The 110,644-nt window shown below is 65.2% G+C and overlaps 2 protein-coding genes and 1 long non-coding RNA gene across 5 annotated transcripts in view; 2 read left to right on the forward strand and 1 right to left on the reverse strand.

Annotated features, from left to right (window-relative positions):
• The first annotated feature begins 5,327 nt into the window (after positions 1 to 5,327).
• Positions 5,328 to 66,080, forward strand: ZFPM1 (zinc finger protein, FOG family member 1). 2 transcript variants are annotated; one of them, XM_039226692.1, is made up of 10 exons: positions 5,328 to 5,479; positions 30,464 to 30,574; positions 32,808 to 32,933; positions 51,359 to 51,492; positions 58,635 to 58,737; positions 60,473 to 60,685; positions 63,173 to 63,403; positions 63,669 to 63,764; positions 63,838 to 63,984; positions 64,122 to 66,080. In XM_039226692.1, exons 1-10 carry the CDS (start codon positions 5,440 to 5,442, stop codon positions 65,978 to 65,980), a joined length of 3,060 nt encoding a protein of 1,019 aa, XP_039082623.1. In that variant the 5' UTR covers positions 5,328 to 5,439; the 3' UTR covers positions 65,981 to 66,080. The 2 variants fall into 2 exon arrangements, with proteins under 2 accessions (XP_039082623.1, XP_039082625.1); XM_039226694.1 differs by having other exon boundaries at positions 64,182 to 66,080.
• LOC120228390 lies at positions 54,370 to 84,408 on the reverse strand. Its single transcript, XR_005527490.1, has 3 exons — positions 84,232 to 84,408; positions 55,769 to 55,877; positions 54,370 to 55,572 (listed from the first exon to the last, which is right to left on the reverse strand). It is a non-coding gene; the product is annotated as an uncharacterized LOC120228390 (long non-coding RNA).
• Positions 84,409 to 102,325: 17,917 nt separating this feature from the next.
• The window catches only part of ZC3H18 (zinc finger CCCH-type containing 18), a 57,105-nt gene continuing 48,786 nt past the window's right edge, over positions 102,326 to 110,644 (forward strand). For both annotated transcript variants that reach the window (XM_039226270.1, XM_039226277.1), the window contains exons 1-2: positions 102,326 to 102,476; positions 110,027 to 110,607. In XM_039226270.1, the coding sequence (XP_039082201.1) occupies positions 110,041 to 110,607 (567 nt within the window). In that variant the 5' untranslated portion in view covers positions 102,326 to 102,476; positions 110,027 to 110,040. The remainder of the gene's footprint in view (positions 102,477 to 110,026; positions 110,608 to 110,644) is intronic.

Consider the following 110,644-nt stretch of genomic DNA (forward strand, 5'->3'; position numbering starts at 1 on the left):
GGGAGGAGGGCGCTGGGTGGGGAGGGGGAGGAAGGTGCAGGGGTGAGGAGGAGGGAGGAGGGCGCTGGGTGGGGAGGAGGGAGGAGGGCGCTGGGTGGGGAGGGGGGAGGAAGGTGCAGGGGTGAGGAGGAGGGAGGAGGGCGCTGGGTGGGGAGGAGGGAGGAGGGAGGAGGGCGCTGGGTGGGGAGGAGGGAGGAGGGCGGGAGGGAATGGGGCCGTGTGCATTTCCTCTCTGCCGATACAGCCGCATGGCCCAGCTCAGATTGGGAAACGCGCAGACGAGGCTTCCTGCGGCGCCCAGCACTGCCCGGCCAGCGGGCCACGCTCGGTTGGCCGCCACCCGAGGGGCACCGTCCGCGGACCAGGGCCTCCGTGTCCCGGGGCGTGGGAGACACCGGCCTCACAGGGGGCACCGAGGCCCGGAGGAGAACCTCGTGGGCCCGGCCGTCCCTCCCCGCCCCCCAGACATCCGGGGGTGAGCGGTGCAGATGGGACGGGGTCCCCAGCTGCGGGCCGACTGCCCGCGCCCGGTCTGCAAGCCCCAAGCCCCCTGCCACCGGCGGTCGCGGCCTGGGCCCCTCCCCGGCCTCCCGCGGGCGGCCTCCTGATCCCTAACTTAATTTACTTTGACATCCTCGCTGCCGTTTGACCTCCTTACAGAGTCACGTGGTGCTTAAAACTCATTATCCCCCCATTGCAACAGGAAGTTAATTAAACCCTTCACAGAGCTGGTGTTGATGAATGTCAGCGTGGGCCCCGCTGGCTGCCGGCAGCGACAGGGCCTCAGGGCCGGGGGGCGGGGAGGCCCGGCCCAGGCGGGGGTCCACGGGTGGAACCTGGGTCCCCTTTCCTCCAGCGCAGCCAGCAGCTTCCACTCTGGAACAGCATGTGGGAGGAAGGGAGGAAACTGCGCGGCCGCTTACCTGCTGTGCGGCCTTGGGCAAGTGACTTCACTTCTCGGAGCCTCAGTTTACTCTTCTGGCAAATGGGAATTCTAACAGTCCCTCCTTCAGAAAGCTGCTCTGAGCAGGCTGTGCACTGACTCCACCCCCCCCCCACCTCCACTCCGTATTCGTGCTCATCACGGGTCTGGCATCAAGACGCCGCACACCGCGCCGCTCCTGTCCCTGCTGGTGTAAGGTGATGGAGCTCCTGGTGCTACAGAAGAGACTCTGGGCCCTGGCAGCTGGAACAGAGAGGGGAGCCTCACCTTGTCTGGGAGAAGTTAGGGCCTTCCCTGAGGAAAAGTGTGCCCGGCAGCAGGAACAGCTTGTGCAAAGGCCCTGTGGCCACAGGACACACACACGAGGAGGTTCAGATGAGAAGGGAGCCTGGGGCAGGGCAGATGCTGAGGCCATCACACAGGGCTTCTGGGAAGGCCCCGCTGCCTTCAGTCTGCAGCGGGGGGCAGGCAGCAGTGGCCGTGGGGGACCAGTGGGTGGCGATGGCAGTGGTGATGGAGATAGGGCCTGGAAGCAGGGCGGGCTGGTGGCACTGTATCGGGGCGCATCTCAGAGCTATACGGAGGTGAAATCCTGGACACTGGGAGGCAGTAACACAGAAAGAAGCCCCTGCTGTGGACTGGCCTCCTGACGCACCCCAAGTCTGCTCCAGCCCCGGACTTACCCCAACCTCTGCACCCGCTTTTCTGTTAGCTGAGAAAGCCTCTTCCCACCACTCTGTCCTGAGCATCCTCTTCCTCCATCAGGAGCCCCCTTAAGTTTCTGGGACATTCTGTGGCTCCCTGGGTCATAGCCCAAAAGTGCAGGGCCTGGCACGTGGAAGCCCCTTCCCCACCCCCAGCAGCTGCCCAGCCTGGGGGGGCCCTCCTGGTGGGGAGGCAGCACGGAGCATGCCCACAGGGCAGAGGGCAGAGGACCGGAGCCCAGAGCCACACTGCGGTCAGGCCAGAGGAGCCCCGAGGGGTCGCACCCCCACCCCCACTTACGTATGCGGAATCCAGGGACCCGACTGATCAAGGACCGGGGCAGGGTCACGCCCTCCACAATGGCAGAGGTGGGGTTTGGACTCAGTCCTCCCTGCTCCCAGGCCAGGCTCTGGAGCGCAGCCGCCTGGGGTTACACCCCAGGTCTCCCTCATCCGAGCTGCAGGGCCACTCTGAGCCTCGGCGTCTTCATCACCACCACGACCCCCCCTGCGTGCTTGAGAGCACATCTTGTCCGGTGTCCCGGGCCCGGCTTGCCAGCCTCTGCCTGGTGCGTCTGGCGGCCCTGACCTCCAGAGCACAGCACACGTGTGGCGTGAGAGAACACGACCAGCCAAGGCCAGGGCTCCCTAAGGCGGGGCGGACGGTGACGATGACATCGGCCTTAGAGCGGGCGCCCGGGCCAAAGCCCTGCCCAGGAGGCCTCCAGGGAGCCTTGGAGCCCCAGTGGGCAGCTGCCCAAAAGCTCGGATCCAGGGAGCGGGGAACAACCAGGCGGCCCAGCTCCACCCTGGGCATCGACAGCCCTGCACTCCGGCTGAACACAGTCCCCTTTTCTCCACCAGTGGCTTCTGGACGTGCACACTTGCAGGGGCAGGTGGAGACGGGTGCACAAGGGCAGTCCACGGTGGGGGGAGGGGGGGAGGTGGCCAGGTGGGCTTAGCCTGGACACCCTCAGCAACCCCACACTCTGCTTCTCCTCTCCCACCTGATCAGGGACCCCTGCAAAGCCACATGCGGATGTCACCTTCTCCGGGCAGCCACCCTGGACTCCCCAGGCTCTTCCTCTGGGCTCACACAGGCCTTCCTCTGACAGCACTTCTTGCTCCTCTGTCCTCAGCGTGTGGTCATTATCAACAGACGTGTCCTGAGGGTGTAGGGCCTGCGCAGCCGGGGCCCTGTGACCCTGCCACTGGCCCCCGCGGGCTCCTCATCTGGACGATGGGCTAATGACCCCACCCCCAGGACAGACAGAAGGGGCAAAGTTTAGAAGGAAGGTGCTCCGGAAACAGCCCTGGCCGGGGGTCAGGACTGTCCTGGCTTCGTGGGCGTGTGACCCGTTCATGCGACCCCACACTTGGTTTAATGCCCTAATTTGGCTGCCCTGAAATTTTTAATTTTTAAACAAGAGGCCCTACATGTTTTGCAACCAGGCCCTCAAAATGGTAGTCGGTGCCAGTCAGCAGGCTCTGTTTCCGACCCACCTGTGACTCAAAGTCACTGGGAAATCCGGACGTGTCCTTCCCCTCAGGGGCCTCGTTTTTTAAACAATACGAGAAACAAGTAGTCAGAGCGACGCCTGTCTTCCCTGCACCCCAAATGCCGCTGATCAGTCTGGGCTCTCTCTTCCCTGACCCTCGGAATCCTCCTCAACATGCATCTCCAGCCGCTGCAGCAGCGCCAGCCCGGGCACCACTCACTGCCAGCGGGGCCTCCAAGGAGCCCTGGTGCCAGCTCGCAGCCCTCCTCTAGAATCTTCCTCCCACCCCTATAGAGGCCCCCGCCCTAAGCCCTCCTATGGGACTGATGGTAAGGCCCACAGAAAGCCCAGACTGGTGGGAGCCCTGAGCCAACCAGCCAACCGTGGGCCCCACTCTCGCCAGAGAGGGTCCAGCTCGAGGCCGCTGTAGGAAGGCTGCACCCACCGGCCCAGGGCAGGGAGCAGGAAGGGCCGGTGAGCCGAGTGGGCCGGTCTCCTGGCCTCCCGGCCTCGGTGCGCCCATCTGTCCGGTGGTGGACGTGTGGGGAGACCTCAGCCTCTGGCCCACCTGCCCCTCTCCTGCCCAGAGGCCCCCGGAGAGCAGTGGTGGTGCCGTGAGAGTGCCCAGGCCCAATCCTTCTCCTCTTCCGTGGGATGGGGGCGTAGATAACGGGGGTGCCTCACAGGCAGGGCGCAAGGTCGGCCTCTGCGGCTGACAGTTGTGATAATTATCGGGACAGGCACCCAGGTGTCTTCTCTGCAAAGGTCTGGTCAGCGCCTGGGCCCTGCTCTCTCCCGACTTCTTCTGAATGAGGGGCAGACGGAGCAGGTACCAAATGCAGGCCGAGAATATTAAAAGAATACAGTTCAGTTTGGGGACAAACCTGGTAATGCTATGTGACTTGAGCTGCACCGGAAAATGGAATGGGGGGAGCCTTTGGGGTCCCGTGAACATATCCCCAAAGATAGGAGAAGCTGTCTCCATTTCCAGGGCTAGAAGACACGGCACTGACTGTGCCCCAGGCGGGAGGGGACGCAGGTGCCCGCTCAGCCCACGGAGGGACCTCCTGCCCGGCCCCTCATCAGGGGCGCCCTGGGGGGGAACGGGCCGCTGCAGGGGGAGCCGGCCCTCCAGGGTTTACAGCCAGCCGGGAGTCCAGGGGACCGGGGTCCAGAGGTCCCCACACTTCACGCGGACGGCAGACCCCGGATGCTGCTTCCAGCACAGTCTCGGACGGAAGCCCCCACCCGGCCGCAGCCGACTCCACACCCCAAATCTGGCTCAAGACACCGTGGGGCGTCGAGGCCTAGGGTTTCCTGACGAAGCCCTTGCTGCCCGCACCCCGCAGGCGGAGGGCGGGGGGAGCCGTAGAGCCCAGGGGTCCTGGGAGGGGCCATGGGCCTGGGGGCGGAGCCACGGGAAGCCTGGGGCGGGGCGAGGGGGCGAGCACGGCGAGGCCGAGCCAGGCTCGGGGGCGGAGCTAGGCCCTAGGGGCGGGCCCAGAGAGGCCTGAAGTTCGGCCGCGGGGCGGCGAGACCGGACAGGTCGCTGAATCAGAGTGTGGCCTGAGGACGAAGCTGCGGGACCGAAGGAGGAGCCAAGAAAGACGGAGGTCTACCCAGGGCCGGGGGCGGGGCCGGCGCGGCGGGCGGAGGCGGGGCCGGGCTGCGCGGAACCTGGTTCCGCCTGGGGGAGGGGCCGGCGGGGCGGAGGCGGGGCCGCCGAGGGGGGCGGGGCCATCGTGGCGGGGGCGGGGCCGCCGCGGCGGGGCGGGGCCATCGTGGCGGGGGCGGGGCCGGGCTGCAGGGAATTCGGATCCGCCCGGGTAAGGGGCCGGCACGGCGGGGGGGCGGGGCCGGAGGCGAGGCGCCGGGGACGCGCAGGCCCCGCCCCCCCGCCGCGCCGGCCCGCCCGCCCGCCCGCCGGGAGCGCCCCGGCCGAGGCCGCCCGGTTCGCCGCGCGGTGCCGGCGGGTTCCATTGAGAAAAGCCGAGCGGCAGCAGCTGCGGCGGCGGCGGCGGCGGCGGCGGCGTCTGCGCGGGAGCCGAGGAGCTGGCAGCAGCCCGCCGCCCGCCGCCCCCGGCGGTCGGCGCTCCCGCAGCGCAGGGCCTTGCCTCCGGCCTCCGCAGCGGCTCCGGGCCGGGCGCGGCGGGCTGGGGCGCGGGCCGGGGCGGCCGCGGAGCCCGGGGGCCGGGGGCATGAGCCGCCCCGCGGCCCCGCCGCGCCCCCGCCGCCCGCCGCCGCCCGCCAGGGGCTAGAGGCGGCCGCCGGGAGGGCGCGCGGCGCCGGAGACATGTCCAGGAGGAAACAGAGCAACCCCCGGCAGATCAAGCGTGAGTCAAACTTTGCCCGCCGGCCCCGACCCCCGCCCGCCCCCGCACGCCCGCCCCCGCACGCCCGGCCGCGCCCCCCCCCGCGGCGCCCGCGACCTTCACCCCGCGCCGCGCCCCCGCGCTGTGCGCCCCGCGCGCGGTAATCTCGCTGGCGGGCCGGGCCCCCGCGGCGCGGCTCAGACCCCGGGGTCCGGCCGGGAGGAGTGTCGCGGCCAGCTTGCGCCCTGCCCCTCCCCCGCATCGCTGAGATGGTGCGGCGATACGGCGGCCCCGATCTGGGCTCAGATAAAGTTTAAAATATTCCATTCTGCAAGTCCCGTCCTGATAAGATCGCTCTGTCGGGACGGGCTGAAATTGTGATCTTATCTCGCCGCGCGGTTGACTCTCCCAGGCTTTGTATCTAGAGGGAGAAACAGAGAGACCTGGGAGGGAGAGGGGGCACTCGGGCCTCCTGGAAACGCATGGCTCAGTGCGGGGACGGCCCGCGCCCCCGCCTCTTCTGCCGGCCCTAGAGCCGCGTGGCTGGGGACGGAGATGGGTGCCGCCACCGCAGCCCGTGCGCTCGCTTCCAGCCGATCAGACCCCCCCGCCCCAGCCCTGTCTCTGGGGTCTCCAACTCGACCCTGCCCTGCCCGGGGACTGCCTCCTGGAGGTCCGACCTTACTCTCTGTCCCTGCCAATGCCGCACGTGCAGCCGGCAGGCACCCCCTCCACCCCCCCCCCCACGCCACTCATCCGAGGGGGCTACGCTACTGCTCCCAAGTCAGGAAAGGGGGCTTCCAGGGGCTAGGCCCCAGGTCACCGTGGCCTCTGCTTGTGTCCCGTGTTTCTCGCCGGTCCGACCTGTGGGCCGCTCCCCAGGGGCCTGCGCGGTTGTAAGCCGGTACTGCCAAAGCCCGGTGGTAAAAGCGCCGCGCGCTCTGGGCCACTGGCGAGGAGCGAGAGAGCGAGCACCCAGGAAGCACCGCTCCCGCCTCCTGCCAGTAACTTCGCGCCTTTGCTGCCAGGGCCTGGGCACGCGGTCTCCTCTGGGGGGTCGCATCTCCCCGGCCAGATGGGAAGCGAAGAGCGGGGCCCCAGTCCTCTGCCCAGCGGTAGGCACCCGGGCACTGCCACTTCTGTCCACATGACCACTGCCACCGGGATCCCATGTGCGCGGGCCTGGGGGGGTGTCTACCCCTCAGGGCCTAGAAAGGGGCAACGCAAGCGTAAATCTGGGTTCCCGTAACCCACTCCTCCGATGTGCAAGCGGGACATGTTTTCTGAAAGTCGCCTTCTATCAAGTCAACTTAAGTATTAAAACCACCCACGGTCCCCGATCTGCGCTGGTTCTCTGGTTTCTTTTTCCCCTCCTCCCCTTGTGCGCCTCTGTTCGCCTGTTCTCGTGTGTGCGTGTGTGTGTTTCAGCGTGATGAGAAACACAGATAGCGCGGGCAGGGAGATCTCGGGCTGGGAACCGATCAACTGCGCTGATAAGGCCTCCCGCGGGGCGAGCGCGGGCCCAGCTGGGTCGGCCAGGGTGTGCCTGGGGCCTGGGACGCACGGGGCGCACAGGCGAGCCCCCCGCTGCTCACGCTCAGCGCAGCCAGGATCCGGGCAGGAGTGGGGGCGCAGCAGGGGGGCTGGGCACCCTCCCTCTGCAGTCCCCCCCGCCCCCGGCCCGGGCGCCTCCTCCCTCTGGCAGATCTTGGCGAGTTAAGATGTGAGCGCTGATTGTCACCAAGCGGCGGCGCACGCCCGCCCTCTGCCCGCGGCTGTGCGTGCGGCCCTCGCAGCTGTGCGCCCGCCGCGCCGGCCTCACCTGCGACCAGGCCGCGGGTGTGGAGGGGTGGAGGGGAGGGGGCGAGGCGCTTGGGGCCACCGCCCCCCCGCGCCCTCACCAAAGCCGGGGCGCAGCTGCCCGCGCCTCTGTGCGCCTTTTGTTCCGCGAGGAGATAGATGTGCCGCGCTGATAAGGCGCGCAACCGATGGCGGCGGTGATAGGCGCTTCCATTTATTAACTTCAAACGTGGGAGCGGGAGGGCGGGGGGAGGGCGAGGCAGGAGCGCGGCCTTGGCCGGCCAGATGGCCGACACGATAGGCCCGGCCGAGCTGGCTGGAAGCGCGGGGCAGAGCCCAGCTCGGGACCCCCGGCCCGGCGAGCTTTCCTCCCGCCCGGGTCGATGTGAGCTCCGATAAGCGCAGGGCTGGTCGGCCGGATGGCGATCTCCAAGAGCGATAAGAGGCCTTATCTGTGGCCACCAGGCCCGGCCGGGTTCGAGGCAACAGCAACAACAGCATGCGGGGGAGTCGTGGCTGGGAGAGGCGGGGGGCCTCGGACCCGGGCCAGAGCGGGAGCAGGGGGGCAGCGGGAGCGGGCGTCTGCGCCGGGTCGTCTGGGCGAGTTTTCTTCCCAAACATACTTAATTGCCAAGAAGTTGATCCTCCCCTGCGGCTGGTACAGTCCGTCAAAATGAAAGGAAAGTGACTCGCACTGGCCCGGGGCTCTGGGGCGAGGGGAGGGGACACCCCGCCCGATTCCTATCAGATGGTGTGAGATAGGCAGAGGTGGGGTTTGTCACCTCCAGGAGAGCGTGTTTTCCCCTCGAACCGTGTTAGGGTTGCTGTGCGTTCCTGGCAAGTTTTAGGTGTAGCCTGCTTGGAGTTTTGTTGAAAAGCACCGGGGTGGTTTCCATCGCCCAGGCTGTTTGGGGTGAGGGGGAGCCGGTGTGCTGATGGTCTTTCTGAGCAGCAGCCCCCCTTGATTCATTCAGCAAATCTTTATTGAGCACTTGCTGTGTGTGTGCACTGGGTCCCAGCCCCGCCCTAGGTGGCTGTTGCGGGGGGGTAAACAGGTAGAGGTACAGTCAGGGATGCTTCCCGGAAGGGGGGGTGCCTTCAGTGAGGTCAGGAATAAGCCAGCCATAGAGATGCCTCCAAGGGACAGTGGGCTGGCCTCAGTTTCCAGCTCTGAAAAATGGGATGATGATACCTGGCTGTTGTTGGCGGGGGGGGGGGGGGGATGAGGGGCTCAGAGGGACACGAAGCCAGGGAAGGGTGAGGAGGTGAGAACGAGGTGAGGAGGGTGGGGTCAGGCCTCAGTTTCTCAGTTTTGGAAAAATGTGGACAGGAACAAGCCCCCAGTTCCGGCTGGTGAGGTCACGGCAGTACGAGGACCCTCGGGGACTGTGGTGCCTCGTGGAAACCCAGGCCAGGGGGGTAAGGGGCCTCCCGCGGAGCCTGTGGACTTGCCCCGTCGCCCCGGCGGCCACACTGTCTCCAGTGGGGGTGTTTTTCACACGTGCTCGGAGTCCGATTGAACAAGTTATCGGTGGTCACAGGATGACTAATTCACTCCGTGCCTCAGAGCCGAGCTCCGCTCTCCCCAGCAGCTCGACACCCACCTGTGGGGCCGCCAGTGCCTTCTGGGGAGGGGCGGGTGCTGGGGGGGCGGCCCGGGGTGTCGGTGGTCTCTCCCCTGGACTTCATCTCACTGGGAGAGGACGGTGCACACACAGCAGTGGGGGGGGGTGTGTACACAGGGGGCAGCTCCCTCGCCTTCCACGGCCTCCGTCTCCCTCTCTGAAGGACAGGTGTGACAGTGCCTGGCATCTAGGGGTCAGCAGGGACGTAAGTCCTGTCCCCCATGGCCACGGCCCCTCCTCAGGGCCCTGGGCGCGTGGGGACCGATCCGTGGTGAGCCAAGGGGATGACGGGCCGCGACGTTCAGGAGGGCTTCGCTCTGGGCCCCCAGCCCCGAACCCGGACTTGAAAGGGCCTGGGGGTCCCCGGGGCCCAGCCGTCACCCCTGAGCTTGGGCTCTACGCTGGCTCTGGATGGTTCTTAGCCTCCTGCTGGGCTGGGCCTCAGGGAAAGCGAGCGTTCATTCCTGCGTGGACGGGAATAGCAGTACCAGCAGTGGCTGGTACTGAGCTTGCTCTGGGCCTGGCCACGCTTTACCTTCAAATAAGTCCTGTTCTTACCACGCGTACAGCTGAGGACACTGAGCACCGATTGCTCGAGTTCCTCACCCCAAAACATGGCAGAGCCGGAGCGGGACGCAGGCCGCCTGGCCGCCAGCGCACTGCAGCCTCTGCCCGCGAGCAGCACGCGGGCTCGTCCGCCCCGGGCTCGTCCGGCTCAGTCTCCACACCTGTGAAATGGGCCGTCGGGAGGGCAGGCAAGCCGGGGTCCTTCTCCAGCCCAGCCCTTGCCGAGTCCCCCGGGGCCTCCTTCCCGAGACCCCACGGCGCAGGGGTGGCCTCGGCCCCTGGGGAGACCTCAGCCAGCCCTGCCCGGGGGCCCGAGCCCCGACCGCGCCCCGCCTGCCCAGCCAGCCCCTCCCTGGAGGTCACCGCGAGCCCAGCGTGGCACCAGCCCCGCCAGGGACTTAAATGGGTCAGTTGGGGAAGAAAGGAGGAGGGAATGTGATGCCATTAATTGTACCCCTTATCTCCTGTTTCTATGCCAACCAGACGTTCCTGGGGCTTGACGGACGCGTGAATAATACTCCCAGCCGGCCTCGCTGCCGTCGACGGGCCTCCTCCTGGAGGCAGCTGGTACCCACTGATGGGTATCGCCGAGCCCAGAGACCAGGCCTGGGCTCCTGCCCACCCGGCCACCACGCCCCTGGGGCTGCCCCAGGGCCCCTGTTCCCATTTCACAGAGGGGGAAACTGAGGCCACAGCCAGGTTTGCTCGCTGAGCCTCGTCTTCCACTCCCCCACTTCCAGAAGTGGGGGCAGCAGCACCCGCGGAGGGAGTTGGCCTCCACAGCTACCTCCCGGCCCCACTGTGGGCCTCAGTGTCCCCAGCTGTCACAGAGGGAGGCCGCACTTCTTGTGTTACTATGAGAAGAGGCGTCTCTGCATGGGGGCTGGGCTGACAGCGCCCATCAGGCAGCCCCTCGCCAGGGCCCGTGTTTCAGCTGAGGGGCTGGCTTCTTCCAGTTGCTTCTGGCCCCGGGGCCTTTGCACGGGCAGCTCACATCTCTGCTGCCCAGGAGCAGGGACTGGATCCATCCTGTCCCCACATCGTGGGCTTTCCAGAACTGTCAGATACATGACCTAATGGAGATAACAGCGTGAAATGGACGTGGGACTATGAGCAAGGCCTGCCCGAGGGAGCCTCAGTTTACCTGTCTGCGCAACAGGGATGATGACATGGCTGGCCCCTGAGCACAGGCATGAGAATCCAGGGGCAATTTGTGTGATCTGAGATGTGCCACCTCACCTCCTGTCCCCACAGCTTCCCTGCTGAGTGGCCGAGGCGAGTGTCTCTCTCGTTCCCAGTCCTGCTTCTCATCTGTACAATGGGTACAACACCGGGACCTCCCTCCGAACCTCAGGGGTTCCACCCCCCACCCTGTCCCCACACCGGGAGCAGAGGCTTTACGCTCCGGGCGCCGGGCTGCAGGCCAGCCCTCATCTCCAGAGCGGGAGGCCACCTCAGTGGGGGCCGCTGCTTGGCCTTGAGTCCTGGCCTCACTGTGACCCTGGGGGCAAACGATTTTGCTCAGCCTCAGTTTCCACTTTCAAAGCAAGAGCTTAAGAACGGCGCCTCCTTCCTCAGGTCTTGATGTGAGGTCTGTGCGGTCTCAAAAGCAAACTATAAAGTGCTGTCCCAAGGTCATGTCCTCACTGGACGCGGCTGGCCTGGGAGCTGCTGTTAGGTTCATCGTCACTATTGAGTCACCCATCTCACAGGTGAGGAAGCTGAGGCCCTGGGAGACTGCAAGGCCATCGAGGCCGCACAACAGGAGCAGGGGTCGTGGCCCCCAGGGGTGGGCAGAGGCTCCTCTGGACAGTGTCTGCTCAGCACCACCCCCCAGGCCGCCTGACCCAGGACCTTTCCAGCCAGGCACCCCCCCCCCCCAATCTTCCAAGGCCCCCTGTTTGGGAGAAGGCAGTGTCCCCGCTGGGTCAGGAATGCGACCTTGGGCCGAGCTGGGTTAGGCAGATAAGCAAGCCCCTCCCCTCCCCCTCCCGTCCCTCCTTTCTGCCTCCCCTGGACCGGGGGCTGTGGCCTCTGAGCCTGGGTCTCCCCGCAGGTGGGAGTGCCTGCCGATGCCCCTCAGGCTGGGCCTCCTCACCCACTTCACACACCGAGGAGCGGAGGACCAGGAAGGGCGGGCGGCTACGGCAGGCCACACAGCGCACGCGCGGGGTAGAAGCCGGTTGGAGAGGGTGCTGTGCTGTGGCGCCCAGGCTGGTGGCCTGTGTCCCAGCCCCCCCGCCCCCCCCTGGAACTGGCAGGCATGCCGCTGCCTGGAAGGCGGGGGGCGGCCACAGTGGGCGCCTCGGCCAAGGACGGGCTGGAGTCGGGGCTGGAGGCTTAGACTCTGCAGACCCTGCCTTCCCCAGGCTCCGTCCTCACCTTCCCACGATGGAGACGCCGGGGATGCCCGGCTGGGCCCGAGGGCGCCCGGGCCTCCTGCGAGCTGAGAGCCTCGGCTTCCCCCCAAGATGGATCCGCGATGCCAGCGGGGTGGGGGAGGTGGTGTCGCCGGCGCAGCCTGGGCCAGAGCTGGGGAGTCACTGGGGCTGCGTGACTGCAGAGGACAGAGGTCGTGTCTCCCCTCCTGGGTCCCCCGGGCCTGCTTCCTGCCAGTCCCCCTTGGTGTCCGACGCAAGCGCTCCGGCCCTCCCAGTCTGCCCTGCGTGCTTGCACCTGTCACAGCCTCCTGCCTCAGTTTCCCTTTTCTCCATCAAGCCTCCATGCTGCAAGTAAGACCCAGGGAAGAGGGGAGGCCAGGGCCAGGTGGTCATGCCGGGGCGGGGGGGGGGCCTCACTGGGGACAGGGCCTGGCAGGCAGGGGTGGACTCTCTGCCCCCAGGGAGGGCTCGGTGGGGGCACCTGGCATTGGGTGCTCGTACACCTGAGACCAAAGAGGAGGCCTCGGCTCAGGGCCTTGGGCAGCCCCAGGACCTCGCACGCCTCCCGCCACCCGAGCCCAGCTTGTCTGCCCCCCGCCCCCCGCCAGCTCATCCGCCGTCACCCTGAGTGCTTCCGAAGCCCCTGCGTGGGCCCAGGACTTAGGGCACTGGCTCACGCCTTTCCTCCAGTAACTTGTGAGGGACGCTCGGTGACCAGCCCAGTGCACACGGGGACACCGAGGCTCAGGGGGCTTACAGGGGACCCAGGACTGCAGCTCGAGCTCCCCGCCCTGGGGGAGGAGGAAGGGGTTGGTCGCAGTGGTGGTTTCCACACGTTGAGCTCTCTTGGCTCCCTGCCGGCCCGGCGACAGCCGTGCTCAAGTCCAGGAAACCGAGGCCTTCCTGTGGCTCCGGGCAGTGGCCAGCTGTGGGCCCCACGCTGCTTCTCACTGGCTGTGTGGCCTTGGGCGAGTCCCTTCCCCTCTCTGCCCTCCAGCTGCGGGAGAGGGACCGGGGCGGTTCTTGGGGCCCCACGCGGTGGGCGGTCCTCGGGGAGACCGTCGCTCCGCACCACAGCTGCCTCTCTTGAAGCGGGAGCCCTAAACCTCGCAGGCTCAGAATGAGTGGATTGGGGGTCCCTTCCTTTGGGTGAACAGAGGTGTTCCCCTTATGGGCCGTGGGTGCCGCATCCTCTGGGGTTTCCCCTGCAAGAGGCCCGAGGGCAGGGGGGAGACCCTTTACCATTTGAGGGGTATACTGAGCATACCCCAGGCTGCCCAGGGCCTGTGGAGCCAAGCCTCAGGTCAGGACCTGCGGGGACAGAGCCCTCCAGGGTGTCCCCGCTGCTGTTTTTGTCACTGATCTTTTTCAGCTCCTGGAACTTCGGGCCTGGAAAAGGCCCCAGGTAGGGGCCAGGCGAGCCTGCAGGCCACAAGGTGGGAGGGCGTGGGGCTTACCCCCTGTCCCCACCCGCCACGCCTCCACACCCCCAGTCCTCTTTCACTTCACGGGCCTGGCAGAGCCCAGGAGCCCTGGGACCACTGTGACCCTGAGGTGGCTTCCTGCCTCGGTTTCCCTTCCTGTGCAGCATGCCCACACCTGGCTCTTTCAAAACCAGACATTTTCCCAGAGAACAGAGGGAGCCCCTACGCTCACTGTGGTGGCCCTGACGGCCAGGGGGACACCCAGGCCCTCGGGGGCCCCAGCCAGGCCAGCTGTCCCCCTCCGCCTCCTGGCTTTGCCGGCCGAAGCCCGGTCCGCCCGGAACTGTCTCCCGTCCGGGCCTCTGGCGGGCGCAGGTTTCAGCTCCTGTGATAACTCGGAAAGTTGAACTGGCCCCATTACTGCGCTAAGATGGCTGGCGAGATACGGCCTTGATAATGGGGGAGATACGGCGTCTCCGTGGCCAATAGCCCAGCCTCTCCACCCATTAACATTCCCCACCAGCGATCCGTTCCTGCCGCCTATCTCCTCCGTTTCCACTCCTCCCGCAGATAAGAATGGAAATTCTGACTTCATAGCTCACTGATTAAAGTGTCTGGATTTCTTGATAATACACAGATAAATTATGTTTTTGAAAAAGAAGGTAGGGAGGGGGGTGGGGATGGTGGGGGCCCTGGAGGGGAGCCCTTGGCCGCCTCGCCCAGCCTCTCCCGGCCCCCGGGGCCAGCCTGCACCTCCCAGGCCTCCCCAGGCCTCTGGACCGGCAGTGTCCAGGGGCCCGGCTGGGGAGGGGAAGGCGCTGGCCTCTACTCGCAAAAGCCGCAGGAGTCGTCCTCGGGGGGCGGAAGGGCACCCCTGGCCGGGGGCCTGAGCCTTTTGGGGGGGATTTAAGGCACCTCACCAGTGCAGGGTCTGAACCTGCTGCCTGGGCTCAACTCTGGACACACTGGCCTTAGTTTCAGCATCTGAGCAATGGGCCCGCATTGAGGACGCGGCACCCGAGGGCAAGAATTGTGCCCCTTTGGGTGTCTGCTCACTCCCAGCACCCAAAACAGTACCTGGTTATAAAGTCGGTGCCCAATAAATGTTGAGGGCCCAAACAGAGCTCCACCTACAGCTGGGGAGGTGGGGGGCTCCCGGATCTCCCCTCCCCACCCCCGCCACCCTGCTCAGCCCTCCAGCCCGGCTGCCACTTGTGACGGTCGGCGCCCAGATGGGACTATGGTGACATCTCCGCGTCTGTCTGGATAAAGCCGCCTCCTTCAGCTGATCCGAGATCCAGCGGTGATGCTGGCGCGATTAGCACCGATTAGGGCCCCGCGTGTGGCTAATCCTCCCGCTGAGGGACAGGTGCGGCGGCCGCGTGGGGGCCGCGCACCCGCAGAGCTGTGCCCACCCCCGGCTGCGTGAGACGGGGCACGCCAAGGCCCTGGGGCACGCCTGGGGCTCCCAGCAGGCGCGGGATGTTGGCCATCCCTCTCCCCCCCCCCATATTTATTTTTTAAGCAATTCTCAAGAAGTGAGATCCTCCGTGATGGCAGAGTCAGCAACACTTCCGGGTGCTTCTAGGGCTCCACAGTCACGACAGCCCTCAAGGTGGTCGCAGTCGGGTAGTAGCTCTCTTTACTGAGTGCTTTCTGCATGCCAGGCCTGGGCTTGACCTCTGTTACCCTGCAGCGTCCCAGCCGCCCTGGAAAGGTTTCCTCTGGCCTTATTTCCTCTCTGAAGAGGACTCAAGGCTCAGAGAGGTTGAGCAACTCGTCCAAGGTCACACAGCACAGTAGGAGCAGTAGAGATTGACTTAGTGTCCTGGCCGAGGTCTGAGTCTCCATCACAGCTGAAGGTTCTGGGGTGTTCGCAGCCACAGCCCTCTTCCTCCCCTCCATTTAGGGAGAAAGGGCCAGGCACAGAGAGGGTGAGTACGTGTTTGGAACCACACAGCCCTGTCTGAGATGAGCAGATGACGAGGTACCTCTATGCCTGCTTATCTCTGGGGGTCATTTCATCTGCCCCCAGAAAATAGGCTCCTTTGGTGATAAAATTGGTTTCTTTCTGTCTTTTGGGTTTTGTTTTGTTTCAATATTCTAAAGGAAGTCAGCTATTTCCAGTAAAGTGGGTGCATATGTGGGGGAGGAGGACAGTGTAGTGTGCAGTGACCAGGGTTCAAGTTCTGCCTCCTGGGTGGGTAGCCTGGGCAAGTGACTTAAGTCCCTGGACCTCAGTTTCCTCACCTGTGCAATGGGCATACTCATAACTCTGGCCTCCTTAGCCTTTAGGACAAAGGCGGGAGAGAAGTGGGGAAAGTGCCCGGGCTGGGGGGGGGGGGGGGGGGGCGTGCTCTCCAGGGACCCGCGCAGGGGTTGGGGTCGCTGGGGCTGGCGAGCCTGCGCACCCTGTACCGACCCCACGGGCGTTCTTCCTGGGCTGATTTTGGTGAATAGCTCTGGGTGCCGAGGTGCAGGGCCCGTCGCACGGTGCTGTTTGTGGTTCTGGAACATGTGTCCTATGGCTTTGGGGGTCTGGCTCCCAGAGCCAGAGGGAGCGCAGAGGGAATGTGGGGGCCCGGGCTGTCCCCCTTTTCTTGGCTCACAGGCACGGCTCTGTTTTGAGACTCAGTTTCTGCATCTGTAAAATGGGGCTGAAGACGCTCAGGTCTGCGCTGTGGGCCTGGTTGGGGGAGGTCTCTGGGTCCCGCCCAGCCTCGCCCACAGGGGCTCACAGGCCATCTGGAGAGAGGGCTCGGCACCCAGTCTCCAGACCACGGGCCTTCAGGCCGCCCCTTCCTTGTCTGTCACCTCTCTGGGCCTCCCTGCCCTCTTCACCCCTCCCCCGGGGGCCCCTCTGTGGAGCTGCAAGGGCCCAGGCACAGCTGCTGCGGGTCCCTGCCGTGACCCACGTGCCCTGGACCCCTCCCTTCCCGTCCAGGCACGGGCCAGGGCTCTGCGAGCCGGACACAGCGGGAGGGACTGAGCGAGCGAGGCCCCCACCCCTGGGTTCCCGGCGTGGGCGCGGGGGCTGGGGTGTGTTCCACCCTGCCCCCCCCCCCAGTAAGAAAGAAAAGGGAACTCTGATAAAAGGCGATAGGCCTGTGTGGTGGAGGGGCCTATCACCTTATCTATCTGCCTGCGCTCTCTGAGCCCCGCTCTCTTCCCTTATCTCACCCACCAAAATGCCAGGAACGAAAGCTCGTGCACACTCACACTCGCACCCGCGAGCGAGCCCACCGCCCCGCAGTTCACGGAGCCCCAGAAAAGACTGCCGCCAGATCTGCTGGGGGGGTCCGGGTCCTCTTAAAATTATCCAGGTCCTCGTCATTATTTTGCAGAGGAAGCCAAAGATTAGCCATCCCTGAGAAGAGACAGCTAAAAATAAGAAGTTGCCCCCATAGGCCGGCCCAGCAGGAAGGGAACCCAGCCTTGGGATGTGGGGCCAGGTCCCAGCTGTGTGGCTGCGTCCCGGCCACGTGACCTTGGGTCAGTCTCTTTCTCCCTCTGAGTCATTTGTAATGGGCGAGGTGGGGGGAGTTTGAGGAAAAGGAAGAGCATGTACTACAAAGTACTCCCCATGTGGCAAGTGGCCATTTTGTGTCCCAGACTTGGGTCAGAGCTTGGCACCCCCAGAACCTGCTCCCTCAGAGGCCAGAGCCCGGCCCCCCAGTGCCCAGTCCCCCCAGCCCAGCGCCCTACCCAACCCCCTCCAGCGCCCCTAGCCCGGGCCCCCAGAGCCGGGCGTCTCCCCAGCCCCCAGCCCAGCCCCCTCCTGCGAGCTCCCCTGGCCCCCGGGCCCCCAGAGCCCAGCGTCCCCCCACGCCACGCCCCCAGTGCCCCCAGCTCCCCTAGTCCCGCCCCCCAGACTATAACCCCACTCAACTCCGCCCCAGGCCCCGCCCCCGCGGCCTGGGAACCAAGGATCTGTGTCCCTGCAGCCAATGGAAACGGGCATGCAAATGAGCGGGAGTGAGGCCTGGGGACTGGCTGACCTCGGCGCATGAGAGGGGGCGCGGCTCCCCGAGGAGGAGCCCTTAATTTATGGAGTGGGGGATACTGCCTTGCCCGGACCTTGACCCCGTGATGGAAATCCCCCCAGCTCTGGAAGGGCCAGCCTTTCCGGGACCTTGCTACTGGGGCCATCCGTTTGCCCACGCGCTTGGGGATGGACAGTTTGGTCTTTGGATGACTTCCTGCTGACCCTCAGAGCCCAGACCCCCACAGCCCGAATTAAGGGACCAGGACTCGGGCGTTCCCGAGATCACGCCGCCAACTCTGACTCCCAGATGGGAACACTGAGTTCAGAAACGAGGCAGGACAGCTCCAGGCTGGCCAGCTCCCCCTCCCTGTGGCTGGGGCACCTCCAGGCTCTGTGCATGCTGTCTCCCCATCTCTGGCCTCCCCCTGCTATGATTTTCACCCAGGGCCGCACACTGCCAGGCTCGCTGCAGCACCAGGGTTGCTGGGTGGTGGCCGGGACGGGGCCAGGGTCCCATTTAATGAGTGACAGCCCCAACCCGTGTGCCAAACCTGCTTTCCTCTCAGTAGAATGGGAGGGTCTGATCTGCCTGCCTGTCAGGGCAGCCTCTGTGCCCTCTGACAAGGACCATCTGCTCCCTGGGCCTCAGTTTCCCCATCCACACAATGAGGGCGGAGACAGGGCTTTCTCAGGGGGTTCTTCAGTCTATCTGTGGCTGTAGTGTTTTCTAGAAACATGGGGTCTTTCAGATTTTCCTTTTTCAGAAATTTATGTGACGATGTCTGCAGAAAGTGCTCAAGAGACTTTGGGGGTTCTCACTGTTCAAAGTCACTTTGCACCCTTCAGGTTGTCTTGTCGGTAAGATGGGGCCTGCGTCGGCCTGGCTGGCCTAGAGCCTAGCTGGAGGGCACCCCCACCCCCCAGTTCCACGCACCTGCAGGGCTCCGTGACCTGAAAACCCAGCCACAGGCGTGGGCGTTTTTCAAAAATGCATAAGTGGAAAATAGCAGAGGGGCAAGGAGGGAACAGGTTTGGGCTGAGATCTAAGGAGAGGAAACAGGGAGGGGGCTGACGGACCAGAACCAGACTGTTGCCCTGTGACCTCAGCCAAGCCCCTTCACCCCACATAGGACAGGGTGACAGTGCCTCCCAGGGCAGCAGTCAGAGGGACTCGGCGCTCACAGGGGAAAGGGCCGTGCATTGGAACCCTCAGCCAGGAGGGCACCCCGGCACCCAGTCTCTCCACATGGGGCCCCATTCTGTAGCAGGTCTGTCCCCCCCCCAGGACAGTGCAGGGTGTAGAGTAGGTGCTCAGTCAACTCCCTCAATTGATTTCAGCGCCCCCCCGCCCCCACTCCCCGTCCCCAGGGACTTCCCCAGGGAAGTGAAGCAAAACCGAGGGAAAAAGGAAACTAGAAGAAACGTCACTGCCTCCAAGTGACCACTGTCGTGTACGGAGCCCGAAAGCCCAGGGAGCAGGGGTCACGACCAGCAGACACTGAGGACCCATCCCTGCGGTGGGGCCGAGGCTCGCTTCTTTGGGGGCCTGGCTGTGGCGGCACAGGGAGAGGAGGCTGACCTCTGGACATCCTCGTGCGTTCAAACGGCCTCCAAACTTGCCTGAGTCCCTGGTACTTTGGGGACCTTGTCCGGGATCCCCGTGACCCTCACAGGGGCTTGGTCCCCGCCCCAGACTGGTGAGCCCCAGACTGGTGGGGAAATAGAGAAGGAACAGCAGAAATGAACCCTAAGGACAGAGGGGCCCCCTGTAGCTGGGGGACTGGGGTCACGGAAGGCAAGGTGGCCATTCTGAAGCCGACTCTAAGCGGGGCAGATGGTGGTGTGTGTGGAAAAGCGCATTCCAGGGGGCGGAACAGCAGAGGCAAACGTCGTGAACAGGGAATGAGCTACGGGGAGGGGGGCGGGGCGACAGCCCCACCGTGCATTGCACAGGGCCCGGTTCAGATGCCAGCGCTGCCCCGGGACACGCACTGCCTTCCTACGTGGCCTCAGCAGCCACAGTGCGGGCGGCCCAGGATGTGGGGTAGGACTCGGGACTGCGAGGCCCCTCCCCTCCCCTCCCCTCCCCTCCTCGGGACCAGACTTTTCCTCTCCACTTACTCTGCCCTGACCCTCAGGCCGGCAGCCTGGCAGCCGTCATCACATGGCTCTCGTTCACCCTAGAGGGGCCGAGGCCACGGGCTCTAGAGGCAGACAGCCTGGGTGCAGATCCCGGCCCCACCACTCGCTGGGTCCCTTTGGGCCAGTCACTTAAGACCCTCGAGCCTCAGCCCTTCAGTGGGAGACCAACAGGGCCAGCCCTGGCCAGCAGCGGGGGCGCATCTGGCCTCCCGCCTCGCCCCAGCACGGCCCCCAGCACCCCCACCCATCCATCCATGGAGGCCCAGGCCCCGGGAGCCCTGGCCTCCGTCTCCACGGCCAGCAGGTGGCCAGGCGGTGAGGCGGTACAGAAAGCCGTGCCTCTGTGGAGGGCTGTGCGCACGTGTGCGGTCCCTGTCCTCCAGGATGGTGGGGACAGGCACTTACGCGGCGCCTGCTGGGTGCCCCACAGCACTGGACGGGAGACATTTTTTTTCCCCCATATTGAAATATCCCAATAGAAACTGTCCCCGTTGAGTACTAACCCCCATGCTGTCCCCCATCCCTCCTTCCTGGCCCCGGCAGCCTCCGTTCTACTCTGTCTAGAAATTTGAGGCTGATTTCCAGCCCCCCAGGTGTCAGTCAAGACAGCAAGCGGAGGGCGGGCAGGGAAGCCCCGGTGTGCTCCACGCCAGCTTCCTGGACCCTTCGGCTCCCTCTGGTCCCCGTGGGGACGAGGGCCCCAGCAGTTGGGGAGGTTGAGGCTCAACCCTGCAGAGCCGCTGACTTCTTGTGGGACTGGGAAGCCCCCTCCAGTCTCTTGGTGCCTCGGTTTCCTCATCTGTGCAGTGGGAGCAGCGTAGATTTGCTGCTTGGGACCTGGACACACCCAACAGGGAACAAGTCCAGCCCAGAGGACCTGGCTCCCTCCTCCCTGCGTAGCATCCCACTGGGGCAGGAGACAACAGCCTGGGGTACTGGGCTCAAAAGTCTGGACACTAGTCTCTCAGGCCTGGGCGTGCGTTCTGCTCTTCCCCCCAAACAGCATCAGGACAGCCTGGCCCGGAAGAGGGGCTGGGGCGCCACTGCCTGAATGAAGTCCTGAACCCAGGGCCTGGGAGGGCCTGGAGCCAGAGGGGTACCCCCCCCCGGGATGCAGTTCTGTGCAGGGGCTCATCCCGCAGCCGGTGCAGGAGGGAGAGCCAGCCCCCCAGGTGAGGGGGGTGGTCTGGAGGCCAGCAGGCTGTCGCCCCCCCAACCTGCCCCACCGGATGGCTGGGCCCTGTCACACTGGAGCCCCGGCCCCTTCCGGGAAGCAGCCTGCCTCCATCCATCTGACGCGTGGGCCGCGGCGACCGTCCATTAGCCGGGCCCCTGCTGCCATCCATCAGCCCTTATCGGCCCATCTGCAGAATCACTGCGGAGCCGGCCTCGGCGCCCGTTTTCTCGGGCACTACTTCCCTGTCTCCGCCCCCAGGGCGGCCTTCCTGCCCGCCGCGCCCGCGCCTCCTCCCCCCAGGCCGCCGCGGTCTCTGCCCCGGCCACGTGGTCCGCGCCCCGCCCAGCAGTGTCTCTGATCGGCCAGGCTGGGCAATCTCGGGTAATCTATCAGCGGCTATCGCGCCCATCGGAGGGCCGGGAGCGGCCAGGCCCAGAGATGGCGCCAACCCCCAGCGTCGATAAAGTCTCTGGGTTCAGCAGTGATGAATGCTGAGTGAGTGCAGGCCGCGGATAGGATGTGGACTTGGCAGCCCGCAGCTCCGGCTGAAACCAATCTCTCCCTATCAGCCCGGCCGGGCTTTCCCAGGCCCGCTCCCCTTCTCTCAGCCTCGCCCGGCCCCTGCCCCTGGGGACTCGGGCGGGGGCGGGGGGCCGGCCCACCGGCCCTGGCCCTGAAGAGGGAGAGAGACGGGGGGGCAGGCTCCAGACGGGGGAGGGTCCCACGCGAGGCCAAGGAGGCCAAGGGGAAGGCCTGAGCTGGAGGCTGCCCGGAGGCGGTGGCTGGCCCGGGCTCCCACAGCCCCACGCCCCCTTGCTCCCCACGGTGTGAATCAGAACCCCTTCCCCACCCATCCTTACCCCAGCAATCACAGCTTAAATAGTGCCTCTTCTGGGAGGTTCTCGCTGAGCACCCCCAGGCCCGCCTTCCTCGCCCTCTCCATCCCGCAGCCGTCCTGCCCATCGCGGTACCTGAGCGCGTGCCCCACCCTGGTGCGCCCCGGCTTGCTGACAGCTGCCCCGCCACCCGGCTGGCACGCAGCACCCCTGGACTGGGGGGAATCACGGTGTCCTGCGGATGAACAACTTCGGGAGGTGTCTTCACCTTCCTGCCCGCCCGCAGGGCAGCTCTGCCAGCTTGGTGGATCAGTACCCATTTGCCAGATGCATACACCAAGGGCTCCGATCTGCCTACGACCATGTAAACAATGGCCCAAAAACCTGTGATGGGGCCGGGTGGGGGCCTCAGTTTCCTCATCTGTACAGTGGAGCCGGTTTCTCTACAGGCTGGTGCTGATGAGGGTCCTGGTAGAGCTTCATAAACTGTCGAGGGCTGTGCACACGGGTCTTGCGGATCAGAGCCAGAGAGAGCCACTGCTCGTGAGGGACCGGGCCCCAGTGCCGGCCACTTCACACCCCTCCTGATGTCCCTCCCCCACAGCGGGGAGGCAGATGGACTCCCCACACCCCACCCGCAGGCAGAGAGGGCCTTCTGGCCTGGGCCCCAGCGTGACTAGCAGGAGGGCCTGGGTCCTGGCCTTGGGGAACAGACAGTCGGGGCCCGACAGCGGTCACACAGCAACGGAGGAGCAGACGGGGAAGGAATGAGAAAGGCCTCTGAGTGGTGCAGAGCCAGGAAGAGAAAGGGCGGCCCGGGGAGGGGAGAGACAAGGTCTCAGGCCCCAGGCCACACAGGCGTGGGTTAGGACCCCAGGGGGGTGGCAGGTGAGGCGTCCAGGGGAAGCAGAAACACGTGTGCAGAGCAGGGCTGAGGAGGGCGAGCACCGTGGCCGCTCTCCCAGCTGTGGGGCCTCAGGCAGGTGTCATCACCTCTCTGTGCCTGTGCCGCGTCTATAACGGGGCGAGAAGGCCTGTGTGGCTGAGTTCCCACAGCCACGCCTGTTTCTGGTGCCCTGGGCGTGCCCAAGGATGCCAGCTTGCCCTGGGCCCCCACTGGGTGTGGCCGTGGAGCCTGGGCAGTTAAGCCCCCCGAGTTCCGCCTGTCGGTTATGGGCTGGCCACAGGAGGAAGTGGCGGTAGCTGAGGCCGGGATATGGGGGCAGGACCCCCCGGGCACCCGCACCCTATCTGCCTGCGTCTCCTCTCTCCCAGCCTGCAGTCCTCACACCCACCCAGCCCTAGAGTCCCCCGCAGGGCCGGCGTGTGGGGAGGTGGCACGCCCCGGCCCCCCAACCCCAATAAAAGGGCTCAAACCCTGAGGCTCCCCTCTGCCCTCCCCCTCCGTCACCAGTGCTCACTGAGCACTCACTGTGTGCCAGGCACTGGCCCAGGGCAGGGGTGCCTCTGGGCACAGCCAGGGAGCACGCTGATCGAGTGAGCGACCTGTGAGCCCGTGGGCAGGGGTGGGGTCAGCCGTCACCAGTAACCCCAGTAGACAGACAGGTGCTGGCATGGGTCGTAGCCCCAGGAAGGGTTTGGTTTTCACACCGAGAGAGCGAGAGAGAGAGAGAGAGAGAGAGAGCGCGCGCGAGAGCGCCCGCCAGCCCAGGGAGGCATGTGAGCAGCAGAGGGCAGGTGTGGGGCATAAGCGTGAGTCAGGAGACAGGTGTGACCTTAGAAGCCACACTGAAGGCCCCAAGGGAAGGCCCCGGGATGCTGACTGGCCGAGTGAGGCCTGGAGGAGAGGGCAGCCCGTGGTGAGGGCGCCCGAGCCCCTAGAGGCGGTCCCCCGTCCCTAGGCCACTCTTGGTTATGGGGACACAGGGACAGAATGGCCACACGAGCGTCCTTGCTGGCCCTGACCCCACGGGGCAGCTGGCAGTGAGTTCCAGGCGTGGCCAGGCCTCCTGTGAGGGAGGGTCCGGGACCAGGCGTGGGGACAGGGGCCCTGGGAGCGCTGGGAAGGGGAGCCAGGGCACCCGAGCCCAGGCCCTGACTGCCCCTCGGGAGCGCGCGGGGAGAAGCAGGTGAGCATCCCCTCTCTGCGCGAGGTCTGGCGCCGGGTCTCGGGTTCGATTTGGGGGGCACGGGACCATCCCTGACATCTTTCAACAAACGTTCTTTCGAAAGCTGAATTGCCCTTGAAAGGCTGCGTCTTGTCGTGACTTATTTCCCAGGAGAACATTTGTGCTGTGTTCAAAGCTCAGGTGGGTCCCGGCAGCTCCCGTCCATCGGCCTGGCCCCTGTTCCCCGAGCGTGCGGGGCCCTGCCCGGCGCCCCTCTGACCCCGCGAGGCCTCTCCCGGCGCGGGGGCGTCTCCTGGCCCCCCACACGGCGCACACCGCGTCCCGGCTCCCCCAGCCTGGCCCCCATCCCCCCCAGGCGTGGCCCGAGCGCTTGCTGGCCAGGAGGCTGTGTGGGTGAGGGTCTGGCTCACAGCCCGGCAGCAGAGCAGAGGACACGACAGTCACTTATCCACAGTGTGACGGGGAGGGCCTGAACCCCCCCACGGCGGGGGGCGGCAAGGCCTAAGAAGCACACAGTCTAAGACCCAGATGTCTGGAAGAGGAGTCGTGAGCCTCCCGTTGCTGGGTGCGTGCGAGCACCATCAGGTGGGCACTTGACGGGGACGTGGAGAGTCAAGCTGCCCAGTCCCCATCGCCCCTGCTGCAGGGGCCCCCCGGGGAGTCGGGGAGCAGAACCGGTGTGGGGGCGCCCGGCGCACGTGCAGAGGGCCAGCGTGTCCGCTCCAACAAGCCACGATTATCTCGCCAGCATCCTCCTGTGGTCGCCCCAGCCATCCGCAGGGACTGACCTGGGTCACAGCGGGGCCTACGGGTCCCTTCCGCCTGAACCCCTCGAGGCCCCAGAGTCCACTGTGGGCCCCTGGGCCTGCAGGACCGCGCCCCTCCCCCCACGGGACAGCAGACGCGCCGAAGGCTCCAGGGCGGCCCAGCCTGTGTGGGAAGGTCCCGCTCGGGGCCGAGGAGGCCTTGACCGGGCAGAGGGCGGCGCGGCCTGCAGGGGCCACGGTGGGGTGTGGATTGGGGGTGAGGTGGACTCGCCGGGAAGTGTCTGCGCTGGGCCCCTCAGAGCTCCGTGTCCCCCCCGCGGGTGCCTGCACCCCTCCCAGGGAGCCCCTCCCCACTGGGGCTGTAAGCTCCTGGGAGGCCGTGGGCCAGGAAGCCTCTATTCTAGACGTTCTCCAGTAAATGAGCATCTTCCCCCACAGTCCTTTGCAGCTTTCCCTGGGGGCCTAGGGCCCCTTGACCCCCACCTGTGCTCCCCCACCCGCCTCCGTGGCCCTGCCACCCATCAGCCGTACAAGCCCGGCCTCACAGGCCCTGGACTGCCGGGGCTGCTCTGTGCTAGGCAGACACTGCCCTCCAGCCGCGCCCCCCACGCTGGGCCCCCTCTGCTCCCCCTGGGCTTGCCCCGCCCCCAGCCCTGCTCAGCACCCCCTTCTTCTGACTTGCTGCTCTCTCTCCACCTGGGCCTGGGAACCGGCTCAGCTGCGCGTCAGGATTGTGTGCCAAGCAGGAGTCCCTGGGCCCCGAGGGGCTGCGGGCTGGGGACGCCCTACCAGGGTGTGCGGGGCCAGAGCAGCCCTCGGGCCCTGAGCCTCAGGGTCCTTCCCCATCGCACACCAGCCGGATCAGAGGCCCTCCTTCCTGGGCAGGGGTGGGGGTGGACTCGGAGCTCCCAGGCCTGCCCGCCCGGGCCTGGGGAGGGGTACTTCACCAGAGGTCACGCTGCTCAGCGCCAAGAGCTTCGGACCCAACCCCCGGCTGCCTGGGGGGCCCGATCCCCTGGACCGGCCACGGCCCCCAGTCACCCAGAGCTCCCCCAGCAAGGCGCCCACAGGCCAACGGGGCTGCCCCCTCCGTGGCCTGAGCTGCCCCACTGCCCCCCGGTGGGAAAGTCTGAATCTGTTGCTATTTTCTCTCTGTTATCGGGGCCTTATCTGGCCACTGTGTGCCGCCCAGAGGTCAGGGTCTCTCTGCGGGCAGCGCCGTGCCCCCCCCCCCGCCCAGCGCCCCAGCTGCCCAGGGCTGGCGAGACAGGAGGCCGGTCCTTCTGCCCGCATGGGGGGAGGCCCTTCCCTCCGACCCGCACTGTCCCTCCCAGGCCCCAGGTCTGTCCACCAGCCCCCCCAGCCCCCAGAGGGCAGGTGTGGCGCCCCCTGGAGAGTTGAAACAAATAACAAGAGTTGTAATAATCACTTGTCCGTGCTCAGCACCCACTGGCACCACCTGCTGAACCCTGACCCCAGTCTGACGCCACCCCTTCTTTCCCTGCAGAAACCAGGCTCGAGGAGGTGTGGCCTGCGCCAGGCCACCGGCCTCAGCGCCCTGCGGGCCTCCAGCCTGGAACGCTGCTCCCTGGCCCAGCCGCCGGCGCCCCCGCCCCTTCCAGCCGCTTCCTCCAGGAAGCCTTCTTGGACGGGCACCTGTACCCCCGCCTCAGGGCAGTGGCCACTTGCATTTTTCACTTTGCTTTCTTGGGGGTGGGGTGTCTGGTGGCTGTGGGGTCTCCAGGGCCTGGTGCAGAGCCTGGCAGTCAGGGGCACAGGTTAGGTTAATGTCTGAGTCCGTGAGCAAGCCAGGCCGCAGGACGCGAGGGCCGCCAGCACTCCAGGCTGCGCCCGCCTCCCTCTCCGGGGGCTGGACATGGGGGCGGGGACTGCGGCTGCCCCCCCCCCCCACCGCAGCGGCCGCCCCGTCCCCGGCCAGGGGCCTGCCTTAGGGCAGGAGGGGTCCTGGGCAGGTGCCCCACCTCCGTTTTCTCCTCCTAAACGGAGCATAAGAAGGACCCACGTAGTGGGCAGGCCCACATCGGGGTGAGGGGCTTGTGGGGACCCCGGTTCTTTTGCTTAATGTTTCAAACGGTCTTGGGGTGCAGGCACGATCACCCCCATTTGACGTGGGCATAGTCTGCAGGGGCCAGCGGGGACTAGGGCCTCTGGACTCCCCGTCCAGTGCTCCGTGACCCCCTCACCTGCACCCCGCCTGGCGGGTCCTCCTGGGGCCGGAGTCTGGGGCATTTTGTCTGCTCCACACACACGAGCTCTGGCTTCTTAGAGGCGGTGCCCCCCCCCACCCCGGCCGCGCCATCAAAGCCAGGAGGGGCCGTGAATCGTGCAGCTCGGGGACTTGGAAGGAAGAGGGAAGGAAGAGCCTGTCTCCGGGATTCAGTCTTAAAGCATGAAAAAAGGGAGTTGATGAAATTCTGCTATCAGTGCAGAGCCAATATGCAAAGTATCTCACCCCAATCAAATAGCTATTATGTTTGCATTTCCATTTCGGCGTCCGGCTTAATGAGCAGGAGACGGATCGGCGCGGGGTGCCTGCTCGCTGTGATAACCGAGGGGCTCCGGGCCGCGGGGGCAGCGCCGGGCCGGCCATCATCACCCGCCAACGCCCCCAGACAGGTGTTCGGCCGGGGGAGCCAGCCTCTCCGCCCTGCTGGGCCGTGCGGCCAGTGTCACCTCCATCCTGGTCTCTGGAGGGTGCGGGGAGGTGGGGGCCGCCCTGGTGCAGGGGAGGGCTATGCCTGAGCCCATGTCTGCAAGGGTGGCACTTTTGGGGAAGCTCCTGCCCTCCCCGCCCCCACGACTCCTTACTGGGGTTGGGGGGTGGGCCGTGGGCAAGTCAGTTCCCTTGATGGGCCTCGGTTTTCTCATCCGCAAAGTGGGTGTGATCTCTGCGCAGTGTTGAAAGGGTAGGAGGAGACCCACCATCCTGACCGGCCCAGGGCTGCCTCACCCCCGCCCCCGCTGCTGTCCTCTCCCGCCCCCCCACCTCTCCGTGCCCCCCTCCCGCTGACGGCTGAGGCCCAGCTGACGGCTGACGCTTGGTGCGCACTCGCTACGTGCCAGGCCCTGAGCTAAGCTCAGTGGAGGTGAACACCACAGGTACCCCGTGAGGTAGGAGCTGTTGTGGCTTCCGAGCACAGAGAGGTAGAGGGGCTCGCCTGAGGTCCACACAGCAAGGAAACCTGCCTTGCCTTGCGGTGGATGGGCCTGGCCTGCTGTTGGGGTTTCTGGACTGAGAGTGTCCCCCAGGGGCCAGGTGGGGGTCACCCCTGGTGCAGGGCACCCGGGGGGGGGCGGTGTCTCCCTGAGGCGTGGCCAGTGGGGAACCTTCCTTCCCAAGCCCCAGGCGGAGCGGGACCCCAGGGCCTTCCCGGGCCGAGGCGGCAGGCTCCTGGGGGCCGAGGCCGGCCCGGGGCAGCCCTTCCCGACACACATCCCGTCCGAGGCTGGAGCGATCGGCGGCTGCGGTTGCGCCCACGTTATCAGAGCAGCTTTAATTGTGCTGGAACTGAATTAGCAGCGTTGGAATAAATTGCCGCAGCCCGGCAGCCTTTCTCCACGCTCGTCGTCACGCCTTTGTGCGGGGCGGGTGCCTTTGTTCTCCTGTAAATGGACCCGCCGCGAGCTTGGGGCCTCCCTGGGTGGCTGAGGCCCACCTGGGTGAGGCGCCGAGAGGGGGCTGCTGTTCCAGGGTCGGGCAGGTGTGGGGAGGGGTGCGCGGCTCTGCCCCTTTAGAGCAGGTGGCTTCATACCCACTCCCCGGAGCCGGCCACTGAGGCCCCGAGGTGCTATGGCCATTGGGCAGGAGGGAGCGCAGCTACGGGGCCGCCTGACAGCTCTCAGTGAACCCAGCAGCCACAAGCACGTCTCGAAAGGGTCCTGCAGCGGGCTGACCCAGAGGCCTTTGCGCTGCCTGCTGAGGCTGGGGTGGTCGCCAGCCTGTGGGCCACGGTGACCAGCAGCGTCCGCTCAGGGCCAGGACCGTGGGTGGAGAAGCGGCGGGACCAGAGGCCAGCCTCCACCCCAGCCTCCACCCCAGCCTCCACCGCAGCCTCTGCTTTCCTGCCCGGGTGCCCGCCAACTGGTCAGGGCTCCCACCTGTCCCAGGGGCATGACGGGCCGTGCCCAGCCCACCCCAGAGGCTGCCGGTGTGGGTGCACCGACGGGAGCGCAGGGCACGGCCCGGGGCTGGTCCTGTGTGCGCCCAGCCCCCGCCCCCCTCCGGCAATCACCGCGCGGCAGGTGGGCATCCCCCTGCCTGGGACTCTCTGCAGCTCCCCGGGGCCCCGGGGATCAGGATCCACTCCTCCCCTGGCCTCCCTCCAGCCTCCAAGCTCTTGCAGCTCTGTCGCGTCCCCGGGCCTTCTGCCTGGAGCCCTGTGCCCGCTGTCCGCCCCTGACACCTGCTGCTAGAAGTCTCCGCTGCTGTCTCTCCCTCTCTGTCTCTCTCTGTGTCTCTCGTTTGCCTCCCTCCCTCCCAGCATTTATCATGTGCTGTTGTTTTCTGTTGGGGGCCTGTCTGTCGCTCTTCGTCGCCTCAGCGGGGCTGGAAGCCCCCCCCGAGTCCAGGTGCCCCCGCGCTCTGCCTCCCAGAGCCGTGTCTGCCCCACGTGTCGGCGGGAGGCCCACCAGGAACACTTAGTTTTCCTCACTGTCGCCGGCCACCGTCTGCCTGCGACCAGGGAGGTGAGCTGGACCGCACACAGAAAATCCGCTTGCCCGCCCCCGGCAAGGTCGGGAAGGCAGCCACACGCCGCTCACTCTGTCGCAGCCGCGCCGTCTCCCTGAACCGCTGCCGCGAGCCCGCTGCCGTGGCCCGTGGTGGACGCTGGCACCAGGGTTCACCCCAGGGATAACGTGGCAGAGGCGGGGAGTGGGTGAGGGCGGCGCAGGGAGAGCACTAGGCTTTGGTGAGAAGCCCCTGACGGAGCAAAACGTGGCCTGTCTTTCTGGGGAGAAGGCACTGGCCTTCACACCCCCCACAAGGATCATGATGTACAAGAGGTTGGGAACCACCGGCCACAGGGGCGTGGACCACCCCAGGCACGTCTCCATCTGCTGCTTGATTGCCTCCAGGGACGGGGAGCTCAGCTCCTGAGAGGTGGCCATTCCACACGCCTCAGGTGCCTTCTGTCCCTGATCCCAGCGAGAGCGGGCCGCGTTCCGCACCACCATGCACCCCCATCGTGTGGATTTGCAGCTGTTGGCAGGGCTTCCCGATGTTTCTTCTGGCTTGGTTTCCTCAGCAGCAAGAGGGCCTGGCTGCTGTGGGGACTGTGCCGGGCCCAGAAGGGCACCCCCGCCCCTCCCAAGGAGAATGAGTAGGGGGGGTCTGTGAGTCGGGCCCCTCCCCACGTCCCCCCCGTGATGGGCGTCATCTCTGAGGATGGGGGAGGGGCAGGAGACAGCCCCGGGGCCCAGGCCGAGACACCCGGTGGGGCCGGGGGAGACTGGGGGAGCCAAATAAGGGTGGACACCTGCTCACCACTGTCCCCTCTGCCCGGGCCCTGGACCCACTGGTCTGACCTTGGGTCGCTGCCCTGACTGGGGGCACCTTGGCTCCTCTGGCTCCCCCGCTCCTGGGAGGTCTCTGGGCTGCAGGCCCAGCTTCCCAGCTGTGAGGGGTCTCCGGGGAACCCCACTGCGGGAGCCTCCCGGGGCAGGCGGACCGGAGTCCGGTGCCAGGGCCCGCGGCTCTCCGACCCCAGCGGCTCAGCTGCCGACACCTGTGTCCACAGCTGTGCCCCCTCAGCCATTTACTCGTTCGCGGCGTTCTCTTGAGCACTTCCTGTGCGCCGGACTTGGGGCCGCCCTCAGGAAGCTCCCAAACCTCGGTCCCTGGGTGTGGGGGGCTTCCCGGAGGAGGCGTCCCGGTTCCAGGAGAGGCTTGCCCTCACATCTCGGGGGCTCTGCATCCCCGGAAGGGCGCACTTAGGGTCAGGTGAGGGCTGCGCCCCACGCACCCCCAGAGGCCCCGTTGCTGCTCCCACAGCTTGGAACAGAGTGGAGGGGGGAGCACGCTGCCCCCGGTGCTGGGAGACCTGGGGGGCTGGGCCACCGTCCCGGCGGGAGGGGTCAGCGGGCCAGCAGCGGTGGACGGGACGGCAAGGTGGGGCGAAGTGGGCACGAGTGCTGGGCGCCCCCCCCCGACCCCCGGAGCCTCACCTCTCCCGTCCGGCTGTGTCTGCAGGCTCCCTCGGAGACGTGGAGGCTACAGAAGACGCTCAGGCCATGGCCACGGGCCGCCCCGAGCAGGAGGCCACAGCGGAGGCGCCCGAGGCGCTGAGCCCTTCCAGTGCAGGTGGGTCGGGGCGGGGGCCCCACAGGCCAGAGCCGGGCCGCGTGCTGCCCACCCCCCCATGGCCTTGCCTGGGACCTCACGCGAGCCAAGTCCTTCTGGGACTCGGTTTCCTCACCTGTGAAATGGGTGTCTGTGGGTTGACTGCTCAGCAGTCTCCCGCCGGGGCCCTGACGCCCGGGGGGGAGGGGGTTGGGGGGGAAGGAGACACACACACCTCAGCACGAGGGTCTCAAGAGCCCAGCCCCTTCCGGTGCAGCTGGGGCGACGCCCCTGGGGACGGTCACGGGCCACTGAGTGTCCTTGGGAGAGCCATGCCCTCTTCCAGCCTCACTTTACCCTCTGTGGAATGGGGACAGCGAGGCCTCGCCTGGCTGCAGCCACGGCCTCAGCACGCACAGTCTCAGTACATAGCAGGCCGTCAGGTCAGGTACTGACCCCATTTTACAGACGAGGGGATGAGGCCCAGAGAGGTTAAGTGGCTTCCCGCGCTCACACACCAGTAAGCATCCAGGCCCGCGTCCGACCCCAGGTCTAGATTCAGGTTGATTCCCCTTTGTGCCCAATGCCTGCTCCCCCAACCCCGGGCCCTGGATCCTTTCTTGGGACCCTCCTGGTGGTAATTTCGTGGGGGGGAGGTGGTGTCGGGGGGAGGCCTGGACGTGAATTAACCACCAGGAGGCCTGCTCTGGCCTCAGCGAAGGCAGCTTGCTGACTACCCCTGGACCCCCAGGAGGAGGGGGCTCGCTGAGGGGGAGGCCCTGGGGGAGGTCGGCAGCCTCCGCCCCGCTTTCCGGAGATCACTTGGGGCGGGAGACTAGTGGGGGATCTGGTCTGGCACACCTCTCCCCGCCCGCACCCTGCTGGCTGTGGCCCGTGATCTTACCCCCGTTCAGCACGCAGAGGATGCGCAGAGAAGGGGGTACCCGGGCGGCAGCACCTGCCGGTGGAATGGCAAGTGGGCAGCAGCGCTCTGCTGGGCGGGGCTGGGGCACAGAGACCCCAGGCAGAGCGTGGGGACCCCCATCCCCAGCGTCTCCCGGTCTCAGAGCATCAGTGTCCCCCTGGATGGCCAGAGGCAGGGGTCCAACCAGCCTCATGCTCTGAGAGCTGGTGGCCCCTCTGTCCCTTTCCCCAGGGGCAGGCCCCTCGGGACTTGCCCCTCCGCTCACACAGGGACAGTGGCCGGGGGGCCGGGGTCGTGCACCGGGCTCTGCTACTAGTTCTTGCCCATCAGTACCTCTGCCACCACCCTCCGCCATGCCTGTCCCCAGGGCCCGTGCTCTGCCCTGCCTGAGCCTCAGTGTCCGGGCCTGGGTCTGGGCGGCCGGGGCTGCAGCCGTGCACGGGGGCCCCGCATCACCACCGCCATCACCACCGCTGGAAGGTGCTGCGCGCTAACGGGGGCGCCTGATCTGCCAAAGGGCAGGTGGCTGTTACTGGTGGACTTTGACCCCGCGGCTTTCCAGGGGAGCCGGGCCCCTTATCTGATCTGCTAGCTGGGGCTGCATGGGGTGGGTGGGGGCGGGGCCAGGGAAAGAGCTGGAAAAAACAGCCGGGGTTGCACCTGGCACAGGCCGCGGCGATAACGCAGCGATGGGCGAGATAAGGCGGCGGAGCGCTATCTGCCTCCCGGGCGGGCCCAGCGCGGCTCCCGCGCGGTGGCTGGAGCTCAGATGCCAGCCACGTTGATTTATAGCCAAAAATAATAGGACTTTTATACTGTGTGATTGATTTATTTGATGTTAATCACGGCCCTTATCTTGGGTATTAATAATCTGCCGGGCGTGTGACGTCACCAAGGGGGGGGGCTTTTATGGGAGTTCATCGATTGGGGGCTGCCGGAGTTATCAGGCTCGGCGGGGAAGGCAAATATGCCCTTTGGGCTGGAACTGGGTGCAGGGCCCGGCCACAGGGGCCCCCGGCTGCCGGCGGAGGAGAGCGGGAGCCGGAGGCAGCCCGGGCGCCCGCTGGCCTGGGTGTGCCTGCTAGGCCACCCTGCCCTCTAATTATTAGCAGCCGGTGGAGTAGCAATTATCGCTGCAATTAATGAGGGGATGAAGGGTTCTGAAGGCCAAGGAGAAAACTGAGGTGTCTGTCCCCGAATCAGAGCAGACCTCGGGCATGTGCTCCCCCACATGGGTCTCGGCATCCCTCCCGGCCACAGGGGCAGGTGGGGAGGCGGCGACTCGGTGCCCAGAGGCGGCGGGGCCTGATGGTGTTTTCCTGTCCACAGACGCTAGTCCCCCGCCCCCCCCATCGCCACCACCCGCCACACCCCCAGGAGGCCCCGAAGACATGGAGGGGCAGGAGCCAGAGACCGGGCTGGAGGAGGAGCCGGGCAGCGCCTGGAGCGGGCCAGGTAACCACACCCGCGGCCGAGGGCTGGCGGCACTGCTGCCCGGGGCGGCCCGGGGCCCGGCCTCCGGGAAGTCCCGGAGCCGCCGTCCTGACTTGGGTGGGACGGGCCTCGCCTTCCGGCCGAGGAGGTTGGTGACGACCCTCTGGGCCAGGGCCTGTGCCCATTCCAAAGTCCAGGCGGCCGGTGGGGCCGGCGATATCGCGTGGGCAGGCACCAAGCCCCGCCGATGCCCAGAGCTAAACCCCTCGCCCACACGCTCTGAGGGCTTCTGGGAGGCGGTGTGCTGTGCCTGGGGCAGAGGAGCAGGTGGTGAGGTCAGAGAGAGGCATTGTGGGAACTGGGAGCCACCAAAGCCACGGAGGGGGCTGGGCTGGGGGTTCAGGCCTGTGCAGGGTGGGCAAGGGCACCCCCCGCCCCGGGGTGGCCGTGGCTGCGGTGGGGGGCGCTGGCTCTGACTGCGGGTGCTGGAGCCGGGGTGCGCCTGCGGGAGGATTTGTGCTGCCCTGCCCCCCATCGCCCGAATCCTGACTTGGGAGGTCCCAGGTCACACAGGGGCAGCAGGCATGTCCGCCGCTTCTGTCCCTTCCGGGGAACGCGGGGCGGCGTGTGGGGCTGCGTGTCTGCGCGTCGGTGAGGGGGGTGGGCGTGGCCTCCGCGAGGGGACACCGTGCACTGGGGTCAGGCGTGCGTGGATGCAGGAACCATTCACTGAGCACTAGCTGCGTACCAGTCCTCACTGTGAGCAGACGGCTCTCGGCACAGCGGGGGCGGGAGGCACACGGGTGGGGCCAGGGAAGGGACCCCACCCCCCATCTCGGGGACCTGTTGACGGCAGAGGAGGGGCCCCAGGTGCCCTGTTCCCACCAAGGAGCACCTGGCAAGGGACCGGTCACGGGGCCACGTGTCCTTCAGGTCCCCACGGCCCCGTCAGGCGCAGCTAAGCCAGACGCCCGGGTGCTGGGTCCACACGGGGGCCTTTCCACGCACAGGATGGTGCTGTGGGGGTGGGGCGGGACCCCGTGCTCAGAAACCTGCCTCAGTTTCCCCTGCTGCAGGTCGGGGGGGACCACCGTGTGCCTGCGGGACCCGGCCCAGCCGCTGCGTCGAGTGGCCCTGGGGAGGAGAGGCCCGGGGGCGGGGGGGAGGGGGGTCACTGCCCCGGTTTGTGCAGGAGACTCAGGTGCAGAGCGACAGGGGGGTTTGTCCAGGGCCACCCAGCTGGGAAGCGGTGGAGCGGGGGACAGACCGGGGCCGTGAGCGTGTGAACGCCCCAGCGGGGCCCCCTCCACCTTTCGGTGCTGGAATCATCACCCCCATTTTGTGGATGGGGGAACCGAGGCGCCTAGAGTGTGGAAGCCGACCACAGGACGCGGGCCGGGGCGCGTCCAGGAGCTGCCCGTGCTATTTGCATCTTGGGCCGGGGGCTCCCCCTCAGCTCCGCAGATAGCAACTTGTGTGCGCTGGGCAGCGATGGGCCGATAAGCCGCTGCTGGCCAACCGCCGCGGTGCCTGCCCCTATCAGACCCCGGACAGGCCGCACTTATCGCCCGCCAGGAAAGCCGGAGCGGCCCCGCGGGCCCTTATCTGAGAGGGGCCGCCCGTGCCAGCGACGGAGCTGCGGGGCTTTGCCAGGGCCGGGCCGGCGTCCCCGAGGGCAGTGCCCGCGATGGGGTTGTGCGGCCGTGGCCCTTGCCCACGGGTCCTGGCCCCCCACCCTCGCCCCTCTGCCCGTCCCGGGTGGGCATCTCTCCGTCCCTGTGTCTCTGAGTCTGTCCCCAAGCCAGTGCTTGGGGACAGACACCAGCCACCTTTCCCCTCTGGGATGAAGGGGACCAGCTTGGACCACCGGCACCTTTCACCGTCCGCTCTGGGGAAGTGCTGGGCCGCAAGCCTCTGTCCCATCTGGCCTGCGTGCGGCGGGACCCGGTCACCTCGTGGCACGGAGCTCAGTGCACAGCGGGTCCCCCCCCCCAATACCTCCCTGGCTGCCATCTGCCGGCGAGGGCCAGGGCTTAGGGGTCTCCCGGGGCCTCTCCCCCGGGCCAGTGCCGTGGTCGGGGAGCAGGTGACGGCAGCGCCAGGCCTCAGTGCCCCTCTGCAGGTGCACGACGGGCTCGGGGTGGGGGGCCCAGCCAGGGCGCAGGGCCAGGGCCGTGGACAGGAGCCAGGTCGCAGGAATGCGAGAGCTTCACGGACACCAGAGTGCGCGTCCGGGACACGTGGCCCGATGCCTGGTGACCCCAGAGCCCCAGACCCAGGCTGGGGAGGTTCTCAGCGACGTGCTTGCACGTCGGGGAGCTGTGAGCTCTGTCAGCGGCGGGCGGCTCGGCCCTCGGGTGATGCTGCTCAGGTGGAAACAGCGCCCTGGAGTGGCGCCAGGTTCACCAACCTCTCTGGCCTCAGTTTCCTCATCTGTACGATGGAGCTGAGGGGATGTGCCCACAGCACACAGCTGTCTCCCCTCGCAGGTGGCCTGGCACTGCCCCCTTCAGCTGCCAAGTGGAGGTTGGGAGAGGCTGCTTCCCCCTCCCCGCGAGTGGTGCTGTCCGGGGCCGCCCCTCGGAGCCCAGCGGGAGGCCCAGCTCCCAGGCGGCCCTGCAGTGAGGTCTCAGGGATGTCCCCGATCTGGGCAGCGGGACCGCAGCTGCCACCTGGAGGGAGGGGCAGAGCCCACACCGGAATTAGATGGATGCTCCCTGCACCCCAGGAGCCGAGTGCTGGGGCATCCTTCGGGCTGGGGCGGGGGGGACAACGGACGTCCTGGAGGGGAGGGTGGTCCCCAGACAGGCCCCACAGGGCAAGGAGATCCTCGGGTCAGAATTGCGGAGCCGGAGCCATGCAAAGGCCCTGGGGGTGAGACCAAGGTCCAGCCAGGAGGCCCTGGGGCCTGAGCAGGGTGCAGGGAGCCGTGTGGCCTGGTCCCGGGTCTGTAGGGAGGGCGCCTCAGCCCACGGTGAGGGAGGCACCACCGGGCTCCGGGAAGCCGGGATGCTGGGCTAGGGGCTTCCAAGGGCAAGGGGGTGGGTGCCAGGAAGGGGGAACGCTCAGTATTTTTATCTTAGAAATGACCTTGTTTGCTGGAGGGGCCGGCTGTTTAAAATTCTGATATGCAAATAGCTGGAAGCTGTAATCTGTAATCCCCAAGGCGTGTCTGCGGGGCGCAGGCCAGGAGCTTTCTGCCTGAGAGCGGCCGGCTCACTCCAGGCCCCCCGGCCCTCCCCTATTCATCTGTCCCCTTTTTCCCCGGCTCCCCACTTAACATCTACAAAAAGCAGAAGGTCCGGCAGGAAAGTCAGCCCCCGTTCGGACTGAGCCTCGAGGGTCCCATCCTGGGTGGGGGTCCCTGGCCCATCACCCACCTTCCGGCCCCATCCGAGCCTCCATGCAGCGGTGGTCAGCGTGCCGTCAGCCTGCCTGGCCGGGTCATGGAGAAATAGGGTGAAGGGAACGGCTGTGGGGAGTCCCAGGGGGTCTGGGAGCCGCTTCTGCAACCAGCCTCACAGTGTGGGACCCCCTCCCACCTGAGCAGCCCCTCAGCGGAGTGAGGGTGACTTTCCCCAGGCTGCCTGGGGCTGGGTGGCCTCCTCGGGCCTCCCTTGCTGCCTGCTGTGCCTGGCACGGGGCAGGCAAGGCCCAGAGGCCCCGCACGGGGGGTGGGGGGCAGCGTGCAACCACCTCTGAGTGCAGGTGCCATGCCAGGCGGGGGCCCGCAGGGGTGGATCAAGTGGCCGTGAGGGCGGCCTGGGCTCTGTGGGCCCAGGAAGGAGGGAGGTGGTCAGGGACACTCTTGGTGGTCAGCTTGGTGGGGTCCCAGTCACTTATTAGGTGCCTTGGAGCCCGCACTCCTTCCTGGAGTTTACAAAACAGGATCTGACCAGCTGAGCATCTGGTATTACCTTTTCCGTCCCCATCTCAGGCCCTGGAGGCAGAGGGGGGAAGGTTGGCCATGTCTTCATGGCCCTGCAGGTCAGCAGAGAGACCCCTGAGCTGAGGCCAGAGGACCAGCTGGAGTGGGCTGAGGGTGTCTAGGCAGTGTGCTGGCGTGTGCAAAGGCCCTGAGGTTTGGACGGTGTGGGTGTGGCGGCTCAGTGCCGTGGACTAGGAGACATAAAAGGGGGGGCTGGAGGGAGTCAAGCGAGGTATCTGGTCGGCCGCCACGCAGCAGCGGGGCTGAAAGAACACCCCTCGGGGAGCACAGCGCTGTGGGGGGCCAGAGGAGCACTGGAGCCCGACACCCCCTCCCCCGGCGTCCTGGGGAGCCTGCCGGGATCCTCGCCCCTAGAGCGTGAGCAAGGGCGTCGTGGGCTGTGCTCGGCTGACTAATCTCCCCGCCGGCGTTTCTAGGCGAACCTCGAGGTCTGTTATCGGGCGGCCGAGGCAGGGCGGCCTGTCCTGATGGACAGCCCGGGAGATGGGCCGATACGGCCGGCCCCGCGTCCCCCGACCAGCGCGGCATGTGTGGGTGGGAAAAAATCATTTCAGCTATTTTGTGTTATCGTGGGGCCTGGCACTGCCCCTGATACGCCTGTTTGTCTTAGATTAACAGTGGGGGAGGGGCAGAGGAGAGGGCGACGGGTGGCAGGGGTCAGCCTGGGGTCAGCTGCAGAGGCCAGAGGCGGCGGCTGGGTCGGGAGCCACCCCTCTGGGCGTCCCCGGGGGCCCTGTGCCCATCCAGACCGTCCCCGTTTCACGGCTGAGCAGACGGAGAGTCCGGGGGCCGGGGAAGCCCGGGTGGGGGGCGGGTGCCCCTGTGTGGTGCTCACAGACACCCGCCCTTCCAGGGGTGTCGCGGGGCTGACACGGGCCACCCAACCGAAAGAACACGGTCCCTCCGCCCCGGGAGCAGGAGAAGGTCCTTTATCCGCTCCCCAGACGCCTGCAGGTTAAGCAGCAGCGTGGGGCCTGCGGGGCCCAGGCGGCCAGGGCAGCGAGGCTCGAGCTAGGGACACGGAGACCAAATAACCTGGAAGTAAGAATGTCGTGTGCCCGAGGGGTGAGGCTCTGGGAGGAGGGGGAGCCGTGCTAAGCAGGCAGGCAGAACAGGCCGGGCCGGGCCCCCAGGCCGGAGTGGGGGGCACCCCCGGGGACGGTGCACCAGGGAGAGGGCACAGGGAAGGCCAGAGTGCGCCCCGCTGGCACGGGGGTGAGTGCAGGGGTGAGGAGGGAGGAGGCCAGCTCAGATCGAGGGGGCGGCAACCCGCAGGAAATGGGGTGCAGCCGTCACGGCCCGAGGGCAGCTCTCCACCGCCCCCCAGCTCCTTCCCCGATGCCCTCCCCAGGCCACTGGTCCCTGGGCCACAGCTCAGGCCCGCCCACCCCTCTGAGCCCCCAGGACAGGGCTGAGGTGGGGCCTGTGTGCAGAGAGGGCAGCTGCAGTCAGAGCTCCCTCTCTGTGGGGAAACTGAGGCATGGAGTGGCCGTGTGGCTTTCCCCCATGGCTGGGCTGCTGACCCCTCGACCCCGGGCAGCCCTCTCTGCGGTCAATGGCTCTTCACCCTGGACGTGCTCCCCACCCAGAGGCCAGGGCCCGTGGGAGGCGCAGGTGGGCAGCGGGTGCGGAACCATCCGCGGGGCGGCTCGCTGCCAGGGCTCACCACCGTCTGCCCGCTGGCCTGTGCTTTCATTTATCGAGCGCCTCCGGTGCGCCGGCCCCCGTGATGGACCCTGGGGACACAGCACCAACCAACGGACCGGCCACTGCTCTGCTGGAGCCACAGCGCCTGACAGAGCCGTGAGGGGCTCAGACACAAACCAAAAGGAAGGCGGGGAGGGCGTGGCAGCCGGGGTGGGCGAGGGGGTGCCCCAACCCATGGGGATGTGCACGGACGGCACACCGGGCCGGCAAGCAAGCTGCAGACACCCTGGGTAAACCGCCCCTTACAGCACAGCCGAGCAAAGGCCCTGTGGCAGGGCTGCAGGGGAGGAAGTGCTGGGGTGGGAGGAGGGAGACAAGCTGACTGAAACTTGATAACGGGTGCCGTGCTCCCCATTTTATAGATGTGGAAACTGAGGCCCAGAGAGGTTCACTGGCTGTTGTGTCACCACCACTGGGCACTCGAGTGGACTGAGTTACTGAGTTCGCAGCCCTGGCTCCCAGGGGGTGGCCCCCCCGCCCCAGCCCCTCTGGGCCTCGTCACACGTGGGCCTCAGGGGCCTTCTGACCCCTCCCGGGGTGTAGACCCTGCCTGGCGGAGGGTGAGCGGGCAGCACAGTGCCCGGTGGGGAGCGTGGCCCGGGGCCTGAGTCCTCGGCCATCCCGGTGGCGGGTGGGGGCCCGGGCCTGGCCGCCGGCCCCGTGCTGCCCGCTGACCTCACTGGCCTTCCGGGAGCAGCTATCTGTGGCCAGGGCGGCCTATCTCGGCCGCGGGCGCTAATCGAGCCGGCTTCCTCCTCCGCCCTCCCACCGGCTTCCTGCCCCGGCCGGACCGCCCCCGGGCCCCAGGCCGCGTCCGAGCGCCCGCCTGGGCCCTGCCCGCGCCTCCCAAATGCCAGTGGGCTGCAGGTCTGGGTCTGCCGGCCCGCACCTGGGGAGCCCTTCCGGAAGTTTCCCTCCCTGTCCTCCTCGTGGGCCCCACCCGACTGCACAGCCTGGCCGTGTGGCTGGGGCGCGTCAGCTCAGCGCGCGGGGCCTGGGGTCTCCACGGGGAGGTGGCCGCGGCCGCACACCTGGGAGACGCCTGGCGCCCGACAGCGGGCTGGCACGGCCACTCGGCCAACAGAGGGACTCGTGCTGCTGCTGACGTGTCACCGTCGCGGTCACCGACACGGCCGGTGTCCCTGGTGTCCCTGACTACGGTCCCGTCAGCCTCACTGTCCCCGTCCTGGCACCCCGGGCCAGTGGGCGCCCGGCACCAGGGCAGCCCTGGCCCCCAGCTGGCCCCCTTCCGTGGCGGGGGCTGCGCTCTGGGCCGTCTGGACACGAGGGGGCTGGGCAGGGCGCCGCGGTCCCCGGGCTCCGTGCGGGTCCTCCCTGGGGCCGTGCAGCCGCTGCTGGGGCCTCCGTCAGGCCGTCCCCTCTCCTGCTCCCCCGGCCCTGAGGAGTGGGCCCCTCACTACACCCACCTGACAGGCGGGGGGCAGCGTGTCTCAGAGCCGGGATGGGAACCAGGCCCCCGCCTGCAGCACCCCCGCCGGGCCCTGGGGACCCCTCCCCTGCCGCCAGCACTGGCTCTTTACTTATTTATTTATTTATTTATTATTCCTCTATCTCTGTGCGTAACTTTTGATTTCCTCACCGTGTTTTTCCATTACGGCGGCCGTGGACGCGGCCGATAAGATCGGTCCCCGGAGATGGGACAAAGGGGCCGCCATTGGCTCGAGGGCTGGTCATATCCTGCCCGAAAGGGCCGAGCTGGGCCTGAAACGTGGCGTGATGCTATCACGGGAGCTTTTGTGTGTCGTCGTAGCGGGGAGGCCCCCTCCCCCACCCAGGACCCGCCTTTGCCCACCCCCCAGACCGCAGCCGCCTCCGGGTGGTCCCTCTCTCTCGGCTGTACCCCAGCGGGGCGGCGGCCCCGGGCAGGTGGGCCGGATGTGTGGGCGTCCGTGGGGCCCTCCTGGCACGTGCTCACGGACACCCAGGGGCCCCGGGCTGCGCCCCACACGCACAGCCACCAGGCCCTAGGAATTTACCCCGGAACGGTCCCCTCCATGCGCCGCACCGTGGAAGACAGGAAAGCATTTATTTTTCCTCGTTGCCGACCTGCAGAATCTCTCCCAGAAGAGGGAGAAGTGATTCTGAAAGAAGCACGTTCCACGTGGATTCCTAAACGTTTTGTCTGAGTGCAGCTCCCCGCGCACACGTGGGTGGGCCGGACAGACCCCGCGCCCAAGGCCACGGGCAGGGACAGCCGACGGGGGCATCGGGGTGGCCCCACCGCCGCCCGCCACCTTCCCCCCTGCCTGTTCGTTCTGCTGACCTCGCACCCGCCCCACCCCGGGGCCCGGGGGACTTGCTGGGTCCTAGAGGGCGCTCCCCGTGGAGCCCAGCTGTGGGCTCCAGCCGGATGTGGCCCTGGAAGGGTCGGACCTCCGGGTTTAAACTCCGTCACCTGCCTCGCCGTGCGGCTGGGTCCCCTCTGACCCTTGGTCCCGTCTGTGAAGGGGAGAATAGCCACGCCTGTGCTGTGGGGGGGCGGAGGAGGAGGCGGGTTGGGGGGAGGCGAGGCGAGGAGACAGGGCGGAGGCCGGCTGATCAGCGCTGTGAAGGCAGGTGCTGGGGCTCCCCAGCGCAGGCCCAGGCCTCTCCCTGTGCGGGCGCCTCCTCCGTGGTGGGGCGGACAAGAGGTGCTCAGGGACTGTTGTCTTTTCTGGAAGGATCTCTGTAACTCCTAAGGGAGCTCTCCGGGCCACGGGTGGTGGCGGTGGTGCCAGCTGACCTCTGACCTCCATGACTGTTGCTGCCCCCAGGTTGGAGGTGGGCACCCACCAGGCTGGGGGCGGCACCCAGGGGGCAGCAGTGGCAGCGGTAGGGGGGCCGTCCCATTGGTCTTCACCCCTGCGACCACCCGGGCTCTGCCCAGACCCTCACTAGCCCTCTTGCCCTTCCGTTCACAGAGGAGAGGCTGGGCCCCGGCCTGGGCAGGGAGCAGGGTGGGTGAGAGGCTGGAGGCCGGGGGGGAGGCTGGAGGCCGGACGGGAAGGAAGGGCCCCCAGTGGCGTCGGCCCCTGGAAAAACAGGGGGCAGGGGCCAGGACACCGATAGGAGCCAGATAAGCTGTTTGCACAGGAGGTATTTTCTTTACCTTATCACACATCCTGCTTCCAGCCGGCTGCCAGGACCGGGCGGGGCGGGGGCGGGGGACAGCCAGGGACCCTCACCCCCGTGCTCAGGCCTCGGCGTCTCCCAAGGCCAGAGTGGCCCGGGTCCAGAAGCTGACGGGACTCCCTCTCCCCACTTCACAGACGGGAAGACTGAGGCCTAGAGATCCAGGGCAGTTGGCTTTTCAAGAAGCCTGGAGGGACCATGGGTTCTCCCACTTTGGGGCTCCCGGAAGCTGGTGTCCTCAGGCCCCACGGGGCTGAGGGGAGACCTCGTCCGGCAGAAGCCTTGGCCGGGGCACTAGCGCCATACTTGGGGCCCAGCACGCAGACGCACGCCCCCACCCCGTGTCTCCTCCCGCGGGGCACGCTGCTCTCAGCTGTGCCCGGGGGGGACGTGTCTCACAGCCGTGTCCCCAGGAAGCCCCGGCTTGGGGGCTCAGGCGGGGTGACCGTGACCTCCCCCGGACCTGGGGCTCCTGCCACCCAGCTGGGGCCTGGTCAGATGGCTGCAAACGCTCTGCCCCCTCCCAGCCCCCCAGACCCTCTCCCTTAAGGCTGCTGCCCCCTCGCCCCACCCTGGGCCGCCGGCCATTCCCAGGAGGCCCCAGCTCCACCATTAGCCGGGGCCAGGGTTCAGCCCGATAAAGATGGGCTGTTGTTCTGTGTCAAAAAATCAATAATTTCCAGCGATGTTCCAGCGATAGCAGGGGAAGTTCACAGGCACCAGCTGGTGGGTGGGGCGGGGGCAGAGCTGGGGCTGCGGCACCTGAGGGCAGCCGTCCCTGCCGTCGCCACCCCGCCGCCTGGCCGTGCAGAGCCGCCGCGGCCCCGGGGCAGCTCCAGGTGACCTGGGCCAGTCGGCCTTCCCTTGCCTGCCCCCCCCCCCCATCGCATGCCACTCTTTGTAGCCGGGCTGGGCCCTCCCCAGGGCCTGCGGGGATGTGGGCTCTGGGCCTCTGCCTGTCTCGAGGGGGGGGCAGAGCAGAGAGGGGGCAGGCCCGGCGCCCCTTCTCCGCGGCCGCTCTGGGTCGTCCAGCGCTGGCCCTGCTTCCGGCCAGCATCCCCCAGACACAGGTGTCCACTGGGTCGCAGGCACCGTCAGGGCCTTCGGGACACAACTGACAGCAGCCCAGCACTAGAGGTGGCCGGGGGTGGGGGGTCGGGGCACAAGCCAGAGGCAGGGAGGGGCCCGCAGCCGATGGCATCGCCCCCGCTGCCTGCATGGCGGGGACAGGCACACAGAGGTCCCTGGCCAGGCATCCGGGGCCACACCCCGTGGCAGGCACCGTGGCCAGCACCCGCTGTGGCCCTGCCAGCCCCTCCGCGTGGCTCCCAGGAATGCTGCCGGCCCGCCAGCTCCCCAAGGGCTCAGGCTGCCCCACGTGATGCAGCCACCGAGTGGCGCTTGGCGGCCGGAGGAGGGTTGGGATGCGTGGCGCCACTCCCGGCGGGCAGCCGCGTGAGGCACAGGCCCGTGTCCAGTGGAAAGCGCGCCTCGGGCGGGGACGGTGGGCTGGGTGGGCCGCGTGGGCTCCCGGCCGATAGGCCCCAAGCTGAGAGGGCGGAGCCAGGCCTCAGGGTCAGAGGTGGAAGGAGCCCACCCACTCCAGCCTAGCCCCCTGCATCACCTTAGGAAGGAAGGTTCTGGGCTTGAAGCCCTTTGAAAAGCTCTGGCCTGGGAGAGGAGGAAGGCCCCCTCCAGGGAGGGCTCAGGCTCCGCACAGCCCGCCCGGCCGGACCCCCGCACCCGGGCCCGGGGCCCACAGGGGCCGTGGTGCGCAGGGCGCGCCGGGGGCTGGAGCAGGGAGGCTGGAGACCCGCTTGGGCAGTGGTGGGTCTGGACTGGGGGCCCCAGAAGTGGCACCCCGCCCCGTGCCGTGGGTCAGGGAGGTCGCCGGGAGTGGTCTCTCCTCTGACCTTCCCTGTCGATGATGTGGGCGTCGGTCTGGGTCACAGTCACATCTCCAGTGCTGGGCACCCAGCATAAGCCGACGTGAAAGCATCCGGCTGGAGCCCCAGCCCTGCGACGGCCCCGAGGAACGGGGGCAGGGGTGCACCATGGTCCCCAGGAGAGGCGCTCGTGCCCTGAAGGGTTCTAGCCCTGTCAGAGCCAGAGCCACGGTGCCCGTTTCCCCCATGAGGCGGGAAATCCCAGCCCGTAGGTGAAATCTGGTTTTTGAATGAGGACAGCTGTTGGTCCCCATCTTTATGTGTCCTCAGTTCACAGGCTCTGGTCCCCCAGCAGCCCCTCCCCAGAGCCGGGCCTCCCACAGGGGCCCAGACGTGCCAGGGGTGCCCCGTGGGGTCGCCGGGGCCGGACGCAGGGCAGAAACCCTCCCCCGGGTCCCCGGCAGCCACAAGTCCGCTGAGGCCTCAAGTGACTTTGCCTCTGAGCCGGTGATCAAGTGTGTGTCCGAGGCCCCCTCGCCCTGTCCCGTCTGGCAGACGGCAGCAGCCACCAGATCACTCCTTCCGCCGTGGCCGCACCCGACGCCGTGCGCCACCGCCTGGCGTGGGGACGTCTTCTGCCCTGCCCAGCCTCGTCGCCCCCACCTGTGACGTGGGGCCACGGGCGCCTGGCCCCCGATGGACCCGAATACTGTGAGCGACATGCGGCCGAGGTTGAGGTCAGGGACCTGGGCTCCGTGACCTCAGACAGTCCCTCAACTTTTCCAAGTCTTGCTTTTCTCATGGGGCAGAGAGCAAGGAGAGACCGAGTCCACCGTTGTTCCCCGACTCCGCGTCCCCACAGTTCACAGATGGGACCCTGGGGCCTGAGATGGGGCGGGGTCTGCCCGAAGGCGCCTGGTCGCTGGCGACAGGGGCTGGAATCAGGCTCTGCCCCTTTCCCTGATGCAGCATTCAGGTGTGGCTTGCTCCAGGGGCCGTGCTGGCCGGCTGGTGCCCCACAGCTCTGGGTCTCCTGGCGCTGGGGCCCCACTCCCCGCGGCCTGCAAGGTGGGGTGGCGCGAAGGACAGCCCCAAGCCCGGCAGCAGCCTGGGGGGGGGACTCCCCACTGTCCCAGGAGAGTGTGAGTAGCTGGCTGGCTCCAGCAGATGTCCCGCCTGGGGAGAGGCGGCATCGGGACAGGCCGCCCGCCGTGCACTCTGACCTCGCCGCCCCCCCGGAGCCCGGCCCTGTGCTTCCCTGGGAGCCTCCCCTCAGCCCGTCCCTGGTCCCCCTCCTCTGGCCCCACGTGTACACAGGAAGCAAAAACGGGCTGACGGGTGGGCCCAGCAGGTGGCGATGTTCCCAGAAGGCAACAGGCACCTGGCCTCCTCCAGCCGGAGCTCGGGAGGCTCGCGTGTGAGCAGGGCCACGGCACCCGTGCAGTGACCCTCCCGTCCCGGCCACATGGCTCCGTGGCCACACGCCTCGGGCTCGCAGGCTGCGGCTGGGCTCAGCCGGCCTCCAGACAGCCTTCCAGGAGGTGGCCCTCCGCGCCCGCCCGTGGCCCCTGCCTGGTGTGCCCGTGTCACCAGGCTCCGCCCTCCGTGTGTTGGCCTTAAGTCGCCCCACGAGCCGGGGCCAGGGGTGCGGCTGGGTCTGAGCCTCGGAGGCCCGTCACCGCCGAGAGCAGGCGCTCGTGTCACGTAGTTCAGGAGTCGGGCCTCCCAGAGGGGCCAAGAGCCTGGCCAACGTCGTGTGGGGACCGCGGCGGCCTGGCCGGATGCGCACGGAGTGTCCAGCCTCCGCCTTCGGTCGCCACGTCTGTCATGTCACCTCGCGTTGCGCCGCCCTGTGAGGCGGGGACCCTTTCTCCCCCCCCCCCCATTTCGCATAAGGAGAGACCGAGGGCTGGAAGGGAAGTGACCCGTCCAGCTGCGAGGGGCCTGGGGTGGGATTCAGACCAGGCTCTGGAGCCCCCAGGGCTCAGCTCGGTTAATAGGAGTCAGTCTCCCGCCCCCACCTCAAGGCAGCTCCATTCCAGAAGCTCAGCTGCTAAAGCTGCAGAGAGGACAGAGCCTGGACAGCGGTGGCCGCGTGGGGCAGGAAGGGGGCCGCCCGGCCTCTCTCTGTCTTTCTAGGACCTCACCGGCCTCCAAGTTCATGGCCTTCCACTCAGGAGGGTTAAGTTGGGGGCAGAAAAGGGACTGGACTTTACAGCCAGTGGCCTTGGCCCAGGCCGCTAGCCTGAGGCTCCAGGCCCCGGGCATCGGGGGAGTGCATCTGTGTGAGCGTGGGGGCAGGGGCTCTCTGGCCCGGGGGGACAGAGCCGGGCTCACTCACCCCTGCCGGCCCGGCCTGCCATGTGACCTTGAGAGAGTCGCTCACCCTCTCTGGGCCTGGTTTCCATGTTGGAAGCACATACGGCCTCCCAGCCTGCCCCGCTCTGGGCCCACGCCCACGGAGACTTCTAGAACCCCGCAGGGTGGGGCCAGCTCGCCCCCGGAGGTTTCTTCCGCTCCCTGTCCCTCTTTTTCTCTCCCCCTTTTTTTTTTTTTTTTTTTTTTTTGACTTTTATCAAAGGCAAACAGCGTGATCCCCGAGATAGGGCCGCTCCCGATGAGGCCAGGGCCAGCTGGCCCATGGGAGCCACAGGGCGGGGCCAGGCCACGGCCGGTGAGATTCGGCGAGCGCTGGCGGGGACCCCAGAGCCCACCGTGCAGGGCGGGGCCCATGGGGCCACTGGACTTTGCTCTGGAAGCCACCAGCACGGCACAGTCTGGCTCCTGGAAGGGCCACCACCCAGCCGAGGTGCAGAGGCAGCCCCCAAGCTCAGGTCCTTCCACAAACCACAGGGCTGCCCCGGGTCAGAGCCACAGGCCAGCCTTTGGGGTGGGGGGCGGGGGGGCCGAGACCTGGTAGGCTCTGAAGCCGGGTGGTCTGGGTCGGAGCCCTGACTCTCCTGTCGGAAAGCAGGTCTGGTCTGGGCAGAGTGGCTGTACCCCCGTGTGACCCCGAGCCCTCTGGGCTGCTTCTGCGGGATGGGGACGGGGACAGGGGCCTCCTCGCCTGTGCTCGCCGTGCACAGGCGAGGCTGACTGCCGAGGGCTCTGGCGCGGGAGGCAGAGCTGGGGCCTGGGGCGCCGGCGGCGTGGCCTCCTGGGCTGGGCCCCACACCCTGGGACAGCCCAGCAGGGAGAGGGATGCTGGCCCCTGAGGCTGACAGGCTTGCCTCTGCCCTCAGGGCTATCGGCCCCACAGGTAAACTGAGGCCAACGGACACAGCAGAGGCAGGGCCTGGCCCCAGACCTCAGTTCTGTCACCACCGCAGAAGTGGATCCTGAGCCCCCTCCTTTGTCCCCTGGGGACCCATCAGGGGGCTGTGAGACCTAAACAGACATTTAAATCATGTAAATACGCAAAGGCTGGATTCTCTCCTCTGGTTCCTCACAGACGTCGGGGGGCAGAATCGAGCCCCGGTGCGGTGTTTGTTCTGGAAATAACGTGTGTGGGTTGTTTGCCAGAATAAATTAGTCTCTGTCCTGATGCTGCATCTGCAGTGATAGCCTGACCCCCGTGGGGGACCCCTCCCCGAGGAGACGATTACAGAAGGGAAACTGAGGACAGAGCAGGAAGTCACCCCCGGGACGGGACGGAAGGGGGTGGCTGGCCCACCCAGCACAGGGTGGCAAGGCCGTGGCCGTGAGCGTGGCTGGGGCTCAGGTTCACGTCTCCCGCCCCGTCGTGTGCAGTGAGCCAGCAGCTTGACCCCCGCGAGGGGCTTCAGTGTGGCAGGAGGGAGCTGAGCCTCAGTCACCCCTCTGCGCGCAGGGGAGGGACCTCCTGCCAGCTGTACCAGACCCTTAGCTGGAGCTGGGCTCTGCGTCCCGTCACCCCTGCTGCTCGGCAGCCACGAAGAGCAGGCAGATGGGAGGCTGCCAGGGAGGCCGCCGCTGCCTGGAAGCCCACCCAGCTGTCACTGCTCCCGTGTCCCCGAGAGGCCTGGGGGTGGAGGCTGCACCTGCTCATCCCTGCCCAGGTGTGACCACTGAGCCACGAGTCCAGAGACCGGGGTGCTCACGGCCCCACGCCTCCCGCCTCCCGCCTCCCGGGGTGGTTGGGAGGCGTCTCCACAGCTGCCACGGGCCGTCTGGCTCTTACGGAGGCTGCATGAAAACCAGCGCATCTCCCTGCCGGCTCCTAGCCCCGCCCAGCGCCTCCCACCCGAGGCCCCTCGCCCGCACCCATTCACTCTCGGCCTGGGTCTGTGCCGTGAGGTACCCAGTGTTGCCGGAGCAGGTGCTCCTTCGTTCTCTGATGCAGGCTTACTTTTGCTCAGGAGAGAGGGTCTCTGGTAGATGCTAACTGGGCTCTGATACCCCTTGACCCTCCTCCGCTACGCAAGGGGTGGGACAGGAACTGTGCTGGAAAGACGTTATCTGAGTAGTTGGGTGTTGAACGTCACCAGGGCCGCCATGTACAGTTGCACAGGTTGTGTACTTCCTAATGCACCCTTCCAAACGCTCGGCCCCTCAGAACCAGCCCCCCTGAACCAGGGAGGTGGGTTGTTATGGTGACTGTTGCCCTATCCACAGCCCAGGCCTGCTCACCTCTCCCAGGCCTCGGCCGGCCCCCAGCAAGCCGAGTGGTGGCTTCTGCCCCCCAGGCGTGCAGAGTGGCAGGCTTTATCGGGAGCCAGCCCTCCCTCTGGCAGTGCATGATACCCGGACGATGGAGTGGCTGCTGTGGGAAGCGCCAGCCACGCTGTTATCTGGGAGGCTCGGCCTGCCGGCCCTGGGGCTCCGATTAGGGTGCCCGGGGGGCGGGGCACAGAGGCACCCTGGCTCTGCTCCTTTCCTCCGGCATCGCCAGGGCTGGGGGCCCCGAGAGGGAACCCTCAGAACCGCGCAGGTGCGAGAAGCCACGGACAGCCTGGGAAGCCGGGTCGGCCCCCCTCCTCCTCTGCCTTTGGGGACCCCCAGGCCAGCCACCCCCGGGCTGGACCCTGAGCGCCTCCTCCCACGGGAAGGTGGGCCCTCAGTCTCAGTTGGAAGGCGTCACCTCATAACGGGAGGGGGGGCTCCGGGCCCAACAAGGGCCAGGGATGGGCTCCGTCCAGATGTTCTGGACACCCGCGGGGAAGTAGGTGCGAGCAGGAGGCACAGCCACCATCCCTGCCTCGTCCGTGGCCCCAGCAGAAGTGAGGTGCAGAGAGACGTCGCTGTCCAGAGCCCACGGGCAGGCCGGCCTGCGGTTTCTGGCTGTCTGGATAGGGGCAGGCCGCATCAGGGTTCTGGATGACTCCCCCCCCACCCCCGCTGTGACCCGCTCCATGAGTATGGGAGGGGGGGTGCGGGGCACAGGCTCAGTCCGTCGTGGGCTCTGACCCTTCGGCTGACTTGACAGAAGAGGAGACGGACAAACGAGACCCAGCGAGCTCGCCTTTAGATGGCCTTGTACTCTCTCCCTCCCCACACGTGCCATCCTGAGGACCGGCCAGCGGGGGCACCAGAGACCCAGACAGGCCCAGGACCCAGGGGGCCGGGACCCCGGGTCAGCGTCCAGAGCAGGGACCCAGGGGGCCGGGACCCCGGGTCAGCGTCCAGAGCAGGGACCCAGGGAGCCGGGACCCAGGGTCAGCGTCCAGAGCAGGGACCCAGGGAGCCGGGACCCTGGGTCAGCGTCCAGAGCGGGGCGTCCTGCTAGCTGCAAGGTCTCTGGGGCCTCAGCACCCTCATCTCTGTGGGGGGCGACTCATTGGAGACAGCCGACTTCATTGGCTCTTTGGAGCAGGCGTGGGTGACTGTGCTGGCCAGACACACCCTGTGGGACCAGGCGGGTGGGGTGTGGGCAGAGCCCTGGGCTAGGACCCGGGTGTCCTGGATGGACTGGCAGGGGACACGGCCCCTTGTGGGTGAGCTGCAAAGTGACCGCGCCAGCCTCTGCCCCCCCCCCCGGGGGGCTGATAAAGGGGCGCCGGCCGCCTCAGCCTCGTCCTGGCCCCCTGGCATCTTATCTGCCCCGGGGAAGACAAGGACCCAGTTAGAACATTCTAGCCGGGCCTCCTGGCGTATTTGCACGTTATCTCTGCCATTAGGCTGGCAGTTATCTGATAATCGGGCCCATTAAGGCCACAGCCTGCCCGATCGGGGCTCCAGGAAGTGGGGCCGTGGCCGCAGCGCTCGCCTGGGGACCCGGCCAGGCCATGTGAAGCCTCTGTGGCCGAGGCAGCCCAGCCGGCCTCCGAGGCACAGGGCGCCCGCCTTCCTGGGCAGAGTGTGTGGACCCGGGAAGGGCCTGCCCTCTGAGGGCGTGGCCACCCCCCTCGCCTTGTCCCGAGAGGACACCGACGCCCGGGGAGGGCAGGTAGCGTGCCAGGTGTGCGTCTCCCAGGGCGGCCCTGACAGACGTATACGCCTTGGGGCCTTGAGACATCAGAAATCGCTCCCTCTCAGCGCCGGGGCCAGAAACCCCGCTCGGGGGGCCAGGGCTGCGCCCCCTCCGGAGGCCCGGGGGATGGTCCTTCCTGCCCCTCCCGGCGCCCCAGGCGCGCCCTCCTCCTGACCCATCACCCTGGTCTCTGCCATCTTCGTGGGTCCTCCTCCCTGTCTCTTCCGTGGGTCTTTTATAAGGACATTTGTCACTGGATGTTAGAGTCCCATCAGATAATCGAGCTCTGACCTAGGTCTCATCTCGAGCTCCTGACTTGGTCACATCGGCAAAGACCCTGTTTCCAAATAAGGGTACGTTCCCGGGTTCCTTAGCGGGTGTAGCTTCTGGGGGCCGACGTTCAGGCACTGTTGAAAGTCACGTGGCCCGTGCAGGGGGCCAGGCTGAGCCCTAGTCCTGCCGGAGTGAGAATGACAGTCTCAGGGGCTCACAGCAGAGGCCCGTCTGTCTGTGTCAGTGTAACAGAATGCTGCTGGGGGCCGTGCCACGGGAGCTGCAGGAGCACCCCCCCCCCCCCCCCACCCCATGGCATAGGCAGCTGTAGCCCCTGAACGTCTCACACCGTCGGCTCGGAGAGGCAGCAGGACCCGGCCCAGACCTTTCCAGAAAGCAGGTGGACCCTTGATAAATGAGCAGAAGTTGGCAGAGGAAGACACTGGTGTTTGAAGTGGGGGGGCAGCTTCTGGGGTCCCCGCCAGGCCCTGTCGCTGCTGCTCTGCAGGCACTGAGCGGTGCCAACACCAGGGCCACCCAGGTGCAGAGTCTGGCTTTGCTGAGCCTTCTGGGGGGAGAGCCTGGTGCTTTGACTTGGTTTCCCCGCCGCAGGCCCTGCGCTGAGGGGGCTGCGAGTCTAACGTGGTCAAGCCTCACGCAGCCCCAGGAAGTACTGGGGTCCCCGTCTCCGAGAGGTGGAAGTCGCCGCCCAGCACTGTGCCTCACGGGCTTGCTCTGTGGATCTGGGGGGCTCGATCTAATGGGGGCGGGGGGGCGGGCTGTGCGGAGGGACCGGAGGCAAGCCGGGGGGACGTCACGCCCTCTGCTCTGCGCCCTCCCCGACGCAAGCAGCAGGGATGGCGTCCAGGGCGTGGGAAGGTTCCGGCACCACCCTGTGCCGCCTGAGGCACGTGTCCGGACGGCCGTGGTGCACCTGCGGCCTCCCAGGCGAGGGCCGGCTGCAGGGGCTGGCCCGGCCCCCGGGACTCAGGCCCAGGCCTCCCTCCTCCGCCTGCAGCCCCGCGGCCGCCCCTGGGGACCCTGGGGGGCGGCGGGGCTGGGTGGTCCCCTCCGCGGGGCCCGCCCGCAGCCCTGACGTGTCTCCCCGCAGGTGAGCTGGAGCCGGCGCTGCAGGACGGGCGGAGGTGCGTGCGGGCTCGGCGCAGCCTCCCTGAGGGCCTGTCCTGGGGCCCGTTCCGCGGGAGCATCCGGAGCAGAGCCTCGTCCCCTGGGCAGGTGGAGCCGGTAAGGAGCCCCGACCCCAGCAGCCCAGCCCCCACTGCAGGGCGAGTCAGGCCCGGGGCGCAGACCCCCTTCTGCCCGGGGAGCCGGGTCCGGGTTACCCCCCAGCCTGGCAGCGCCCAAGATGGGAGCCTGAGGTATTGGGACCAGGAAGGCGGGAAGGGGCAGAGGGAAGGCTTCCTGGAGGGGGAGTTCTTAATGTGGGCCCTTGATGGATGAGTAGAAGTTGGCAAAACAGACGGGGAAGCTGGTGTGTGAAGTAGGGGGGGTGACAGGGAGCTAGGGGGGGATCGGGACCTGGCCTTCGTGGGCGGGCTCATGAGGCGGTTCCGTGGGAGCCTGGGGACCCCTGCGGCGGAGGCCTAGACGCAGGCTCTAGGGCGTCCTCCAGACGGCAGCAGAGGGCGTCCCCCTCCCGGTGCTCTCTGACCTCCCTCTCTAACCAGGTCCCCCCGCCCCCGGCACCGAGACACCAGCTCCCCCAGGCCGTGTCGTCTGCGTCATCCTGCAGGGGCACACAGGTCCCTAAAGATACATTTCGGGGGCGCTGGATGGCATGGTCAGTTCAGGGTCCGTCCAACTCTTGGTCTCAGCTCAGGTCTTCGTTGTTGTTTATTTACTTATTTTGAGAGAGAGAACGAGTGAGCAGGGGAGGGGCAGAGAGACGGGGGGAGAGAGACAATGCCAAGCAGGCTCCACCCTGTCAGCACAGGGCCCGACACAGGGCTCGAACTCACGAGCCGTGAGATCATGCTCTGAGCCGAAATCAAGAGTTGGGCGCTCAACTGAACTGAACCACCCAGGCGCCCCTTTCTCCGCTTGGGACTTACCTCAGGGTGGTGAGTTCAGCCTGTATTAGGCGTGGAGCTGACTTAAAAACCTATATGCACCTTGGTTAGGAAAGGGCATGGCGGTGCGGGCCCACTGGATATGTTTGCGGCAGCAGGACGGGCAGCGTGTGGTGTGCCGGGCACCGGGAGGGGCCTGGCCGAGACGCTGCTCGGGGAACACCTCCAAGCCCTACTGCTACTTGTCTGGAAGGCCCGGAGGCCCACTGGGTCGGTGCCCCCAAGCCCAGGCTCTTGCACCCCAGCGTGCAGCCATTGCCCTTTGGGGTTCCTGACGGTGCGTTCAGGTGTGACCTGATCCAGGCGCCCCTGGCTGCCAGGGGCCCCGCGCGTGGGCCTCCGGTCAGCCTCCGTGTTGTCAGCAGGCGCCCGCAGGGCAGAGAGGGGACCCCTGTGCATCAAGGTCAGATGCCGCCCTGAGCGCTCCAGCCTGGGAGTCAGAGCCTGTTTCGCAGCCGCGTGTCCTCAGGGAGGGTGAGGGGCTGCCCGCCGTCTCCGGCTGCGGACCCTCAGACCGCCCTTCACAGCACCCGAGTCAGGGCCCCCGGGCTGGGGCCCGGACCTCGAGACTGGCGCGGCCCCCCGGGGTCTAAATGCAGCCCAGCTGCGGCCCCCTGGGCCATCGGCTCGGCCCGGCACAGCTGAGCGGCCAGGCTCAGAGCAGCAGGTGCCGGCCTTCGCTGCTCGGTGGGAGGCGGGCCCAGGACCGAGGGCTCCCACCAGTGCAGCCAGGCCATCCCCACGGCACAGGTCCAGACCCCCAAGGTCTCCTCCCTCGGGGCTGCTTTGCTCCCGGGCAGGCTCCTGGCTTTGAGCTACTGTTTCCTCAGCCCTTGGGACCTCAGTGGGGACCCAGGGAGGCCCTAAAGGGTCCTTGAGGCCTGAGCCTGCAGACACGCCGACTGCCTGCAGAGCAGAGGTGGGCGGGCAGAGCTCTGGGGTGCAGGTTACACGGGATGCTGTGCACGTGGCACCCAAACAGGCTGTGGCCTGCTTGGCAGGCAGCATGGCCAGAAGCCCTGTGGGAGAGGGGACCGCCTGTCCCACGGCTCAAGCAGGGAGAAGGTGGTGGAGGCTCCAGGGTAGATTCTGGCCCCACAGAAGGATCCTGCTTTGGGTTCCACTGACAGGATGGAAGCTTCGGTGTTCAGAGCAGTCTCTTGAGGCACTGAGCTCCCCATCACTGGAGGCATGCAAGCAGAAGTTGACTTTTCAGAGCAGAGGCTGTGGAGGGCAGTTAATGCTTGGACGGAGGAGTAGGTGGGCTGGGAGCAGCCCCCACCCCGGCCCTCAGTTCTGATTTCTCGTAAGCTACGACAAGATAAAGGGATGTGGCTGAGTGTGGCCTGCACCTCTGTCCTCCGCGCCCCGCTCTGGGGACAGTCAGTCCCTTCCAGCATGGACAGGTGTATGCTGCAGACGCCGCCCACACACTGAGGCGCACCCATCCTCACGCACAGGCCCTGGTCTCCCCCCTCCCCCCACACACACCATACGAGGCAGCTCCCCATTTTACAGATGAGGAACCTGAGGCTCTGACGGCTTGAGTGACTCGCCAAAACGGCCAGGATCCAACAGCAGAGGGAGCATTGCAACCACGTCCGCCCGACCGCAGACCCCTGCAGGCTCTGTCGGGACAGGGTGGAGCGGGTCCCGGCCACGGCCCCCCGGCCCGGCCCTCCGGCCGCAGCCTCCGCCCCAAGTTTTGTCCTCCTTGGGCCCAGGGCGCAGGTCAGCCTGGGGGGACCTGGCGCGAGGTTGGAGACGCTCTTCGGGCAGAGAGATAATGTCCAAGGGGAGCGAGGGACCAGCGCCAGGGAAGCCAGTGGCCTCTGGGGCTCTGGCCGAGGAGCTGCGGGAGGAAGGCGGCTTTATCTCCTGCAGAATTAAATCCCTGATTAACCCTTATCTCCCCAGCGGGCGCTATCTGCGCCTTGGCGCCGAGTGTCCAGACAGACCGTACACGATGATTGATTTCTTAAAGATACGCACGCCTTTCCGATACTCCATTTATTGTCTAAATATTTTTGCTAACATTTCAGCGGGCCCCTTATCGAGCTCAGCTGATGGGCCCCAGTTCCCTCCCCCACGCGCCTCCCGCCCCACATCACCCTATCAGCCGCCAGGCCGCTTGTCTCCGCCGTTTGGGGGGGGGCACCGGTGGGGTGTGAGGACCCTTCCCCCCCGGCTTTCTTAGGCCCGGGGCGGCTGGCAGGTGGGAGTGGGGAGCAGGGTGATGGTCTCCACACTCACAGGACTCTGGGGGTGGACCCCAGGGTGTACACAGAGTGAGTGCACAGAGCCTCCAGGGGTCGGGTCAGCAATGGTTCCTGGGCTAGTTTGCTCTGTGACCTTGGGCAGATCCCTCCCTCATCCAGCTGTGGCTCCCACGGTCCAGGGCTCGGAAACCCAGCCAGCTCCCCAGTTTGCAGTCAGATACCAAAAACCTGTTCAGGGTGGATGGGTGGGTGGATGATGGCGGACGGGTGATGGACGAGGGGTGAATGAATGAATGACCGGATGATTGAATGAACAAGTGAATTCTCAGCCCCAGCCTGGCCTGCGGTGGCTCAATCCATCTGTCTGTCCAGCTGTCCCCCAGGGCTTACCCCAGGTAGCCGTGAGGCCACCAGGACATCAGTGAGACCCGGGGAGGGGCAAGGGCCTTCCTGGGTCCCTGACACCCTCCCTCCTCGCGCCTCAGTCTCGCTGCCCGCAGGTGTCGACACGGGGTCTGAGAGGCGCGGCGGGTGCAAAGGGTTGGCTCAGACCGGCCTCCTGGAGGCTCAGGAGGAGGGATGGCCTGGCCTCAGGGCCCCTGGGACACCTCCCCGTGGAAGAGGGCTGGGGGCCATGGGGGCCGCATCCCTGCTGGCCACACAGCTCCCCTCCCCTACACATACACCTCAAGCCCTTCTCAGCCTGTTTCTCTAGCACTTTCTGCCTCTCTCCTTCCATTGGTTGTTTCTTGCCAGACTCCCGACCCCAACGTCTACACTGGATGGTAGATGGACGGACAGACGGATGGATGGATGGATCAGTGGAGGGATGGGGTAAATGGATGCTGGATGGGTGGAAGGAAGGAAGGAAAGAAGGAAAGAAGGAAAAGGAGGGAGGGGAGATCATGCAGACCCTGGTTCGGTCCTGTGTACACACAGCCACTTCCCATGGCCTTGGGCATCGTTCAGCTCTGTGGGCCTCAGTCTTCATCCGTGAAATGGGTTCTTCACAGGGTCTGGTGGAGCCAAGGACAGAAAGATGGTGGCCTCTGGGAGGGTAAGCAGGACAGGGGGCAGGACTTCTCGGGATGAGCTGAAGGGAGGAGGTGGGTGGCCGCCCGAGTCAGAGCCCAGCCCGGGCCTGCCCCAGCCCTGACCTCCCACGGACCTGCCCTACAGCGGCCCCGGGGGAGGCCCGGGCAGCCCACTGACCTCGTGCAGAGCAGTCCACAGTCTGGCCAGGCTTGGGAGCAGCCTCAGCGGATGCGGCAGAGAGTTTCTGATGGTTCTCGGCAGGCACGGAAGCCACACACTCCCCTCTCTGCTGGGGGAGATGAGCAGTGGTCTCAGACGCACCCAGAGAACTTGCAGAGGCCGCCCGCCCTCTGGGGGCTGCGTGGGGCCGCCCTGCAGCCGGTGGGGGCGGGCAGGACCCGGGGGCGGCAGGCAGTGTGGGCGGGCCTGGACACGGCCCGTCCAGGGTGAGCTGGGCACGGACGCGGCACCAAGCCTGGGGGCGTCGTGCAGGGAAGGCAGCCGAGGGCATGCGGGTCTCTGGTGCCTTTGGCCGAAGGGCCAGGCCAGGGAGTTACAGGTGTACAGGTCGTCCCTCCTGGGCTTACACCCCATTTCAGCGCCCACGGGCGGGGCCGGGCAGGGCGGGTCAGGAACAGGGCCAGCCTCGGCCCAGCGCCTTCGAGCACCAGAGAAGGGGGCGCTGTTCCACGGCTGCTCGGAATTGGAGGGGAAGGGGGAGAAAGCAAGCCAGTAGCCGGGCGGCCGGGTGCCGTGTCCGCCCTCCACAGGGCGCCGGCGGGGCAGGCAGGGGGCCGTGGTGGGTGGCGCCCCTGCAGCTCTGGGACGCCCGGCGGGGAGCCCGGCAGGGAGGCCAGGGACGCTGTGTCCCCAGCCGCCCCCGTGTAAGTCGGGGGCCGGGCCCCTGCCCCTGCTGAGGGGTCCAGGGCCAGGCCGGGCTGGGAGTCGGTGCGAGGCCCCGGCGACCCGGCCCCCGGGGCGGCCAGCAGCACGCAGGCGCTCGGCACCGCGGGCCCGGGCAGCGCCGCCTCCGCTCGGGGAAGTAGCCGGGGAGCGGGGGGTTCTGCAGCGTCAGCACAGCCGTGCGCGTTTTTATCGTGCCGGGAGCACGCTGCTCCAGCGAGCGATAAGCGTTAAACCTACCGGCAGGCTGTCAGTCTCAGTTTGAGGGTTAGAAATATTGGGACGAATAATTAGATTTCATATCGTTACCACAGCGCCAATCGGAGGATCAGGCAGATTAATTTTTTTCACCCTCCTCGGCTCATTAATATTCATTAGAGACTCGGGAGGCCCAGCCCCCCCCGGCCGCGAGCTGCTGGCCAGGTCAGCGCGGCTGGGACACCCCGCCTGGCCGCTGAGCCCCCCGGCCACCCCCAGCAGGAGGCCTGCCCTGCAGCTGGGGTCCCCGAATGTCTGCTAACAGCAGGGTGCTGCCGGCTTTCCCTAAGTTGACAGGTGGCACGTGCTGGCCTGGGGCCCCCGGAGGACCCCTGCCTTCTGGGCCTACACGCACGGTCCTGCTGACCAAAGGGGGGCGGGGCCCCCAGGTCCTGTGCGGTGGCTGTGCCCCAGGTGGGCGTGCTGGAAGGGACGGTTCCGTGCGCGTCGATACCTCCCCGTCCTGGAGGGGCTCAGCTCCGGGGGACAGGCTCTGCCACCCGCCCCCGGCCCCGAGAGCAGGTGTCAGGGCAGGCCGGGTTGGAGCCAACGCGTGGTCCGAGTCACGGCTCCAGCAGAAGGGGCACCACCTGGCGGCCAGTCTCCCCCCGGCCCCTTCTGTGGCCAAGCCACAGAGCTACTCCCCTGGCCAAGGCGCCCCGGCCCCGTTGGGAGTGGTGCCCAGGTGTGCTGGGCTCTTAGGCCTCATCGCGCCAGGTCCCTGAGCCTGCCGCAGGGTGGGGACGAGAGGGCAGAGGGGTCAGCGGGACCCCTCGGGCTGCAAGCTGGTCCTGGGCTCACAGTCACAGTGGGGGAGGCCCGGCCTAGGCCCGCGGCGTCCCGGGCGGGGAGGCGCCCACAGTCTGCCAGAGGCCACCTCTCACACCATCGCCAGGGCAGGACACCGTGGCAGCGCCTGGCCGCCTGTGGCGTTCCCCGGGGCGCACACAGCCACCCTGGTCTAGGTGGCATTTCCAGGTGGCAGCACGTGACACAGGTTCTTCAGGTAAAGGTCCTGATGCGTGCATTTCTGAATGCAAGCCACTTACCTGCATAAACCAAAAATACCCACACGTGGACACGTGCTGTGGCTTTCCGTACAGCGCCAGCGGCTGAGCGGGGGTGCCCCGGTCAGAGCAGCCACCCCGGCCTTGCAGGGCAGAGCCGGGCCCGGGTTCGGCCCCCCGGCCGCGCCCCACAGTCTGTGCCTGGCCGCTCCGTCCTGTGACGGGGGCTGGCCTCCCGGGCCCAGGCCGGGTATTTGCTCTACGGCCGCAGTGGCCCGGGTGCCGGAAACCCCGCAGCCCCTCGGAAGCCGCCTCCCTGGTGAGGCGAGCACCCCCCCCTGCCCAGGCGCTGCAGTGGCCCGGCCTGCAGGCTGCACCAGGGACAGCATGGCTGGGCGAGGCGGTGCCAGCGTGCACGGTCCCCGCTCTCCCCGCCCCCCGCCCCCCCCTCGAGTGAGAGAACGGAGCTGCCCACCTTCCAGGCTGACAGGCCATTTGGGGGCCGGTGTGGGAGGAACGTGTGCCCGTCCTGGCCCGTGACCCCATGGGCTGCCCCGTGACACTCAGCCGACTGCCAGGGAGGCAGGGAGAGAACACAGATCTGGGTGTGAGTCCCTGCTCTGCGGCACCCTGGCTGTGTGACCTCGACCAAGTGGTTTGACCGCTCTGGGCCCGTTTCCAGGAGAACCCGCTGTCCCCGCGTGGACAGGGCCGGCTCCCTGCTGCGTCTGTCGGCAACACAGTGCTGACCCAGGAGCTGCGCGCGGGCTGTGGCCTGGCCGCCCCGCTGGATTCAGGCTCTTCCCTGCATGCCATGCGGGACCCCCACCCGGGCCCATCCTGTGCCGCCCCTGATGAGCCCCCTTCCCCCCCAGGGCCCCGCCCTGACCCTGCTGCTGGAGGAGGAGCCCTGCTGGCTGAGGATGCTGCCGCAGGTCCCGGCCGAGGCCGAAGCCAACGCGGAGATCTACAGGAAGGGTTGGTATCCTGGCGCTTCCCTCGCGGCCTTCCGGCAGTGGGGGGGTGGGGGGGCACTTGGCTGGCCCTGGACTGGCCCTTAAAGGGAAAGCGGCCTTCTTGGGCTGCTCGGGGCCGGGCCTTGGGTCGGGCCACCGCTGCCGCCACGCCCCCAGCGCCCTGATTACAGACGTCGGGCCTGGGGTCTTGGGGACCTGCCGCCCTTCCTGGGCCCAGGCAGTGACTGCTCTCAGGGGCTCTGGGAGACCACCGGGGTCAGCATAGGGCCCAGGCCAGGTGGGCCACAGTGCCGACTCGACCAGGGCCCCGTGCAGTCCAGCTTCCTCTGGGGGAGAGGAGGGCCACGTTCAGACCCAGCCACGTGGGGCCTAGGCCACATCCCCTGCCCTTCTCAGGCCTCTGTTTCTTTGCAAGACTAAAGGCCCAGCCAGGCCTGGCAGCTTCTGCTCCTGCCTCCCTGCACCTTCTAGAAGGAGTGGCCTGAGAAGGAGGAGGGGAAGCAGGAAAGGGTCCTCACCACCCCCCACCCCTTCCCGGTTCAGAGAGCTCAGGCCATCCAGACGAGACCTGGGGCTTCCACCTCCTGCCTGGGTGTGTGTGGATCACACAGCAAAGTGTGGTGCGGTCGTCCATGTGTGTGAGGACCAGCTTGTCAGGGCAGCAGGGCCCCTCCCTCCGCACTGCAGGCGAGGAGGCTCAGGGGGGCCCAGGGGCTGACGTAAGCAGAGTCCAGAGGGGTGTGTGCCCACTGGGAGGGGCGCGTGCCCACTGACCACAGGAAGCGACACATTCCCCTGCGGGGTCCCCACTTGCCAGGACTTCCCAGGGCGGCACACAGCACGCTCTGCTGCACCCCCTGTGGAGGCCAGGCTCCGTCCTCAGGGGCAGCTCTCATTTCAGGAAGGGGCCAGAGGCTGTCAGGGGCGGGCAAGGGACACGCGCCCAGCCCGGCAGAGCCTGCGGGCAGCCCCTCGCTCCTGTCCTCACCTGGGAGCCTCCCTGGCGTGATGGAAGGACAGCACAGGTGCCGAGCCCACATCCGGGAACCAGGCCACGCTTCAGCCTTCTGTGGTCCTGGGGGGACCCCAGCCGCCTCCCACCGAGGAGTTCTCTCAGGCCCCAGACAGCAGCCGAAAGGCACTGGAAGGCCCCATGTTGGCAGCAAGCAGTCAGCCCTGGGTTTGTAAACCCAGCCAGGACGTGGGCCAGTTAGCTCAGCCTGGCCAGGCAGGAGGGGCAAGGTCCTCACGGTGCGGATGGGAGCGAGGTTGCCTGGGGGGTGGGGGGCGGCCTGCGCCTCCCTGGAGGTTTCCGGGGTAGCAGGTAAGCGCGCTGGTGCCTGGGTCGTTGGTAGAGGCTGCCCCCTGCCGGCCACCGCAGGAACAGCCGCTTCTGGCGGACCTGCGAGGAGCAGGTGAGGAGCACGGCCACCCCGGCGCTCTGCTGCCCGCCCCACAGGCCACCCCTCTCCTGGAAACCAGGGCGGCCGTGCTAGCCGCCTTCAGGGCCCTCCCGCTAGACAGGGAGGGGGCAGGCCTGGGGAGCCCCCCAGTGGCCCCATCACAGAGACCGGCTTCACACAGCCACGAGCCCCGGCCGTGGCTCGGCGCCCCCTCCAGCCCCGCCCCAGGCCAGACCTCGAAGCCCTGGTCTCTGAAAGGGGGCAGGAGGGTGGGGCATCTGCTCAGAGGGCCGGCCGGTGGCCCTCCCGTCACCCAGGACTTTGCCCCTGCAGATGAAGCCCTCTGGTGCAGACTCACCAAGCCGGTGCCCGCCGGCGGATTGCTGGGGGTGCTCCTCAGTGCGGCTGAGCCCCGTGGCACCCCCAGCCACCCCGTGAAGAAGGAGCCGGCCGAGCCCGAGTGCCTGGCCCCCTGCCACAGCGACATCCAGCTCCTGCCCCAGCAGGCCGGCATGGCGTCCATCCTGGCCACAGCGGTCATCAACAGTGAGTACGCCACCGGGCCACCCCAGCTCCGTGGCAGCGCAGGGACACCCCCCAGGACCTCAAGGCCCACAAAGATTGGCTACCGCTACGATCTAAGCAGAGGATGTGCTGTGATGGACAAGTGCAGGAGAGCTTGAATGGGGTCCAGGAAGGGGGACGGGGGCAGGCCCCACCCCAGGAAGCCCACCCATGCTCTTCCCCACAGCCAGGCGGGAAGCAGGGCCCCTCAGAGTCTCTCGAGCAGAGGCCGTGCCCGCAGGGGCACCAGCCTGGCCCCTGGCCCAGAGAGGCCACGGCCATGGCTCCGTGTACCCCTAGGCACAGCCGCCAAGTGAGAATACCCGGGGCGGCCTGTCCCTTGCTCCCAGCCAGGACGCACTGAGCCGCGGTGTCACTGTGAGCATTAAATAGGATTTACTCCACATGCTCATCAACATCCACACTGAAGCAAGTGGTCCAGGCTCTGGGGTCACTGAGTGGGGGTCCCAGCCTGCCCCAGGGGCACGGCCACCCCAGGAAGGCACAGGCAGCTGGGGGGTGGGGGTGGGGGGACTCCAGCACAGCGCATCTGATGGAAGTGAGGGTGGCAGCACCTACTTTAACTGGGGTGCTTGGGCCGAGCCCAGCAAGGTCGTCGCGTGTCTCAGGCGCAGCACACACAGGAGGCAAGCGTCTCCAGCAGAGAACTTTTATTTAGCAAAGGCTAGGACCCAGATGCCCCATTGTCCTGCTGCCAGGGGAGCTGTAGGGCTGCGAAACTGGGGAAATTCTGAGGAAGTCCAGCGTGATGAAGGCTTGAGGCCGGTGGAAGCAGCCAAGGCACAGGCCACCTGGGGGCCCTGAGGCACCAGGGACCTGCCACGTGGGGTGGGCTTGGGGTGGGGCGAGGGGGCACCAAGTACATGGCCAACTGCACGTTGCTGGGGGAGCCCGTGAGCATCCTGACCAAGAGATCTCATGGACACTACAGTGGGCCCTGGGGGGCCACGGGCCGGGACGAGGGCAGGAGGCACCAGCCGAGGACCGTGGGGGCCCACCGTGTTCTGGCCACGGACCAAAACCACCAGGGCTAAGCGAGTAGGCTGTGAGGAGGGTGTGGAGGGACACGGTCTGCATTTCTGGGACTCAGGCAGACTCGCAGCACGTCTACACCCTGGGGCAAGTGGCCCAGGATGGGGGCTGAGCCCCCAGAGCCCTCATGAAGTGAAGGCTTGGTGCAGGGGACGGAGAGGGTGGCCATGAGTGAGCAGGACCCCGTCCAGTCACCGAGCTTTCAGGGGAGAAGGGAGGGGCCCTTGGGGCCAGGAAGGCCACCCCACCAGGACACCTGGTGCCCACGGTGGCACATCAGGGTCGGTCAAGTCCTCGGCACAGAGGGGTGAGTCCCCCCTCCTCCGTCCAGGCTGCTCCGATGGGCTCTGGGGAGGCCCAGGTCCTGGGAGGCTTCCTCCCCTTGCATCTGTGGCCGGGGTGTCAGAACCTCACCCTGAAACAGCAGGGGCTTTGCCACCATGCACTAGACCCCTCGCTTACACCCCCAGCCCCCACACGGGCCTCTCCAGCTTGTGGCCTAGAAAAGCCTCAATACAGAATCCGTGAGACGTGCTTTATTTCTTGAGACTCAACCCCTCTGGGCCTGTGTTCTCACCTGCGAGGCGGAGGTTCTGGAAACAGCAGGCGTCTGGGCAGGTCAGCCCCGGGGTGGTGGAACCGTGACCATCCGCACTGAACCGGGGCGGGGCAGGCCGCTGAGGCCCCGGCCCCACGGGCACAGGACCAAACCCACCAACCCAGTGACCCTGCTAACAGAACAGAGGTGCCTTGAAACCCCCACACGGGAGGGAACTTGAAAGGGAGGAGGAGGACTCCCCCTGCTCTGCCCTGGAGGCCCAGGGGAAAGCTCAGAGAAGCGGGGGTGAGGGACGCGTGCTGCCCCCAGCCTCACCCTACCCGGGAGGCCGCCCGGGCAGCTCAGCTGTCGCACTCCTGCCCACGTGTTCAGAGGTTCACGCACGGGGGCTCCCTGTGCACCTGGCCACGCCTGCCTGCTCCTGTGAACACACGTGTGTTCCTCCGCCACGGCGCCCAGGCCTACACCATCCCTCACGCCCCCACACAGCCGCCCGCAGCAACGTCCCGCAGGCATATGGCCACGCTCCTTCCGTGGACACCCGATGAGGCTACGGTGTGTCTTCTGGGGCTCACTGATGGGAGGCAGCATGGGGGCCAGCCTGGGGGGTTACTCAGCCCCGCCCACGCGGTCCCTTGGCATCCTGGACATCTACAGGAGAACCCAGGTTTATAAAAGGACAGAGGAGAATGGGCAGCAGTGACCAGGAGAGAAGGTTCAAGTCACAAACCTTACTTGGGATGTCAGCGGGGGGGGGCGGGGGCAGTCAGGGCAAAGCCCTCATTGTCTGGAGGTCCACTCCTTGCCTGGACGGCGGGCAGCCCCCTTCAGGCTGAGCCCACTTCTCACCCCCGCAGAAGACATCTTCCCCTGCAAAGACTGTGGCATCTGGTACCGGAGCGAGAGGAACCTGCAGGCCCACCTCCTCTACTACTGCGCCAGCCGCCAGACCACCGGCTCCCCCGCCGCAGCCACCGACGAGAAGCCCAAGGAGACGCACCCCAACGAGCGCATCTGCCCCTTCCCCCAGTGCCGCAAGAGCTGTCCCAGCGCCAGCTCCCTGGAGATCCACATGCGCAGCCACAGCGGTGAGGCCCCGCCCCCCTCCCCTCCCGGGCCGCCCCGCCCCCTGTGGGCCCGTGTGGTCCCCCTGCACACCGCAGGGTTGCTCCCAAAGCACGTGGCCCACCTGTGATCATCAGGATGGTCAGCTGGCGGCAGGGCCCTTGCCGAAGTCCCAGGAGACCACGGGCAAAGGAGGCAGGGCTTTAACCCACCCCCACCCCCGTCACATCCTAAGTCCCTGGGCAGCCGGGCTCCGCGGCCCAGCCCTCACTCAGCCTCGTGCTCCAGGAGAACGCCCCTTCGTGTGTCTCATCTGCCTGTCAGCCTTCACCACCAAGGCCAACTGTGAGCGGCACCTCAAGGTGCACACAGACACGCTGAGCGGTAGGTGGGGCCTGGGAAGGGGATGGGGGGGGGCACTCCACCCCAGGGCCCTGATACCACAGCCTGCCTGCAGGTGTCTGCCACAGCTGTGGCTTCATCTCCACCACAAGGGACATCCTCTACAGCCACCTGGTGACCAACCACATGGTCTGCCAGCCGGGCTCCAAAGCCGAGATCTACTCACCAGGGGCCACACACCCCACCGCCAAGCTCCCCGCAGGTGAGGCCCCGGGCTCCCCATGGGGACTGGGAAGGGATGGGGTTGGCACGGAGGGCAACCGGGGGTCAGTTTCATTCTTGGCCCTCCACCACCTCTACCCAGCCCAGCTCTCCCCTTCCCACCCCACCCCTCCTCAGGTCTGGCCCAGGTAGGTCCTGCTCCAGCCCTGAAGTGTGGCCCCTGGGGTCTCCCTGCAGACAGTCTGGCCAGCTTTCAGCAGCACACGGCCCTCCATGGCCCCCTGGCTTCCACCGACCTGGGCCTGGCGCCCACCCCATCGCCAGGACTGGACAGGAAGGCTCTGGCTGAGGCCACCAATGGAGAGGCCAGGGCGGCCCCGCAGAACGGGGGCAGCAGCGAGCCTCCCACAGCCCCCAGGGCCATCAAGACAGAGGCTGTGACAGACGAGCCCGAGGCAGAGCCAGGGCCCCCGGCCGCACCGAGGACCCCCTCGCCACCCGGCCCTGCCCCTGCCGGGGTGAAGGCGGAGCTGTCCAGCCCCACACCGGGCTCCAGTCCGGGCCCTGGAGAGCTGGGGCTGGCGGCCGGCGCGCTCTTCCTGCCGCAGTTCCCCGCGGCACCCCCAGCCTCAGAAATCCTGGCCAAGATGTCGGAGCTGGTGCACAGCCGGCTGCAGGCGGGCGCCGGGGCACAGGCCGGCCTCTTCGCAGGGGCCCCCAAGGGCGCCACGTGCTTCGAGTGCGACATCACCTTCAACAACGTCAACAACTTCTACGTGCACAAGCGCCTCTACTGCTCCGGCCGCCGCCCGCCTGACGACACGCCCCCAGCGCGCAGGGCCAAGGCCCCCCCAGCACCGGTCCGTGCGCCCGCCGGCCCGCCGCCCCCCGAGGCCGACTCAGGGCACGCATCGCCGAGCTCCGGGGCGCGCGAGGACGAGGCAGGGGGCGCGGCCACACCCGAGACGGAGACCGAGGCCGAGGGGGGCAGCCGGGGCCGGGAGGGCAGCCCAGGCAGCCCCAGCCCGGGCGGGGGGGCGGACGAGGACGACGACCCCCGCCGGACGCTGTGCGAAGCCTGCAACATCCGCTTCAGCCGCCACGAGACCTACACGGTGCACAAGCGCTACTACTGTGCTTCGCGCCACGACCCGCCGCCGCGCCGGCCCGCGCCCGCCGGGACCCCCGGGACCCCCGCGCCCGCGGCTCCGGCCTTGCCCGCGGCGCCGCCCGTGCGCACACGCAGGCGCCGCAAGCTGTACGAGCTGCACGCGGCCGGCCCCGCCCCGGCCCCGCCCCCCGCCTCCGGCCCCGCCCCCGCGCCCCTCGGCCCCGCCCCGGAGCCGCTCTCACCCCGGCCCGGGAGCGCGAGCGGGCGCGGGCTCGACGCCACCGACGGCCCCATCGACTTGAGCAAGAAGCCGCGGCGCCAGGCGCCTGTGCCCGCGCCCGGCCTGCCCGCCCTGGCCGACTACCACGAGTGCACGGCCTGCCGCGTGAGCTTCCACAGCCTCGAGGCCTACCTGGCGCACAAGAAGTTCTCGTGCCCCGCCGCCCCCCGCCTCCTGCGCGCCGCGCCCGAAGACGCGCCCGCCCCCGCCGTCGTGTGCCCCTACTGCCCGCCCAACGGCCTGGTCCGCGGCGACCTCATCGAGCACTTCCGCCTGGCGCACGGCCTGCTGCTGGGCCAGCCCCCCGCCGGCGCCCGGACACCCTCGCCCCCCGCCCCCCGCGACGGCCTCAACGGCCGGGAGCTGCGGGAGCCGGCGCCCGGCGCCCCCGACGGCAGCCCCCGGCCCGGCCCGCCGCCCGCCCCGTCCCCGGAGACGGTGCCGCCGCAGCCCCCGCCCCCGCCGCCGCCCCCTTCCCACTCGGACAAGGGCGTCCAGACCCCAAGCAAGGGGACGCCAGCGCCCGCGCCCCCCGGCAGCCACAGGTACTGCCGCCTGTGCAACATCAGGTTCAGCAGCCTGTCCACCTTCATCGCCCACAAGAAGTATTACTGCTCCTCGCACGCGGCCGAGCACGTGAAGTGAGCGGCCGCCACACTACAGACGGAGGCCGCGCGCGGGGGCTGCCGGACCGCGCCGCCGGGACTATTGGCACTTAATAAAGAGGTTCAGTTTGATGAGCACAGTAGTGGAGCCACCGAGTTGTCTGAGCACAGGGGCCCTGGGGCCGGGGGGAAACGCGCGGGGCCAACTCTGTGGGTGTGGTCTGCGCACCCAGCACCACCGTGAGCTCACGCATGCGCCCCTGCAGCCCACCATGAGCAGGCCCCCAGCCAGAGTCTCGGGGTTCGTGGGGCTCCAAGCGGGACCCGACCCCAGGCCAGTCTGATGCCGCAGCACGCCCTGGTAAGAGCTGCCCTCCGGGATGCCAACAGGGGAGGCCGAAGCTCTGTGGTCGCCAGGGCTGGTGGGGAGAGAAGGGATGATGATGCGTACCTGCGGGGCGGGGGGGGGGGGGGGGAGAGAACCAAGGCCACTGCAATCAGGGGGCCCCAAATCCTGCAGTGGGGGCGTCGCATGGCAGCTGGGGTTGCTACAGCACGTGTGAGCCAGGAGCCCCCACCCAGTGTGCGGCGCCGAGGCCGGGGCCGTGAGAACCGCACAAGGCAAGGTGGGACCCGCAGGGTGCTGGGCCAATCCCAAGCAGCGCCCAGCCACGTCTTGCCAGTTTGCGGCTGGGTGGCTGCCGGCGCCCTGCAGCCTGGTGTCCCTGCTGGAGAACCCCCATCGGCCCTTTCCCACCCTTGCTTGAAGCAGCAGCCTTTCTTCCAAATCCGGTTTCACCCAGCAGCCTCTGGTGGAGAGACGCGAACTCTGACCTCTGGCCTTCCCGCGTCCAAGGTGCTTCCTGCCACCTGCCCAGGTCCCCCTCCCTGCTCTAGGCACGTTTCTCTGCCACCCAGCCCTTGTGCGGCCAAGGAGCCTGTGTGGGCGGCGGCGTGCACAGGCCCCTCCCAGGTCCTGGGGACGGTGCCGGACGGGACAGGGCTGCTCAGCCCAGGGCCCTGCGGTCGGAGCTCCCACCCCTCGCAGGGCTGGCTCTAGGGAAGTCGGTTGAGGGAGGGCCCCAGGGGAGCCAGCAGCCTCCCTTGAGGACGCCCTGGCACCTGCCATCCTGGGCTGGGTGGGGCGATGCCCACGACCCCTCAGCCCGGCTGCTCATTTGCACTGTTGCGCATGAACTTGCATGGAGATCTCCAGAGGCCTCGCCTCCAAGTCAGACTACTGAGCGAAGGCAGACGTTACCCGTGTCCGCGTATACTGTCATTAAAAAATTAAACCTAATGCAGAATGAATGCCACGGTGTGTGCATTGTAAAACGTGTTAGAAGGGTGCTGGGGAATGCCAGGGACGAAAACGCATGCTACAAGGGGAAAGCAGCAGCACAGACGGCGAGATGGGGGGGCAGGCACGCAGAAGCCTGGCTGGGGCCACACCGAAAGGGCCTTGGTGTCTGCCTGTAGGGGGGGGGGGGGAGCTGTGCTCCCTCACCCTGAAGCCGGGCTTGGCGCCTCCAGGCAGCACCACATGCACCTCCTTAAGGTCCTGCCCGTGGGTCCTGGGTCACATCACCCCCACTGCTCTCCCAGCACAGGCCCGTGTGGTCCAGTGTCCCCAGTCCCAGGCGCTCCCCCCATTCCCCCTCACCCCCCTCACCCACTGCTTCCAGACCAACTGGGGCGCCTGGCAGGCTCTCCCTCTGGGGACGGCTGCTGTCTCCATGCCTCCAGTCACACCCTGCCCGACGGACCAGCCACCGCCCCGGCTGCCACGGAGCTTCCCACTGTGGTGCTCGGGTGGGCGAGCGGCCACTTGGCCCGACGCCCCGCCGCGGGCTTTCAGGCGCTCCTGCCACAAAGAGGCGGCCCCCAGGCCCCGGGCCGCCGGCACGCCCCACGGCATGCTCTGGCTGGCACCTCGCCGGCCAGGGTCTGCTCCCCGGGGAGGGCTGCCCCTCACGTCACACACCTCTCAGCTTAGGGACCTGGCCTGACCCTCCAACCTGACGCCCTGTCGTTTCCCCCACAACGGTGGTCACTCTTGGGACCCTGCCCCCTCGCGCCTCCCCCCACAGGCCCTGCCTGCCTTGCCCTCTGCCTCCCGAGCACCTGCCATCTGGCCTGGCACTGGCAGGGGCACGCAGGCCGCTGACGTCACAAGGAATGAAAGACGAGCAATCAGGTGAGTGAGCCCCAACACCAGCCCCATCTGTCCACACCCGGGACGCCTTCCAGATCCTGGTCCCGTTCTGCTGCTGGTCTGCCTTCGCTGCCCCCCGCACCTCACCAACTGCTTCTGCCCGGAGCCGGCTGTGACCAGGCGGTGCCCTACCACACAGGTCCTTGGCACATGCTGCACATGGCCCCATCCCCTCCTAACGGGCCATCCACCCAGGCCATCGCTATCCACTGTCCCTCGCATCCCACTGACCATCGCCGGCTGCCGGCACGCCCAGTGAGGGGGAGGGGAGAGCCTGACTCTGGGAATTGCCGCTGGCGGACACCCCTGACGCCAGGGGTCAGCAGTGCCTGGTTTCCATGGGCCAGCAGGTCGGGCAACAGGAGCTTGCTGCCCTATCAGGGGCTCCAGCCCGGCCCAGTCTGACAACCCTGAGTCCCCCCAGCAGGGGCAGGGAGGAGCTGGAGGGAGACAGGTGGGGTGGGACGGAGCCCGGGAGGGGAGGGCCCAGGCTGGGGCAGGGCCTCTGGGGAGGGGGAGCACCGGAGAAGGCGGGCCACGTGGGAGGTATGGCTGGGGGACTTGCCGTGACATGAGCGACCCCTGTGCTGGGCGCATACACACCCTCGGCCGGCCAGCCTCCCATCTGCCGCCAGGGGCGCCTCTGAACCCAGGGCCCCAGCCCTGCCCGTGGGCCCACCCCTCACTGCAGGCAGCAGCTCCCTGTGCCCCCCCTGTGCAGCCAGAGCCAGCCTCTCTCTCCTCCCGCAGCCACCCCGCCGCCGCTGGGGGCCGGAGAACACCCCTGAGGCAGGGCCCTCCCTGCAGGGCTGGAGCAGGCCCTGGCCCAGGAGTCTGCTCCCGAAGAGCCTTCTCTGCAGGTCTGAGTAATGCACACACGGCAGGTGCTCAGAACCGGCTAGCCCCTTTCTTCTTAGCCTGACAGGGGCCTTTGTCACGCATGCAGGGAGGTGGTGGGGAGGGGACAGGCCCAAGTGTCAGCCCTTCAAAAACTGGGGTGGGGCGATGAGGCCACCCCGCCCTCCACGGAGCCCACACGTCCCAGCACCCCAGCCTGCGGCCATCATCGGCTGAGCCTCCAGAAGCCCCGTCGACCAGCATGGGGCGGGGCAGGGGGGACAGCAGCTCCACCCACAGACCTGGAAGGGAGGGACCCCCTAGGCCGAGTGGGGCGCCCCTCCCATCCCGAAGTACAGTCTCCGCAGGAAACAGCCTCCTAAGCCTCCAAGCACTGCTCATCGAGCTGTTTGAGGTGCCAGAGTGCACTTCCTGCCCGTTAATGCCCCGCGGGGACAAGCCCCCCCACCCCCGTGGGTGTTAGACTCCAGACCCCGTCAGGGTAGCCAAGACCCTCTCAAGGCCTCACCGTGTTGGTTAACGGCTGGGATCTGCTAGCGGCCACGCCACCGGAGAGCGGGCTCCTGGACAAATGCGCTCGTACGGGGGGGCGGGGCCTCCCTCCCGCGACTGCTGGGTTTGCAGGCGGCTCTGGGCCAGCGGGGGGCTCGCTCTCAGGGAGCAGCAGCTCCTGCAATCACAAGTGTGGCCGTGGCCCACGGCCTGTCACTGCCCACCTAGTGGCTGTCACACGCGTCCCCGGACTGTACAGGGGGCATCGTGACGCAGACCTAACAGCCTGAGCACCTGGTGCCCGTGCCACCCAGCCGGCCCGGGGAGGCCACACGCTCCCCGGTGCAGAACAGACACAGAAGCGGCTTGAACGCCGCCACCAGCCTCCGCGTGTCCGCGCACCACAGCCCAGGGGCCCTGCTGCCACCGCGCCAGGGAAGGCCGGCCACCAGGGCCGTCCACTGCACACCTTCCCGAGGTCAGAGGCCAGATCAGTGGAAGTTAACAGAGAACTAGAAACTGAAACTCGAAACTTTATGCATACCGAGACCCAAAATATTTTACAAGCTTTGTTCAGCAGGAGGAATGCAGGGGGCCGACGGGCTGGCTGTGTGCACCAATTATGCGCCGCAGAAGTGCAACGACGCGCCATACTTCCAAGGACTCCAAACACATAACCTTGTACAACCACAGAATCCGAGGAGCAAACTTCTCAGAGACACAGGTGACCTGGACGGCCCTGCCAGGGCTGCCCAGCACCCACCTCGCCAAGCCCATCGGAATCAAAGCGGAGGCTTCCCGGTCACGGGAGAGCCGAGCCCCTCAAGGCATAGGGCAAACCCCTTGCCCTGCTCACGTGGGCTGCTGTGTGAGACCCACCCAGTCTCTGTGACCGCCGCACGGGCCCAAAGCCATGCCAGGTCGCTGTGGTCTCCCGGGTCTGTCACTTCTTCCACCACAGCAACCCAGATGACCCGAAGCCATCCCCAGCACGGAGGGGCCCCGCCAGCCCCAAACCCAAGAAATTCCCAGCAGCCCTCAGACCAACACTTGGGATTCCATCCTTAGCTGCTCTCCGGTCAGGCCCGCGGCCAGCAAGGCAGCTGACCCCCCGCCCGTCCTCAGCTCAGCCCAGACAGAACCCTCCCAGACCAGGAGCACAGAACGCACTCTGAGGACAGGACTTGCTCCTTCAAGCGGACCCCCCACCCCAGCGACGAGCCCGCGAGGCCTATCCGTGGGCCGCTGTCCCCACAACGGGCACAGCTCCAGCTACCTGCTCCCAGAGGGCAGAGCACGGAGCACGGCGGGCGGAGAGGAGAGCCAGCCTGGTGCCCGGCCACTTACGGGTCAGCGGGGAGTCTGCCGCCACAGCCCATGGCCTGCCCCCCACCCTCGGCCAACACACGCTACATGGTTTCTGAGCCCGTTAGCGGGGACATGGCACCCCCTGCCTGTGACCATGGTGGCCACAGCCGCCTGGGTTATCTCGTGGTAGCAGGAGCTCCTCAGACCCATGGCTGGGGCTGCATATCCCTCTGTTTTTCCAGGCGTCCTGAATGTCACTGCACAGTCCCCCAGGGACCCCTGCAGCGACATCGGCTTGCAGGCAGACTTCTAACCCTTTACGACGAGAAGGCAACCCTGGCTCCCCGCAGCTGACGTGGGAGCCCCTTATCACGTGGAGATACGAGCCAGGGCCAGACCAGCCACTTCATTAGGTCCCGCTTGAAACAGAGGCGGCTGTAGGCCACACGGGAGTCACATCCCGACACTCCAGGGTACGCCGGGGCTGGCCCGTGAGTGAGCGCAGAGAGGCCTCAGCAACGCCACTAGCAGGGCAACGCGGGGCAACGCAGGGCACGCACGCAGCTGCGGGTTTGAGCACAGCAGCAGGTACGGGAGAGCGGGTGACGCAAGCTGCCGGCATCCTAATCCGCAGGACCTGAGGACGCTGCCTACTCAGAAAGGGGGAATCAAGGTTGCTGGTCGGGGGACCGTGATGTGGGGAGACCGTCCCTGAGGGACAAGCACGCGCAAGCCCTGGGTGAGCTGTCCGGGTCAGACACAGGAGCGAGCCTCCCGGGGACCCAGGCCCGGCCGGGAAGGGAGGAAGCCGGCCACACGGTGGGGGCTGCTGTGCCGTATCTGAGCCCAGACGCACGCAGACTCCACGTTCCTGCCCGGGGTTCCCTGAGGCAGCAGTGAGCCAGAAGCTGCCTGGAATCCTACAGTGGACAGAGCTCAGTCGTGCTCCCCCCGCCCCCCATCCCACCCCCTGCTCGCCCCTCCTGCCCACCCCTGCCCACCTCCCCACCTCCCCCCCACCCCCCGCCGCGAGCTCTCCCTGCAGGCATCTGCAGCCCCAGAGCCGCCATCCAATCCTCATCCCCCTCAGCTGGGAACACCGAAGGTGCCTCCCCTAGGGGGGGCGTGGGGGCAGACAGAAGCGCCCCCCGAGATTCTCTGTGCTTGGATCCGAAGGCGGGGGGGCGGGGGGCACGCAGCCCACAGCAGCAGCAGGGCCAGCTGACTGGCCGGACACTCCAGCCACCCGACGGGGGACAGGGGGGAGAAAAAGGAAATGCTGTGTCCACCTGCCTTCCCATCAGTGTGTGTGCTCAGAGGGTGCCCCAGGGGACCCAAGGGAGGCCCCACACCCCTCCAGATGCCCCACAGCTACAGGAACACGGCGGGCGCAACGAGCGGACCGCAGCACGGGTACCGGTCTTCCTTCCCCTGCGCTCCCTGGAACAGAGCCCAGTTTGGGTGGAAAACGTCGCTCATGAAGCAGTAAGAATTACGGACCCCACGGAATCTCTGCGTCACCGTCTCTTTGGCAATCCGCGTGCCGAACCAACCAGAAGTGCACAGCGGCCTCGTCAGGGAAAAGGCCCAGGCACGGGCAGAGCACCGAGCCCCTGACGGGTGTGGGGACTGTGGCTGCCTGAGCTGAGGGACAGGGGACAGGGGCCCGCGCTTATCCAGACGTGCGGAGCAGGGAGTCGTTTCCGAGAACGTGAGTGGCTAGCCTGGTCCTTCGATGAGGGCAGGTGACAGTGTCTGCTGAGCCTGGGCCTTCCCGGGAGAGGCCCAAGCTGGAGAAGCCTCGAATCACTGAACAGCTTCTGGGCGTGTGAAGCCTCGCTGACACGACGGGAAAGAACAGCAACGAATGCTACGTTTTCTGTTTTTATGTTGTGAGATGAAGACGTTTCCCTCTGGAAGCCGGGGGCCCGTGCACAGGATGCTACAGAATCACACGTGGGTAAGAGTCACCCGCCTGCAGCAGACAGATGCGGGGGACGGACGGACGGCGGTGGCTTCTCTTCGGAAAATGATGGAGTCCGGGAAACAACAAAGTCACGCTTATAAAGAAGGAAAGAAAACCAAATGCCGTCAACCCAGGATTTTAGATCCAGTGAAAAGATCCTTCAAGAACCAGACCCAAATCGTCGTTTTGCGACACACAAAGGCAGGAAGTGAGTTTGTGAAGCTGTTCGTGGAAGGGAAGTGAGGCCTGTGGGAACGTAAAACCCAATTCTCCTCCTGCCTCAGACTGGGCGCTGCCCTTGCAGGACGCACCCCCATTTCAGAGCAGCCAAGCCCACAGCGGGAGCCCGCCACCCGCAGATGCAGCCGTCACCGCCCTTCCCAGGGGACTCCGCTCTCACGGACAGGAGACTGGGGCTCAGGGAGGTGAACGCGCACCGTGGGGGAGTCGGGACGCCGTGACCCTCACCCGGGGAGATCATCAGTACCCTTCCTACTCAGGGAAGCCGGGTGTGACGGTGCGCAGAGGCGGCGCTGAGGCGGCGCTCGGCTGGAAGCTGGCCCTCGCCGCCGGGAGCAAAGCTGACCGCTCTGCGGAGGAGAGAACCAGACGGTCTGGCGGGGCTGCCTGAGTCACCGAATTGTGGGAACCTTCGGGGGCTGAACCGCTGGGCACTTGGCTCCCCCGGGACGGGCGTGGCTGGAGGGCCACGGGGCCTGGGGCCACAGGAAGCCTCTAACTCCATCTTCTGCACGGCCCCCCGGGGTGCTGGGAGTGAGGACACAGGACCCGAAGTCAGCCCGGACGAGGGGCTCTGCGTCACCTGCTGCTGAGCCCCTCCGCACACGGTCCCCTTCCCCCCGATGCGTGTCCTGGGGCCAAAACCACAGAGGTGTGTTTTCTCCCAGCTCCAGGGGCCGGAGTCTGAACTGAAGGTGCGGGCATGGCCGCCTCACCCCGAAGGCTCCAGGCCTCTCCTCCCGACGGCCAACGGCTGTCACGCCTGGTGCCCCCCGGCATGCAGACATATCACTCGGCCTCTGCCTGTCCCTTCAGGGGTGGTCTCTTCTGTGCCCCTCCACTTTTACTGGACCTGGGGCCACCCTCATCACGGATGACCTCACCCCAATCCTTCCTGCAGTCACGTCTGTGAAGCTCTGTTCCAAATAAGGGCCCATCTGAGGCTCCAGGTGGCCGTGAACTTGGGAAGACACCATGCGGCCTGCTAGTCCCCGAGGCCCCGCGAGGAAGGAGCCTCCCCTGCTCCCCGGGGACCTTCGAACTTGGCAGGAGGCCACGCCTTTGCAAATGGACAGCCTCCAGCCAGTCCCTGGAGACCCTGCTGCGGATGACCCGCCGGAGCGTGAGCGTCGCACGCCAGGCCATGCGGGTGCTGAGCCCTCACACCCACGCTCGTGGACACAGCCACGGCACAGCAGTAGGGACACGGGGAGAGGTCTGAGGCCTCCTCGACACCAGTGGTTTCCAAACCCTGCTCCCAGGGCCGTGGTGGTCGGTGGGGCGCTGCGGGGACCCTGGGGAGGGGGAGGCAGGTCTGCTCAAGAACGGCTCTGTCTTCCCGCTGCCCACAAGAGATGGCGCATGGTTTCCCTTAAGGAGGGTGCCCGCAGCTGGCAAAGGTGGGAACCGGACGGGCCACTCGCTGGCGAGCATCAGGTGCACAGAATGGCGGTCTCCGCCTTCCGTGAGGCCGCTCACGGCCTGGACCTCGCGTGTTATCCTGGCCGCCCTTCAGCGAGGACCCCGCGTGCGGACGACACATCTCGTCCTCACTCTTTAGCTCCTGGAGTGACGCTGGCACAAACGTCCACGTGCAAGCGCTTGTGTGGCCGCGTGTCTGGTTTTGCCTGGTGGACCGCCGGGTGGGGGCCTGCTACCCCCTCGACCCCGCAGCTGCGTCTGACGTTCTCTCGGCAGGTGCTCATGCACGCCTGCCCTGGCTCCTCCTTCCCGCCGCCGCTCTGACCTGCGGTTCCCCGACGGGTGGTGACGGGAGCGCCTTCTGTCCCTGTCCCTGCGTGATCTCTCGCTCGTCCCTACGATCTTACGTTCACTTTGAAGGTGAGAAAACAGACACTGAAGATCATCAGCGTCTAAAAGTCACAGGAACGACTCTGGCCTCAGACACCCCGCCGTCCCCACCGCGGCCCCTCCCAGCCGCCCGACTTCAGGCGAGCGTCTGCAGGGCCCTCCGTGCCCTCTCCAGCCCCGCAGCTACCGAAGGAGCAACCTCGTCCGCCTCTGTGGTCAGAGGGCAAGTCGGGCCCCAGAAGCCACGGGTGGAGACTGCTCGGCGATGGGGGTGAACACCGAGCAGAGCTGGGACACACCTGTGCCCACAGACAGATTCTGGGTGGGCTCGGGGGGACAGGAGAGGAAGACGTCACGGCAGACAGGTGACCTCGGCGGGGCCTCCGTGGCCTAGGGGAGCGAGCGCCAGTCCAAAGCCTGCCTCCCTGAGCCTCCCACGCCTGGTCTGTAAAGTGGGAGAGGCCCCCTGGCCCCACAGGCACTGCCACCGGGGCCACAGCACGCTGGCTCCAACCACACCCTCCCAGCTCGGTGGCAGGCAGACCGTCATCCTCAAAGGCCGCTCTTCCAGGACAGCACCCATCACTTCCTGCCCCTCGGCGGCCCCAGGACCCAGAAACTTCCTCCCGCTTGGCATCAGCTGCGGGGCCCTGGGACCCTCCCTTACCTCGGCTCAGAGCAGGACCACTGCTCGGCTGACCCCTGAGCGCCCGGGGCCTGGGGGTCTGCCTGCCCACTGCCCCGTATCTGGCCGCCCACCCCGGGACCTGCAGCCGGCCCACGGCCTGTCCGCAGGGGTCAGCACTGGGTCTCAGAGTTGGACACTGGAAAGGACGAGTTCCCAGAGCAGGATCCTCAGACCCTGGAAATCCACAACCCAGAGAACGGTCAGCAGCCGCTCTGGGTTTACATGGGCCCTGACCTGTCACTTTTGTTTTTCCAGACTGTTCGATCATTTTGACTTCCCAAAAACACATTTTAACACCGAAAATATTAGGAAGACATAACTAAGAGAAGACAATTTCTCACAAGAAGGTAAGTCAGCTTCGTGAGGTCCCCAACCTTTCTTTTCCTCATTTCGCTGCAGGGGAGATGCTCCCACGGAAGCACAGGTCTGCGGGTCAGGGTTTGGGAACATGTGACCCCTCTGAACGCTTGCAGACCCCACCTGGTCTTACAGAAGAGGAAACAGAGGGTCCGAGTGGTTAAAGGCGTGGTCAGCGGCAGTGCCAGGAGGGACGCCCCCTGCTGCTCCAGCTGCATCACCACTGGGCAGACAAATCCCGCCGCTTGGAGCCGGAAGCCAGGACTCTCACACGACAAAGAGGAGGTACCACTCAGGGTTTCGAAATGCGCTAAAACGCCAGAGCAGAACACGATCAGTTTCTCGGCCTGAACCAGGTCCCGGGTCAGCGTCGACTGCACAGAGGCGTCGTCGTGAGGACCGCCCTGTAAAATGCCGCGGCTGTGACTTGCCAGGCACTCCATCACGTTAGGTGCTCAGTGGCTTAGGTTTGGGGACACTCGGCGGAGCAGTGGCGGGAACTGCTGGGACGCCCGGGGAGCGCTGCTTCCCACGCCCGGCCCGGGCGCCACCACGGGTGCCCCAGGGGAGGACAGACAGACGCGCAGGGCTCCGGGGGCCAGGGCGGCCCCGCTGCAGGCGCTGGAGAGAAACCGCCGGCCGCCTCCGGGCCCCGCCACGTGGCCTTGTCTTGCGGCAGCTGCAGGACACGCACCGAGGCCCTATCACTTCAGACGGCGCATCACCGCTCCCCGCGCGCACACTTCACCCCTGCACCGGAGGGGGCTCCCCAAACACGTGCTGCACTTCTGGTCGTCACGCCAGAGCCCAGCCCCTCGGCGGCCGCAGGGCAGGGGTGTCGCTTGCCCCGCTGGGGCCTCACACCGCCACCTGAGGGTTCGCACTCCGCAGAGCGTCACCACCCCCACCCCACCCCCGCTTCCTTACAGCCACACCCGCTACCGAAGGCGACTTAAATGCCCCTTGGAGGTGACAGTCTTGTCCAAGAAGCCAGGGGAACACACGTCTCTCCAGCCACAGTCGGCGGGGAGGAGGGGGGAGGGGGAGGGGCTCCAGCACCTGTGGGAAAACAGATGTGGGCGGAGCGTCGTGCTGAGCACAGCGTCCATCCCCACTTGGGAGGAATGGGCTTGGCTGCGGGGGGGCAGGTGGGGGCAGCCCCGGGGTCGGGCTCCACGAGCAGGCGGGGTCTGGAGGGACCCTGCCTTGCGGAGTGGGATGGAAGGCCCGGCTGCAGGACCTCTGCCTCATTCCAGAGACTTCTCTCCCCCTCCTCAGCTGGGGGGTGGGGGTTCCTTCAGCCGGCCTCACAGGGCAGTTCTTCCCCAGTGAAAACCCCAGGGTTTCTAGAGGCATCTGCTCAGGCTGGCCCGGCCACTGCCCCCAGAGGGACGAAGTTCTCCATCCCTCGCTAGCCGGCTGCTGTCTGCACCCACAGGAGCCCCGCACCCCATCCAGGCCGGCCTCGCCCTGGGGGCTCATCTGGAGCAGGTGACAAGGTGCCCAGGGTCCCCTCGCCCGCCCCCGGACAGGCCCCACCAGGACAGGCGTGCCTGCCCCTCACAGACGGTGCCAGCGTGAACGAGGGAACGACTCCCACTGTCAGCCGGGTCTGTCCACCCCGCACGGGCTCCGGCTCCCCCTCCAGTGCCTCACTTCCTCCCTCCCAACCCTGCCTGCTGACCACTTCCCCCCCACTGCCTGTACCCCCTCCGCGAGCCTCACCCCCGGCCAGTCAGATGCCCCACAGCCTCCCCCCGGGCAGCGTCCCTGCTTCCTCCACCTCCTTCCGCAAACACTGACCTTCCCCGTCCCCCTGAACTTCGGCTGGACGGAGCACAGAGCCCCTAAGCAGAATTTCGTCCAAATTTCCGCTTTTCTGTTCCAGATCTAAATACTTCTCCTCTGTCCTTCTTACCCTAGAAGCTCTCTCTGTCCCCGCCTCCCGTCTCCCCGTGCCCTCGCAGCCCCTGGACTCACCTGCTGGGGGGGCGGGGCATCCAGAAGACACCACCCCCCCCACTATCTTCCGTATCATCCGGTCTCCCTGGACCCGGGGCAAGGGGCACAGCGCTCAAACCACAGTTCGTGGACACCTGCCGCCTTGGGGACGGTGGTCCCCCAAGCAAGGGGACGAGCAACAGCCTCAACACACAGCGTCTGCAAAGGGGACCCGTGGGGCCGCCCCCTGCTCTTGGGGTAGCTGGCTCTGGCCCCAGGGCAGAGGAGGTGACCACATGCCCCCGCACAGCACATCTGACTGCCCCCCCCATTACAAACACCGTTTAGCGTAGTGCAACACACAGAACAAAACTGATGCCTTTAGCAGCGATGAGAGCGCAGTCTGGGGACGGGGTGCAGCCACATGACGCTCCCATCTTCCCAAACTCTGTCCCCATTAAACCCTAACGGCCCCCGGCGCCCCCATCTGTTTCTACATGAAGCTGACCCCTCCAAGGACCTCGTGTGAGTGGGACCCACCGCGTCCGTCCCGTCCTGACGGCTGACGTCACCGAGCATGTCCCCCGGGCCCGTCCACGTTGTAGCAGGTGCGAGGAGTCCGAGTAAACCCGCCGGGAGCACGGGCCACGGTCTGCTTACCAACTGATCCAAAAATGGACACTCGAGTTGCTTGTGCCCTTCAGCTGTTGTGAGCAACGCGGCTGTGCACACCGGGGTGCCGACTCTCCCCAGGACCTTGCTTCCAGACCCCGAGGGTGCGGCCTGGAGCGGGTCGCTGGCCGCGTGGTAATTCTGTTCCTGTTTTACTTGCTTAGGAGACAGCACACTGCTTTTGGCGGCAGCTGCACCGTTTCACGGTCCCTCGGCACACGGCAGCCATCCTGATGGCCGTGGCTGGGACCCCAGACGCCCAGCCATGCGCTCACTGGCCGCTCACAGGTCTTCTTCAGAAAAACCCGGATTCAAGTCCTTCGCCTGTTTCCGCGTCAGATGCTTGGTTTTGCTGGTGGGCTTTGCTCCTCTGTGTTCTGGGTATTAATCTCTGGTCAGTATGTGGTTTTCTCCCTCTGCCGACTGTGACCGGGAAGCCTGCCTCGGACCCTGTAGATGCAGCAGCGAGGCCCGTGTGCAGCTACGCTCAGGCAGACAGGGGCTCCCTCGGGACAAGCGGGCTTCCCGGTCACTACCAAGGTGCCAGGGTCCCTGCGGCCCCGCTGTGGAGCCCCCGGCCCCACCAACAAGAGCACCCCGTTTCACACAGCGCTTCACACCAGAACCTTCTTCTCTGACCTCATGAGGAGGCCAGATCTTCATCTCCGTGGATTCTCATCCGTTTTATGTTAAAAGCCCCCCATGTTCGCAAGCCCAGCACAGGCCAGGCTGCTACCGAGCACCGTGTACAGCCTCTTTCAAGGGCCCCCAGGTCGGCTCCTGCTGTGAGCTCGACCTACAGGTAAGGACAGTGCAGCTCACAGGCTCAGGTAGCTTGTCACCAGGCACACAAGTGGACACGCGGGGCCCAGCCTGAGCTGAGCACTCCACTGGAGAGAGACTGAGGCACACGGGCCCCCGGAGGCCCTGCACGCCTGCTGAGGGCCAAGTGCTCTCCCCCCTCCTCATAATCTCCTACTAGCGGAGCACAGACCCTGGGGTGGGCTCGGATCAGAACCTGCTCTGCTGTTTCACTCTCGCTGTGGGCGGCGGGGTAGCAGCCCCTGAAATAGATCCTCACTGGGCGCCTGGGGGCTCAGTCGGTTAAGCGTCCGACTCCTGACTTTCGCTCAGGTCATGATCTCAGTTTCTGAGACTGAGCCCCGCATCCGGCTCTGCACTGACGGCCCAGAGCCCGCTTGGGATTCTCTCTCTCCCTCGGTCTCTGCCCCTCCCCAGTGTGCACACACGCTCTATGTCCTCTCTCAAAATAAATAAACATTTAAAAAAATAATAAATAAGATAGAACCCGCAAATGTCACGAAATCAGAGACCTTGTGGCAATTCTCCTGGATTCTCTGGGTGGACCCAGCGTCACCTCATGTCACAGGAGGCAGGGGGGACACGACACACACAGCAGCCGAGAGGCCGTGTGACCACAAAGGCAGAGGCTGGGGGCACCTGGCCACACGCCGGGGGGATGCCTGGAGCCCCCAGGAGCCGGAAGGGGCAGGGCCACCCTCCCCAGGGGGGAGCCCGGCCCTGCGACACTGGATTCCAACCCAGGGATACTAATGTCAGACTCAGGCCTCCAGAGCGGTGAGGTTCCCCATTTCTGCTGTTTTAAGGCCCCCAGTTCGCTGTCCTTTGTCTTCGCGCCCCTGGACAGAGGCGCTCACTCACTGCCTCACCACAGAATGAGTTTTGGAGGTGCTGAGCCAAGTCGGCGGGAACTGCTAGCAGCTCATGGGGACAGTTTGGCCTCTGACTGCTGTTAACTAAGCTTGAGCTGGAAACACCCTGCGGTGACGGGAGCCGGGGCTGAGCCCCCCAGGCCCCCCCACCCCCGGCCTCAGAGTCCAGCTCCAGGGACACGTCAGGGGCAGACGGGAGCGGCCGCCCTCTGCCAGCCCCAGGAGGACCGGGAGCCCTGCTGACGCTCAGGGACAACAAAGCCCACAGCAGACGCCTCTCAGTTGCTATGGAGACACAGCGCTGCCAGCATCCCGGGTTTGGAGGGGTCTCGCCGTGATGGACGCTGTCCCCTGAGCGCCAGGACAGCCAGGCCCAGACCAGCTGTAGGCGACCTTGGGCCAGTCCCTTCCTGCCTCAGTTTCCCTGCTATGAAATGAGAGTTCACAGCAGAGCTGAGTGGCCCTCAGCTGGTGGGCAGGGCCCCGGGCGGGGGCCGTGCCTGCGTGGCGGCTGCGGGCGCAGGGCCGTGTCCGGGCCAGCCCTCCCTACGCCTCACGGACCTTCTTGCTCAACCACATCGGGTGGCACTCACGGTTGACTTTTTAAAAGTTCAAAATCTTTGAAGAGTGGAGAAGACCGGGGAGTGCAGAGGAAGCAGCCGAGGACAGAGGGTTTGGAGTCTGGGGAATGTCGATGGGAGCACGTAGCTCTGGGACCTTCCTCCTTGGCCATCAGCAAAGCAGGGGCCGTCCCACCCACTGAGCCACGGGGAGGGACACATGAGCACAGGCCCCGTGGGAACGCGAGTGGGACGGATTCGTGTTGTGAGGCTGTGACTCCCAAGGACAGAGGGCGCTGTCGGCCGGAAGTGGAGGCAGGCGGATCCCAGGACCAGTGTCCCAGAAGGACGGGGCCAGCTGGGACTTCAGGGCACAGCTCGGAGCCACCAGGGGCCCGCAGGCCGGGCGCGGAGGCCAGCCGCTGCAGGACTTTGCACACAGGAAGGCTTCCTTCCTCTTTTTGAGTGAAACTCACCAGAGTGCCCATTAAAAGTGAACAGTCCGGCGTATTTAGCGCACTCCCCATGCTGTGCAACCAGCCCTCTCCCTCCATACAAAACGTTCTCCCCCGAAGGGAGACCCCAGCCCCTCCCCGAACCCTCCCCAGCCCTCGTAATGGCCAATCTGCTTTGTGCCTCTGTGGTGGCCTCTTCTGGGTGTTTCCTATGAATGGCATCAGCTACCACGTGGCCCTTTGCGACTGTCTCCCGTCACCCCACACGTTTCCCAAGTTCATCCCTTTATATGGCTGAGTAGTTTTCCATCCCAGGGGCGGACCTTGCTGCATATTTTGTGTGTCCACTCGTGTCCCCGTGGACCCCTGGGCTGTTTCCACCCTTCGGCTGCTGTGAGCAGTGTCCCGGGAACATGTGGGCAGAGGTCGAGTTGGTGGGTCATACACGGTCCTGTCCCACCACTAAGCCGAGTATTTGTCTCTATTGCATGTTTCAGTGAAGCAAACAGGCGGAATGCGGTCCGGAAAGGGGACCGGGGACTGGCGGGCCCACGGCTCAGCCCACGGAACCCGGCGCCCTCCCTCCGGGCCAGCCCCGTGCCCCTCATACCCAGGGGCAAATGCGCCTTGTGTGGTTTCCCATTCGGTCACTAAAAAGCATTAGAAAGAACTCAAGAGTAGACGGGGCGCCTGGGCGGCTCAGTGGGTTCAGCGTCCGACTCCTGGCTTCAGCTCAGTTCATGATCTCAGTGTGTGAGTTCGAGCCCCACATCGGGCTCTGCACTTGGGGTTCTCTCTCTCTGCCCCTCCCCCACTTGCACCATCTCTGTCTTTCTCAAAATAAATAAATAAATTTAAAAAAAAGGAATTTGAGAGTAGAGATTTAACACGATCGGTACTTGTCGCTGCCCCGTGCAGGAGGGTCTCAGGGGAAGCCCCGCGTCCAACACATAAGCTGTGAAGGACGGAGTCCTGAGCATGGCCTGGGGCTGCGGCAGCTCTGGCCCCGCAGGGCGAAGGTCAGCTGGTGGAAAAGGCAATGCCTGCCGTTTTGATGTCACAGACCTTGAGGGTTCCGTGGACCACACTTTGAGAACTGCTAGATTAAACACTCGCCCACACCCACCCATCACCCCCAGGACTTGAGGAAGGGGGTATTTTGCCAAAGAAGCTGGAGGCTGTGTGACGTCAAGGCGCTATGTGCGCACCCTGGGGCCCCTCGCGTCTCCTGTCTGTGGGCAGGAATCCAGGGGACCGCCCACTCCCACACAGGGCCAGGGGGGGGGCACCTCTACTGCCCCCAAGCACACAAGTCCCTCTCTGCATTCTCTGACCCCCTGGCCTCTCCCAAGGCCACCCTCCCAGGTCACCTCTTTGGGGCCCAAGTCCCCTGCACAGGAGGTGGCCTCCACTGGCCCAAGCCCCTGAGTTGGGTCTCCGCCCCCACCCCAGCTCTCTGAAAGTGGATCACAGTGTCCTGGAAGTTCTCCTCTCACCCCGGGGCCCCCGAGAGGCTGAGGCTTGAAAGGCAGCGTGGCCTCCCAGCCACTTGGGCCCCTAACACAGCTCTAAGCCCCCAGTGCCCCCCGCTTCTCCCCAGCCTCTGCGTCCCCAAGCTCTAACTTGGGAACCTACCACTGTGGAGTCAGGAGGGCCAGGAGTGGCACCCCGGCTCGAGTCTCCAGCCAGCACATGCCAGCCCCCCTCCACCCCAGGACAGGCTGAAGTCTGCGCAAGTCCCCAGGGCCCCCTCCGTGGGTGACCGAGCAGCGTCACTGCCCACGTCCGGGACGATTCTTGCGCAGTCATCAAATCCCTCTGCTGAAGCCACACGGAGTCAGAAGCCCGACACGCGCAACCTTGTTCTCCCTGATCAAGCCCCAGGAGCTCCTGGCCTTGGCTGGGTGGGTTCCTCCCTCCCCGGATGCTCCCCCCGGCCCACAGGTGTGGTCTGGGCCAGGGTCCCCACGCTCCTCAGGAGGAGGGGGGTGGGAAAGCCCGAATCACACCCAGTCCTTGCAGGGAGGAGGAGGGAGATGCCGTCCCTGCTCATAAAAGCCCACAGTGGGTGCAGGGTGCCAGGAGCCCTCAGAGAACGCACCACCTCCAACAGACAGCAGCACGCACCAGAGTTCCGACCCCGACCCGACAGCGGCCCGCGCCACCCGCCATGGTTCTGAAGCTGCCTCAGCTCCGTGAAAGACAAAGACAGTGCGTTCCGCCACTGAAGGGGAGGCTGCTGTCACCAGGTGATGGCCTGAGAATGTTCCGGAGCCCAGCGAGGCAGCAGGTGTCCTGCCCACCCCCAGCCTGCCCCTGTGGGGGTTACCTGGCTTCTAGGACAAGGTACAATCCACAGGTGTGCAAAGTAAAGGGGCCAGGAGCACATCAGGGGCAAGTGTTTGCACGCTGTTAATTAGTGTCCTGATTGAAGGTTCTGCTCTGCGTTTTTCTCTGCAATTTCTTTACTTCCTGTGTCCTCAGGCCCCCGAGACCCTCCAGAACCAGGTCCGTCTACGACGCAGGGCAGTGAGGAGACCCTAAGGCCTTGTGCAGTGCGGGGGCCCGCCTCGAGTGCTCCGACCCAGGCCAACTTCGGCTGCTGACCTGGCCCCACCTCGAGAACCGAGCCTACTGCCCCCCGCCCCCCAGCCGCAAGACAAGGGGCCTCCTCAAGCTCTCCGGACCTACACGCCTCCCCGGCTTGGACCCAGCGGTAGGGACCGTTCAGGCCACCAGCGCTAGTACCAAAAATTCCAAAGCACAAGCAAACAGGTCACTACCCTCGGGCATTTCCAGGCTCCCACGAGAGAGGCTACCCGAGTCAGCAACGAGCACAGGGCGGAAAGTAGTGGGGTCTTAGGAGGGGTGGCTGCCCGGGAGGCTTCCTGGAGGAGGTTTCTGGCAGAGACCACAACGAGGTGCATCGTCCTCAGGGGCAAACCTCCCCCTCCCCCTGTGGCTGCTTGGAAAGTTCCCCAAAGCCAAGAACAGTGCCCCCCGGCCACCGGGCACCGCACTCAGGGGTCTTACCTCCGCAAGGGTCCGCACTGCTCCCCGGGGCGTCAGGCGGCTCCAGAGGCCAGCGGCCCCGCCCACTCCCGTGACACCGGAGACGCCTGGCGGCCGGGCGACGCCCCCGGGGCACACGTGCCACCCCGCGGCCACCAGGGCCGCCACGCGGGTCCCGCGCCTCCCACCGCGGCTCGGGGCGCAAGCGGGGCGGCGGCGCCGCGCGGAGAGACCAGAGGCTGCCGGGAAAGCCGCGAGAGGCGCGGCACGCCGCCGGCCGGGTGACGTCGGAGACAGAACCGGAAGCGGACCCCGGACCCCGTCGGGCTCTGGGACCCGAAGGGCGTCGTGGAGGGTGCGGACTGCGTCAGCTCCTGCAGGGCGTGACGCAAGCCCGGGCCCCGGGCCCCGGCCCCCCGGGGCCTCGCGCCGGCCGCCCGGCACCCCGGCGCCCCCGGGCGCCCTGGGGACTAGGCCCGCGTCCGTAGCCCCTGGGTGGCCGCCCGCGGGACGGCTCGCGTCGGCCCGCTGAGCCCGCGCCGTCGGCCTTCGCACACCCAGCTTCTCCGCCGTCGGCCACCCGGGCCGGGAACCGAGGGCTCGCCCGTTAGCGGGCGCTGCCACAGTTTGGGGGGGCCCGGCCGGCAGCCTGCCCCGCCCCCCGCCCGCGTTCTTAGCCTCAGAGCCTGCGGTCCCAGGTTCCGGCCTCACGGGCCGTCACCCAGCAGCTAGCTCCGTACCGCCCGGCACAGACACCCGGGCCCGGAGGCCCGGAGCCCCCACGCCCGCGCTTGGCACGGTCCCCGGGAGACCCCGGGGCGTCCCTGGCTGACCTCCAGACGTGGGGAGGTCGCTTTTGTTTGCTGGACAGCGATTGGCGGGTGCACAGATGATTTCCTGGGGAAGGGACAAAAAACAGCCTCGCACGTCAGTGAGAGACCCTGTGCGGAAAACACTAGTAAAGAAGCAGTTCAGGGAGCAAGGCTGACTCAGGACGGTCTCCTCCCACGAACCAAGGATGGACCTTGACCTCGCGGCTAGAAGGGGCGCGAACATCCACTGGGCTTGGCCAGGGTCACCGGTGCGGGTGCCCCGACCTGTCATCCTCGGCCCTGCCGGCCTCAGGGGCTTGGCCAGCGGGACACTCACACCCCCGCCCCCCCCATCGACTCCTCATAAATGGAATTTAAGAAACAAAACATTAACATAGGGGAAGGTCAAGGGGGAAAAATGATGAAAACAAGGAGGCAAAGCAGAAGAGACTCTACAGAGAACAAACGGCTGATCAGGGAGGTGGGAGGGGGATGGGCCAGGTGGGGACAGCGAGTGAGGAGCACCCTTGGGACGAGCACTGGGTGTTGCACGTAAGTGATGAATCACCGGTTTCCACTCTGGAAACTAACACTCCGCTGCATAGTAAGTAACTTGAGTTTAAATAAATAAAAACAAAAAACAAACAAAAAAAAAAGAAAATCTGCTCTTACTGGATACCACAGAGGCCGGGAAGAAAGTGACCTGAAAAGGAACAGGGACAGGGTCAGAGATGCGAGCCCATCTCGGGGGTCATGAGAGCAATGGCTCACCTGCAGGGGACAGGGGGGTGCCTGCCTGGAGGAGGAGTCCAGGCCCCCACACACGATGGGGACAGAGGGAGTCCCATGCAGGCTGTTGCTGGGGTGACAGAGGCAGGCATGGCCGGAAGCCCAGAGCTCCCCATCATTAAGGATCACCACACAGGGGCGCCTGGGTGGCTCGGTCGGTGAAGCGTCCGACTTCGGCTCAGGTCATGATCTCACAGTTCGTGGGTTCGAGCCCCGCGTCGGGCTCTGTGCTGACAGCTCAGAGCCTGGAGCTGCTTCAGATTCTGTGTCTCCCTCTCTCTCTGACCCTCCCCTGTTCACGCTGTCTCTCTCTCTCAGAAATAAAACATTAAAAAAAAAAAAAAGGATCACCACACAGGGCTGGTCCTGCCTCCTCGGTGGCTCCCCGCTCACCCCAGTCCCTGCCCCCCAGCTCCTGCTTAGCAGTGGGATCCGAAAGGCACCGGCCCTGCTGACCCCTCCAGGAGTACCCTCTTCCAGCTGGGGCACAGGGGCGGCCTGGGGTGGGGACTCCCCTGCCACATGAAGCGCCTGGACATATCAGCAGTGGAAGCTGGGTCCCCTCTCCCTGCGGCCCCAGGTAGTCTCTATCCACATTGGAATGCAGGGTCCTGGGCAGGCTCCACCCACCGCTGAAGGCTGTGTGGACAGAGACGGGAAGCAAGGTACCTCAGCGCCCTCAGGGCTTCTCCCCAGGGCTTCTCCCCAGGGAAAAAATGCTTAGCGTTATAATAAGCTTCAGGGATCTAACGTGAGCTACTGGCCCTCCGGCTTCTTTTTCCTGTTTCTTGCCTCCCCATCTTCCAGACGAGGTGAAAGCTTCCCACATGGAGTGCAGACTTGAACTTCCAGCCCTTGGACCCGGGACACCACTGGCCGAGTTCGTGGGGAGGGAAGCCATTGGCCAAAGGGGGTGTCTGCCCCTGTCCTGGCCCAGTGGACAGATGGACAGGGCCGACGTCCGCAGGACCCGGCCCATGCGCAGAGAGGGGCAGGGCGCTGGGCAGGAGGCGGGCGGCCCTCAGACCCTGCGGCCGGTGGGGGGGGCCCGCTGCCTGAGGTCCCGAGCCCTCTCTCCTGTCGGTCAGCACCTTCGGGGAGGACTGCTTGGACCACACTGCAGCCGGTGGCCGGTGGCCGTGTGCCTCTGTCCCTCCCCCGCCTGACACTTGACATGAGGCTGTGGACCCAGGGGCCAACCTCGCTGCGGGTGTGGACGCGGGTGCCGCACATGAGGAGCACCCGGGGGTCCGGGAAGGGCGGGGCCCCGAGGGACTTGAGCAGCAGCGGCCTGCTGTAGGCCATGCCCGGGACGGCAGGGAGTGGCATCTTGGTGACCTGCGGGAGACGGGGACAGGCCGGTGGCCGAGCACACGCCACGGGAAGGTGCGGCCACAACTCCCGCTTCGGAGCTGTTTGCGGAGTGGTGACGAGAACCTTCCTAAAACGGTGACTTGAACTGTTACCGCGTATGTGCTGGGTACCATGTGACGCACTTCCTATGACCTGGCCCAGGGCCGACGCCCCCAGCTGGGCTGGTGGATGAGATCATGAAGTAGCTCTGCCCCGGGTGGCGCCCGTCACTGCCCTGGGTTCCCGGGTGCAGCCTGCCCCCAGGCCACTTAGGTTCCCAGCGGGCAAAGGCTGAGGCCTGGGACGGGCCCTGGGGCCCCACGCGGCCCTGAGCACTGGGCGGCTTCCCTTGAGATGCGTTCTCACAGTCTCCCCTTTGGGAACAAGGAAGCAGAGCTTGGGGGGCTCAGAGACCCCACAGCACGGCATCGCAAGGCCACCTGCTCCGAAGCCCGGCGTGCTCATATCTGTCTGAACGCCCCCTCCAGCTGCAGCCGCCCCTTCTGGGGGGGCCCCCGCCCACACCCCATCCCACCCCTTCAGTTCAGGAGTGCGCCTCGAGACCCAGAAAGACCGAGGGGGTTCGAAGCCCACCAGCCCAGGACAGTCTGACAGACCAGAGTGTCTGAGGGAGTTGGGGCCATCGGGGAGGCAAAGGGGCTGTGTCCCGGCCTCTGGGGGACAGCTGCCAGCCTGACCCACGCAAGGAGCTTCCAGGGGGCCCAGAGCTGAGGGGGTCCCCAGGTGGCCCCTCCCTGCCGCTATCTCCAGAGTCCGGAGGCAGCAGATGAGGGTTAGGTACTGGGGTTTGCGGGACCGAGGGACGTCTCAGCTCCCAGACTCCTGCTGTGTGGCCTGGGCAGCCCACTGAGCCTCTCTGAGCCTCCCTCTCTACCTCACAGCACCAGGATGACAGCAATCTCCCTCCGGAATTGTGGCGAGAAGGGGGGCTGTCTTTTGCCCCAGAAAGTGTGACCACCTGTATGTCCGGAGCTCTGAAGCTGGGGCCACACTGCACCCGGAGTGTGGACACACTTCTTTGCCACTCTGTGCACCTGGCGCTGTCTCTCTCTGTCTCTGTGTCTCTCTGTCTCTATCTCTCTCTGTCTCTCTTCCCTCTCACATCTCTGTTGCGGGGTCACAGGTGCCTCCTCTGCTCAGTCCTCTCCCTGCCCCTGTCTCTGAGCACGCCCGTCTCAGGCTGTCTCCCACGGTCCGTCTTAGAGACCCCCATGGCTTCCCTGCTCCCTGCGGTCCAAGCCACAAGCACCCAACCCCCCGCCCCCGCCATTCACAGCCCCTATCCCCCCAGTGCTTTCTGGTATATGACTCTCCCCTAAGACCTGACCCACATCACCTCCCCTCCCCCTGCCCCCACAGGCTGTGTGTGTGCCTGCCCATGCCCCGTGCCCTGTGCCCCAGGCTCCGTGCCCCATGCCCCCTGCCCGGTGCTCCGTGCCCCGTGCCCCAGGCTCCGTGCCCCAGGCTCCGTGCCCTGTGCCTCATGCCCCCTGCCCCGTGCCCCGTGCCCCAGGCTCCGTGCCCCAGGCTCCGTGCTCCATGTTCCAGGCCCCGTGCCCCACGCCCCATGCCCCGTGCCCCGTGCTCCAGGCTCCATGCTCTGTGCCCCATGCTCCGTGCCCCATGCCCTGTGCCCTGTGCCCCATGCCCTGTGCTCCGTGCTCCCGAGGCCCAGGGCCCAGAACTCCGTGGGGGCTGAGCAGGCACCCAGTGAGTGAATGGTTGCACACCTGGCTGCATCCTCTCTCTGCCCAGGTCTGCCTCTACCCATCTCCTCGCCCCTCTGCCTACCAGCCCCTCCCTCCGCTCCCCACTGCCCTGCCCAGCTCTACCGGGGATCTCGCCTACCTGTTTCCTGGAAGATCAGAAGTCTTTGGACCCGGGGCTCCCACCTGGCCCCTGGGGCCGCCTCCCCTGGGCTCCCCTCCTGCCAGGCCTCACCGTCCCCTGTGGTGGGGTGGGTGGGACAGAGCTCCAGAACAAGGTCCTCCCGACGAGCCTGTACAGGACCGTGGCCACCAGCAGGGGCGTGACGGCAAAGACAGGGGAGTCCAGCAGGTAGACGGGCAGGTGGAGGCTGCGGACTCCTCGCAGACGCACTGAAGGCCCTGCCTCTCGCTGACGCTGAGGTCCCCCAGGAAGACCAGAGCAGGCAGTAGTCGGACGTGACCCCCCCAGATGCCCATGACGATGCACTTGGTCCGGGGCCACGGCACACATGGTCTGCGCTGCGATGCGTGGCAGATGGCCATGTACCTGCAGCCACAGGGTGGCCGTGTTGGGCCCTGGGGCCTCAGGTCAGGTGAGCCCTGCGTGTGCATGTGTGTGCGTGCGTGTGTGTGCGTGTGTGCGCGCCCACACAAATGACCCAGCTCGGCCGTCAGATTCCCCATCTGGTCCTGTCATGGAAGAAGTCAAGGGCCATGAAGATTTAGGGGGCTAGGTGCCACTTTGAGGGCAGCAGGGCAGGGTAGCTGTCCTGAGGGAAGGGCAGGGGGCCGTATGGGAGGGACAGCCCAGGAGCGCCGTGTCCCCTGAGGCCCACCAGGCTCAGCCGTGTCTGCGGCTGGCCCAGTGACCCCAGTGCTCTTTCACAGACATCTGACCTCTGCGAGAGCCCCGGTGAGCTTTTAGTCGCCAGCCTCCAAATGTCTCCAACTGAGGCAGCTGAAGACATCACGTGCCCCTCGCTCCCGGGCTCAGGGCCTAGACCGGGGTCCCCACCCCGCCATGCCTACACCGTGGGGTCACCCAGCATGGGCCCGAGATGGAGGCCACTGGACCCCAGACAGCAACAGCCCAGGAGAATCAGGATGGGGCCAGCATTTAGACGTCAGAAGGCCTCAGTTGTGTCCCAGCTCTGTGTGGCCCTGGATAGGCCACCAGCTTCTGAGGCAGCCTGCCCAAGGCCACACAGCTAGGAAGCGGCAGAGCTGAGTTTGAACCCAGTCAGCAGGCCTCAGAGTCCGCATGCTTAACTCTGGGCTATGTTGCCCCTCGGGGCTAACTAACATCAGAGCAGGAAGGAGCCCAAGAGAACGGTCAGTCCAAACGCCCACTTCCTAGATGGGGAAACTGAGGCTCAGAGAAGTACGGGGTTGCTTTGGCATCTCATGGCAAGTTAGCAGCAGAGCTGAGGGAAGAGCCCTCTGACTCCAGGCCTCCCAGGCCCTCAACCCCGGCTCCCCTCTCAAAACGGGGAACAGACCTTCCTGCTCAGCCAGGCTCCGCGTCCGAGGTCCCCGGGCGGGACGTGCAGCTGCGTTGCTGTGTGGGAGGGCGACGCGCGCAGGGCAGGGCCCGGGAGCACCTGCGTCTCCACAGCAACTGCCAAGACAGAGCAGGAGGTGCCGATGCCCACGCGCTGCAAGTAGGGGTGCCCGGGTCAAGGGGCGGGAAGGGAGAGCTCCAGGAGGCGTCCCTGGACAGAGGGGCCCAGCCTGTGCACCTGCTGTCCTACGAGCCAGGACCCGAGGGACAAGCCACACAGTCTCAGCCTCAGTGAGCTCATCTGTGAAGTGGGAAGACTAGAAGGACCTACTTCTCAGGGACACGGTGAGATTCTTGAGAAATGGCAGGGCATGGAAACTTCCGGACCTGGAGTCGGGTTCAATGTCTACTATTTAACGTTCACACAGAGGGTCCGATCTCCCTGAGCCTCTGCAGCGCCCCCTGTCGGCGGGGATAGCAACGGCAGCCCTCCTTTCCCGCTGCAGGGAGCAAGCGGGAGGAGCGGGCCCCGGGGAGCCAGAAGCCAACGCCTGGCTCTTGCCCAAGCCCCAGGCCGTGGCCGCCACAGACTCCTGCTCTGGAAACGCCCGGAGCCATCCTGCCCCTCAGCGGGCAGCCCCGCCCTGCTTCCCCGTTAGCCAGGCCGCCCCCTCTGGGACCAGGAATGGGGGCAGGTGAGACGCAGGGCAAGTGGAGGCGGACGGCGCCCGGAGACTGTCACCGAGCCAGGGGCTTGGCCCAGTCCTGCTGGGTCTAAGTGTCCGAGAGTCCCCACTGCAGCCCCCACGGGGCACGGAATCGGGGTAGGGCGGGGTGTGCCCTAGGGTACTGCCCACACACCTGCACACACATACCTGTGCCACACAGCACACCTGCACACACCTGTACACACCGGCCCACACACCTGTGCCACACAGCACACCTGCACACACCTGTACACACCTGCCCACACACCTGTGCCCACACAGCACACCTGCACACACCTGTACACACCGGCCCACACACCTGTGCCTACCCGGCACACCTGCACACACGTCTCCAGGCATTCACACGCAGAGATTGCCTGTGGCTCCCCCCACATGCACCGACACGCAGACATGCAGACGTACAAGCACACACACGCACACGAGCCCTCCACAGCATATCCAGCACACACAAACACAACAGACCCTGACATGTCCACGTGCAGCATACACATCTTCCTGCACACACACTTGAACGACCCCACACACACCCATACACCAAAACACACAGACCCAAATGCACACACGTGTAGGTAAGTCCCAGCATAAGCTCGCTCACCCCTCCACCACTGTAAATACACACACACACACACACACACACACACACTGCCCAGGCTCACGCAACAGGTGCACACAGGCGTGGAACACACACCCGGACCGGTACTCACAGACAACTGCACACGCGGATTCACGCAGGCCCCCAGGCCCGTCGCTCTCCTGGAAACGAGCCCCCGTTCTGTTTAGCTAAAGAGACAGTCAGCCCCGGACCTGCCCCCAGCACCTCCCGCCTCCTGCCGCGGAGGCTGAGCGCGCCGGGGCTGCACCCACCGTCCTCCACGCTTCCCCCCAGCGTGCGGCCCCCTGCAGCGCCGGCTTGCCCCGTCCCTGCCTCCTGAGCGTCTCAGAGGAACCCCCCCCCCGCCATGTCCCACCCCGGCCTGGGCCCCAGCCTTTCTGCACCAAACATTCCACCAGGTGGGTGACAGCCGTCGCCAGCCCAGCCCTGGAAGAAACTCGAAAGTCCAGAGAACTCACCCAGCGAGGAGCCGTCCTCCTTCCGAGACAGGGAGGGGGACACGGTCCGGGTGCCCCAGTCATTCGCGGGCGGACGCGTCTCATCCCGCAGCTGCAGTGCCGCGTGCGCCTGCCGTGTGTGCTTGTGCACGGACACATGTGGCCCTGCCAACTTCTCCCTGCCCGCCCCACCCTCCCCCTGCGGAGCTGACTACCAACCCGCAGCAGCTTCCCTAGGGGGAGACCCGGGCACAGCCCCAGCTTCCCTCCCAGGCCTGGGCAGGGGGCGGCTCGGAATTCATCCGGCCACGAAGGGCCCTTCTTAGCCCGCTGAGTCACTGGCGGCCTAACAGGAGGAGGTACCAATCCAGGGAGGAGGTGGGGAGGGCGTGGACGGGCCCCCTTTTCCTGCGCAGCCAGGCTGGGGTTAACGGGGGAACCGTCAGGGGTCTACGATCTGCGGGCGACTCCGGTGTGGAGTCCACCCCCCTCCCGCCCCTGAGGGCCCTTCACGGGGCTGTGGAGAGGAAGGAAAACCCGCTCACTGAGCACCTCCTAGCAGCTCATTCCAGAGGGGGGACTGTGGCTTGGGAGGGGGAAAGGCTAGCTCAAGGGACAGGACAAGGGCCCAAGTCTGAGGGCTCTGGGAGGCAGGAGCACTGCTGTGTGCCCCATGGGGGACATGGCTGCCCCCAGGAGGAGACCCCAAAGGGGCCCCTCGGCTGGCTCGGAAAGCAGGGCTCCCAGACTGTTTCCCCCACGTGGCCAGGGGCCTGGCTTTTCTGAGGCACTTACAGTGCAGATTTCAGGGGGTGCCCAGGTGGCTCAGTCAGTTAAGCCTCCGACTCGATTTCGGCTCAGGTCATGATCTCACCGTTCGTGAGATTGAGCCCTGCATCAGGCTCCACACTGACATGACAGAGCCTGCTTGGGATTCTCATTCTCTCTCTCTCTCCCCCTCCCTCCCCCCCACCCCCCGCTCATGCACACATTCCTTCTCTCTCTCCCTCTCAAAATAAATAGACATTTAAAATGCAGACTTCTGGGGTGCCTGGCTGGCCTATTCAGTACCCCCCTTGATCTCGGGGTCATGAGTTGTAGGACTCACAGGCACACACCTCAGAACCCAGAAGGGACCCAGTTAGTGTGTGTATTCCTGGCCACCAAACTGAGTGACCAGCAGCAGTGACCTTGAATGTGTTTTAATAGCCCTTCTCCAGAAAGTCTGATGACCACTAGTGACCTTCTCTTTTTTATTTTTTCATTTTTAAATATAATATGCACATGGAAAGGTGCGCCAAACATGAATTACTGGTTGAATCAATAAGGTGAGCATGCAGGTAACCACTACCCCTGCCCTCCCTGCGGCCACCCCTCCCTGGCTTACAGCCCCAAAGGCCCGCCTGGGAGCGCTCTACACCCAGAACTAACCCGCACGTAATTACTTGTGTCCTGCCTCTTCCCGGCATCACGCTGAGAGATTCATCCCCGCCGAGTGCGGCTGGAGCTCATCCATGTTCACTGCCCTGTAATATTCCACCGTAGGACTCTCCATAATATGTCCATGCAGAATGGGCTGTCGATGGGCTTCTGGGTGGTTTCCAGTTTGGGGGAATCCCAGACACCACAGCTAGACACGTCTGCACACAAGCCCAGGCCGAGTGGCATTTTCATCAGCTTGGTCCCAAAACTGTGATTTCCAGGACCTGGCTGAACCCAGGACCACAGAGGTGAGTGGAGAGGGGAGAGAGCTGATGGGGAGGAAAGGGTGGCGGAAGACAGGCGTACGCGGCAGGCCTGGTCCCTCCTGCCTCCGAGCATGGCACCCCAGCTCCCCACGGGGGACGGCTATGATCCCGTGAGCCACGGCCACAGGGCAGGCTCCTTGTTCCCGGGCACAGAGCATGCCTGCGTCTCCCGCCATCCCTGCGCGGCCTCGGCCCGCGGCCCACGCCTCTCCTGCCCTCCTCCGGGGACCCACCCGCCACTTCAGCCGAGGCAGCTCCGGGCGCTGTCCTCCCTCGCTGGTGCTGAAGCCGCCGGCCATCTTATCCTGCGTCCCTCCAGAAGGAGCCACAGGCATGGTGACCCCAGGAGAGGGCGGAATCAAATGGCGTGGGAGGGGGCAACAAGCCCACCTACCAAGGCCCGTGAAGGTGAAAACGGAGACCCAGGGAGAGAGGGAAAGCAGCTCACCCAAATTACACAGTTAATGATAGTAAATGAAACCAGCGGCAACGGCTAAAGCTCAGTGACCGCCGACCACACCCCACACGCTGTGTTTGTGTGCAGAGCGTCTCTGAGGAGCAGAAGCCCTTCACAGAGGAGATGCAGCAGGGCTGGCACAAGAATCTGCACCTTCAGCCTCACGCTGGTCCTTCCCCCCCTCCGCTCCCCTTGCCCCTGATCTCGGGGAGCCCTCCCTCCTAGGATAGGAAAGACACAGCCAGAGCAGCAACAGCACCACCACCTAGAGCGTGTGCAGAGAGTGCTTTCGCTCTGCCTCGAGTTCTCCCACCACCAGCTCGCCCGCACTGTAGACAGACCATGTTTTGCAGATGCTTAGTCTCTGCCCTCTGTGCGCCCCAGGAGCCCGGCAGCCAGCAGCCTCCCCGCCCCCCCCCCCAGCACTAACTGGCTGTCAAAACTGGTGTCATAGGAAGTACTAATTGGCACGGAAAGGCGCTCACAACAGAGTGAGTGAAAGGGCATCTGTAAGTAACAGGTAAATATTGTCTCCTAGAGCACGCCGTGTGCCAGACACTGGGCACAGCCCCAGGCATGTTGTCACTGTCACAATCATCCCCATACGGTGACAACTGTTATTATCACCATTTTTCGGAAGAGAAAGCAGAGTCTCAGAAGGCGGGGCAGCTTGCTTGGACTAGTAGAGGGCAGAGTGGAGACAGAAACCCAAACCCGTCGCTCTACGCAGTACGTGTCCTCAGCCACGGTACTGGGCTGGGCTGCCACTCCCACCTCCAAGGCTCTGGATGTGCCCAGAGCCCATCACATACCCAGGGCCTAGATCACCTTATGTATCTGTCTGTATCTATAAAGGCGGGTTGGTTCTGTAACTTAGGAAAACGTGACAAAAAATGTTGACCCTCTTCTTGGCAACTTTCTAGATCTGGTCCCGAGGACCAGGGCAGGGTGTGGGCAGGAAAGACCACTTTGTAGGGATTGGGGGCGAGCTACAGTGAGGCTTCTTAGAATGTCACCTCTAAATCCTCAGACTTATGGGCTTGGCAATCAGTGAAAACATCCAGCTGAGGGCGGGGGCTCAGGAAAGGAGGGGTCCAAATGTGAGTTGCAGATGGCCCATCCCAGGGCATGCCCTGTGGGCCCCAGGGGGGAAGGTGTGTCTGAATGAGGCCCCAAAGACACATGCAGGCATCCAGCTGGTACGCATCAGTGTGGCTACCTGAGCCGCTAAATCAGCACAGGCCGATGTCAGTATGCCAATAACCAAGAGCCCTCTACCTCAACGGACTGAACGAAAGGGTTGATGTCTGGGCCCCCAGCTGTGACCCTCCTGGCCGGTGGAAGCCATGCTGTCCGGTGTTGAGACTTCAGCAGCATGCCCGGGGTCAGCAGTGGGTTCTGCTGAGGGTAGAAGGTGCTCCTAGATGCTCAGGCGATGTTGTGTAAAAGAAGATGAGGGACAAGGCTGTTGGCATAGAGACCTAGGCAGGCTGGGCTAGAAGGAGAAAGTCACATGAGGTGGTAAACTCAAGGGCTGGGGGGCCGCATGGGTGCAGAGCCCAGGTCCCAGGTGCAGTGGAGCGTCTGTGGCCTTGACTCTCTGGAGCCGGGCTACAAGAGCAGTTGCTTCCTCACCATGCACACTTCTGAGGGCCCGCCGGGCTCCTCCGGTGGTCCCTCTGTGCCAGGTGACGGGGACGGGTGGGACAGGATTGTCTAGTCTCCTGGCTGGTGCTCTGCGCCTGGTGCCTTGCAGAGAGGATGGCGGGCTGGGGTGGGCGGGGCCTCGGGATGGGCGGAGCCTCGCAGGGAGGATCGGCAGGCTGGGTGGGCGGAGCCTCGGGTTGGGCGGAGCCTCGCAGGGAGGACCGGCAGGCTGGGGTGGGCTGGGGCAGTCTGGGGGCCTCTGCCTCTGCACGAAGCCACTCCAGTAAGCGAAGCCCGAAGTCCCGCAACAGCTCCGGGACCCCAAGGGCACAGACGCGGGGCTCCTGGCCCTCTCAGCGCACCGTGCCTTCCCTGCCGGCTCAAGGCGGGGTGGGCCCGCCCCGCCCAGACTGAGGGGCTGCTCCGGAGCCCGAGTCCCCGCGGGCAGGGCCCCTCGGGGCCATCTTGCAGAGCGGCTACCACAGCCCCCTGGTTTTCCAGAAAGCGCTTCACTCGCAGCCGGGACGGGGAAGGCCGCCGGCGGGCTTGCGCGTGGAACGGGCATGCGGTGCCCACGCTGGTGCTGTGGGGAGAAGTCCTGGCCCCTGGTGAAGGCTTCGAGCTGGGAACCAAACCGACATCCGTTCACGAAATCGTTCATTTCTTCACTCATTCGGCCACACCGGAGAGGTGGGGCTGGGTTTGGGGGTCGTTCCTGGGAGTCTCGAGGGAGGGAAGGGAAACAGCTGGGTAGGGTCTGTGCCGGGCACCCCGGGGAGTCTGGGACAAAGCCCGGAGGGGACAGAGGTCCCCCGGAGGTGAGGCCCCCGGCCCCCCGCAGCGGAGACTTGATTTTGCTCTCACACCCGGCTGTGACGGGAGGGTGGGGTCCCCACAGGGAACCAGAGGCCCTTCCTGCGAGCGCCCCTCCCCACGCGGGAACAGGCAGCGTTTGAATGTCCAGGAGCCCGAGGCCCGTACTGCCTTCCAGCATCGTCCATGTGGAGGCCTGAGAACGGGAAGGGCTGAGGGGCCCTGGCATGGGGAGCCGCCCCCCACCTGCGTCCCACCTCGGTCCCCGGCATGCAGAGCCCCTGGGTCGGCGCGCCCTCTGGTGGCAGCTTGAGAAAACAGCAGAGGCTGGCACGGGCACTGTCACCTTGACAAGTGTGAAGTCCGGCTGCGCCTCCCCCGCCGTCCGCGGACACCACCGGCGCACACGGCACGTGCTGAGATCCACGCGTGCACACATCTGAGGGCAGCCGGCACTGGCGGCCGTGGGCTATGAGCTCGATCGACGGGAAACAACAAAGTGAACCCCGCGTCCACCCGCGGCGGGGGAGGGAGGGGACAGACAGCAGCCAGCACCTTCTCACCGAGCTGAGGAGCCAGGGTCTAGACCGCCTGAGCTTGGGGGGAAAGCCTGGAGAGAAGGGCCCGGAATCCTGCGCGCAAACCGCTCAGGCCTGGCGCCCCCGGGCTGTCCGACCCCGGGGAGACTGCGAGAACCGGCAGAGAGGGGCAGCTGCGGAGAGAAGGACGTGAGCGGCTGCGGGCAGCCGGGCAGCGGGAGGAGCCGGCTGGAAGTCCAACCCGCGGGCACTGCGCCAGGCGGGCGGTGCAGACGGCCCTGGGGGCGCGCAGGGGCCCCACTCCTCAGGAGCACGAGCCACCCTCCCGGGAACAAACCCGCCCTCGTGACGCCCGGCTGCAAGGCCCAGCCAGCCCGGGATCCGCTGAAGCTGCTCCCCCTGCGACTACAGCCCCACCCTCGCTGGGAGCTCCAGGGCCGACCCAGCACCCCATGCAAATGTACCCAACGGCCAACATCAAATACAAAGCACCAGGCAGCCTATGAAAGGGGAACAGATCACTGACAACCAAGAGGCAAAGCAGGAGAGCCTCCCCAGGTGACAGATGGAGGAGCTCTCAGATGCTGTCTTCACATCACTGCCCCGCGCACTGTCGGTTCAGGGTCCCACTGCGGCTCAGGTCACGATCTCACCGTTCGTGGGTTCGAGGCCCTGCGTCGGGCTCTGTGCTGACAGCTCAGAGCCTGGAGCTGCTTTGGATTCAGTGTCTCCCTCTCTCTCTGCCCCTCCCCTGCTCACACTGTCTCTCTCTCTCTCAGAAATAAATAAAACATTAAAATAATTTAAAAAGAGTCCGTTCCTTGGTTTGTCCCTTCTTTTCTCCTTTGTTCATCTGTTTTATTTCTTAAATTCCACATATAAGTGAAATAATATATTTGTCTTTCTCTGACTGGCTTATTTCACTCAGTATTGCGTCCTTCTCATTTTTAAAAAATTTTTAATTTTATTTAAATCCAAGCGAGTTAACATATAGTGTAATAACAATTTCAGGAGTAGAATTTAGTGATTTGTCACTTACATATAACACCCAGCGCTCATCCCAACAAGCGCCCTCCGTAACGCCCCTCGCTCATTTAGCCCATCCCCCCCCACCTCCCTTTGTCAACCCTGTTTGTTCTCTGTGTTTAGGGGTCTCATATGGTTTGTCTCCCTCTCTTTTTATCTTATATTTGCTTCCCTTCTCCTATGTCCCTCTGTTTTGTTTTCTTAAATGTCACTTATGAGCAAAATCATTTATTTGTCTTTGTCTGACTTATTTCGCTTAACATAATACACTCTAGTTCCAGCCACGTTGTTGCAAATGGCAAGATTTCATTCTTTTTTTTTTTTTAATTTTTTTAAATTTTTATTTCTAGGAGAGAGAGAGAGAGACAGCGTGAGCAGGGGAGGGTCAGAGAGAGAGGGAGTCACAGACTGAAACAGGCTCCAGGCTCTGAGCTGGCAGCACAGAGCCCGATGCGGGGCTTGAACCCACAAACCGCAAGATCATGACCTAAGCGAAAGTCGGACGCTTAACCGACTAAGCCACCCAGGCACCCCAAGATTTCATTCTTTTTGATCACTGAGTAGTTTTCCATTATATATATACCACAACTTTGTCTATTCATCTGTCAGTGGACATTTGGGCTCTTTCCATAATTTGGTGATTGTTGATAGAGCTGCTGTAAACATCGGGAGCCTGTGCCCCTTCAAATCAGCATATTTGTATTGTTTGGGTAAATACCCAGTAGTGCAACTGCAGGGTCCTAGGGCGGTTCTGGTTTTCAGCCTTTGAGGAACCTCCACACTGTGCACCAGCGCGGCTGCACCAGTTTCCATTCCCACCAGCAGCACGAGAGGGTCCCCTTTCTCCGCATCCTCGCCCACATCTGCTGTTTCCTGAGCAGTTGATTTCGGCCGAGAACGTGCGTTCCTAACGTTCCTAACAGATCGATCGGTGTGGTCCCCCGCCCAGCGACTCCGCCTTCCCGCCGCCTGCCTGGGGGCATGTTTTTGGTCACAGAGAACTGCTCCCAATATGCCTGCTGGTCTCCAAAGAGGTCGTAGCCCAGGATAGACCAGCACGCCTGATAGGTTCAAACCCAGTGACCGCAGGGCACTGTCACAGCCGTCGCAGCTCGGTGGTGGCAGCTCTCTCGTGCGGTAGTGTTAATGCGGGCCCGTTGGCTTAGACTGACCCAATGGCCCCGGGCAGATGGGACCACGTGTGTCGGCCACACTGAACAGGGGGACCATGCCTGCCAGCCAGCGGCGGGGCTGTGTCAGCGGTCATACTGACTCCAAATGACCCAGGGGCGTGGAGCAGATGCTTATGTTTCCCTTACAGAAAGTCACACGCGGGGTAACCTCGCCTGGAGACAGCCTCGTTTGTGGTGGCTTCTGTCTCCTCAACTGTAAAAAGCAGATCACAGCGGGGGTTGGGGGGAGCGCTCCCCAAGGATTTCACGACAATGCCCAGCACCAGGCCTGTGGTGAGGAAAGAGCTCTGCGGACGACAACCGTGTGTGCCCATCACCGCACTCGCTCTTCCTCCCCCCACCCCCGAGGAGGCAGCAGGTGTGAACAGCCTCACTTTACACAGCGGGGAAACTGAGGCTCACAGGCACGCTGTTCATACGCTTACGCCGTGAGTCCAAGCCCGTGGTGTCTACATTCAGAGATATGCGGGTTCTGATCCCGCCTCAGCCATTTTCTGTCTGTCTAGATGCTGCCCCCCCTTACCCCAAACACCCCCCCCCGGATGCTACAAACACTGTGATGGACAACTCGCGCCTGACCCGCGCCTGACGCGGAGCCCGAGCTGTGCTTCGCAGACAGACAAGGCTCTGGGAGAAGCTGCATCGTCGGTGAGGCCTGAAGAGTGACCCACCTTAGGCGGGGAAATGTGGGAGCGGCACCATAAACTCCTGGGCAAAGGAAAGTGTGCAGCAAACTGAGGGCAAGGAAGGAGCGCACGTGCTGATGGGACAGGCTGGGCAGGTCACAGAGCGGGGGCAGCACGCCAAGGGTTCAGGCCTCGTCTGGGGGCAGAGGGCGCCGCTGGAAGGGCCTCAGGCCGGAGCAGTGAGATTATAGGCAGGTGGCTCTTGGTGCCTCGGAGAGGATGGGTACAGGGGACAGAGATGACCAGGGGGCAGAGAGGGGCGGGGGCTGCAGCACCGATGCCGGCAGGCGGTGCTGAGGGATGGAGAAGGGGGGGGGATTCATGAGGAGGTAGAATCTGTGTCCACAGAGTCCACAGTTCTGGAGGCTGGGAGCCCAGGAACCGGGTGCCTGTGAGGTCCGGTTCTGGTGAAAGCCCTCTCTGGGGCTCGTAGATGCCACCTTCTTGTGCCCTCACATGGCGAGTGGAGGAGGAGACAGAGAACCCTGTGCTATCTCTTCTTACGAAGGCTTCATTCCTTTACACGGCTGAGTAATATTCTACTGTACAGATGGACCGTATTTTATTGATCTATCCTCAGTCAATGAACACGCAGGTCATCTCCCCGTGTGGCTGTTGTGAATAAAGCAGCTTCCCGCACTTGTTCGTGTACAGGTGCTGCTGTGCGCGTTTCATTTCCCTCGGGTCGGCTACCTGGCAGTGGCATGGCTGGGTGCTGCTGGGTGCTACATAACTCCGTGAATGCCCTCACTCCTGCCCTGGCTCATTTGTTTAGGCGGCATAGGGCAGACATGGATGAGCTGACACAGCGTCACGGTGTGCCAGACTTACGCGTGGCGAAACGGCGGCAGGCTGCCCCAGGAAGGGGCTCTTCTCAGTATCCACTGCAAGTTTTCTGTCAGATGGCTGAGTGAAGGCCTGCTCTGCTTAGCACACCCCCCAACCCTTAATTACACCCAGAACCCGCTTCATAATCTGCGGGGTCCCGTGCAAAATGAAAATGTGGCTCCCTTGTTCACACCTGACTAAGGATTCTAAGGCCGGGAGAGCAGGGCATTCAACCAAGCCCCAGGACCTTCCTCTCTACAGTGGAAAGTGCCCTCAGAGGGTGGAGCATGGGACTCTTGACCTGGAGGTCCTGAGTCTGAGCCCCACGCTGGGTCTAGAGAGTTACTTAAAAAATAAAATCTCAGGGGCGCCTGGGTGGCTCAATTGAGCCTCGGACTTCAGCTCAGGTCACGATCTTGCGGTTAGTGAGTTCAAGCCCTGCATCGGGCTGCATCGGGCTGCTTGGGATCCCCCCGCCCCGCCTCTGCAGGGTGGTCCCGCCCCGAGGGGCTGTGCCCACAGCTGGGGAGTTGCCAAAATGCTCCAAAAGCCACGGACACTGGTTACAGACACTGATCAATCACATTCAGTAACGGAGAATTGCGTATTCTCACGGAAATAGTTAAAGTTCAACTTTGATATTTAATTTCACCATCTGAGAAATGATAAATTTGTGTCGAGCTGATTATTTTTAAGAAAGCGGGAAGTGGTTAAAATTTTTAAGCTTTGACACTTAAAGTCAATACTCAAAGAGGGTCAATCCTGTGTTGAATGGCTCACACTCAATGAGCGTAAGCGACGTGGTCCGACGGAAGCAGCGAACACCGCCGGGGCGCCGCGCTTCCAGCTCAGCGCGGGAACCGCGGGCAGCTGGGCGCTGGGGGCGCACATCCGCGGGGCGGGGGGGCCGGGTCCGCGGGGAGACGGGAGGTCGCGGCGTGGAGCGTCACGTGACCGCGCGGCGCGGCCAACTCGCCCCGCCCCTCGCAGGCGTGGTCGGGCGGCCGGCAGCGCGCGGACTCGGAGACACGCCCCAGGGCGGGGCCTTGGGCAGCGCCTGCGCCGTGGCGGGCCCAGGCGAGCGCGCGCCGCGGGGGTGGGGCCGCGCGGAGGCGGCCGCGCGGAGGCCGGAAGGAAGCGGGCGGAGGGCGGGGCGAGCGAGGGAAGCCCGCCGGCCCGCAGGACGACCGTCGCGGCCTGATGACGTCGCACAATGGCCGGCCCCCGCGGGTAGTGGAGCCCGTTTGTTCCGCCCGCGTCGCGCCTCAAGCCGGAGCCTGTGAGGAGCGGAAGGGCCGAGGGACGTCTTCCCCGCGCCGCCCCGACGCCAGCGGAGCCGTGGCCCCCTCCCCGCCCTCGCGCTGAGGTAAGTGGCGGCGGTGGCTGGGAGGCCCGGCCGGCGGGGAGGAGGCCGAGGCGGCCGGGCGGGGAGCGTGGCGGCGGCGCGGAGCGGAGGCCCGGGAGCTCCGGCGCCGCCGCCTCCGGGGAGCGCTCCGGGCTGCGTCCCCGGCCGAGCGTGGCCCTCGGGCCCTGGGAAGGGGTCGCTGAAACAGTCGCGATCCCGCCTTCAGTCCGCGGCGAGCCGGCCCGGGAGGCCCTGGAACCCACTCCGAGCTCGAACTCCCCGCGGCTTCCTCTGCGCCCAGCGGTGGAGTTGATTCTCCCGAAGCTGTCATTTCTCTTCCGGGACATTCGCGTGGCACATGTTTGCCGCCCACCGCAGGGGTAGCGGGGGGAGCCCGCAGATTCGCCCCGCGGAGGAGGCCCGCCAGGACTCGGGATGGGCTCTTCGGGAACTTTGAGCTCTGCGGAGCCTCCCGGAACTTGCTCCCTCAGCCTCACGGTGCACAGGTTGGAGGTGTTGGCTGTGACCCAACGCGCGCGCCACTCTTAGGAATGAACTTACTCCTTAAGTTAGGAAGGAGCCCGGATCGCGCCGAGTCCTTTGGAAAAACTCACTGCAGCTGTTGTGCTGGGGGAGCCTAAGACTTCGTTCACTTCCAGCCTTGCTTCTGCTGGAACTTGAGTTTTCTCGAATACTTTGTGACAGCTCGTTTTAAGAGAGCGCTGTTCAACGGGCTTTCTGGCTGTCTTCCGCCCCGTTTGGGGGAAATGGAAGAAGGGAGTGCTTAGCATCTGTAGTTCTGTTCGGGGGCAGAGCAGTGTCTCATCATTTCGTGTTCGAGGCTCGCCTCTCGTATTGCCTGTGGATGGGGTCTCGGCCCCAGAATTGTACAGTCTGAGCACACATGTGGAGTCCAGCCAGCTCTGTGTCCCGCAGGCTGGAACCCCTCTCTGGTTTGGGGTGGGAAATACCCTTTCAGAGAGCAAACAGGTAAGCGGTGATCTTGCTCATGTTTAAGGAGGTTTTTTGCTCTTTCACAGCTACAGATCATCTCAAGGTGAGTGCTGCTTTCCCGAGGAGTTTTGGCGGTCAGGCTTAGTCCCTTGGGGTGCCCTCCGCCCCCAGCCTTGACATCTTTCCTTTAGGTGTTGTAAATCCGTGACGTTTTGAATCAGGATTGTAGCTGGATGTGCCAGAACGTAGGCATTCAAATGGGGGTTGCTCTCTTCAAAGTTATTTTCCTGAAAGGCTGTGCTTGCACTTCACTGGTGCTCCTCTGCCAGAGCCTCCTTAGAACTCTTGTTTTGGTAGAAAGTACCTAAGTCAGGTGAGAAAATCAGTCTCGTTCAAGAGTTGTACCCTGCGTCTGACCAGGAGTCCTCTTACCTGGCGCAGGAGCTCACCTCATGGGTTTCCTGTGATTTCTCCAGTGGCCCGCCTTGAGAGGGGAGCTTCTGCTGTCACTAGAGTGCGAGGAGAGAAGGTTCCAGACGTCACTCACAAAGAGAAGTTCCCAAAAGTTGGGTGCTGCTGTTGGAATCCATGTGCAGCCCTCCCGAGTGGCTGCTGGGTGACTAGCCGCCACTTCATGTCTGAATTCTGGTATCATCTTTGAAAAATGGGTTTCTTTCTGGCATGCGACAGGTAGTTTATCCAGTAACAGGATGTTGTCATTTAGCCAACAAGCGTTTGTCGAGTGTCACCCGCCAAAAGCAGCATGCAGTGGAAACACAGCGATGGACGCTTGCCCTTGTGTTCTCCGGGCAGGTTCACCATCTTGGGAGTCACAGGTCCTAGACTTTGCCTGGAATCCTCAGCTGCAGGGTAATTGTGTGAGAAGAAGAGATGAGTAAAAACCCTGCGCCCGGGAGGTGGTGAAGCTGTGGCAGGAGGGCCCTCCGTTACCCTGTCTGCATCCGATAGGCTGCGCGCTCTCCGTGCTCCCGACTCAGGGTGGATGCTCACGTGGTCGCTGCCCTGAGTTCATCTCAAAACAGGACATAGATGCCCCGAGAGACAGTGAGCCTGCCTGGCACGGGGCCTGGGATGCAAGCCTTCTTCTGACCCCTGATGACACTTCCCTCCTGGGCAGCGAGCTGTGACTCGGTGGTTTCTAATAGGTGGGTTCTGTGGAGTGTTTCTCTGCAGCGTGTTCACCTGTGAGCAGCCTCATATTGTGAAGTCCCAAGGGGTTCCATGGGTAAAGAAAAGATGCGTCCCCTCAGGACATTATCAGGGCTTTCTGAGGAGTGTGTGTCCCAGTGTGCCCAGGACAGCCCCTCTTCGTGGCTGTTGTAACTGTTAACGGTGCCTCCCCTACAGTTTCAAACGTGACCCCAGTTAGACGGCAAAGTACATGGGGCGGTGCTACTCCGTGCCAGCTGTTTGCTGCGCTTGGGGAGCACAGAGGTGAGTCTGAGCCTCCTCCTCGGGTGCTCCATGCGCGGTGGGGGCGGGGCCTGCCCACAGGCTTCACAGATTAACAGTGGTGGACAGCGGGGTAAGCGTGGGTTCAGAATCCACAACATACAGTGTACTTGGGGCAGGAGCTCTTAATCTGGGGACAGTGGATAAACCCCAGGGGGGTTTGAACTCCCCAAAGTGGGAGATGCATTGCATGTATTCTCGTTTGCCTGGGGGACCAGCCATCCCCTTCACCAGGGTCTCAGAACCATCCGTGCTCTCCTGACGGCTCAGCACCACCCCTGGAGAGCACCGGGCCACCCACGTAGCGGCAAGTGCGCTCAGGACCTTCAGCCCTGCCACCTTCTGGTCAGCTCTGAAAACTGCCTTTGAGAGTCAGGAAGTTAGCTTTGTGTCCTTAGAATGTTGAATTGGTTCCCATAATTTACACAGTGGGGGGCATGCGCTCAATAAGTACTTCTTTTTTTTTTTTTTAATTTATTTCTAGGAGAGAGCGAGGGAGCGAGCAGAGGAGGGTCAGAGAGAGAGGGATATACAGACTCCGAAATAGGCTCCAGGCTCTGAGCTGGCAGTCAGCACAGAGCCCGATGCGGGGCCCGAACCCACGAACCGTGAGATCATGACCTAAGCGAAAGTCGGATGCTTAACCGACTAAGCCACCCAGGCGCCCCTCAATAAGTACTTCTTAAAGTGACCCTCCTGGCACAGTGCACCAGCCTCTCCACGTGGTAATCTGAGTCCGCATTGCCCATGGGGTCAGTGTACAGGTGGGCACCTTTGAGGCTGTTTTCTTAGATTCGGGTTTCGTTTACATGCCTAAGATTCAGACTTCAGATAAGTTTAAAATAAATGACTGGGTCATTTAATTTAGCGTCCGACTTTGTTTGGCTCAGGTCATGGTGTCCCAGTCTGTGGGTTCAAGCCCCACATCGGGCTCTGTGCCGACAGCTCAGAGCCTGGAGCCTCCTTCAGATTCTGTGTCTCCCTCTCTGCCCCTCCCCTGTTCACACTCTTGTCTCTCTCTCGAAAATAAACAAACATTTAAAAATTAAAAAAAAAAAAAAGACCTTTAGAAGTTGGATCTCCATATGTTCATCACTGTTTTTTTGTGTTTTTTTTTTTAATATTTTTATTTATTTCTAGGAGAGAGAGAGAGAGACAGCGTGAGCAGGGGAGGGTCAGAAAGAGAGGGAGTCACAGACCGAAACAGGCTGCAGGCTCTGAGCTGGCAGTCAGCACAGAGCCCGACGCGGGGCTCGAACCCACGAACCGCGAGATCATGACCTAAGCGAAAGCCGGACGCTTAACCGACTAAGCCACCCAGGCGCCCCATCATCACTGTTTTTTCACTAATGGACTATATAAGTCATATAACTTTTTCACGAATACGAAAATGTGTTTTTGTAGAAGGGCTAAGATAGTGGTTACAGACAGGTCAGCACAGAACTTCAAAAGGAAGAAAGTAAAACCAGGCAGACCCTGCTGGTTCGGTAGCAGTCCCCAGTTTGTGTGTGGGTTCTGTTCCAGAAAAGAGTTTATAACATCAGTTTGGAACTTAGGTCCCATTTCCTAGAGAAACAGTGGCAGAAAGTAGGGGTGGGTTTCTGGGCAGGGAGCACCCGCTCACGTGTGGTCCGAGGTTCTGTAGTCGACACACTCTGGGTGCAGTTCTGACTTGTGGTCCCCGGGTACCCACTCAGTGGCCATGTGGCCTAGGTCTCCTTGTCTGTGACAGGGAACACGAACTGTTTGGAAGGCTGACGTGAGGGATTGGTCAGGTGCCTGACACGGGGCGGGTGTCATTTCTCAGCAGGTGTTGGTGGCTCTCAGCTTCCTTGCAGAGTTGTTTCGATGATACAGTCTTCAGCTGAGTAGACGGCTGTTTGTTGGATGAAACCACGAATGAATTAACTCCTAAGTCTCGCCGAGACTCGAAGTGTGAAGTGTGTCTGTCTGACGGGCGATAGGAGTCTGGTTCTTAGAAGTTGAGGATGACCTTACTCCTCTTCTCACTAATTCAGTTTAAATTCAAACATGTGGAGCCTCTGCCCGGCAAAGTAGATACGGTCATTCTCATACCTCAGATGTAAGAGACCTACAGAGGTGTGGCAAGGTTACGTAGTCTGCCCAGGTCCTGCAGCTGGGACGTGGGGGAGCTGGGGTTCCGGTCTGACGCAGAGACCGTGCGCGTCTGCGTGTGCCGGTAAGATGCGGCGCACCGACAGGTCAACTGCCCACGCTTTGCATTGGCTCGGGTATTGGAAGTTAGGTACTGTTTCTCTTCCATTTATTACTCTAGGATTCAGTTTCAAGTTCCCAGAGTCTAAAAACCAATCTGGTTGGATCTGATCATAACAATGAAACCAAAGTGCAAGCCAGTTTGCACACGGCCCCAGAGGAGAGCTGTTTCCAGGCCTGGAGAGCTTGTGGCCGTGAGCAGGATAGTATGTTGCGAGGCCAGTGGGGCCTGGGCCCCCAGTTCCTGCAGCATATCTGGTGCGTGATTTTTAATGTAGTTTGAGGGGACGTTGAATTTTAGATAACAATTGGTTGATTTAAGTAGGAAGTCATTTTGTTTCCAGGGTTGCCATTGGACTATAAAATGTGAAAACCCGAATATGTCAGGTTTCTAGTAGGGACTTCTGAGGCTCCATAACCAGCTCCCTGTGACTGGCTGCCCCCAGGGCCCAGGTCTAGATTCGGCAGCTGGCGCGACAGAAGGCCCTGCCCTGGGCTGAGAGGTGTCTCGTACATGATGTGAGAAGAGGTGTGCAAGGGTGGGCCTGGGACTCCTACACTGTCCACCCAGGGAGGGGAAGGGCCCTGAGTGCTTGCTGCAGCTGCCGTCCGACCGCTGAGCGTGGACGGCCCTTAGCTTCCCGGCACCCTGCTCGCCTCACCTGCAGGCAGTAGGCGTGCTGTGCCGGGGACAGCGCTGTCCTGGACTGGGAGGGGTGGGGGGAGGGCCGCTGCATGATATTCGGCAGGGGCCACCATTCGAGGACTGATTTTTTAAAAATTCTCCCCAATAGGGGCGCCTGGGTGGCTCAGTCGGTTGAGCATCCGACTTCGGCTCAGGTCATAATCTCACGGTTCGTGGGTTCGAGCCCCATGTCGGGCTCTGTGCTGACAGCTGGCTCAGAGCCTGGAGCCTGTTTCAGATTCTGTGTCTCCCTCTTTCTCTGACCCTCCCCTGCTCACGCTGTCTCTCTCTCTCTCACACACAGAAATAAATGAAAACATTAAAAAAACATTTTTTTTAATTCTCCCTAATAGTCCTGCCCCTGGACAGGACAGTTAGAAAGACTGAAAAGTGAATCCTTTTCAAAATTGTGGCTATGAATGGATGATCAGGTTTGTAAATTTCTATTAGTGGTAGTCATTTAGTTGACTTATAAAGTGATAAATTTTAGGTGATTTGTCCTAATGTGTGTTCAATTATAATAATTTCTATTAACTGCAAAAATAGTGTTTTTAACTGTAGGTTAGGGTACCAGCTCTTGGTATATGCCTCCTTAAACATAAGGTCTCCTTTCAAAAGTATACATTTGAAAGGTGACATGTTTAGTTTTTAGTTATGTAAATGTGTAAAATAATTATATATACAGTGTAACGTTTATTTTTGAGAGAGAGCGCGCCAGAGCATCAGCAGAGGAGGGGCAGAGAGAGCGTGGGGGACAGAGGATCCAAAGCACCTCTGTGCTGACAGCCAACAGGCTGATGCAGGGGCTCAGACCCATGAGCCATGAGACCTTGACCTGAGCCAACGTCAGACGCTTAACTGACTGAGCCCTCCAGTCGCCCCAATAATTTTCTGTATTTACTTAAAGTATGCAAGTATAGGTATGTGTTTCCAGATCTTACTGAAACACCAAGTGGCATAATTGTGACATATGTTACCTTAAATAATGACTTTGAAGATTCAAGTGAACACTGAACCTGTCACTCTCCTGTTACTTCAGCAAGTGACTCGCTCCAGGCTGCACTGGTGAATGGTGACTGTTGGCCTGATTATACACTGGGGTTGCTTCCTGCACATACACCCCCGTCCCGCGGTACGCAGCCTCCAAAGTGGAACCAGGGGCGCCTGGGGGCTCAGTCGGTTAAGCGGCCGACTTCAGCTCAGGTCGTGATCTCACCATTTGTGGGTTCGAGCCCCTCGTCAGGCTCTGTGCTGACAGCTCAGAGCCTGGAGCCTGCTTCCGATTCTGCCAATGTTAGAAAAATGTTTTTAAAATTTTTTTAATGTTTCATTTATTTCTGAGAGAGAGAGAGAGACTGTGAGCAGGGGAGGGTCAGAGAGAGAGGGAGACACAGAATCTGAAACAGGCTCTAGGCCCTGAGCTGTCAGCACAGAGCCCGACGCGGGGCTCGAACCCACGAACGGTGAGACCATGACCTGAGCCGAAGTCGGACGCTTAACCGACTGAGCCACCCAGGTGCCCCAGAAAAATGTTTTTAGAGAAATGGAACAATATACCGTCTTCGGTCGCTAAGGTGGGAAAACCAAAAAATATGCACTTTATCACTAAATCCTGATCGGTAAAAATAGAAACAAAGTCTTCTGAAGCGATAGCCTTCTTACGTGTGAAACTACCCACACACGTGAGGCTCCCTGCAGGGTCCTCGTCCACGACGTGCCCGCGTCAGCGCGGCCCGTGTCCGCCTCCCCGCGGGGAGTGCCGGGCCGCGCGTGAGCACCGCCTTCTGGGCCCCTGGTCCGGGCTCCAGCGTCCAGGTCCGTGGCCGGGCCCGCGTCCCGAGCGCGTCTTCGGGGCGGTCAGGGCCTTGCGCCCAGCAGCGCGTCCGGCAGCGGGAGCCGCAGCTCGTGACCGGGGGTCCCCGGCCGGCCAGGGCTCCTGCTCCAGCCGCCCTCAGCTTCGTCGCCTCGTTCAGTCATGCGGCTTTTCTTGAATTTCAAACACGACTTTCTCCAGGAATGGAGAAAGCTGCCCTTTGCAACACAGATGTTACTACTTGCTTTACCGGGTCTCCCCGCGACGAGAAGGGCACGGGGCTCCGCCGGACAGCTGCACGGTGGCGTCGCGCAGACGGGACCCGGCTGGGGGCGGAGCGTGGCCCCGGGCAGCAGGGCGCACCGGCGGTGCGCTTTGGTAAAGGCCGTGCACGTGTTCTTTCTTTCGCAGAATCGCGGGTACCGATGGACGTGGCCGAGAGCCCTGACCGGGACCCTCGCTCTCCGGAGGACGACGAAGAGGAGCGGCAGGGGCTCTCGGACGATGACATTCTGAGGGAGAGCGGCTCCGAGCGGGCCTCCGACGGGGCGGGGGGCCTGGAGGACGAGGGGCACGCGGCCCCGGGGCTGGGCCGGCAGGGGCGGCGGGGGGACGAGGGGGACGAGGAGGACGAGGAGGGGGGGGGCCCCCCCTCCGACGACGAGGACCAGGACGCGGGCAGGGGCCCCGCGAGCCCCCCGCGCGGGGCGGAGGCGGACGGGGGGGAGGAGGAGCGCACGAGCGACCTGAGGGACGAGGCGTCGTCGGTCACCCGGGACCTGGACGAGCACGAGCTAGACTACGACGAGGAGGTGCCCGAGGAGCCCGCGCCCGCGCCGGACGACGAGGCCGACGACGACAGGGGGGCGGGCGCTCCTGGGGCCGGGGGGGCCGCGGGCGCTCACGGCCCGGAAGGCAGGGAGCCCCTGGAGCCCCCCAAGGAGAAGAACAAGGAGGACGACGACGGGGAGCTGGACGACGGGGAGCTGGATGTGAGTGCCGGGCTGGGGGGGGGCCCTGGGGGCGGCC

The sequence above is a fragment of the Hyaena hyaena genome, unplaced genomic scaffold (genome assembly GCF_003009895.1).
Source record: "Hyaena hyaena isolate Hyena2069 unplaced genomic scaffold, ASM300989v1 scaffold_1, whole genome shotgun sequence".
In the NCBI taxonomy this organism is placed as follows: Eukaryota; Metazoa; Chordata; class Mammalia; order Carnivora; family Hyaenidae; genus Hyaena; species Hyaena hyaena.

Coding starts and splice junctions, on each gene's coding strand:
- ZFPM1 (XM_039226692.1), top strand. CDS start 5,440: ATGTCCAGGAGGAAACAGAGCAACCCCCGGCAGATCAAGC. Junction 63,765..63,837: donor GCACACAGACACGCTGAGCG/GTAGGTGGGGCC, acceptor GCCTGCCTGCAG/GTGTCTGCCACAGCTGTGGC. Junction 63,985..64,121: donor CACCGCCAAGCTCCCCGCAG/GTGAGGCCCCGG, acceptor ACCCCTCCTCAG/GTCTGGCCCAGGTAGGTCCT.